At 48.3% G+C, this 141,480-nt stretch overlaps 5 protein-coding genes and 1 non-coding gene across 13 annotated transcripts; 3 read left to right on the top strand and 3 right to left on the bottom strand.

Moving 5' to 3' along the window:
- Nucleotides 1-48,985: 48,985 nt before the first annotated feature.
- On the top strand, nt 48,986-54,591 carry SSTR2 (somatostatin receptor 2). The gene is made up of 2 exons (XM_025890023.2): nt 48,986-49,211; nt 52,529-54,591. Exon 2 carries the CDS (start codon nt 52,620-52,622, stop codon nt 53,727-53,729), a length of 1,110 nt encoding a protein of 369 aa, XP_025745808.1. The 5' UTR covers nt 48,986-49,211; nt 52,529-52,619; the 3' UTR covers nt 53,730-54,591.
- Nucleotides 54,592-73,812: 19,221 nt separating this feature from the next.
- COG1 (component of oligomeric golgi complex 1) lies at nt 73,813-91,115 on the top strand. Of its 2 annotated transcripts, XM_025890015.2 has the most exons (15): nt 73,813-74,159; nt 76,408-76,652; nt 76,801-76,982; nt 77,344-77,514; nt 79,387-79,543; nt 80,271-80,481; nt 80,855-81,646; nt 82,466-82,612; nt 83,079-83,240; nt 84,015-84,142; nt 84,610-84,718; nt 85,162-85,271; nt 85,350-85,428; nt 90,173-90,214; nt 90,859-91,115. In XM_025890015.2, the coding sequence occupies exons 1-14, from the start codon at nt 73,845-73,847 to the stop codon at nt 90,188-90,190; spliced, it is 2,826 nt and encodes a 941-aa protein (XP_025745800.1). In that variant the 5' UTR covers nt 73,813-73,844; the 3' UTR covers nt 90,191-90,214; nt 90,859-91,115. The 2 variants fall into 2 exon arrangements, with proteins under 2 accessions (XP_025745800.1, XP_025745799.1); XM_025890014.2 differs by lacking the exons at nt 90,173-90,214; nt 90,859-91,115 and adding an exon at nt 86,490-86,679.
- Nucleotides 85,537-103,645, bottom strand: VCF1 (VCP nuclear cofactor family member 1). Of its 4 annotated transcripts, XR_003211778.2 has the most exons (5): nt 103,279-103,645; nt 98,692-98,791; nt 90,117-90,179; nt 87,472-87,924; nt 85,537-87,067 (listed from the first exon to the last, which is right to left on the bottom strand). XR_003211778.2 is itself a non-coding variant. In XM_025890020.2 (4 exons), the coding sequence occupies exons 1-4, from the start codon at nt 103,497-103,499 to the stop codon at nt 87,691-87,693; spliced, it is 618 nt and encodes a 205-aa protein (XP_025745805.1). In that variant the 5' UTR covers nt 103,500-103,645; the 3' UTR covers nt 85,537-87,690. The 4 variants fall into 4 exon arrangements, 3 of the variants coding, with proteins under 3 accessions (XP_025745805.1, XP_025745806.1, XP_025745807.1); XM_025890020.2 differs by having other exon boundaries at nt 85,537-87,924; XM_025890021.2 differs by lacking the exon at nt 90,117-90,179 and having other exon boundaries at nt 85,537-87,924; nt 103,279-103,582.
- On the bottom strand, nt 90,603-90,736 carry LOC112837611 (U4 spliceosomal RNA). Its single transcript, XR_003211781.1, has one exon. It is a non-coding gene; the product is annotated as a U4 spliceosomal RNA (small nuclear RNA).
- Nucleotides 103,646-103,797: 152 nt separating the features above from the next.
- MTNAP1 (mitochondrial nucleoid associated protein 1) lies at nt 103,798-117,344 on the top strand. Of its 4 annotated transcripts, none has more exons than XM_073883178.1 (7): nt 103,798-103,919; nt 104,482-104,616; nt 106,043-107,554; nt 111,940-112,047; nt 112,618-112,722; nt 114,236-114,813; nt 116,307-117,344. In XM_073883178.1, exons 3-6 carry the CDS (start codon nt 106,069-106,071, stop codon nt 114,256-114,258), a joined length of 1,722 nt encoding a protein of 573 aa, XP_073739279.1. In that variant the 5' UTR covers nt 103,798-103,919; nt 104,482-104,616; nt 106,043-106,068; the 3' UTR covers nt 114,259-114,813; nt 116,307-117,344. The 4 variants fall into 4 exon arrangements, with proteins under 4 accessions (XP_073739279.1, XP_025745801.1, XP_073739278.1 ...); XM_025890016.2 differs by having other exon boundaries at nt 116,228-117,344; XM_073883177.1 differs by having other exon boundaries at nt 115,752-117,344.
- Nucleotides 117,345-119,429: 2,085 nt separating this feature from the next.
- Nucleotides 119,430-128,110, bottom strand: CPSF4L (cleavage and polyadenylation specific factor 4 like). The gene is given in 10 exon segments (XM_025889905.1): nt 119,430-119,441; nt 119,541-119,612; nt 121,074-121,127; nt 121,361-121,412; nt 121,475-121,517; nt 121,520-121,567; nt 122,488-122,580; nt 125,293-125,445; nt 127,396-127,444; nt 128,003-128,110. Coding segments are annotated over 10 exon segments (684 nt in total).
- Between the last annotated feature and the right edge of the window lie 13,370 nt (nt 128,111-141,480).

Raw genomic sequence — 141,480 nt, 5'->3', positions numbered from 1 at the left:
ACCCCCAGGTCAACTAAGCACCTAGGTTGCTGGGAGTGGAGAGTGTTCTAGGTGGGGAGGAGACCAGGGCCCATGTCATTGCTGATAACTTCCCAGAGGCCTCAGAAGAAAAGGACCTCAATCTAAGATCTTGTGATTTCTTCCTCATACTAAAGTAATATTCATTTTGATACCAACATTTCTTTTTTTTTTTTTTTTCCTAGAGAAGACCCTTAAAATTGCATACACTTCAGAACCCACAAAACCTGACATGCCCTGGGTGCATACTTAAGAGATTTCAGCCGGAAAACAAATAGCTTCCTCTGGTAGGCAGAACAGTGACCCCCACGAAGATGTCCATGTCCTCGTCCCTGAAACCTGTGAATAGAGACCTCCCACGGAGAAAGGGTCTTTGCAGCTGTGATTGAGTGAAGGATCTTGAGGTGGGGAGATTATCCTGGGTGATCTGGGTGGGCCCAGTGTCATCACAGGGGTTCCCATCAGGGAAAAGAGGAAGGAGGCATGAGGACATGAGCAGAGGTCAGAGCAAGGGATGCCAGGGGCATCTAGAAGCCAGAAAGGCAAGGAAATAGATTCTCCCCTAGAGCCTCCAGAAGGAGCACAGTCCTGCCAACATCTTGATTTTAGCACTTCTGACCTCCGGAATTGTGGGATGATACGTTTGTGGTGTTTTAAGCAACTAGGTTTATGGTACTTTGTTTCAGAAACGAACACACTCCCGTCTGCATGGAAGCATCCAGTTTCACTGGTACCTTTCTCTTGTGGCACCAGGAATGACCAGGACCCACACTCGGCCCCTGCCCACCATCATGACTAGGCAGGACAGACTATATAATTTGTGGGACTTGGCACAAAATGAAAATGGGAGGCCACTTATTCAAAAGGCAGGAAAAAAGTGCCCTCAAAAGTACTAACTGGGGCACCTGGGTGGCTCAGTCAGTCGGGCATCTGACTCTTGATTTCGGCTCAGGTCATGATCTCAGGGTCATGAGATCGAGCCCCACGTCAGGCTCCACACTCAGCCTGAAGTCCGCTTGAGATTCTCTCTCTCTCCCTCTGCCCCTCCCCCTGCTCTCTCTCCCTCTCTCTAAAATAAATAAATCTTTTTTTTTAAAAAAAAAAGGACTAATTAATAAAGCCCTTCTTTTCTTCTGCATCTCTCCTCTGCTCACTGAAGATTCCAGTGTCCCCCCAGACTTTGCTTACAAAACCTAAGTTGAGAGATAAAATTATTAGGAAATCTCAAGATGGTGACAGCAGGGCATTAAGCCAAGTGCAGAGTCTTTCCGATCGAGGAACCCCTCACACTGTGCAGGTCTCACACCCGTGAAGCTGGCCCTGTCACAGGTGCTGGGGTGGCAGGTCCAGACGGAGGAAGGCCACAATGTCAAAACGAGGAAATCGGGCTAGGGTTGGTTATTCAGCAAAAAAAAAAAAAAAAAAAAAAAGTCCAGAGAGAGATTCGGAACCAGGATGTTCAGGATGGAGGGAAAGCAGAAGTGAGAGCCAAAGGTGCTGGTGTAAGCCAGCCCGGAGAGGGGACAGAGGCAGTCCCAGGAGACTGGAAAGAGGGGCGGGACCCCCTGCCGGGAAGCCTGGGCTTTGGGAAGGAGAAGTTTCGTTCTTGTGGGAAGGAAGGACACAGCAAGGGCAAAAGCAGACCCATCTCAGCAATCAGAAACTAGTGGACCAATATTTGGGGTCCCCAAGTTTTCCAGGGGCCCATGACATGGTTAAGAGTTGTAAAAAAATGCTGGATTTTTGGTTCAAGAAGAAACAAAACTGGAAATTTAAATTAACAAGTGGTCAGCTAAATGTCTATAAACGGTTAGTTGTTGACTTTGGTGTTCATAAAGATTTAATCACATTCAAAACACAATCTGAGATTTAGCTTTTCTCACTTCAGGAGAATTCCTAAGTATGCACAATAATGGCCAAGAAACCATAGCCAATCATAAATTAAATAAGCTTAGAGCCAAACGATTTCAAAGACAAAATTATAGAAATCTTCCTGATCATTTTATGGGGGAAGAACATACTTAATATGGAATGTGGGAACATCTTAATATGCTTGGTACAATATGGGGTGAGATCTCAAACTGCAGGAGTTCTTGGGGCACCTGGGTGGCACAGTTGGTTAAGCCCACGACTCTTGGTTTTGGACCAGGTCCTGATCTCAGAGTCGTGAGATCGAGCCCCGGGTCAGGCTCCGCACTCAGCAGGGAGTCTGCTTGGGGATTCTCTCTCTCTCTCTCTCTCTTTCCCTCTGCACCTCCCGTTCGTGCTCTCTCTCTCTCTCATAAATAAATAAATCTTTTTTAAAAAATGCCTGCAAAGATCCTAAGAGGCCCCAGGGAATGGGGAAGGAGGCAGGAATGCTAGAAAATTTATTCCTCTCTCCAAGAGGGAGCAGAAACAGAAGTCATCTCATCATCAGAGGTTCGAGGAGGGCTGATGATAGGGGTGTGGAGGAACCTTTCCAGTGAGGACGGTGGTTTCCCGCTGTCAAACCCCCCCCGGGAATGGCACCAGCAAAGCAGGAGCCACAGAAGATGGGCTGGTGAGGAGGGAGCCCGCCTCAGGTGCAGAAGGGAAGAAGGCGGGGAGGTGGTCCCTCCACCGTCCACAGTCAAAGGGAGGAGCAGACTCCCCAAGTCTCTCCAGGTCCCATCGGACTGAGCTGGGTGGGAACAAGGCCAGGGCTGGAGATGTGTGGGTGCGGTGTGGGGTCATCCAAGAAGCCCCATGTAGTGCCCTGAATGGTCGCCCCCCAAAAGGTACATTCAGATCCTAACCGCGGTGCCTGTGCATGGGACGTTATTGGGGAAAAAGGGTCTCTGCTGATGTAAAGACCTGGAGGGGCTGCCATCCTGGATTAAGCCGGTGGTGCTACATCCGGTGACACGTGTACTTACAAGAGACAGAAGGGAGAGGACCAGGGCACAGGGACGAGAAAGCCGTGTGAAGACAGATGCGGAGACCGGAGTAACAGGGCCTCAGCCACGGAGGGCCGGGAGCCACCACCAGCTGGACGGGGCGAGGGAGGACTCCCCCGGAGCCTTCAGGGAGCACGGCCCTGCCTGCTTCTCACTTTCCGATTTTTTGGCCTCCAGAACCATGAGGGAATCCATTTCTATTGTTTCAGGCCCCCACTCTAGGGTATTTTGCTATGGCCGCCAGGAGACCGAGGCATCCTGACTCCAGTCGTTTCTACCACAAGCCGGTGGGGAAGCCCCCAGGCACCAGGAGTTGCCCTGAGCAAAACGCACAACGACCCCACCCTCCCCATCCCTCTGCCCCCATCAGAGGGCTGCGGAGGCAGTCAGGCGCCGGATCCCCAGACATCTGACTGGGCTCTCCATTTTCCCGAATGATCCATCCTTAAATGAACCCATGTCCTATTTTCCCGCCAGCCTTCCTGCCGGCTGGGCCAAGATTCCTGTCTATGCCATGCCCACGCCTCCCCCTCGCAGCCCCCCACTGTCCCCCCCACAACAAGTCACTGTAGGAAACCTAATTCATCCTTAAACACATCCCTTCACATCTTTCCCAAAATATGTCTGTGGCAGGTGAATAAAGACAGTAAAATACCTCCTAGCCAGAGAGTTTCCTCAGACGCCTGAGCTCTTGTTCGGGAAAGCCCTCCTTTGGCTCTGTGGGCTTGGGCATGACAGCGCCCAGGTGAGCATGAGTGGAGGCATTTGTCACCTAAGCCAGGTGTGCCCTTGGCCTCAGGGACCTGCCAGGGCAACAGCAGTGACGGAAGCAATCAGGGAGGAAGCGTGCAGGCTCCTTCTGAGGAATCAGGACACTGCTGTTTGAGTTCCACATTTTTTTACTTTTTATTGTTCTTTTTGGCCAATAACTCAGTGGGCAATCTTGGGCCCGTTTCTTTCCCTCTGTGAAACTGAAAAATGTAAGGGCTGGACCGGGTGACCTCTGAGGCTCCTCCTATGTTGAGTGTGGATTCCCTGATTGAATTGCCAAAGCAAAACAGCGCCAGACCACAGACTCGGAGCAAGGTTTCACCCAAGTGTATCTGAGGAGTTCTTTTGTGTCCTAATTTAAGAAAGAAAAGAAAGAAAGAGGTAGGAAGGAAGGAAGGAAGGAAGGAGGGAGGGAGGGAGGGAGGGAGGGAGGGAGGGAGGGAGGGAGGGAGAGGAGGGGGAAGAAGGACAGAGATGAGAGGGGGAAGGAGGAAGCCATCTCTTTGTGCTAAAAAGGACTTTCTCAACCTAACAGGAGGTCACCAGGCTTCCTAGTTCAGCTCCCATCCTTGGGCTCCCTACTGGTCGGACCGCGTCCGGTCCCCGACCCCACCCCACCCCCCACTGAAATTCACACGTCGGAGCCCTAACCCCCAGTCTCCTCAGAATAGGACCATATTCGGAGATGGGGGTCTTTACAGAGGTGATCAAGTCCAGGTGAGATCACAATAGGATGGGCCCTAACCCAATATGACTGGTGTCCTTATAAAAAGGAAATCTCCGGACACAGGGACGCGTAGAGGAAAGACGACGTGAGGAGCCACAGGGACAAGACAGCCACCTGCAAGCTGAGCAGCGAGGCCTGGACGGATCCTCCCCTTGGGGCCCTCAGAAGGAGCCGACCCTGCCCACACCTTGATTTCAGACTCCCAGCCTCCAGAACTGAGACGACAAATTTCTGTTGTCGAAGCCACTCCGTCTGTGCTGCTTTATAATGACAGTTCCCGCAAACTAACACAGGGCAGAACGTCACCGTGGCTTATACCATGAAATTTCGCGCTGGGAAGCACCTCCAAGAGCTTCTGGTCCACGCCTCTTCCTTCCCGGATCACGGCGCAAACCCTGGGCTGGCGGGTGGTTTGTGCCAGAGCTGGGGGGCGGACCCCAGGCCTCCCCTTGGCCCCGTCTCCCCCACATGTCACACATCTGTGAGTCCTTAATCATCCTAGGCTATCGGATCAGAGTCACAGCCTTGCAGCTCAACCATGAAAATGATTATTGTAAGCAAAACTATAGGGACACGGGTGAGGATACCAAAGCTAATAAAAATATTTCAGGTCCTTTCCAGGCATACTGCAAACAACTGGCATTCCCATTCTGCGTCTTAACACATCCCCAAAGCGAGAGTGTGGAACACTGTAGTTATTCTCATAGCAAGAGTTCTAAAACTGTATAAAAATACTATGCAGTTGAGAGGTGCCTGGGTGGCTCAGTCGGTTAAGCCTTGGCTCTTGATTTGGCCTCAGGACACGATCTCCCTCCCTGGGATCTAGTCCTTCCCCCCGGCTCCGTGCTCAGCGGGGAGTCTGCTTGAGGATTTCTCTGTCTCCCTCTCCCTCTGCCCCTCCTCCTGCTCTCTCTCTCTCTGCCTCTCTCAAATAAATAAATCTTTTTTAAAAAAGAACTAGTTAAATTTTTTTTTTTAAAATATGATGTAATTGAAACTTTACACGGATTCACACTGGCCTTTTACCTACAGTGGGCATAGTTTGGCAAAGCTTTACAATCTTGCCGCACATTCAGGAACCCTCAACGGGGATCTGCAAGAATAATACAGACAGAAAGCCCTTCCACATAAAAGGCACTCGAATAAATCATGTGCCTAATTAAACGGAATGATGGAGCCTCACAAATTACCCTGTGCCTTCTGCTCCTGTTAATGGGGCTGGCTCATCAGTATGATTTCTCAGGAACTTCCTTAATAAAACTATTTAAAATTACAGACAGAAAAAGATATTGGTCATCCTAATGCTCAACAAAAAGATAGTTAAATTACAGAACATAAATGCTGTGGACTTTCATGCGGTTAGTAAAAACGATAAATATCGTGGCAACATAGGAAATATTTATGTCACATATTTTGCGAAAAAAGCAATAGACAAAAATATGCCACTTTGTTATCACACTAGTAAAAAAAATACACAAGTAACAGAAGACTAGTAGGGAATTCAGACAAATTAGTTGGGGCACTGGGTGATAGGAACGTAGAGCTTTTCCCCCTTTCCGTAATGCTATGTTCCTTTTACAATTTAAAAAATATTTTAATAAGGTATAAAAGAAAGTGAATACAGGAAACAAGGCTCACTGAGCTTAAATCATGACACTGAAAGCCAGTAGAGAAACCCCAGCCAGGTACTACGAATTCTCAGCAGAAGACTATCAGTCCATAAAATAGACTCTGTGCTTGCATCCCAAGCCACCTGGATATTTAAAACACCCACTCTTTGGAAAGCCAGGTTCCCTGGAAATTTTCCATGATTTATTTTAATCAGTCATTTCCAAGAATTGTCTTCACCTCATTAGCTCTTCACCAGGTCAGCTGCAGAATGAGGTAGTCTCTGAGTGATGAGAACCGAAGGCCCAAGGAAGGTCCCTCCCTCCCTCCCTCCCACATGCACAGGCGCCTCCCGGAGCCCCTGGGGACCGCCTGTCACCACCAGGCGGGCCTGTCACACTCTTGCCTTCCAGTTTCACAGACAGATGGTTGGCGGGGCCGCGGCTCAGACAGAACATCTGAGCCCTGAGGCACCCACAGACCAGTGAGCTCCCACTGCCCACCAGAGGCCCCGTTCCTCTGGCCATCCCAAGTGCTCCCTAGATATTCCCAGGCAAGTACCCACAAGTACTGGGCAACTGACACTCCTATTCTCCTCCCTCCAGCTCCACGGAAGTACAAAAAGAGGCGCTTCATGCAGGACCCCTGACATATATCCAACTGCTGTCAGGAGGTCACATCGCAGCTGGACTTCAGAATGTCGTCTCCTGAGGTGCCTCCAACTGGGGTTGAGAGGGCTGTGCTGAGTTCTTCCAGAACCTTCTATAGCCATAGTGGGGAAAGCACTCTCTGGTCCATGTTCATACCAAAATCGACTTGGTGCTCCCTTTAACAAGCATTGATTATCCAGTGTGCAACTATCTCTGTGTTCACTATAAGCTACCTGTTATTATTTATCCAACCCCATCCCCCCAAAACAGTTTAAAAGAATTTCGTCAACCAAATGATGTTAAGCCAGAGTTATTTTCCCCCTTTCAAAATTCATTAAAGACACACTGATGTAACTACTGATCAGAGCTTCAGATCGACATGAGATACCAGAGCTACAGAGCGGAGAGGCTGTCATTCCAGCCCAAAGCAAAGAAATTAGATTTTAATTTGCCTTTGCCTCGTTTGGCTTTTGGAAATATTAATAATGGATTAACACGATACTAGGCAGCTCCTTCAAGCTCAGGAGCCCCAAGCTGGGAATCACAGCTGTGGCGGGGCGGGGGGCAGGGGGTAAAGAATAAAGGAAACACAGAGTTCCTGGCTTCCATAAACCAGGAGGACAATGTAAATATATCGATGCAAAACAGTTAACTATGTGAGCAGCTCCCAGCCCTTGTCCACTGCTGTTCTAACACATAGACCAATTAGGCTTTTCAACTCTAAAGGGAATTAATAATGAATGCGTGCTATCCCTCTGGTGAACAGAGCAGATACTTAATAAATATTTGTCAAATAAATGAGGGGTGACCTACTATTTTTTAAGACTCTTCATTTTTACAGTACACATTCCCGGGCAAGACTTCCAGAACACGACCTCAGGAAAACCCCCCCAGCACAAGATTAATCAAAGAAGTGCAGCAGCTGCCCCAGGGGGCCAATGGGGCTTGAGATGACAAGCCTGGCAGGGGGTTTGGGGAGGAGTTCACCCTCAGATGATCTCCCGGTAAGTGCTAATTCATCCTCTTCTCTTGGAGGCTTTCCCATCTCCGAACCCTCATCGGTCCGGATGGTGGTTACTATCAGCTGGAAACCGATGCCACGCCGATGATGCCGAAGTCCTAGAGCAGAGGTCGTTAAGGGCTGGGAGAGTGGAGGCGATGGTGAGGGCCGGATCCTTACAGGACAGAGAGTGATGTGGGTAGACAGAGAGGAGAGGAAAACACAATCATGATGGGGAGACCAGTTTAAGCAAAGGCCCAGAGCCAGAAATTAACCAGAGTGTTTGGCCAACTCCCCGGAAATTGGACAAACAAACCATAGTACTGAGGGTTTGGATGGCGTGCTTCCCGAGTCTACCCTAACTCACCTGCAAATCCACATCAACACAGACTCTATGCTCCATGCAGCATGGGAGCCCTTTATTATATAAAATCTCAGAACTTTTTAAAAAAATAAGTCATGTGTATTTGTAACCATTGAGAACATAAGCTACTTAAGAGTTTGGAAACATCTCACACTTTCTACCGACCGCAACACTTACTTCCTTGTGGGCAAAACCCTCAAGAACTTTATCAGTCAGGAAATACTGGAAGTTGGGCGCAGGGGAATGGCCTGCTCCAAGGAGGAGGTGGGGAAGAATCTAGAAGCAGAGGGTAACAGGGTTGGGAAGCAGAAAAGACTAGAGGCTGAAGGACCTTTCAGAGAACAGCACATTTCACAGGCAGAGGATGAGAAACACCATTCCTGGTGACACCAAAAATGTGCCCCGATGTCAAGCAGCTGGGTTTCCTGACTCATACCCGCTTCTTTCCCCAGAATAGGAGAGATGCTAAAATACATAAAAAGCTTCCCTTGAGTTCCCACTGCATGGGACTCAGACCTTCCTCATTAAAGGAAATCTGAACGGTCCAAACTTGTCCTTCCCCTGGGGATATGGTGGGGCTCATAGAGTGACCAACCATCCTGGTTTCAAAGGACTGGGGGGTCTCTCAGACACAAGACTTTTGGTGTTCTTCAGAACAGTTCTGGGTCCCTCCACATCACATCACACACATGAAGGGCAGCTGAAGGCCGTCAGTACCTGGCTCCTCCGGGTGTGAGCCACGCACCTGCAGCATAGGCCCAACTAGCAGCTCCCAGGTGGGGAGCCTGGGAGGGGTGCAGAATCCCAGCCCCCATTTTGACCTGATGAACCAGAACAAACAGTTAAAGCAGATCGCCCCCCCCCCCAGGGGGATGTTCCTATATACACTCAAGTGTCAGGAGCATGAGATTTTTGCATAAAATTTGTTCCTTAAACAGTCTGTGAGTCTGTGCATGCGCCGTTTCTTTTATTGTTTTAAATATCAGGGGAAACCATCCAAAAGTGGTGCCAAGTGAATTATAGCTTTTTATTAGCAATTACAGCATCACACAGCAGGAAAGCTGCAGAGCAATACTGCCTAAAGAACCATTTTATTTTCTCTCTTCGTTCTCTCCTCCAGATTTCAAGAAGGATAACGCAAGAGTCCAGCACAAGCATCTTGGATCCAGTGGTTGCTTTATTAGGCGGGCATTTTTCCACCACAGCCTTAATGACATTTGCCACTTCATTCTCTGCAGTGGGGGAAGCTGTGCTGTACATGGTCAGATGCTTAGGAGCACCTTTGGCCTCACCCCACTAGACGCCAGGAGCACCCCCTTGCAATGTGACAACCAGTAATGTCGCCAGTCATTGCCTGGCGTCTCCCCCCGGGGCCGAACAGCTCCCAGCTGAGAACCACCATCTTAGACAAAGAAGAGGCACTCTTAGGGCAACAGGAAGCTAAGGGAGATGGTCTGCCTGCTGGGGAGCTCGTTAGTCTCAAAAACCAGGCCAAGCTGATCCCTGCAGGCTCCCAGGGAGAACCAGCTGGGTGGCCTAAGGGCCTAGTCATGTCTAAGGCAAAGCTTTCTGTAGATGACACTAATGAAGACGAGCAGCCCGACTGCCATCAAGTTCATGCTGCCTGCCTCTCTGCTTACAGCTGCTCTTTATTATTTAACCGGCAGAGCGCAAGGAAGGCCTTTTTGCCTTTTTATTGGAATGCCATGCTGAATGATACTGGAGGGTTTCTAACAGCACTGTTAACAAAAAAAAAAAAAAAAAAAAAAAAAAAATGCTGGCTAATGTATGTTAGAATCACCACAGTAAATAAGCCATCTGGCCCAGTCCTCAGCCCTGGTAACATAAGGGGGACCCTACTGCTGGCAATGCTGTTTTCTGTCTCAGTAGCCCCAGGAGGCTTGGGGACAGGGGAGAAGCTCCCACCTCTGCCTCCAGGCCGGCCTGAGCCTCACCCTCACTCAAGGCATGTAGACAGGGCTAACTATTGTATTGTGTTAATTCTAAGATGCACGCACCACCGCCCCACCCCCGTTTTGGCCTCTCGGAAATCTGATTCATTTTGCCATCAGCCAGGTGGCAGGTGGGAAGCAGTCATCAAAGCCTAATCGTGCACCCACATTAGAAGCGGAGGCCTGAAACGCTCAGTAGGACCTTGCAGGTGGGGAAGAAGCCAAGGGGAACTCTTCTGGACCCTAGGAGATAGACGGTCAGGGAGCATAGAGGTGGGAAATCGGATGTCTTCAGTAACGTTCCTGGAGGGAGCAGAGTGGCCCAGTCCTACATCAGTCCCTGGATCAGCATATGAGCATCACCTGGGATCTTGCAAGAAATGCAAATTCTCAGGCCACATGCCAGACCGATTGAGCCAGAATCTCTGTGAGTGGGGTCCAACAACGTGCGTTTCCGCCAGCGCTTCAGGATATTCTGACGCTGTTCAAGCTGGGAAGCACTCCTCCACGCATTTGGCTTAAATATACAAGGTTGGCTTACATCAAGAGATTAGCCCCAATGGCTTTTATTTCTTTATGGATTCTTTTTTTATTTTATTTTATTTATATATGAGAGAGAGAGAGAGAGAGTGAGAGAGAGCACAGGCAGGAGTGAGAGAGAGAGGGAGAAGGAGAAGCAGACTCTGCTGGGCAGGGACCCTGACACGGGGCTCGATCCCAGGACCCTGAGATCATGACCTAAGCTGAAGGCAGATGCTTAACAGACTGAGCCACCCAGGCGCCCCTTCTTTATGGATTCTTTTAAGAAATGCTACATCAGCAACACTCTAGATAGGGACTACACTGTATATAAGGCGAAAAAATACATAACCTGAAAAGGGGCTGAGAAGCATCAGTCTCAAATATGAAGAAGTTTCAAGAAGTGATTCTCCTTGCAATTAATTTTAATTCGATTCCTTTATATGTACCTATAACATATATATAATGTGTATGTATGCATCTAGGTATTTTTTCCTTTATGTGTATTTATAATATAAAACTAAGCATAAAAGAGTTCTTTCAATAAGTAAAACTGAAAATTTCTCAGTATAAGTAAGTCATATTGGTTTTGGCAGTATGCTTTTCTTTTTCTTTTGTTTTAAAGGTTTTATTTATTTATTTTGAGAGAGACAGAGAATGAGAGATAGAAAGCATGAGAGGGAAGAGGGTCAGAGGGAGAAGCACACTCCCTGCTGAGCAGGAAGCCCGATGCGGGACTCGATCCCGGGACTCCAGGATCATGACCTGAGCCGAAGGCAGTCGCTTAACCAACTGAGCCACCCAGGCGCCCCTGCTTTTCTTTTTCTTCCCTGATGCATCCCTAGTGCATCCTTGGGTGACTGGAGTCTCAGGTTCAGTAAAATGCAGTATTGTGCGATCTCACTTTGCTTGGGCCACCCCAAATCTCTTATGATGCAGTGTAACCCTTTTCTTCAGCATGGCTAGAGCACAGGTAGTCACTACCTTCTGTACAATGATGTATTGCATGCTCAAAGATGATGGATGGACCTTTTCTCGCCTTTCCAATCCTTTGCTGGGCTCTCCCACAGAACCTTACATCAGTCCCATGTCCCCATCCTCGTAGCACTGCTGTGGCTTTCTCTGAATTCCCTCCAACCAACCGAAGCCCCTTTCAGTGACAGAGAGGCTAGAACAAAGTGTGCAGTGAGCTGCCAGGCCGAGTGAGTTAGACATCTGGAGCACAGCTGGGTGCTGCTGGCAGAGGCCGGCTTCCGCCCCTGAAGACGAGCTGAGTTGGGGCATCTGTGAGGGCCTGAGAACCAGGCACGAGCCCCTCTTTAGGACCCAGGACCCCAGAGTTGTCAAGTGAGTCAGGAGACCAGAGAAAGCACCAAGCACATCAGCATGATAAGTAGTCCTAGATGACATTTATGCAGCCAGCTATCTACTGCCCAAACTTTCAACCAGATTTCTCTCTTAGGGCCTGTGGGAGCTCTGAGGTCCCTTGGTGATCCAACAAGAATTGACTAGAGGCTAAGATAATTGCTTTACAGCCAGATCAGGACAACCTAGAGGGAACCGGGGCATGAGCCCAGTGGCTGACGTGTCACGGGGAGTAGCAGAGGGTTGACCATGCTGGCCTCGCCCAGAGAGAGAGGCGGCCCCTTCCTTTTTGCTGGGCTTCAGGGAATTAGGATGTTTAGCAGCAAGACAGACTTCAAGAACCTGGGGCATCCATCAGAGCTGGGGGCTCGGCAGAGGGCACTGCACATCATGGTGGACTGTAAATACTTAGAGGCGATCATGACATAGTCATTGAATGAAGGGAGCACGGATGAGGATGGGGATCTTGGGATCAGCCTACGAAAACTTAAATCACTTGCAACATGTAATTGATCTGTTTTCAGCTGTGGGGAGCCAGGGGAAGGGTTGTTGTTGTGTTGTGTCTGATTGGTGGATGTCTTCCTTATGAGAATCAAAGCTCCAAGCACACAGCCTTGTATCACCAGCACCTACGGAAATGAATCTGCACAGTAGGTGCTCACTAAATAAATTTGCTAAGTTCACCAATGAATTCATTGGTTCAAAGACCTCCTTCCGGCTTAGACTGGAGATTCTTGACCAGTCAGGTTGGGGATGGGGTGAAGAGGGCAGGGAGGTATAGCGGGACCATCTTGGGAATTTTTTTAAATTACATATAAGAGCTACCCCGTGACCTTGCACAAAGTGCCATCATAAGTACTCTACCCATCGCAATGTAGCTCGTCTTCAGAACCACCTTACGCAGCTGTACCATGCCCACTTTACGGGGGAGAGACTGAGACTGAGGCATGACCCCACACTAATGCCCAGAGTGACTGAGGTACCTCTTAACTCGCAAGATCCTGTAATTGAGAATAACTGCCCTGGGGACGCCGTTGGGGGCGGAGGGGCCACAAATCCTTTAGTGTGTCAGGGCAGAGACAGAGTAAGAACCACTGCCTTAGTTTATCCAAGTCAGGGGCTGAACCAAATCAGTGGTCACCTCTTGAGCTGCGTGGCACATCAAATGCACAAGCGTCCTCTCCATCATCCCCCAAAAGTCCATATAGATGTACATGTGTGTGTATGTGTGTGTGTGTGTGCGCATATGCAAGTACATAGATATATGAAAATACATATATGTGAATCTATATACCTACAGGTGCATTTTCATATATCTATATACTTACACAGATATATCCATACAAACATATATATACATATAATTTCAAATTATGTAACGTTATGTATATTTACGTGTATTTTCTTATATAAAAAATGTATAAATAGCATCTGGGTGGCTCACTCGGTTGAGCATCCGACTCTTGATCTCAGCTCAGGTCTTGATCGCAGGATGGCTAACGTCAATGCAGCTTCCTCTTTGTAGCTCAAGTCTTTCCTCTCTGTGTGCACAAACCATCTGCAGTTAATCAGTTCTAAGAACACACCCCGAGCCTGGCAGTAAATCAACGAGCCTTGGTTTGAAATCTTTTCCTTCTTTACCATTTGGAAAACACAGACAAAGGTGAACATCCCTGGTCTTTTGCCATAATCTCCCTTCCTTGTGTTCTTCCAAAATCCTGCTCAGCAAACCCACAATTTCACCTACAAGTCTGGAGGCATCCAATTCATCTAGGCCAGGAGCATAGTTGTTCAGGAATGCCAGCCAGAACTTGTATTACTACCTAGTGATTTCTGGAAATGACTTAATCCCCATTTCCTGCCCTCACACCTTCGCCCACACTTCTATAAATAAAGATTCGCAGCGAGATTTGCACCTGTTGCTGTCCAACTGCTAGCCCCCATCCCCAAATCCAGAGCCGAGACTCAAAGGGCAACACAATTAGCCACGTAACAACTGAAAGAACAGCCTCTGCCGGAGAGGAGGTCAGCATTAGAATTGGACAGGACCAAAGCTGATTTTTCCACTGGGTGCAGTGACCTTTCTTTCCGTGTTTATTTGGAAATGACCTTTAAGCAGCAATCAACAAAAATGAAATGCTTCAAAGGAATAAATTAGATAATGCAGATGTTCCCCAGTGGTAAGTTATGCCCAAGGAAAACAGGGCAACATAAAAGCAGCTCTGCCCTGGGAAGCCACCTTCCAGTCTGTCCATTAGACTAATAAGCAAATACAGAGTTCTCGCAACTCTTATCATTCAGACTGTTGAGGACCCGAAGACAGGCTGACCTGGGCAGGAAACATGATTGTTTCCAGAACCCAAACTACTAGTTGACATTTCATTTTGATTCTGTTTGGAGCAGAGGTAACTGTGTTACTTGCTTGCCCAACAGATGAGTTACCATCTCAGGGCGGAGAAATCCAATGGTCTAGGTCAGCTCTGCGTGCCCCATCCTAGCCTCAACACAGTTATAGTAATTGACTCGTTACTGAGCATTTACCACTTGCTGGATTTTTGCTGAGTGCTTGGGGAGGCTGAAACACTAGAGAAAAGTCAGCCCCCTCAAGGTCAAAGACGGAGACAACAGGGCTACTGAACCCAGGGAGGCATGACCCTCTCCACCATCATATGTTTCTCTTGGGTGTGTGTCTTCTCCTACTGTGCATGCTCTGTTCTTCTTTCTCTCCCAGTCTCCATTTTCCTCCTTCTGGCTTATATTTAACCCTGCCAGGGATGGCACTCTCAGGTGTCACCAAACAGTGATCCTTGGAATTTAACAAATCACTCAACCTTGAAACAATCATTTAAAAAGAGAAGCTCAGAACCAAGGACTTAGGCCTCCTCTGCCACCTGATTAGAGAATCCTAGAATCTTCTGAATCTCAATCTCAAGACAAATATCTCTTCCCTGTCCTGGGAAATCCACGGCGGGGCGAGGTGGGGAGGGAGGCGGAGATCCAGTACAGGGAGGGGAAGGGCGTGCTTTCCTCCAGGGGGAGGGGCTTCCACAACATCCGCTGGCCCATAACATCTATCACTGCCCCCAAGCAAAGGGTGCCTCACAAAAGGACTTATTTGGGGGCAGAGGTGAAGTCACCCTGGAGGATAGCCTGGTCCTACCTCCCATTCCCTTGGGAACCGCAGAGGGAAGTCAGAGCATCAGGAGACATCCAACCCCGCAAAGTCCCTGCAGAGGCTGCAGATGGGGACCAGGCGGCCAGAGTGGGCAGGGCCTTCTGGGGCTCCAGAATGGCTGACCGTGGATTGCTCTTCTCTTTGAGTGAAGGTGGCTTATGGGAGTTGGGGACTGTGTGAGGAAGGCAGGGACTTTTCAAGATTCCGAGCAGGAGGGAGAGAGTGAACACCAGCCCAGCCAGGAGGGAAAGGAATGGAAGTAACAGAAAGTGTAGCCCGGTTCCTGGTTTCCCACCAGCTCACTGGGGCGGCTCACGCCATTGCTCTGCTTCCTAACATGGGATGGAACCTGAGTGGTCACGAAGCCTCAAACATCTGTGATCCCTCCCTCTCCCAAAATGAAAACAGGCCCTCAGACAAATCCTTGTACATAGAAGTTCACAGCAGCACTATCCTCAGTAGCTAAAAGGTGGAAACAACCCAAGTGTCCATCAATGGATGAATGCACAAACGAAATGGGTCTATCTATACAATGGAATGTTATTCGCCTATTAAAAGGAATGAAGTACTGATACATGTTACAGTGTGTACGAAACTCAAGATATGAGGCTAGTGACAGAAGCCAGACATAAAGGATCACATGTAGTATGAGTCCATTTATTACTTTTTAAGATTTATGTATTTATTTTAGAGAGGGAGAGAGCACAAGCAGGAGGGGCAGAGGGAGAGGGAGAGAGAGAATCGCAAGCAGACGCGCATGGGGAGGTGCTGGATCCCATGACTCTAGGATGACAACCTGAGCCAAAATCAACAGTCAGTTGCTTAACCACCTGAGCCCCCCAGGCGCCCCAGTATGAGTCCATTTATACGAAATAGGCAGAGCAGGTAAATGCATTGACACAGAGAGCAGATTGGCGGCTGTCAGGGACCGGAAAGAAGGGGAATGGAGAGTACCTCCTTAATGGGCATAAGGTCTTGCTTTGAAACAACGAAAATGTCTGCACTGCCAGTGCACAACATTGTGAATGTACTAAGTGCCACTGAATTGTTCACTTAAAATGGTCAATTTTATGTTACATGAATTTCATTCCAATTTTTAAAAAAATCAACGATAAGTAGGTTTCCCATAGTTAAACTCCAACTGTAGGCTTCTGCAGATGCATGTATTTGGCTAAGGCAGAGTGGTAAGGGGGTCCACCCCCTCCATTTCTTTCCTGGAAGCCCCAGTGCCACTTCCCCCTACCAAACATGGCAAAATTAAACTTTTCTTTTATTTCACTAGTGGCAGCATATGTCTATTGTTTATTGACTCCACAACCAGACTGGAACACCTAGACAGCAAGGATTTACCTGGTCTGATACTGTACCACAGTGCCTAGCCAAAGGCAGGCTCAGCAAATATTTTTAAATAAATAGATAGACTATCCCACTTCCATTTTTTCCTTTCAAAAAAAAAAGCTCGGGCGCCTGGGTGGCTCAGTCAATGAAGCGTCTGCCTTCGGCTCAGGTCATGACCTCGGGGTCCTGGGATCGAGCCCTGCATCAGGCTCTCTGCTCAGAGGGGAGTCTGCTTCTCCTTCTCCCTAGCCTGCCACTCCCCTGCTTTTGCACTCTCTCTCTCTGTGAAATACATAAATAAAATCTTAAAAAAAAAAGCGATAAATATGTTGCTGGGAATGTAAACTGGTACAGCTGCTATGGAAAGCAGAGTGGAATTTCCTCAAAAACATAAAAACAGAATCAGCATTTGATCCAGCAAACCCATATATCCACTTCCAGGTATATGTCCCAAAGGACGGCACACAGGGTCTTGAAAAGATATTTGCACCCCCATGTTCACTGCAGCATTATTCACAACAGCCAAGACGTAGAAGCAACCTGAAGGTCCACCAATGGATGAATGAGTTAAGAAAATGTAGAACATACATACAATGGACTATTTTTCCAGCCTCTACATGAAGGAAATTCCCCAGGTTACCCACAACATCCGTCTGACTTGGCTGCAAATTGGAGCTCCCCATGACCTCCTCCCCCTTTGGGCTCATGTAATGTGCTAGAGGGGCTCACAGAACTGAGGGAAATGCTTAACATTTACCAGCTCCCTAAAGGATATAAGAAAGGATACAGATGGACAGTCAGGTGAGGAGACACATAGGGCAAGACCCAGGAGGGTCCCCAACGCAGGAGCTTCTGTTCCCATAGAGCTGGGTGTGTGACCCGGTACGAGGATGTGTTCCCCCCACCTGGAAGCTCTCCAAACCCAGTACTGTCAGGGTTTTGGGGGGGACTTCCTCACATTGACAGGATTGATCATGAATTCCATGCCCTGCCCCTCTCCTCTGAATAGAGAAGGGAGAGACAGGGCTGGAAATAACAAGCTTTTTTTTTTTTTTTTTTGAAATACCAAAGCTTTTAATCATGGCTTGGTCTTTCAAGCAACCAGCCTCCATCCAGGAGCCATGCAGAGCCCACCCAGAGTCACCTCATTAGAACGAAAGATCCTCCTAGTGCTTAGCACTTAGGAATTCACAAGGGATTCAGGAGCCCGTGTCGGGCACAGGGCCAAAGACAAACATTAGAATAAGAGATGCTCCTAGTGTTCTTATCATTCAGGAGACTATAAGGATTTTGGAGCTCTATGCCAGGAACTGGGGACAGATATCAAGATATATATTTTCTAATGGTAAATTTGATGTTATATGGTTTTTACCACAATTTTTTTTTCAAAGATTTTATTTATGTATTTGATAGAGAGAGCACAAGCAGGGGGAGCAGCAGAGGGAGAGGGAGAAGCAGGTTCCCCGCTAAGCAGGGAGCCAGATGCAGGACTCGATCCCAGGACCCTGAGATCATGACTTGAGCCGAAGGCAGACGCTTCACGATTGAGTCATCCAGGTGCCCCGGTTTTTAGCACAATTTTAAAAAGCTATAGACACGTATATAGATGAGCGTGTAATTACATATCTTTAATTTTTTTTCATAAGTGGGCCTTGGAGGGAGTGGCTACAGTTAAGAGAGCCCGGCTGCCTAGCCTTGAGTGCGGACCACCCTGGCTGGTGAGGTTTTGGACAACAACGCCCTTGAGTCTGAGCTCCATCTCCTGCCTCCAGGAGCCCATCAGCACTGATTGGAAAAATGTTATATCACTGGATGGAGTTGCAGGGGGACCATCCGAACAGGCTTATGAAACCAGAGTTGTTAACAAGAACAGTCAGCGAACACGCTCTTTGCCAAGAACTTGGCTACAAAAAATGCCACCCAGAAAGAGTCAGGATCAATTTATAATCAAAGTGGGTCTCTCCTAGAGGGCAATGGAACCCAGGAGGGACTGAGTGGGGGCCATGGTGGCATGCTGAATTGCACTATTTGAAACTTCCAAAGGGAGGGAGGAAGCAAGGGTGAACTGGGCCCTCATACACTTTAGTTCATGGGTGGGCATCCTACAGGTCACTGGCCAAATCTGGTCACCATCTGTTTTTGTAAATAAAGTTTTATTGGAACATAGCCACGGTCACTCACTTACATGTAGTCTGTGGCTGCTTTTGCACAAGGTAAGAGTGGGGTAGTTGCAACCACATGGCCCACAAAGATGAACATATTTACTCTTTGACCATGGACAGAAGTTGCCTGACCTCTACTCAAGGGAAAGAAATCAGTATGCTGTGGGAGGGGAGGGTATATGCTTCACTCCTTATTCCAAGACCAACAAGTCCCCTGCTCTCTTTTGTTTTCTCTAATGTTCCACGTCCTAGTTCAGCCAACTCCCAACTGTGCATGCAATGGCCCAGAAAATCCCAAGCTGCAGATAACGCAAAACATTTATAGTTGGTTTCAGATGCCAATAGGAGTAGCCCACCTCCCTCCGTCCCCCAAGCGGATTTATCTTGCTAATGATGTATGACTTAGGCTGATGTTAAGATGCATCTGCACTCCCAGAGCGCCCTCCACCACCCCATGGATTGCAAAGTGGGGAGGCAGAGGTGAACTCAGAAGGGAGCTGAACTCCAAAGGAATGGGCCGCACCATACAGGGCCCGGCGAAAGCTGAAATGCAAATAAGAAATAGGAGTTGTCCCTAAAAATAATCACTTAAACTTCTTTAGGTAGAGACTGCTTTGAAAAGCTGACAAAAATTATGGATGCGCTCTCCAGAACAGTGCAAACATATATACACATCCCAATTTTGCATATAAATTCGGGGGATACACGGTGCCTTGAAATGTATCCATAGACACCAACCAGATGGTTAACGCTTCATCTAGAACAGAGGCTTTAATTTTTCCTTTTATTCAGTCAAGCAACCCTTTCTTCAGTTAAGATGTCACAGAGAAGCTCAATATTCAAAGTATCTTAAAGCAGGGCTTCTCTCCCTCCTTCTGCTCCCTACACCCACCATGGCACCTTCTGAGGTCATTCCTGCCAGAGCCATACAGTGGGCTGACAGCTTTATGATCAGACCAGGGGAGGCTTCACAGCACCCCCCGCCCCGCCCCAGTGGATGCCCAGGGAGAGGAACACTGGGGGCGTGGGCGGTTGGAACTTATTCTTCACCCAAAGACCTGAAAGACTGGTGGGGTTTACCTCTTAGGAAATGCCCAGGCACCTCCCAGCTATTGAACCTGGAAGGGCTGTTTCTCAAGGACTGTGGTCCACGGGCCCTGGAATGCAGGAGGATTGCAAACAACGAGGAGAGACCACAGAACATCAAATAACAATGCAAGAGCTCAGAGAGAGGGGGAGAGAAACAAAAGAGCCGTGCCAATGCAGTCAATGAGAAATTGCCAACTAAGTCACCTCAAATCTTGTATGGAATGAAAGGTGTTAGGACTTTTTTTCCTAATGGCAAAAGGAGAGGAATTAACACATACCATGAAACCAAAGCAGGAGGAGAGGGCTTTTGGTCAGAGTAGCCCAAGAAGGCTTTCTAGAGAAGCAAGAACCTGGACTAGATCTTGGGGTGGGCAGGACACGTCCAGTTGCCACTCCCGACATCTGTGTCCATCTACTCGGTCACGGGTCCCACAGCATCACCCTTCAGAAGTTGTTCTGCTGGGATCCCTCAGCCTCTTCCCCAGCAGAGCTCTCCCAGACCTAGGAGCAGGGGCGGCAGCAGTGTAACTAGTCAACAAGCTCTGATCCTGGGCCAGGCCTGGCTCTTTACATGAGCTTTCTGGTCTAACCCTCTAATGACCCCAGAGCCCAAGTTTTATCACCATTCCTAGAACAGCATACAGCATATAGTAAACTCCCAGGGAATATACATTTGTTTGTGAAGCTGAATAACTTCCATTTTACAGTTGGGGAAGGGGTTGATGGGGTGGCTAGACAGAGCAAATAAAAATACAGGACTCACAGTAAAATTTCAATTTCAGATAAATAACGGGTTTTTAGTATAAGCATGTCCCAAGTATTGGGACACCAGGTGTCCTGTATTTTATGCAGCAATGCTAGGAAGCAGGGGTCGAGTCACACAGCTACGAGATGTCAAAACAAATTCAAGCCCAGGTGGTCAAGTCTGAATCAGGTTTTGTGGACCTCTACCCTATTCCATGCTGCCTCTCCCTTCTTACCTTCCCATACTCTTTTGAATACATCACTAGTAGCACATTTAATACATTGCATGGCAGTCAACAAGTGTACGTGATGATTTCCTTCCTTAGGAAAAAAAAAATCATTCTGTTCTTTGTTTAGCTGTCTTCAGGAATCCTTTCTCCTTTTTATCCTCAGTTAGAAAAACCCCAATTCTGGGTCACATGGGTGGCTCAGGCAGTTAAGCGTTGGACTCTTAATTTCAGCTCAGGTCATGATCTCAGGGTCGTGAGATTGAGCCCCACATGAGGTTCCACGCTGGGCCTGGAGCCTGCTTGGAATTCTCTCTCTCTCCCTCTGCCCCCACCCTCAAATAAATAAATAAATAAATAAATAAGCTCTTAAAAACAACAACAAAAAAGAAACGCCAATTCTTAGCTGGGAACATGGCCACCTGGGATAAAGACTACATTTCCCAGGATCCCTTGCATCTACGTGAGCTCATCTGACTATGCTCTAACCAGGAAATGTCCTGAAAGGAGGAAGCTTCCTCTTTTCCTGCCGGTGGAAATGCAATGCAATGGCTGTCACTGTGGCAACTCTCTTGGACCACAAGGGACTTCAGGGTTGAAAGCACCCCCAGCAGAGCAATAAGACAGGAGGAGACTGGATCACTAAAACTGTGGGACACAATATCAGCCCTGGACTACTTGTAGAAAGACCTTTTTCTATCTAATTTAAGCCACTGTTCTTTGAGGTTTCTATTACTTGGAGTTGAACTTAATCATGTCATGCCTGACCTGAGTACCTAGAGCAGGGAGGTGCTGAGGCATTCGAGAAGGACTCAGGGGAAGTTTGTTGAAGGGATGCTTGCTGCATATACGAACAACTCCCTACATTCCAGAGTCTAGCCCGTGAACATCCTCCCCTCACTAACCTCATGTAAAACCCCAATAAAATCATGGTTAAAAAAAAACTCACAAAATCCTTGACCTAAGTACACCTAAATGTAATTTTATGCTTTTGTAAGGGAAGGAGAGGCTAGCTAGGAAAAGAATATGTTCTTTTTCTTGGATATCCCCCAGATACTGAGATCTCAGTGGTGTGCAAGGATGAGTTATTAATAATACGGTATTGGACTAAATGAGCTGGCATTGCAGCAACACAGAAAATCAAAAGACTTCATCACAAAACTCCCACTATTATGTAAATGCACCACCACTTGGGAAAATGACGAAGTATGAGATTCATTATAAATAATGTTTTCATCCCAACCTTCATGGCTCTTGGAAACTTTCAATACATGACCCAATTTATTAGCTAAAAGAAACAAGATCCCTCTAGAATACTTTTCAGTGACTACCATAAAATCTTAAGCTTAAATCACTCAAAAATTATAAATCATGCCAATATCTCTTATTAATTTTTAAGGCTCCAAAATTCCAAAAAAACTCTCTTGGTCCTTAATGCATTTCCCCACTACCATTTTATTGCATAAAGAAAGTATTAGATTAAAAATATACACGGTAAATATATGTAAGTAAATGGTAGCATGTGTGTATCCATCAGAGTTTTTATTTGCATGTAACAGAAACTAACTCTGGTTTACTTAAACAGAAATAAATTTTCTTGAATGGTTATTGAGTTGCTGGCAAAATCCTCAGGAGGAACAAAGATTAAACAGCCAGGCACAATCCAATAATTAGACTATAGAACTAACCCAGTGAGGACAGCCATGCTGCAACCACCAGGGGTTGGACACTGCCATCTGTATCACCAGAAGAGCCCTGGACACCATTTCTAGACCCTGGACATAATCACTGCTGTTGCTACCACCCTAACAAGAATGAATTCAGCATGGTCCCTGCTTCTTTCCGGCACCAACTTCTCATCCAAACCCACGTGTAGGTGCATATGATTAGCATTTCCCATATCACGGCACCCATGCCCCAGTCCCAATGAAGTCCCATACTTGGTTATTCCAGAGGTGAGCTCTGTCTTGTAAGGCAGAAAAGTCCCCATACACAAAGCAGTTCTCATGGTGGACAACCACAAAAACAAGTATCCATTTCAATGTGATTTGGATATATTTGAATATAATTTTCTCAGGATAACAATCTGATCCAAATTACTGCCCAAAGGCCTCCCAAGTATTAGCAATTCTGGAACACCCTGAAGTGGTTTTATGATATTTTATAACATTTTATTTTTTCTATAATTCCACTTTTTCTTACTTTGTGGTTTTTTTTACTTCTAATCTATTTCCAATTCATTATTTCCAGCTCTGTGTACAGAACAGGGAAAAGTTACAAACAGACTAATGTCCATCAATTCCTAAAATCAAATTAGGGTATGTGACAAAGTAAGATGTATACCAAGATAAGATATAAACACATCCTTGGTTATTGCAATAATTTTGCAAATTTTTAAAACTGACGGGGCACGACCAAAACAATGAAGTATGAATAACTGGATGAAACTGGGTTGGAAATTTTTAAACTCCCCCTGGTCCAAAAAACTCAAACTCCTTTTTTTTTTTTTTTTTGAAGTAGGCTCCATGCCCAGTGTGGAACCAAAAGTGAAGCTTGAAATCACAAACCAGAGATCAAGACCTGAGCTGAGATCAAGTATCCGACACTTAACCAACTGAGCCACCCAGGCACCTCAGATTCTTTTTTTTTTTTTTAATATTTATATATATTTTGGGATATTTTTCCCTATTGTGGAAGCAACATTTGCATTTAAACGTAACAAAATACAGACGAGGGGGAGGGGAGCAAGATGGCAGAGGAGTAGGAGACCTGGATTTCCTCTGGTCTCAGGAATTCAGCTGAATAGGGATCAAACCATTCTGAACACCTACGAACTCAACAGGAGACCAAAGAGGAGAAGAGCAACAACTCTCTGAACAGAAAAGCGACCACTTTCTGGAAGGCAGGACGTGCGGAGAAGTGAACCCGAGGCGATATTCGAGAGGATAGACAGCAGGGGAGGGGGCCTCCGTCGGCCGCTTCTGGCAAGTGATAGAGGCGCGGAGCACAAAATCGGAACTTTTAGAAGTCGGCTCTGCTGAGGGACGTTGCTCCAGTGGCTAAGCAGGGCGGGGGGGGGATGGAACCCTCACGGGACAGTGTGGTCTTAGGACCCTCAGGGTCACAGAAAGACCGGGGGTGCCTGAGTGCGCCAGAGCTCCCAGGTATCGGAGCGGGGAAGCCGGCTGCAGAGACAGAGCCGAGGCGCGGGCTCTCAGCTCGGGGTGGCCATAAACTGTGATCGGTGACAGTCAGGCCCCTGCTCCTCCAGCAGGGACCCAACAAGCGGCAGAGCTGGGGAGACTCCCCTTCCTCCCCCAGGAGGAGTGGCATGGGAGCGCACCGCAGGGATCTGCTGGGTTTGGAGACTCCACACGGGGTCAGGTGCCAGAGATAGAAACGCTCGGTCACAGGCCGGGTGAGCGCGGAGTGCGGCCGGAGACCGGGGACACGGGAGTGACTGCTTTTCTCTGGGGGCGCACTGAGGAGCGGGGCCCCGAGTTCTCAGCTCCTCCGGGCAGAGATCGGAAGGCCACCATTTTCACTCTCATCCTCCAAAGCAGTACCGAGAGCTTGCAGGGAACAAAAGCTGCCCAGAGCGAACCCGAGCAGCTTGCTTAGCCCGGACTCACAAGGGCGGGGCAATTCCGCCTCCGGCAAAGACATTTGGGAACCACGGCAACAGGCCCCTCCACCAGAAGATCAGCAAGAACCACCAGCCAAGACCAAGTTTACTGATCAATGAGAATGGGAGAACTCCAGTGCTAGCGGAATACTGCACATAGAATTCATGGCTTTTTACCATGATTCTTTAGTTTTTCAAAGTTAATTTTTTTAACTGTTTTTTTTTTTTAATTTTTCTTTTTCCGTTTTTCAACCAACATCTTATCAATCCCTTTTGGAAAAAAAAATTCTTTCTTTTTCATTTTTAGAGTCATATTCTATCCCTTCATAGTAGTTACCCTTATTTTTGGCATATATATATATATATAAGTTGTTCCCTCTTTAAAATTTTGAGATACAGTTTCTTCTAACAGATCAAAATATACCCTAAATCACTAGTGTATGGCTTTGTTCTAGTCTCCTGCCTGATCACATTCTCTCCCTTTTTTTTCTTTTTTTTTTAATCTTGTTTCTTTTTTCAAACTTCTTATCGATTCCTTTTATAAAATCTTTTTATAATTTTCATCTTTACACTCATCTTCCATCCCTTCATTGTATCATCCCTTATTTTGTACATATATGAGTCTTTCTTTCTTTAAAATTTTAGGAGGCACGTTCTTCTAACAGACCAAAATACACCCAAAATCTACTGTGTGGCACTGATCTATGCACTAGCCTGATCATATTTGATCATATTCTGTTTCTTTGTTTTGTTTTGTTCTGTTTTTGTTTGTTTTTATCTTTTTCTTTTTTTTCTCCCTTTCTTTTTTCTTTCCTTCCCTTTCTTGTCCCCTGGTTTCAGGTCTTTTCTGATTTGTATACAGTATATTTGCTGGGGACGTTGTAAACCTGTTAGCATTTTGTTCTCTCATTCATCTATTCTCCTCTGGACAAAATGACAAGACGAAAAAAATCACCTCAGCAAAAATAACAAGAGGTAGTACCGTCTGCCAGGGACCTACTCAATACGGACATTACAACGACGTCGGACCTAGAGTTTTGAATCATGATTTTAAAGATACTAGCTGGGCTTGAAAAAAGCATGGAAGTTATTAGAGACACCCTTTCTGGAGAAATAAAAGAACTAAAATCTAACCAAATCGAAATCAAAAAGGCTATTAATGAGGTGCAATCAAAAATGGGGGCACTAACTGCTAGGATAAATGAGACAGAAGAGAGAATTAGTGATATAGAAGACCAAATGATGGAAAATAAAGAAGCTGAGAAAAAGAGAGATAAACAACTACTGGATCATGGGGGCAGAATTCGAGAGATAAGCGATACCATAAGATGAAACATTAGAATAACTGGGATCCCAGAAGAAGAAGAAGAAAGAGAGGGGCAGAAGGCATATTGGAGCAAATTATAGCAGAGAACTTCCCTAATGTGGGGAAGGAAACAGGCATCAAAATCCAGGAGGCACAGAGAACCCCTCTCCAAATCAATAAAAATAGGTCAACACCCCGACATCTAATAGTAAAACGTACGAGTCTCAGAGACAAAGAGAAAATCTTGAAAGCAGCTCGGGAGAAGAGATATGTAACCTATAATGGTAGAAACATTAGACTGGCAACAGACCTATCCACAGAGACCTGGCAGGCCAGAAACGAATGGCATGATATCTTCAGAGCACTAAATGAGAAAAATATGCAGCCAAGAATACTATATCCAGCTAGGCTGTCATTGAAAACAGAAGGAGAGATAAAAAGCTTCCAGGACAAACAAAAACTAAAGGAATTTGCAAACACGAAACCAGCCCTACAAGAAATACTGAAAGGGGTCCTCTAAGCAAAGAGAGAGCCTAAAAGCAGCAAAGATCAGAAAGGAACACAGACGATATACAGTAACAGTCACCTTACAGGCAAACAATGGCACTAAATTCATATCTTTCAAGAGTTACCCTGAATGTGAATGGGCTCAATGCCCCAATCAAAAGACACAGGCTATCAGATTGGATTAAAAAACAAGACCCATCAATATGCTGTCTGCAAGAGATTCATTTTAGACCCAAAGACACCCCCACATTGAAAGTGAGGGGGTGGAAAACCATTTACCATGCTAATGGACACCAAAAGAAAGCTGGGGTGGCAATCCTTCTATCAGACAAATTAGATTTTAAAACAAAGACTGTAATAAGAGATGAGGAAGGACACTATATCCTACTTAAAGGGTCTATCCAACAAGAAGATCTAACAATTGTAAATATCTATGCCCTGAACATGGGAGCAGCCAATTATATAAGGCAATTAATAACAAAAGCAAAGAAACACATTGACAACAATACAGTAATAGTGGGTGACTTTAACACCCCCCCGACTGAAATGGACAGATCATCTAAGCAAAAGATCAACAAGGAAATAAAGACTTTAAATGACACACTGGACCAAATGGACTTCACAGACATATTCAGAACATTTCATTCCAAAGCAACGGAATACACATTCTTCTCTAGTGCCCATGGAACATTCTCCAGAATTGATCACATCCTAGGTCACAAATCAGGCCTCACCGGTATCAAAAGACTGGGATTATTCCCTGCATATTTTCAGACCACAATGCTTTGAAACTAGAACTCAATCACAAGAGGAAAGTCGGAAAGAACTCAAATACATGGAGGCTAAAGAGCATCCTACTAAAGAATGAATGGGTCAACCAGGAAATTAAAGAAGAATTAAAAAAAATTCATGGAAACCACTGAAAATGAAAACACAACTGTTCAAAATCTTTGGGATGCAGCAAAGGCAGTCCTGAGAGGAAAGTATATAGCAATACAAGGCTTTCTCAAGAAACAAGAAAGGTCTCAAATACACAACCTAACCCTACACCTAAAGGAGCTGTAGAAAGAACAGCAAATAAAGCCTAAACCCAGCAGGAGAAGAGAAATAATAAAGATCAGAGCAGAAATCAATGAACTAGAAACCAAAAGAACAGTAGAACAGATCAACGAAACTAAGAGCTGGTTCTTTGAAAGAATTAACAAGATTGATAAATCCCTGGCCAGATTTATCAAAAAGAAAAGAGAAATGACCCAAATCGACAAAATCATGAATGAAAGAGGAGAGATCACAACCAACACCAAAGGAATACAAACAATTATAAGAACATATTATGAGCAACTTTATGCCAGCAAATTAGATAACCTGGAAGAAATGGATGCATTCCTAGAGATGTATCAACTACCAAAACTGAACAAGGAAGTAATAGAAAACCTGAACAGACCTATAACCACTAAGGAAATTGAAGCAGTCATCAAAAATCTCCCAAGATACAAAAGCCCAGGGCCAGATGGCTTCCCAGGGGAGTTCTACCAAACATTTAAAGAAGAATTAATACCTATTCTCCTGAAACTGTTCCAAAAAATAGAAATGGAAGGACAACTTCCAAACTCATTTAATGAGGCCACCATTACCTTGATCCCAAAACCAGACAAAGACCTCAACAAAAAAGGAGAATTACAGACCAATATCCTTGCTGAACATGGATGCAAAAATTCTCACCAAAATACTAGCCAATAGGATCCAACAGTACATTAAGAGGATTATTCACCACGACCAAGTGGGATTTATCCCTGGGCTGCAAGCCTGGTTCAACATCCACAAATCAAGCAACGTGATACAATACATTAACAAAAGAAAGAACAAGAATCATATGATCCTCTCAATAGATGCAGAAAAAGCATTTGACAAAGTACAGCATCCTTTCTTGATCAAAACTCTTCAGAGTATAGGGATAGAGGGTACATACCTCAATATCATAAAAGCCATCTATGAAAAGCCTACAGCGAATATCATTCTCAATGGGGAAAAGCTGAGAGCTTTCCCCCTAAAGTCGGGAACGCGGCAGGGATGTCCACTCTCACCACTGCTATTCAACATAGTATTAGAAGTCCTAGCCACAGCAATCAGACAACAATAAGAAATTAAAGGCATCCAAATCGGCAAAGAGGAAGTCAAACTCTCACTCTTTGCAGATGATATGATACTTTATGTGGAAAACCCAAAAGACTCCACCCTAAAACTGCTAGAACTCATACAGGATTTCAGTAAAGTGGCAGGATATAAAATCAATGCACAGAAATCAGTGGCATTCCTATACACCAACAACAAGACAGAAGAGAGACAAATCAAGGAGTCGATCCCATTTACAATTGCACCCAAAACCATAAGATACCTAGGAATAAATTTAACCAAAGAGGCAAAAGATCTGCATGCAGAAAATTATAAAATACTCACGAAAGAAATTGAGGAAGACACAAAGAAATGGAAAAACGTTCCATGCTCATGGATTGGAAGAACAAACATTGTGAAGATGTAAATGCTACCCACAGCAATCTACAGATTCAATGCAATCCCCATCAAAATACCATCCACTTTTTTCAAAGCAATGGAACAAATAATCCTAAAATTTGTATGGAACCAGAAGAGACCCCAAATAGCCAGAGGAATCTTGAAAAAGAAAAGCAAAGCTGGCGGCATCACAATTCCGGACTTCCAGCTCTATTACAAAGCTGTCATCATCAAGACAGTATGGTACTGGCACAAAAACAGACACACAGATCAATGGAACAGAATAGAGAGCCCGGAAATGGACCCTCAACTCTATGGTCAACTCATCTTCAACAACACAGGAAAGAATGTCCAGTGGAAAAAAGACAGTCTCTTCAACAAATGGTGTTGGGAAAATTGGACAGCCACATGCAGAAGAATGAAACTGGACCGTTTCCTTACACCACACACAAAAACAGACCCCAAATGCTTGAAAGACCGAAACGTGAGACAGGAGTCCATCAAAATCCTAAAGAGAACACAGGCAGCAACCTCTTCGACCTCAGCCGCAGCAACTTCTTCCTAGAAACATCGCCAAAGGCAAGGGAAGCTAGGGCAAAAATGAACTATTGGGATTTCATCAAGATAAAAAGCTTTTGCACAGCAAAAGAAACAGTCCACAAAACCAAAAGACAACCGACAGAAGGGGAGAAAATATTTGCAAATGACATATCAGAAAAAGGGCTAGTATCCCAAATCTATAAAGAACTTATCAAACTCAACACCCAAAGAACAAATAATCCAATCAAGAAATGGGCAGAAGACATGAACAGACATTTTTCCAAAGAAGACATCCTAATGGCCAACAGACACAGGAAAAAGTGCTCAACATCGCTCGGCATCAGGGAAATCCAAATCAAAACCTCAATGAGATACCACCTCACACCCGTCCGAATGGCTAAAATTAACAAGTCAGGAAACGACAGATGTTGGCGGGGATGCGGAGAAAAGGGAATCCTCCTACACTGTTGGTGGGAATGCAAGCTGGTGCAACCACTCTGGAAAACAGTATGGAGGTTCCTCAAACAGTCGAAAATAGAGCTACCATACGATCCAGCAATTGCACTACTGGGTATTTACCCCAAAGATACAAATGTAGCGATCCCAAGGGGTACGTGTACCCCAATGTTTATAGCAGCAATGTCCACAACAGCCAAACTCTGGAAAGAGCCAAGATGTCCATCGACAGATGAATGGATAAAGAAGAAGTGGTATATATACACAATGGAATATTATGCAGCCATCAAAAGGAATGAGATCTTGCCATTTGCAACGACGTGGATGGAACTGGAGGGTGTTATGCTGAGTGAAATAAGTCAATCAGAGAAAGATATATATCATATGACCTCACTGATGTGAGGAATTCTTAATCTCAGGAAACAAACTGAGGGTTGCTGGAGTGGTGGGGGGGGTGGGAGGGTTGGGGTGGCTGGGTGATAGACATTGGGGAGGGTATGTGCTATGGTGAGCGCTGTGAATTGTGCAAGACTGTTGAATCACAGATCTGTACCTCTGAACCACAGATCTGTACCTCTGAAACAAATAATGCAATATATGCTAAGGAAAAAAAAAAGAAGAAGATAGCAGGAGGGGAAGAATGAAGGGGAATGAATCGGAGGGGGAGACGAACCATGAGAGACGATGGACTCTGAAAAACAAACTGAGGGTTCTAGAGGGGAGGGGGGTGGGGGGATGGGTTAGCCTGGTGATGGGTGTTAAAGAGGGCACGTTCTGCGTGGAGCACTGGGTGTTATGCACAAGCAATGAATCATGGAACAAACACTACATCAAAAACTAATGATGTAATGTATGGTGATTAACATAACAATAAAAAATAAAAAAAAAAAGAAAATACAGACAACAAGACAAATATAAAAATGCTCCTAATCTCACCGCCCAGTGACAGGCAGTGTGAGCTCGAGGACAGTGGCTTCAAGCCCACATTCTAGGTTTCAACTGCCTGAACTAAAACCCCCACAACCTAAGGCAAATCCCTTGACTTCTCTGCCCTCCATTTTCCCATTTATTATTAAAAGAGAATATTCATGTCCTTTTCCTCACAGGACTGTATGGGTTAAATGAAGTAAGACCTGCCAATCCCTGAGCAGACACCGGTATAAAATAAGTTTCCAAAACACTGGCTGTTATTTCAGAATCTTGTTCATGCACGGATCTAGTTATTTTTTACAAAAATGGCACATTTCATCAACCCTCTGTTATTGAACACCTAAGGGTCTCCACGTATGATGATTACCAACAGCACAGAGCAGAAGTTATATGCCCAGAAAAACCCCAAATTATTTGTAACCAGAAATTTTTAAATAAGGAGGAAATCACTTAAAAAACCTCAAAAGACAAAAGTCTTTTTCAGAAAAGCTTGTAAAATATTGTGAACCTGAGACCATGGTCCACCAAATTCACTGATTCAAACATGTACCACATATATCACCCATAGTACTTGGTGACGATAATCGTCCTGTTAATCAAATTGTTTCTCGGGGAGCCTGGGTGGCTCAGTCGGTTAAGTGGCTGCCTTCGGCTCGGGTCATGATCCCGGGTTCCTGGGAATTGAGTCCCGCATCGGGCTCCCTGCTCCGTGGGCGGGGGCTCTGCTTCTCCCTCTCTTCCCTGCTCTCTCTCTCACTCTCTCACTCTCTCTCTCAAATAAATAAAATCTTTTAAAACAAAGAAAAAAACAAAGTGCTTCTGACCACATGTCCTGTGATCAGTTCAAGGAGTGGAGGAGGCCTGCTGTCTCTGAGCTGGCATAGAAACAGGCCCCGCAGCACACTGGATGGAGATGGGGCTTTGCAATAGCTGAGTTCAGATCTGTGGGAAATTCCTCCACCCTTCGGGTCCCGCAGTCACCTGCTGGCCAGATACATGGCCAGGGCTTGCATTTGCAAACAGCAGCCTGGCACCACGAGCCACAGGAAGTGACCCCACAGTGAGTGCGGGTGGTGGTGGGGGCAGGAGGATCACGGACTGGAGACGCAACCCTCAGAGCCCAGCAAGCCAACACCTGCCTGACTTGGAGTTCTCCTGCTGCCCTCTCTACCCCCATGAAGCCCCACCATCATCTGGCAGTTGGGGGGTGCGGGGGAAGGGAGGAGAAGAGTGAAAAGCAAGTAAGTTCTGGATGCTGCATTTCTCTCCTCTCCTCATTTGGCCTCTTTCCAGCCTGGGGCGTGTTTTCCTAGTGACAGCTGGTCAGGAAGATGAAGTTGAAGGGGCGCCTGGGTGGCTCAGTTGGTTGGGCGACTGCCTTCGGCTCGGGTCATGATCCTGGAGTCCCGGGATCGGGTCCCGCATCGGGCTCCCTGCTCACTGAGGAGCCTGCTTCTCCCTCTAACCTTCCCCCCTCTCATGTGCTCTCTCTCTCTCTCATTCTCGCTCTCTCAAATAAATAAATAAATCTTTAAAAAAAAAAATGAAGTTGAAGTGAGGCCTGAGCCATCTGTTGGCCGGCACCCCACCAGGCTCTGGCCCCCTCTTCCTGGGCACTGCCCTCCTCTAGAAGCTCCTCTCAGAGCCCTTGAGGGGTCTTAGTCGCTTCCTGCTCTGCTTCCTGAAAACCCCGCTCTGGCCCCAGGTAGAGTTGGGGCCCTTGTTTTGAGATAATAGCATCCTCTCTGAGCTTCTGGGGTAACCTTGACTCTCTCTCTGGGCTCCATCCATCAGGATCAGGGGAAATGAGCAAGAGCATGGGAAGAGAGCTCCAGCTTCGGCGTCGAGCGGTTCTGACTGCACCATTATTAGCTGCAAGAACTGAAGGGCAGGCACTGACCTCTCTGGAGTGGGATGGGGCGTTCATTTCTCCCGGGGCCATAAGTCCCTGTGTTGTTTTGAGGATTCGCCGGTCTTCTGCGCCTAAAACAACATCACTGGGGGAGGTGCAGAGAGAACAAGAGCAGAATTCGTATCTCCTCTTCCTTCACCCGGTCTGTGCCCTTCAGAGTTGGGAATCCGTAGAGCCCTCATTCTGCCCACTCTGGAAGGGCTCTTAATGTAGGGATTTAAGTATGACTTCAAAATACGGCTTTGCAGACAATGTGGAGAAAGCAAGAGAGCCAGTGGCCTGCCTGACCTTCTACAATCCCTCACCACCCCGCCCAGTTTCCTGCCTCCCTGCCACTTCGTGGTTCAACAGCAGTGGCCTTTCACCCAAATCCTTGAGACACAAACCTTTTCGAAAGCCGCTTTGATCACTCCCAGGATAACTCTGAAGAATGTTCTATCAAAGGGAGCAATTTGCTGGGAAGAGCAGCCCCCATACTCTGTCCTGGCAGGTTTTTATGACAAACTACATTTGCATGGAAACAGGATTTGTTCTCGGTTCCAAAGCAGCTCATGTTTATTACCCCCAAATAAAACCATAACTCTCTCCAGGCACTTGGATCTGGTGACTTGATGGCAACATCAGATACAAGGATTGTGGGGGCGGGGGGTGTTGGCCTCTGTGCTCTCAACAAGAGATTGGACAGAGCCTGTGTATAGACTTTAAGAGGACAGCTCTGCTAACGGAAGAGAAGGACAGAGGGAACCCCCCTGCAGAGAGGTTTAATTTTCAATTAGCAGAGGGAATACCTAGGTCTTTGACCTTTTTCACTTGCTATGACAAAATTTTACAGGATTAATATAGAAGATGTCTCCCACCCCCACCCCCCAGTCCATGGGCAGGGAGGAGGAGCACAGGAGAAGGGAAGACAGTGTATCAGGTACTGTCAGTAAAGCACTTGGCATCATCAGCTTGCAACGTGTTCCCCAAAGACAGTGATTCCTATGGAAGGAGCGAGAGAGCAGGGGAGCAGGCAGCCGGCGGATGGCCCAGATGGGTCTGAATTCTGGAGAAGCGAGTGGGGTGCTAAGGAGAGTGGGGAGGCTGGGGAAACCGAGCTGCTGGATGAGCTTGGAGGAAGAGGGTGTGTTTAGGTGAAGCTACACCGTGCACGGAGAAGACTGGAAGGCCGTGCATGGCATTTTTACAGAGGTTGGGTTCGGGCAAGAGGATATCCAGGGTTTCTTGGTTTGAGTTTTTTACTCTCCTTTTCTGTGCTTTTAAGGTATTTTCATTGTGCACACAATTCCTTTATATTTAAAAATTAATAATAATTTGTTTTTGTATTTTTTTTAAGAAGAGATGTGCTCCTATGAGGAAACAGGAAAGTGAGTATGGGCGGGAATCAGGGCTGGGAAGGAGGAGGGCAAGCAAGGACTCTTTTGGAAATGTACATGAGGGACAAAACATAAGACTGGATTTTCCCACCCTATCCCCCAAAAATGGCCCAAAGCTTCATTCCCACCTGGAGTGGTACTATGGACTCAATATTTGTGTGCCCCCCAAATCCACATTTTAGTCCTAACCCCCAATGTGATGGTATTAGGAGGTAGGGTCTTTGGGAGGTGATTAGGTCACTCCCTTCAGGAATGGGACCAATGCCCTTAGAAGAAGAGACAGAAGAAAGATGGGCTCTCTCACTGTGTGAAGACATAGTCAGAAGGCAGCTGTCTGCTTGGAGTCAGGAGAGTCCTCACCAGACACCGAACCTGCCAGCACCTTGATCCTGGACTTCCCAGCCTCCAGTGCTGTGAGACCATAAATGTCTGTTGTTTAAGCACCACCACCACCACCCCCAGACACACACACTGTGGTGCTTTCTTACAGTCCAAACAGACTAAGACAGGCGGCAAGATATGGAAACAGGACTGGGTGGAATGGAGGCTTGCACCCCACCCACAAACGGGAACCGATGCAAGCATGGCTCACCCACCCAGCACCCACTGCCTACTGCAGACCAGGAGCCGGCTGACCTCAGAGAAATCACCTGGGGAGACGATTTAAATGCAGATTCTTGGGCCCCTCCCTGTCCACTCAATTAGGTCTGAGCTAGTGTCCCAGGCCATTCTTGTGCAACACTGATGTTTGAGGACTAGCGGAGAGACAAAAGACACGAGAAACAGCCTGTTGTGAAGGACCCAGGAGCAAACCTTGCTCCCCACACAAAAGAGGGGGTGCATTTCTGTCATGAGGGGTCAGAAAGGCTTCTCTGAGAACTGGTGTGCGTGCTTCAGGGACAGACAGGCCTGGCTCTGTCACTTACTAACCACTAAATTCACTCATATATCTTTTCAGACATTTTTAATCTACAGATTTCCCCTCCATCTTGTTCTTGTATTCCTCGTAGAATATTTGTTGAAACAGATTGCTTGTCCCGTAAGATAGATGGCCTTTCTTAGGCACTATCTGATGGCATTACTCCCTTCCTTCAAGCCCTTCCCTGATGCCCCATGAACACAGTCTGGAATTTCAGTGAGCGGAAGAATCACCCAGGAATCTTGCTAGAATCCAGGTTCTCCAGCAACCCCTCCAGATTTCCAGTTCCAAGGGTTGTGCAAGGGGCCTGGAGTCAACATCCTTAGGAAGTCCCCTGGTAAGTCTAAAGCAGGTGGCCCACAGACCACATGCATGAGAAACTCTGCCCCTCCCCAGTTAACATGCCATTGGATACCCACAGTAGTTTCCTAGAGCTGCTATAATAAGTACTACAAACTGGTGGCTTCTAGCCCAAGAAATATATTTTCTCATGGTTCTGGAAGCTAGAAGTCTGAAATTAAGGTGTTGGCAGGAACATGATCCCTCCAAAGGCTCTAGGGGAGGATCCTTCCTTGCCTCTTCTAGTTCCTGGTGTGGCCCGCAATCTTGGTGTTCAGGGCCATCCTTCCTCCTATGTCTTCTTCAATCTCCCTCTTCTCTCCCTCCTGTTACATTTAATAACATTTACCCCCTAAAAAAAAAAAAAAAAACACACACTCTTTTCAGCCAGATGCTTTCCTCTTCCCAACTAAGGTGCTGAAAGAACGGAGTGCACCTGTCATCTCTACCACCTCTCCATCCACGCCTCCTCCCTCCTCAACATGCTGCCATCTGCCTTCTGCCCACACCACCTCCGAAGGCACCAATGACGTCCTAGGTATTCAATCCAACATGCATCTTTCAGTTCTCCTCTTCATAACCCTACTTCTTTAGCCCTCCCTGCCTGGGAGACTCTTTTCTTTACATCCAAGACAATGATTAGGCTCCTTTCCTGCTTTTCTCTCTGGCGCTCATGCTCCTCTCCCTCCCTCCCTCCCTCCTTCCTTCCCTTACTCTCCTGGAGGACTTGTCTCTTAAACACTGGCGTTCCCCATTCTCTTCTCGTCTCATCCCTATATTCTCTCTGGATGACCTCATTTACTCCGCCACTTCTGACTATCACCTTAGAGAATAACTCTCAAGTTAAATGTCTAGCTCAGTTTCTCTCTCCCAGGGTATCTAGACTCACAGATCAAATTAATCACTGGGCACTTCATCACCTGTCCCGTAGGCATTTCAAACTGAGTACAACCAAAATGGAACTCGCTCTCTTCTGCCCACACTGTGCTTTCCTCCTCTATTCCTCTTCCAGTAACTGGTACCATCATCCAACCAGATACTGAAACCAGAAACCTGGGATCATCTCCCCATTGCACCCCCCACTCCCACATTCCCTAAACCCCTATATCTCTAGCTCTCCAGAGTCTTCCCTCCTAACTCTCTCCTCTGTAGGCCTGGTTTCACATTATTTGTTATCGTTCAAGCCCTGAACAACTCTGTCCTGAATCCCCCCAAAAGACTTTTCTGGTACCTTCTCCCCCAACCAGTGTCATCTACCCTTGATCTAAGACCAATTGTCTCATCACATCACACTCATAGAACCCCCAACACCCCCATTTCCTTCAGCATAAAATGCAGACTCCTTAGCATGGTGTGCATAGCATGGGCACCACTGCCTCTGTGAAAACATCATGATGTCAGTGTTTGTACCTTATTCAGACAGGACCTGGCACATAGCACATGCTCAGAAGTACTGATTGAGTGAATAGATGAACAGATGAGGGATCAGGGAGTCAGGAGAAAGAAAACAAGAGAAGGTAGCTAGCTGGAAGGACAGTTCAAGGAAGAGAATTCAACAAGTAGGCGCTGGTCAATTATATTCTTTGGTCCTGAAGACCAGTTGACGATCATCTACCATGTGGTGATATCCTAATTAGAACAAAGTTACATTTTCACAAATCTGAGGGAGCCACTCCACTTTGCTAGTCATAGTCCCAACCAACCCCAGCAAAGGATATTTTCATCAGAGGCTAAGTCAGTCCAAAGGGAAAAAGCACCGTGGACACCATAACTTCTACTCTGGGCTGGAGGCTTCAGTGGCCACAATCTCCACCACTACCAGATGAATGAATGAATGCAGAACAGAGTGGGCAGCGAGTCATCCCATGGGTGAGGACCAAGCAGGGAGCTGATCCATGATCAGTAACACTCAGTGAACCACAGCAATAACCAAGTCCAAAGCTAACCAAGTCACTAATACTTAGCTGGTTAAAAATAATCAAACAGACAAGAACGAAAGACATTCACATATATAAACAAAATAAAACCAAACAAACAAGCGAACAAAACTCCAGTGCAGACTGCCTGTGAAGGCGTCTGGTCAAACATGGCAGATTAAACACATGCAGTTCCCCTCTTCACTTCCCAATTCCCCTAAAGTGATGGTAAAAAAATTTTAAAAAGCAAAAGTTTGCAAAGAGAACTACAGTGGAAATGACAATACACAAGAAAATGACAATACACAAGTGGAAATGACAATACACAAGAAAATGTCAAAAAAAGGAAGTTGGAAAGGGGCCAGGGAGGTAACTGACTCTATAGCATAGAGAAAATGAAATGTAACCTTGAATGGGTAAAGCCAACTAGAAAGAAAGCCAATTCAAGCTGCCGATCTCCAGAAAGATCCAGTAGTCAGAGGCTCCAGGTAGGGCTGGAAAGAAGAGGATGGTTGGATGACTTTATAAGAAGTGTTTAGACATTACAAAAAAATTTTTTGTATGGTGATGGATGTTAACTTGACTTATGGTGGTGGTCATTTTGCAAGATCTCCAGATAGTGAATCATCATATTATATGCCTGAAACTGATATGTTATGTCAATTATAGCTCAATAAAAAAGTGCTCAGAACCTTAGATCCCTTCCCCACCACTGTACAGCCTCCTCTACTCCAATTAAAAAATAAAATGATGATGTTTAGCCAGGGAAGTGGCTGAAACAGCCAGGCTCTGGATTTGGGGACATCAGGTCCACAGAAGGGTCAGGATATGGTACCATACTGCCAACAGGGAAACTAAACAAATGTCTGAATGTCTAAATCTTAGTAAAATCCTCAACCATCTCCTTCATGGCTCTTAAGAGCATGGTTGCCAGGCTTATAAAGCCCTTAAGATCTAGCTTGGGGTCTTTCCAGAAAGCTGGCAGGCTAATGAAAACAATCTATAGATTAGGGGAAATCCTCAACCAAGTGACCTGGTCTCCCCCACCTGAAAATTCTACAGTGAATCCACCACTCGACAGCCATGCCTGTGTACTGAGAGCCTTCAATAGGCATTTTAATGTTTCACTCTGAAATATAATCAGTAATCACCAGGATACCTGCAGAAAGCCTTGAAATACAGATAATAACAAACAAGGAAAAGGAATCTAAGAGAAACAAATAAGCAAGAAGTAGAAGAAAACTGAAAATAAATAAAATCCTTAGAAACTTGAGAGTAAAACATTGCACCCATGAACCACGAACAGAAGGCTATTAAAGAGAGCATGTTCAGAGAACAGGACCAGCTCCTAGAAATTAAAAATACAACAGTTGAAATAAAAGATTCAGCGGAAGGGTGAGAAGATAAAAGATCACTCAGAAAGTAAAACAAAAAAAACAACAAAGAGATGGTAAATAGAGAAATACCAAGAGAATTGGAGAAATAGTCTATCTGAATAACAGAAGTTCCACAAAGGGAGACCAGAGCCAACAGCAGTGGAACAACTTCCAAAAAACAAGTGTAACAGCATCTTTCAAAAACAGGAACATGAGTTTTCAGATTAAAGAGGCTCGCTGAATTGAGGCCAAACACAACAAATGGTAAAAACAGAACTGATTTACACCAAAGCATAACCTTATGAAATGTCATAACACCTGTAATGAAGAGAAGATTCAAAACAAAAAAGTTTTGGGGAAAAGTTGGGCACATTGACATCCACCCTGGAAGCAAGGACACGATATAGGACTGCCTTCAAAATTCTGAGAGAAGGGGACTTCCAGCCGTAGAACAGAGTTCTACACCAGTCAAATCGTCAGCTGAAAGTGAGGATAATTTTAAGATAAGCAGAGTATCCACAAAATTTACCCCTGTCCTATCTACTGCTGCAAAACAAATCACCCAAATTTAAGTGGCTTAACACAATACACATGTAGAGTCTCCTACTTTCTGTGAGTCAGGAATTTGAGAGTGGCTGAGCTGGGTGGTACTGGTGGGGGGGGGGGTTCCCATGAAGGGACTGTGAAGGTGTCAGGTACACCACAGTCATCTGAGACTTGACTGGAGCTCACTCATAGGGTTGTTGTTTCTCAACACGAAGGACTGCTCGTGACATGGCAACTGGTTGTCCTCAGAAAGAATGATCAGAGAAAGGGAGACAGAGGAAGACGAAGACAAACAAGAAGGAGGAGGAGGGGAGGGAAAGGGGGAGGGGAATGAGAAAAGGGGAGGGGAAGGCAAGCCAGTCGCCGGAATAGAAGCCACAGTGTCTGGTATTGCCCCTAACCTCCTGAGTGGCATACCGTCACTTTTGCCGTAGTCTATTGGTCGCGTAGACCAATCCCAGTACCACGTGGGAGGGGACCAGGAGATGGGGATTATTGGGGGTTGTCTCAGAGGCTGGCTACCACATGCCCTTTCTCAAGAAGCTCCTGGAAGAACTGCTCCACTAAAATGAAGAAGCAATCCAGACACAGAGCTGGGGAGAAGAAACAGAACCAACACTAGAAAGCAAGAAATTTTCTTGGGAGCCAGGCGACCGACATCCGGGACAATCGGTCCAGACTGAGCAGAAGGACCAAGAGATGCAGGAAGGATGCCTCCGAGCCAAAAATAAAACCAATAGGCCAAACACCTTGAGGGAAGACTTTCAGTTCGGCCAGAATTTGAGGATGTTATGGACAGTTACATAGAAAAGTGAGCAAGTTTTTTCATCCCTCTTAAAAAAAAAAAAAAAAGAGGTAATCATTAACTCCAGGGAAAACACAGGCCCTACGAGAAAGGAGGGACTGGCAGAGAATAGTGCTTGGGTCAGCTTTAAGTAATGTTTACATAGTTATAACAATGCAAACACTGACCATGATTTGACCAAAAGGATCGTAACTATACCAAGAGGGAAGGGGGGCGGAGGGAAATACATTGTTTAATGGTGACTTGGGGATCTTTCCTCAGAGGAAGACAAAAGAATCTAAAACAGGAAAATCAAGAAACAGAAGGAAGGGTGAGCGTGTCATTTGTAAACGTGGAGGTAAATAAGTAGGGGGAAAAAAAAGCCAAGAAGGATTGAAAGCGGTCGCCCCCCAGCAGAGTATGAGAAATGGAAAACGACAGAGCAGCAATCAGTTATCCTACTTTAGAAGCTTACTCCTACCACTTGACTTGTTGACCACGTACGTATAGGACTTGACAAAAATTAAATTTAAAATAAAAAGATGTTACCGGCTGAACAAATCCTTCTACCACCTGGAACCAAAGATCAGCCTATTTTGTCAGCCTATCTTTTACTCTCTGGACCTCAGATTATAGGCAGTGATATCATTTTGGAAGAAATTACCCAAGATGAGTAACTCCAGCCCACTAGGCAGCCTCTGTCTGCTCAGGGCTCCGGCGCTGCAGCCCCCCCCCCCCCCGCGGGGCCCGATCCACTATAGAAATGCATCACTAATTGCTTTTTGATGGATTGCCAGCATCGTGGCAACATGCCAAGAACGGAGACAAGGACGGTTTTCGCCTCTCTCCTGTGCGGGATATAAGAGACCATGAAAAAAATACCTGATTTCCAAAAGGTCCACAGAGGCACCTGAAATGCAATTCTTGCCCCGCATGCTTTTTGAGCACTTGCTAAGGAGCGAGGGCCTGAGGTAGGCGCTGCTGAGCTTCCTCACCATGAGAGGACACAATCAAAAGTCTGATCACAGAGCTTGGGAAACAATCTTTCTCCCCTTTCCTCTGACTGGCTCTTTTTGTTTATTGAATGAATGGGTGGACGGAGGGATGAACGAGTGAATGAAGGTGTGTATCTGTGTAGCAGGTGCACCTGCAGGTATAATCTTCAGAAGCATGATCACGTGGCCAGTGCCAACCACATCAGAGCTGAACACCAAAGTGAGGATTGGCTATTCCCGAACAGTCTAACAATCTAACAGAGCTGAGAGGTGCTCCTCTTGGAAAACTAGACACACTCAGTATCACCACTGCCAAGCCATTTTTGGAAATTTTCTTTGAAAATTCACTTTGGAGTCCAAAGCACAATGTTTTTTTTGTTTTGTTTTGTTTTGTTTTTTAAAGATTTTATTTATTTATTTGACAGAGAGAGACAGTGAGAGAGGAAACAGGAGCAGGGGGAGTGGGAGAGGGAGAAGCAGGCTTCCCGCTGAGCAGGGAGCCCGATACAGGGCTCGATCCCAGGACCCTGGGATCATGACCTGAGCGGAAGGCAGGCACTTAACGACTGAGCCAACCAGGTGCCCCAAAGCACAATGTTTAGAAAAGACCTGCTGGTGCCAAATCATTTTTTTTTTTAGGGATGGTCTGATATTTGGAACCAGCAGTATTTTGATAAGTAATTAAAATTTGTGTACACCGTGTATACACAGAAGAGTTGTATAGAAAAAACACTTCTGAAGTTCTGTTTAAATGAATCCATGATTGAAAGAACCCTAAAGTGAGTTGTTCTGTAGCATCCTCTGGTGAGGTCAAGTCCTATCTCCTCTGTCACCGGCTCGGTCTGGCTGGGCTCGGGCCCCACCGTGGACTTGCCCACCTCTACCAGGAGCGAAGCCCCCTCCTAAGCCCTGACTCCGATTACTCAAAAGGGTTCCATGTTCCAGCAGGCTAGAAACAAAACCCAGGAACTGTCACGCTTCGCAACCCCTAATAAAAAGGTCTTGCCAGGGAAGAAGATGGAGTGTCTAAAGTGGCACTGAGAAATTAGTTTTTGGCGGCAGCCGCAGGGACAATCTGTCAGAGAAGAGAGCTGGCTACAGAAGGAGAGAAGGGTGGGGGAGGTGGGGAAGGGAGACGGGGCAGAGGCAGCCACTGGCGGCTATGCGGGCGATGGGGGCGGGGGGGGGGACACACGCTGTCTCGTGGGGGACATGGAAACCCCCGGTCCCCCGTCTCCAGCCCAGCCATCTGCTCTGCTCCGACAGGCAGGCAGGCAGGCAGGCAGGCACCATGAAGCTTGGGGACTGGCAGCGGGACCAGCAAACAAAACCAACAGGCCACCTCCCCCCACACAAGGGAGAAGCCCTCAGTCAACTCTCGCTTTCGGGAAGTGGCCAAGGCTCATCGTTGGGTCTTCACCCGGCTCAGTGAAGCTCCCCCTGCCCTTGCAGCTGAGACCCCTGTCAGTGCCCACGAGCCTGGGAAGAGGAAGGACAATCTGTCCTCTTTGCCTTGCAGAAACTTTTGCGCCGCTCAGTGACAGCCTCACCTGGGGCTTCAGCACGCAGCCCAAGAACAGACACGAAGCTCCACAGGACAGCTCTTCAAGATCCTTTTCCAAATGCATTCGTTCGGCTGTAAAAATTCCCCGGGGCGCAACCTGCAACTGGCCCTCAATGCCTCCTCATCTCAGCCCAGCCAAGGCGGCAAGAAGCTGTGGCTGCCTCGCTCCCAGCCAGGCTACCCTGATCTGGCACAGAGGCCACAGAGAGAGATTTTCCTTGTCAGTGATGCCGGATGGGACACACCTATCAGGGGAAGGGGACACGGCGAGGCTGCCTCTTCCGGAGGGCTTCAGAATCTGCGGCGAACGACGGGGGTCCAGGCTCTTCAGTCATTTTGATTCTATCCGGGCTACATCCCCTCCCCGGATTGGAGGAGGGTGCAGAGGGGAGGAGGGGTGTGTAAGAAAAGTGGAGAGGTGGGCTTTGGGGCCCATTTCTGCAAGGCCTGGTGCCGGCGTGCACAGAGGCCCGATGGGGCGGTGAGTTCTGTGCGCTCACCCCACCCTGAGGCCATCCGAGGAACTGCAGCCTTTCTGGAAACAGGATTTAAATCTATGACCCGCAGTTACTGGATTAACTCCAGGCGGCTCTTGCTTCTTGGGGAACAGAGGCCCTTGGGCAGCAGAAATGTCTGATCTTAGAAGAGAGAGCTACTGCTTTGCCGTCAGAGATGCTAGGAGTGAAGACCCCGCTGCCAACATCAGGCCAGATCTCCACTCGGAGAGCCTCTCCTATAGACCTGTGCCTCCCCCAAACCCTGTTAAAGTGTAAATATGCTATGCCCCATTAAGGAAGAACTATCATTTTAGCCACTAGAGCAGAGAGAAAAGGACAAGGAGAATGTCCAGGGCTGGCAGGAGTTATCCGTGCAGAAAGGACCCGGTGGGATTCCTCGGCAAGGTCCCTGGCTGCTCACAGGTGCACAAACCCTGCTAAAGAACATGCCAGAAAGAAGACTGTGATTCAGTGCAGTGATTCTAGCACTGTGGCCAGGATGAAATCTGGCTCTGATCTTCCCTGCTTTTAATAAAAAAGAAACCAATGAGACCCATTTGCTGGTTCTGGCCCATTTATGAAATTGCTGCCCACCTCTCATAGCTGCAGAATACCCACTCCTACACGAGACAGTGCGTCTGCAATGGACACTTGCCAAGGGGAACAGAGGTGCTTCCCCCATCTCACCCCGACATCTCACTATGGGATGAGAGCTTTTGCCACCCGAGAGGGTTTTTCCTCATGAGAAGGACAGCTGTGATCCCATCTGCCGGCAGAGCCGAAGCTCCCAGGCCCGAGCTTACACAAACCTTGCCCGGTGCTTCCTCTAGCCACAGAGCAGGGTTCCTGGGCTTGGGGGTGGGTCGTGAGTCCACAGTGGCTCTGGAGTAAAGAGACCGAGTCGGATGTTGTCTGACCCAGGACAGACTTTTCACCCCCCCGCCCCCCCCCATCCAAAGTTCCTCTACCTGTGAAATGAGAAGGTGGTATTATCCATGGTGCTCAGCTCTAGCTGACATTAAAATCATCTAGGGAGCTTTGAAAAATTATCTGGGCCCCATCCCAGCTCCATTAAATCAAAATTGCTTAGGATGGAGCCAGGGCATCTTTAGTTTTTAAAACTCCCCAGATGATCCTGGTGTGCAGCCTGGTTATAAAGCTCTGAGCTAGGTGCTCTCCGAGGGCCAATGGGCTTCTGTGAGTCTATAAATCCAACCCTAAAGGCAGCTCCCCTTTGCCAGGAAAGGGCTGCCCCAGGAGCAGGCTAATCGGGCAGTTCGTCATGGGGAGCCAGGTCATGCACCAGAGAACACCAGATACCCGTTGTTACCTGGCTCTGTCTGGAAGACGAGGAAAAACGGGTCCTTGGAGGACTGGATGGTTGTCAGGGCCTCAGAGAACTTGGAAGAACTCACCAACATACATCGCGAGATTGTGGCGGCGGCGTTATACTGAAGGGGAAAGAGCTTAAAACAATCAAGGCTATTCATGGGGGAAGGAGAAGTCCCTCCCCCACCTTAATCAGCCTCTGAGAGTGACTACAGGTGGGAAGGAGCCCCTTCTCCAACACGTGTGGCTCTGCATAACCATGCCTCAGCACTTGGGAGGGCAGAGTGGTTAAGCTCTGTCACTTGGTAGCTGTGTGGCCTCGGGCAGGTTTCTTAACCTCTCTGAAACTTGGTTGCTTTATTCACCAATGGGGATAGTAATAATGGTGATGTGCTTCATAGGGTTGCAGTGAGGATAAATGAGTAAATAACAAAGTGTCTAGTACAGTGCCTGGCACACAGTGAACACTTAATTAGTGCTGGAAATTATTCACAGGGAAAGTTCCCATGGCTAAATAAATTGAGGCAACACGGAGCTTGAGATAGATAGCCTTCTTCACTGCAAGCTTCTCAAAAATAACAATATTAATAATAATGATGGTATGCACCTCAAAAATTGGGAGGATTAAGTGAGATAAAGAATGCACGAGACCCTCAGCCCCCCCCCCATGCACACAATGGGTACTTAAGAAATGTTACTTATGAGTGTCATTAATAAAGCACAGTGGATCTTTAAGAGAAGGAGGAGCATCTTCCAGACTTGGGCTCTTTTTCTACAGAGCATCTTGCCGAATCAATGCTCCAGGAAACATTCTGGAGAAAAAAAAAAAAGCACAGAACAGGGTGGCCACACGTCTTCCAACCCTGTTGCCAAGGGACTGAAAAAGAGGAGACCGGCCAGGGTGCAAGCCGCAGGGATTTGGTCATCGGGAGTAATGTCCTGCTGGAAGGGAAGAGCTGGGGATCGTCTCTCCAGCTCCCACACACCGTGTGGGGTGGGGTGCCTGGGGAAGGGGCACGTGTCTGTGACCCAGAAGAGCTGATTCAACTCGACTCTGCCACTCTCTAGCCGGGTGAGCCCGACAAGTCACGGTGCTTCTTGGAGACTCGTATCTTTCCCTGTATCAACATGGGAGGTGGGCTATAAACTTGAGAATTCCTAAACTCCCTTCTGGGTCCAGGATTCTGTTTCTGTGCATTTCTGTCAAAATGGAGGAGGCATGAGAAAAGGGAATAATGTCTAACCCGTGGTGTCCTCTACCCTTGGTCCCTGATGCTACATTTATTTACAGTGGTTTCCACGGAGGTTCTGATGCCTGCTCACTCACTCTGCCACTGTATTCCTTATGGACTGAGGATGTGAATAGACAGAAAGGGTGAAGTGTCGAGCCAAACTGCACCTGTCAAGGGGTGGGAGAGAGAGAAAAACAAAGACTGGTCCTCACGTTGACCCCTTCTGTGTCTGAAGAGACCATGAAACCCGCTCTGCCAAATGGCCAGATTTTTAAAAGACATCTGGTGACCATATTCCATATTTTCCAAACTAAATGTCAGGACCACAATGTCAGAAAGGATTTTTTTTTTTTTTTTGGCACCCGGTAGAAGATGGAGTCTTAGCAACAGGATGTGGAAGCTGACATAGCAATTTTGGGGGAAAATGCAGTTGGTTTAGGGGTGACAAGGGACAGAACAGCTGAAAACAGGAGTGTCCCTCCAGGTAGTCAGGGTAATATGATCTTCACACCCAGGACCTTCTCTTCCTCTATACATCATTATGTTCCCCACAACAGGAGTGTTGATCTTTCCACAGCAATAGAAACGGCAAACTTCATCCTCATCATTCCCACGGAGATCATAAAAACCGTACTGGATGCTTGGATTGGCATCCACCACTCCCAACCAGGTCCAACCCTTCTATCTCCTACTTCTCCTCCAGGTTTCATTGAGAGACTTCCGTCCATTAGACTGATTGCAGAGGAATAATTTCCCCCATTTAACTTACTAAGCCGCTAAGAAACATCAGTGACCTACTTGGGATTTGCATCCACGACCGTGTTCCTAGACTGTGAACTTCTCACCAAAACAGCGAACGGAGCAGCATCTCCCCAGGTTACAGCCTGAGCACCCGCCTGGCCCCTTGTCCTGCTTCTGTTCTTGATTTCCTGTTGTCTATTGTCTCTCTGATAAGTGCTGACAGAGGGAAGGGTATTATTTAATTGCTTTAAAGATATCAAACAAGCCAGCGCCAGGGTTATCTCCTCCCCACTTGCTCGGTGTTCCTGGCTCAAGGTTCTGTTACTTAGTTACTAACTGAGCTGCAGAGAAGTAGAGGCAGCCCCAGCTGGGGCCAAGCGGACTTCATTCAGCAGATGGGGGGGAAGTCAAAAGAATAGCCATTAGGAGTCAAACAGGGAACCAGAGCTTCAGGGTGGCTGCCAAGTACAGGTGGCAGCAAAGCCAAACAGGTCTTTCGAAGCATTCAAAGCGGGGAGGGGGAGGCGTCCATTATCTAGACAAAATCAACAATCATTCTTGATTACACGTTTTCTGCTGTCAAGGTCAATGCTATTCAGTCCCCATTCAGCCTGCCCTACAGAAGAGACAGGTGCACCTGAGATAGATCGGGCCAGTATTTTTTCCAGGACCCAACCTGACTTAGGCAAGGAGAGGAGACATCACTAGGAAAGGACTGGAAGGGGCATTTCACGGGTCCATCTCTGAGATAAAGAACACTGCTGGAGGAGGTAGGTCACCGGGAGGATGTGACTGCCTGTTGACCAGAAAGCTGGCCTCGGGCAACTGGAGGCCCATTACCCTCCTTCCCTGTCCTTGGAATGTACATTCCACACATTGTTCCCATACTAGGAGCCACTTCCAGGATGCAGCCTTGAGAGAATAACGTATCACTGAGACCATCTGGCCTTTAAAGCCTCTATATAAACATCTAAGAGTCTCGTCATGGGTGCAGAGATGTACTCATCTCGCAGTACCTGACAAGCCTCCTAAGTCAATTCTGTTGCTTCCGAAAACCGCCACCTACCAATCTGGAGCAGCCTGCCTATTTCTTCAGTTTCTCTTTGTTCTCCGTGTACAGGGACCAGTTTCAGATGTCACCCAGGGAACTCTGAGGTTGCAAACCAGCAAGCACACGGAGGGATGCCCATGAACCACCCAAGCAGCCTTGAAGGAAGATGATCTTGATCTTTTGGGAGCAGTTTGCTTTTGCTAGTATCGTACTCATACTAAAATAGAAATAAAAACAAACCAAGCATCGTCCCATCAGGGTCACTTTGGTGGGGGGGTGGGGGGCTTGGGGAATCGAAGGCCAGTGGTTCATTTCTTGTGCAGGTTTACAAAACTGTGCTTATTTTAAACAGCAACAACAACAAAAGACATGTTCAAGACTTTTGAAAAGATAATATGATCACACGGAAAGACATCTGAGAGTGGAGTGGGCATTTTGTGGGTCTTCTTTTTCCTCGAAACCAGTTGGGTCACTGGTTTTTTTAAACTGGAGACGACAAAAGGTATTGCAGCAGTAACTGTGTGCCCTGAGCACGTGGAGTTCTGAGCCCAGTTCCACTCTGCCCTGCTGGTACTCTCACCACCCCATCTCTCCCAGCCGCTCGAGAGCGGGGCAACCCCCTCTAGTGAGCGACCCGCCCCAGCCCCTCCACCCCACACAGAGGAGTCTAAGGAGAAGCTGGCTCCGAGATGGCTTGGAACATGAAGCACCCACTGGCTCAAATTCTGTCTAGCTCCTCAGCTCCAGGATGAGGGATGCAAGCCCCATCATAACCAACATCTCAGAAAGAGACAAATCCAATGAAAAGCCCTGATCCCCAGCCCCAGCAGTGGGTACCCCAAGACACGGAGTAGCCTAGAGAGAAAGCTGCAGCTGACTGCTACCTTCCCTGGTGGTTTCTTTCCCAGGTCACTCACCCATCTCTAGGGCTCACTCTACCTGCTAAACAGCCCCTGGACTTTAACTTTTAACTGGGGAATTTGGAAGTCAGATAATAGGATGGAAAGTCCAAGGCAGCTCAGCCTATAGAGAAAACTGTAATCGGTGTTTGCTTTCCGTTCCCCATCTTCTAAAACTGGACCCAGGATGGTGAGTGCGAGCATGTTACGTGGAGGTGGATGAGGAAGGAGAGGCTGCAGGATTATGATTTATTAATCTATTGGAACAGAGGCTGAATCATCGCAGTCAAAAATGAAATCGCTTTAACTGGGGCGATTCAGCTCCCACTTCCCGCGTGTCCCCCTTTGCTCGCCCACAGCACATAGCAGGGGAGTCGAGCTGAGTCGCACCAGCAGGTGCCGACTAACAGGCTTACAAAGCCGGGCGAGTGGCTGTATGGCCGCTGCACCTCTGAGCATGGACAGCTGGGAGAGGGCAGGAGTCGCTGCTCTGCTGAGCCTCTGGCTGCTCCCTGAACCGAATTCTGGAACCCATGTGCGGCTTCGCTCACTGGGTGGGTGGGGAGGGGTGCGGGCCACTGCACGGAGAAGTGCTTTCCCCCAGACCCATTTCCTCCCTTCTCTCCCCCAGCCCTGCGTCCTGGGACGACCAGCGGCAGACACAGCTTTGCCAGCTCGTCTGGCGGAGGAGATGGCAGGGGTCCCGGCGCGAGTCTGGGTCCCCCGGGCCGCCACCCTAATTGCCTGGAATACGCTGGGTGAAACACAACCGATTCTGTGAAAGCGGTAAGAGGGAAAGCAGCGCGTGTCCCTGCCACGAGCGTGAGTGTCTGGGCGGCCGAGATCGCTGACCCTGCACGCCCCCCGCAGCCCCCGGCGGATTCTCCACGCGGCTCAACCCGGTCCTCCTACGGACCGGCGGGCGGAGCGAGGCTGCTGTGACGTAACCCGGGGGGGGGGGGCGTGGGGAAATGTGCCGAGGGGCCGGGGCTCCGCGGGGCCAGTCCCGGAGACGCAGCCACCCGCGCCTCGAACCCCAGTCCGCGCTCTGCGCCGGGGGTCTGCGGGCCCTTCGGGCTCCGGGCGGCGCGAGGGGAGGGCGGGAGCCGGCAACGCAGGACGCCAAGCGCCAGGTGCCGGTCAAGCTGCGGCGCGCCTGGGCGCCCGGCTGGGTTGGGGACAGTCGCTGGGTGCCGGCGAGCGGAGCTAGCGAATTGCAGCGGAAAAGCAAAGGTGAGGCGTGTGGGAGTGTGTGTGTGTGTGTGTGTGCGTGCGTGCGCGCGCGGGCGGGCGCGTGTTGTGTGTGTGTGTGTGTGTGTGTGTGTGTGAGAGAACGAGAGACGCACTTGAGCCCCCCGGCCGCATCTGCGCTGCATGGTGGTGCGCGCCTCGGTGTGCCCGAGAGGAGGTCCTGGTGCGTGGTTCTCGGCCCTGTGCCTTTTGCGGGGTGATTTTCGTGGCAACGAACGACAGCGGCTGTCCCGGCGTGAGTGGGGGCTGTGGGTCGCGTGTGCAGGAACGGACGTGTCCGCACCACCACAGGCTGGTGTGCGCGGCATGCGCCCTTGTCCAGTCCTCGTCCCCCAGCTGACTCGTCCAGGTGGTAGCTGCGACAGGGACAACTTCTCTCCCAGCCACCTGCAAAAGAACCTCCACGCGAGGAGAGCGAGACTGGGCTGGGGTGGGGAGGGGGGGTGTCCCTGCTGGGGGCTTCTGCCGTGCATCTGGAGATCGGAGCCTGTGAGGGGCAGGCGGTGGAGCAGAGAAAAGGGAGCGCTTCTCTGTTCCTCCTTTCCCTGCCTGGGAGACAGATGCCCAAAGGTCTAGGGTCCGCTCCCCCAGCACCCAGAAGGAGAGGACAGTTTGCCTATCTTAGGAAAAACCGAATCCCTGAGTGGCCCGTGCCCCCGAGGTGCTGGCCAAGTCCCCAGGCGGCTGTCCCCTGCTCCCAGCTGTCCCTGATGTCTCGACACCCCCCCATCCCGCGATTAGAAACTGGGGAGCTGACGGTCTTTAATCTCCCCCATTGTCCTCCTGGAAACAGGGAATTCTTTAGGAAACCCTTGGATCTGAGAGCCATCGAGTTGAGTGATGAGGATTTTCTGTGCCAGTCCGGGGAACTGAATGAGTCTCACCACTCCCCCATGCCCTTAGCCAGCGCTGCTTGGGCTTTCCTTAGGTGCTCTAGCGCCGCGGTGGCCCACACCTGGCTATTGTCTCTCCGGCTGGTGGGGCTCAGCTCTGGCGGCGGCGTGAGACCTACTCGGTTTAGCAGGCCACTGGAAAAGTGGCGGTGGGGAATGAATGGGGGTGGCGGAGGGATGCGGGGTTGGAATGCCGGAGAGAAAAGAAAAGCTAAAGTCGAACAGGATTTAGCAGGGTTCCTGATACCCAGTCCCCATCCCCATGCTCAATTCTTCGGCTCTGGGAAAAGGAAGGGATGCTCCAGACCATTCTCACCCTCCTCTCCAACACAGCCCAGACTCAGTTCAGAGAAGACCAACAACCAGCCATTTCCAGGGTCTGTAACTCTTAGGCTTGAAAAATAAAGCAAGCAGAAAACCAAACTTCCTTGTGCATTTAACTGAACCACAATCCAACAAGTATTGATTGCCTGGCATTGGGCTCCACTTTCACTGGGACCCAAATGAAGCAGAAGTCACCCAGAGACCTCAGGCAGCAGGCTTCATTGTTAATGAAATCAGAGTCACTGTGATTTAAACTCATTTCTTCCTTGGAGGAGCCTCCCCACTCTGGACTGGCTTTCCAGCTTACCTCCTCCTCCACTTTCACTGAGCTCTGTACGCTGTCTATTGGTGCTTCTCAGCCTGTTTAGAAAAACATGGACCCCATGCAATTCCATGCCACCGACTGAGACTCCAGCCAAAAAGGTAGAGTTAGGGTTGGAGGTCAGCATTTGACTCTCCCTCACCCACCTGGACCATCATCATCCCTATCCCCAAAGCTCTAGACAGAGCTTCTGCCACCCAGGGTACTTCAGACTCACCCAGATATTGGAGTGTGACCTTGCATGTTACATAGACGGGACCCTGGAAATGCTTGTGATTAATGTGCACTCCAGTGCAGGTGGCTTCAGTGGGATTCTGGGTCTGTAGAATTAAAGTACTGAAAAGACAGAAAAATAGTGGGAACAACCCAAATTAATCCAGGGATACCAAAAATGGTTTCTTTACACCTTTTCTTTTTGATAGCTGCCAGTTTATGCTTTTTACCCAATGCAGACATTAAATCCTGGGTCCCCAAAGTACTTAGCAGAAAGGTCAGCCATAAAGCCCAGACCCCACTTTACAGACGGTTGTCTGGTAGGGAAATTAGCACAGAGAGGGTAAACAATGCGCCTGGCAGTGCAGAATGAATCAGAGGCAAAGGTGGGCAAGGGTCCTCCAGTACTTGTTGCTGGCGAAGTCCCCCCTCGCTAATTAGCAGTCTCTCCAAGCATAAAGGAGCAATCTCTAACCTTCACTTAGGCACCGGGGAAAGTGCCCTGCTCAGGGGAAATGTGTCCGCCAAGTGAATGAGCTAAGGTCGTGTTTGGAATTCACTTCTGTGAATGAGCCTGCCTCCCTCACGCCTGGTTCCTGTTTTCCTCCTTTGTCAGGGGGATCCCAGGCAAATCCTCTGGAGTGTTAGAAGATGAGCGTCCTGGAGCAGCATCCCCCTGAGGGACTCTCTGAGGCATGCGGAGGTCAAGCACTGGGTATTGGAGAAACAAAAACAGAAGAAACAAAATAAACTAAATCATGCCTTTTAACTATAAGAGCAAGCCAGATTTTTATTTTTAATATTTAAGACCATAAATTTGCTCATTCTGTGGGCAGCTTTCAGTCGATTACAGATAAATGAGATGGTAGAGGAGAAAAGGGGGAAATATGAGATTTGCTTAGTCCTGATTATGAGCCCTGCACAATGCTAGGCGCTTCCACATATATTTCATCCCTTAACCTTCCGGTTGCCGGTTAAAATGCCACCATTTTAACCAATGAGAGTCAGAGCGGTGAAGTGCCTGGCACAAGGTCACACGGGCTTCCTGGTGGAACCCTGGTTTGTTTTACCTCTACAGTCTGGGATTTTTCCACTCTGGGGCTTTCAGAATGGAAAGACTCTGAAGCAGTCGGCAGGTCAGCAGAGATGTCCTCACGGGGAGCAGGCCAGGAATGCTGGTGTCAGATCCCTCTGAGTCAGGGGCTGGACCAGTCAACTTCTTAGGAATCAAAGTACGGGTTTTGTTTTTGTTTTTTAGGTTTGTTTTTTTTTTTTCCCCAGCCACAGCCATCTCCCACATGTGCGTCACCAAAGATGACAAGATAAACTATGATGACTTAACCCAAACCCTTCCCCCCCATTGGAAAAACAACTCAAACAGTCTGCACACTGATGAGAGTGGGCTGGTGGCTCTAACGCTGAGGTTGCAAGATAACACACGTTTCAACTGAAGAGTCTGTCTGAGAGGGTAAACTAGAAACACGGAAGGCTGGTGAGAGCTTAGGTAGCCTCTGACTGATAGGCCCATCTTCCTTTTCTCCTTGCAGATGTCACAGTCGATCCTTTGCCTCCAGGATACATCAAGGTGAGAGTAAGATCTCTGGCTGACTGGAATTAACCTAAGAGTGTAAGGCAGCCATGGATATGGAGTATGAGCTACTCAATGAGAGCCACACTTGGCTTTCCCCTCCGTTTGACCTTGATGGCTCTGTGGTGGCAGCCAATAGCTCAAACCAGACAGAGCCATACTATGATCTGACCAGCAATGCAGTCCTCACGTTCATCTATTTTGTGGTCTGCATCATTGGATTGTGTGGCAACACACTTGTCATTTATGTCATCCTCCGCTATGCCAAGATGAAGACCATCACCAATATTTACATCCTCAACCTGGCCATCGCAGATGAGCTCTTCATGCTGGGTCTGCCATTCCTGGCCATGCAGGTGGCTCTGGTCCATTGGCCCTTTGGCAAGGCCATTTGCCGGGTGGTCATGACTGTGGATGGCATCAATCAGTTCACCAGCATTTTCTGCTTGACGGTCATGAGCATCGATCGATACCTGGCTGTGGTCCACCCCATCAAGTCTGCCAAGTGGAGAAGACCCCGAACGGCCAAGATGGTCAATGTGGCCGTATGGGGAGTCTCCCTGCTGGTCATCTTGCCTATCATGATATATGCTGGGCTTCGGAGCAACCAGTGGGGGAGAAGCAGCTGTACCATCAACTGGCCAGGTGAATCTGGGGCATGGTACACAGGGTTCATTATCTACACCTTCATCTTGGGGTTCCTGGTGCCCCTCACCATCATTTGTCTTTGCTACCTGTTCATTATCATCAAGGTGAAGTCCTCTGGAATCCGTGTGGGTTCCTCCAAGAGGAAAAAGTCTGAGAAGAAGGTCACACGGATGGTGTCCATAGTGGTTGCTGTGTTCATTTTCTGCTGGCTTCCCTTCTACATCTTCAATGTCTCCTCCGTCTCTGTGGCCATCAGTCCCACCCCAGCCCTTAAAGGCATGTTTGACTTTGTGGTGGTCCTCACCTATGCTAACAGCTGCGCCAACCCTATCCTGTATGCCTTCTTGTCTGACAACTTCAAGAAGAGCTTCCAGAATGTCCTCTGCTTGGTCAAGGTGAGCGGCACAGATGACGGGGAACGGAGTGACAGTAAGCAGGACAAATCCCGGCTGAATGAGACCACGGAGACCCAGAGGACCCTCCTCAATGGAGACCTCCAGACCAGTATCTGAACTGCCTGACAAATAAATAAATAACACGCCAAGCTCAGCCAAGCAGCATGTGCTCCCTGCCCCCACCCCTTTCCTTCCTCCCACCTATCACACCTGCCTTCTAGAATAGGGAATTGCTCAGCATGAGTCCAATCAGAGAACAGAGCTTGAGTTGGCTTGTCTGAGTGAATGATAACGTATTAAATTGATTACACCATCCCCCCTCCCCTTAAAGTGAACATTTAAATGCAGGCAGACAATTCCAAGTCAGGAGAAAAAGAGATCATGCTTGGGTATGATCTGTAGAAATGGTGAAGCTCAACAAAAATAGAAAAAGTATATCTGTGTGTTTAAAACCTAATATGTAACCTTGTGGTCTTACATTTATACTGATCTATTCTACTCCTCCCTAGCCCCTGTATAGTCATTACCTATGTTTCCTGTGTTCAAAAGTACACAAGTAGCAAATTGAAGTGTGCCTAGTATAGGTGGACGTTTATTACAGTATGGTACCTGCAGAAATGGACTTGCCATAAAGCCAATAAAGTTTAAGCTTCAGGGATCTCTCATGCTTGGGCAGTATTTTCACATGACCACATGCTTTTGAAAAAAAATTGTAAAAGTAAGATATTTTTGTATTCTTTGTCTTGAAGAGGTCTCCTTAAAGCTTCCAGTCTCTCAAACCCACCTCTGTCCCTGGGTATTGGCCTTACTAATTTCAGGCAAGATAGATCAAAGGAAGAAGGGAGACAGAGAAGACAGTTGAGGACCCAGAACATAAATTCCTATGTTTTCTCTTCTTGGATATAATCAAAGAATTATTCATTTCCTCAAAACGACATAAATGGTTGGGGCCATTGATTACTGTATTTATCAAAACAAAGCCTGCTTTGTTATAAGATTGCATTTTTTTCCCTCCTTAATTTGCTGTAGTCTTTCTTAGAGAGCCATGGAAGGGGAGAGTGGATGAAATCACCAACACAAAAGGCAAAAGAAAAAAAAAAAAAAAAGGACTGCAATTCTCATGGGGAAAGCATTTTATTTTTTCCCCACCATGAAAATAAATGAGTAAGAATAAAGCAAAAATATGCCCTTATGAGAAACCATGAAATTCTTTTTTTTAAAAAATGCCAGACATGGCTTCCTAATGAAAGAAACTGGAAATATAGTTCAATGACTCCTCCATGGTTTTTTTTTTTTTTAAGGAGTTGATACAAAGCTAGGCACTAAAAAAATCACAGTGTACTAAAGACCTGAGGACCCTGTTCCTAACACATGAGCATGTGCACCAGCCCAGCAATAAGTAGCACGTAGCAGGTGCTCGAGGAGGAGTGTTGGAGGGAGTCCCATCCCTCACAGGTAACGCCTGTACCACCTTCCTTGCCCAGTAGACACATTAAACATCCACCTTTAATGCCATTGGCTCTCTGAGCTATTCCTCAAGCACGGTCATAACTGATGGCACTTCACACCATCAATGACACTTTTCTGTCCCTGAAATGGTAGATGAGCTCACCTACAAACAAAGATAAGAGATGATGCCCATTTCACCGATCACCAGGATCTGAAGAAATATACACTTGGGTGTTTGTGAGGATGTCATTATCTCTGGGTTCCTATGGAAGCCTCACTTTTAGTGTCTCACGTATAGATTTGACCGTAAAAATGAGCTTTCCTCTTCCGGCTCCCTGAGCAAAGCCTGTTTGACAGAATGACTAAGAACTCCACCTGTGGCGGCCCACTGTTAATGGGCTGCCTTCATTCTGTCTATATTATTCATGCCACCTCGTTTCCAAAAGTACTTACTGTGGCCTAGAAAAATGTGTTCGGTAATATTATGATAGATAAGTAAATCCATGCAAAGATTAAAAGAGGTACAATTACAAAGTGAGACTCTAAGGAAAGCTGTGACCCAAAAGTGCTCGCAGTAAAATCTCCCACTATTACTAAAGGAAAAGTCAGCTGCAGGTTCCATCCGCTCAGGACTTCCTAGCAGCCACAATGGATAGAAGGTGACCACGTCTCCTCCCCTCCCCCCCGCCCATTAAACAACCCAAGCAAAGATTTGGAAGGAAATGCTTTAAACCCAACGTTACCATTACTAATAATATGAGATGTTCCCGGGTCTTTGAATAAAGGCTGATTTTTTTACTTAGGAAAGTGATTCCAAGGGACCAAGAACGGATGGAAATAATTTCAGAGAAGACTGACTGTGTAGCGCTCAGGCCCCTGCAATCAGACACTGCCTCCTCCAAGGAGGCCACGGCCCACAGCAGCCATCTAGTCTTCATACAACATGTCTATCCAGGTAGACGGTTGGCGCTCATCAGCACAATGATTGTTCTAAGGGGCCTTGAAGACTGAAGCTATAATTCTGTCCAAATTAGCCGGCATGTTGCTACTCTCTGAAAAGGAGTTCTCCACTTTTTTGAAATATCTCGTTCAAGGATAACTGGCTCTCTGGTGGTTTTCGTTCTTCCAAAAGAGGAATAAACGTTTTAATTTCAATGGTAACACAATTTTAATTCCGAAATGTAAGCTGAACCTCCACTCAACATTTAACTATGAACATAAATCTGCTGGATGCTGGAGAGAACAAAAAGTAAGGCCACTCCATTGATTTGAGGGCAGCTGGTCATTTGGATTATGCGAGCTACTCTTTAACCCACCCATTAGCATGGGTAGTTAAGAACTGGTTACACCTAAGTGGATCTGGTGAGAGAGGTATCAGGAGAGAGAATGTGACACTGTGGCCTGTGTTGAATGATGTTAATTTGTGTTTCAGTAACAGAGTTGACTATGGAACGTGGAGTTGGAACTTTGGTGGAGTTTGTGCCATAGGTTGGGACAGTCTAGGCAGACAAGGAGAGGGACACTGCATTTCCTTCCTTTGTTTCTGGAAGAAGAAAGAAGAGGAAGTAGAGGAGGAGGAAACATTATTCTTCATTAGTGTGGCTGCTAGGAAGTCCTAGGGGAACTTGCAGCCAACCTCTCATGAAGTAAGAGTGTGGGATTTTACTGCATGCACTGTGGGGTCACAGCTTTTCCTATAGTCTCATTTTAAAACTATAACTCTTTTTATTTCTGCATGGATTTATTTATCTATCACAAATGGTAGGCAGAGAAGAAAATGCGGGCTGGTGTGCGGGACTTCCAGAGCTGCCCAGGAACCGGAGTCTGTTTGCTTACACTGATTTAACCTCCTCTCTGTGGCCAAATACAAGTGTTGATGGCTAGAGAGGAGCCCCGTGCCAGAAGAGTGTACAGTCTGGTCACTGAGAGCGGTCGGAAGGAATGTCTGTCGGGATATGTGTTCCTAATCAGCTCCAAGAGTGACTGTCCAATCAAGACAGCTAAGTTAAGAGGGAAGGCAGAAGTGAACTTTGGCCTAGTTGAAGGAAGATGGCAAGAGAATTCCCAAAAGGCTCCATATATGGTTGGGAAGGTCCCATTAGTGTTTTCTGGACCATGTGGCATCATAAAAAATCACCATAGGTGGCAAGCCAAGCATTTGAGCTTTATAAGTCATAATTTATATTTGGTCACTTGTCTGATCCCCACTTTTGCCAGATTCAAACCCAGCAAATTTCCTATCAGATGTTCTATCAGAGTGAACCTTCACCTAAACGGGTTGTTCCCTTTCTAATAGGTGGATTTCTTGGAACATTCCCATAGGTGGAGTCTCACATTTTTTTTCTAGCAGCTCATCTGAAAGTCGGCACCAGGGATTATTTTCCACTTACCAGCTGAAAGGCTTTCCTGGGTCCATGACCCAAGTCAGCAGACCATTAGGGTTGCGAATAGCAACTCCGGGACAAGTGTCCATGCCTCCCACCCCCACCGGCCACCACACTTCCTTTAACTCTGCAGTGACCAGATGTGTCAGCCTATGGGCCGATCACCTAGTTTTCCCCCTTAGATGTGTCAGGTTGTATGTATCTGGGCTGGGCTTCAAAACAGAATTAAATATTAGCCAAGACCTAACCAAGCTGAATATAAAACTATTGATTCCCCTGAGCTTAAAGTGAGTATCATAGTAAATGAAATGCTGTGGCTTGCTCACTGGGTTCCGTGGATGTCTGCCTCCCAGCGGACAGAGATTTTCAACAGGAGATGGATCACACAGACCCATTCTCAGGTGGGTGGAGGGGAAGGGGAGATGTTTTCGGTTTTCACCCCTCTTCTTCCCTGGCATTATTGAGGGGACAGACGAGGGAGAGAAGAAGACCTCTTTGCCAGGATACTGGTGTCTGGTGAGGGAAGGTGGCTCCCTTCTGCCCCTGGTCCTGCGAGGGCTGGTCACACATACAATGGCCCTGTCCTTGTAGAAAAGCCTGTGGAGGAGCGTGACTCCAAAAGAAATCTGAAATGGCATCCCACAGCCTCGCCCACTCCCATTATTCAGTGACTGGGGCCTCCGATCACTTAAGCCACAGAGCAGGTCCCTTGCAGGGCAGTCACTGGTCCTACCCAATCAGACAGCTTTAACCCTGGGCTCAGGGGGAGACACGGTTGTCCCAGGCCCTTACAAAGATCAGATTGCAAAGTGGCCAGAACAGGGGCCCAGAGGGAAACTGCTAGGCTCACAAGAGGAAGCCCCACGGTCAGCTCTACCCAACTACCTATAAACCCACCAGGCCAGCTCTGCCGGACCACCTGTCGATTTCACCAGGCACCTCGGAGGAGCTGCAATCCCACTCCTGGGCTGTGCTCCCCACACTTCCTCGCTGATGGCTGGGGTACCAGTCCCTGTGGAGGTTCCTCCCCAGGCGAGGGAGAGTGGCCATTACTGAGAGGGCGGATATTTTTCCTCATGGGTATTATTTTTAACAAGAAACCCGAGTGGTTCTCTCATAACATAATGAAGCCTTGGTGGTTTTCTCAACGTTCGCCAGCATCTTACTCCTCAGGATAAAGGGACGTTCCCCTAAGGCTCGCTACGTTTTGTGCTCCCAGGCACACGCACCCCCGCGATGCCGTGCACACAGGCAACGCTGTGGAGTACACACGTGGCACACACATGTGAGGGGGACAGTCACTGGTGTGTGTGGTACACGCTGTGACGCACATGTGCTCACACGCAAGACACCTTCTATATCTTGTAGGCAAGACTTCCAATGCAGAGATTCTCCAGGGCTTTCAGTGGAGGGACAGAACTATAATTTGACTCACGCATTTGAAGTCTAGGGATATACACTTTCTTTATCTTTTTCTTCTTCTTTTTTTTTATGGGGAGCAGGACGTTGTATATAAGCCAATTTTTCAGGCAGAAGACTCCGTGCCTGACCATTGACTGCATTCCTGGCCCCACCCTGCTGTCTGTCCCTGCAAATAACAGGTCACCTCAAAGAAAAAAAAAAAAGGTAGAGTTGGCAAAACTACAAATCATCCCCACTAGTCAACCTCCTGGAAGCACGTGTTCTGCTAACAGCAATAGTTTTGCATAAGAAAAAACACACAATTTCTTTGGAGAAAAATCACTTAAAATTTATTTTCAAATGGATTCTCACTGAGGACAGATTCTAACAATCATTTCTTCCCCCCCCACCCCTGCCCCCCGTGCTGCTGGCTTTTTTTTCCATTGAGGTCTGACAGACAACATTATATTCGTTTCAGGTGTACCACATAACGGTTTGATATTTGCACACACTGAGATGATCACCACAGCAAGTCCACTGAACATCCATCACCATAGGTAGTTCTAGAATGTTCTTTTTCTTGTCATGAGAACTTTTAAGATTTACTCTCATCAACTTTCAAATAGGCAATACAGCATTAACTATAGTGGCCATGCTATACCTTACACATCACCTTGACTGACTTTATAATTGGAAATCTGTATTTTTTGAGCCCCTTCATCCATTTCGTCTACCACTGTCCCCCCCACCCCCGCCATTTCCCACCTCTATTAACCACCAATCCGTCATGTGTTTCTATGAGCTTGGTTTTGTAGGTTTTTTGTTTTAGATTCCACATATAAGTGAAATCATATCATATTTACCTTTCTCTGATTTATTTCACTTAGCACAATGCCCTCAAGATCCACCCATGTTGTCACAAATGGCAAGATTTCATTCTTTTTTTTACAGCTGAATAATATTCTCTTGCATGTATGTGTATGTGTGTGTGTATGATATACATATATATATATACATATACATATATATATATATATATATCACATTTTCTTTATCCATTCATCCACTGATGGTCACTGAGGTTGTTTCCATGTCTTGGCTATCATAAATAATGCTGGCATGAACATGGGGGCGCAGATACCTCTTTGATATCCTGTTTTCATTTCCTTTGGATGGATAAATGCCCAGAAGTGAGATGGCTGGATCATAGGGTAGTTCTATTTTTAATTTTTTGAGGAACCACCATACTGTTTTCCAAGGGACTGCCCCAATTGACATTCCTACCAACGGTGCAGAAGGGTTCTCTTTTCTCCACATTCTCACCAACATTTCTTCCTTGTCTTTTGGATAATAGCTATTCTGACAGCTGTGAGGTGATATTCTCATTGTGGTTTTGATTTGCATTTCCCTGATGATGAGGGATGTTGAGCATCTTCTCATGTACCTGCTGGCTCTCTGTATATCTTCTTTGGAGAAATATCTATTCAGATCCTCTGCCCATTTTTTAACCAAATTTTTGTTGTTATTAAGTTGTATGAGTTCTTTATATATTTTGGATGCTAATCCCTTATCAAATAGACGATTTGCAAGTGTTTTCTCCCAGTCAGTGAGCTGCTGTTTCATTTTGTTCTTTGCTCTGCAGCAGCTTTTTAGCTTCATGTAATCCCACTTGTTCGTTTTTGCTTTTGTTGCCCTTGCTTTGGGTGTCAAATCTAAAAAATCATTGCCAAGGGGCGCCTGGGTGGTTCACTTAAGTGTCTGCCTTCAGCTCAGGTCATGATCCCAGGGTCCTGGGATCGAGCCCCACATTGGGCTCCCTGCTCAGCGGGGAGTCTGCTTATCCACCACCCCCCCGGCTCTTGCGTGCGCTCTCTCGCTCTCTCTTTTCCTCCCTCTCAAATAAATAAAATCTTTTTTAAAAAATCATTGCCAAGACCAATGTCAAGGAGCTTACTGCCTATGTTTTCTTCTAGGAGTTTTACGCTTTTGGGTCTTACTTTTAGGCCTTTAATCCATTTTGAGTTGATTTTTGTGTGTGGTGTAAGACAGAGGTCCAATTTTATTTATTTATTTATTTGCATGTGGCTGTCCAGTTTTCCAAACACCATGTATTGAAGAGACTGTCCTTTCCCCATTGTCTGTTCTGGGCTCTTTTGGCATAGGTTAGTTGACCATATAGTCGTGGGTTTATCTGTGGGGTCTCTGTGCTGTTCCACCGATCTATGGGTCTGTTTTTATGCCATTACCATACTGTTTTGATTATGATAGCTCTGTGCCCCCATGCTTCTTAATACAAATCTGAGGTTGAACACTTTGGGGGAAGCGGAGATGCTTGGCCACCAAGAAAATGAACTGCAGTTCTCTCCCTCAGGCATGAAGCACCTCCACAAAGAGGCTCTCCAACATAAAAGAAGTCTCCCCCTTGTCCATCATCCTGCTACAGGGCAGTTCCGGGGTTCAGGAAAGCTATGTCAGCTCCTTTCGTGTGCTTTTTGAGTACCTGCCGGTACGTGATAGAGAAGAAAGCTGTGCCACCATCTGCAATCTAGACACTTCTGGAGCAAAGACTCAGCTGGATAAAGACTCACTCTGTTTGCCTTCAGCTTAAATGCTTTTTAGCAGATTAAAATAGTCTCCTGAATCTCTCTTCCTAACTCCCAGGTGGATGAGCACCATAGTATTTATCAGGCTTGCTCAGGGAAGCAACAGACCACAGGTGGTTCATTTTTCCTCTCCCCTGCACCTTTGCACAACCACCTTTTGCATTCTCCTGGTTCCAAAGGGCGCATTGGCTAGAAGATGACAGCATCGTATCCTCAGCCCTGCTGCATGTGGCCTCGCTGGGGGCAGTCTTTGCAGCCGAGGAAACCCATCCCTCCTCAACCTTAAACAGAACATTTCTAGTTCAACGGAGCAGATGCAAAATCTGGTTTGCCATCAGCAACATGGTTCTAGGCTGTTGGGTCAGCATGGAAATGGGTGTTTAGAGGATTTGGAATTTCGCGGGCTTCCTTCACTGCCTCCAGGATCAATGAAGTCAACCCTCATTGCTGGAGAAGCACCAAAGCAAGGCACTGAAGTGACAGACGGCATCAGCAGTGAAGCCCAACATCGGAGGTGGGCTTCGCCATCCAGAATGCCAAGTCAGCTGAGGTCCAGAGGTCCTTGGGTAGTGTCAACATAGGAGACGGGGCACCTTTGAGCAGGGAGTCTCATGCTGTAAAAATTTAGTTCATCAGCGTTCACATCCTTTAGCCGTTCCCTCCAGCTGTCTTTCAAAAGAGTGTTCTCTAATGTTTATTGAAAGATAGACATATATTGAAATTTTAAAAATGCCTTCTCTTGACAAGTCCACAATGCCCCCCTTTAAACAATAGAAAGGCACGCTTTAGTTTTCACAAAGTAAGAAAGTGAGAAGCAATTTTGAAGGAAATAGTCTGCAGAGGCATTTAATCCTACGGATGGACAATGCAGAGCCAGGCCTCATTCCCGTCCCCAACAATCCCGGCTTCTGGGCCTGGCCTGGCCTCAGATAGAAGCCATCTACTACGCAGCTGAACAGCAGAAAACAGTTCCTGGTTAGAACAACCAGCTCATGGAGGCTGCTTTTCCATCTGTTTGGAGGAGGAAATCAGCCAGCCCAGCCACACAACCACATGCCATGAGCAGCCTCCAAGCTCACCCTATCCGATGATAAGCAAAAGCAGACGATTCGACTCTCCAGAATGATTCAGATGCCTTTCCTCCAGGAAAAAAAAAAAAAAAAAAAAAACTCCATTCCACTTTCCAACAGCCTGAGAAACCACATCAATAAGAAAGAACAGAGTATGGAGCTGACTCTGACAACATGTTCAACGACAGTTTAACGTGTATGGCATCTTTCCAAAAGTAGACTTACTCCGTGTTCCCTAATCTGTCCGTCACTCCCTAGGAAATGACAATGGGTTTTTACAAACAGTCTATCAGTCATTCTCACAGGAGACTGAAGACTCGTCCTATGGCACTCACACTACATTTCACCCCTCTCTGTTCTTCTGAGCAGTGCTGGGTGCGGACATTGTTACCATCCATCCCTTTCCTAGGGGCGATGGAGGTCATGAAATCCAAGCCTTCGGACCCCCTCCTACCACATCTGTGAAGGCTTTACGGAGTTCTCTTTCTTTTTCCATGCTGTGGACACAAGGAAACCAGGGAACACCCAAAAAAAGCCTTCAGCAGCCCCGACTCCAAAACCAGTGTCAATGCTGTGATGTGATGGATGGTTTTAATATGTCAAAACTAGGTATGCACGCAAGCTATTTTTATTATTCTGGTGGTATTGTGAATGTGGTTATTCTTCTTAACGTGTCATTCCTGCATGTCCAGTATTGAGATGAAATCGCTATAACTGCCTTTGCCTTCAACGAAGTTCTAGCTATCTTTGTGAATGTGTCTGTTTCTCTGTATGTCAGATAAATTGGCCTCTATCTTTGCTGTTATAATTGACTGTGTATGCTAGAAAGCAAGAAGCAAACATTGCTTTTTAGTGACTTTATTATTTTTTTTTATTTGCAAGTGGACTGCTCTATAAACTACCTTCCCATGAAAACATACTCCCCACCAAAGGGACTCAGACTGAAGTTTGTTCATTAGGCCACCTGTGTGAGCTCACCTCTGCTCCCATCTACCTCTGAAAAAGACTCTACACATACAGGAAAATGGGCCACGGTCCTAGGTCACGAGATAACCCACACTTTCCAGGTTTCCCAAAACACTGAACCTGGAAACTTTAGGATATTTTTTTAAACTCTAAGCCCCAGGAAAAGCCTACAAGACATTTTCTAGATGTCTTAGCAATCATTTGATAGCAAAAGAAAAACAACACTTTGAAATAGACAACCAGACTGATCCTTCATGAGCCCATGTGATGGCTTCCACATTCTGGAGCCCAGTTGGAACAGCATGGCTAGGTCACGGTAAAGCGCGGTGAAGGGGTGGGGCGGGGGGTGCTCTCAATGTGCCATGAGGACATGCCCAGTCCTGTTAATGGCAAAAGTGATGACGGGGAAATACCAAGTGTTTTAAAATTAGGTCCAAGAAAAGAGCTTTTTATCACCTTCTCATCTTTTCATTCACTCAAAATCAAAACATAATGAAAATTTCTAGCTGCTGAAAACAGGGTCTTAGCTACAAATCTGCTGACACCAGAAAAGAAATGAGTAATATTTGGAGTGTTCACAGTGGGCCAATCTCTGTGCTGGGCACTTTCTAGGCATCATCTCATTCAGTTCCCGCAGGAGCTAATACCCGATCGACAGACGAGGAAACCGAGGCGTGGTGGACTTGCATCCCTTGCCCAAACCTGCGCTCTGAGCCACTCTGCCACATTGCCCTGCTACCCACAGGATGTTCCTGACCTTCCCGAGCCCAAGCTCAGGGATAACACCATGAACCTCACAGAGTTGTGTAAGAGACTGGGTGAAAGAAAATATTTTTAAAAATGTATCACATTATCAGGCACACAGAGGTACCCAGTAAATATTAGGTTTCCCTCGCCTTCAATCACAGCAAAAAAAAAAAAAAAAAAAAAAGACCAGAAACTTTTCAGTTGTTAAACAACTGACCGTTCTCCAAATTGGCTAATATTAAACTATCGCTTCTAATCCTGCCATTAGTGGAGAGCTTAGCTGGTGCTAACATTAGCACCAACCACGTGATGCAAGATGAAAGCCGGTCTAGGGCAGAAAAGTAAATGCATTATGTGTCTGCCGATAAGGTGTACACATTTTCTATCTACACGGGGTGTTCTTTTCTGGAGAAGAGGCTTTCCTCCCCTGCCAAGCCTAACTAAACTTTGGTCTCCTCCAGAATGGACCGGAGATATAACGTCCCACCTCCCAAAACAGAGCCTCCTCTTGCTGAAACATTCCAGAAACTTAGCAGTTGGTGACATGTTAGAAACTGCTGAGTTCGTTCTTTGTTTTTCCTCCAGTGTGACACCGTGGTCGACCTGGGGCCTCTCCTTTCTAGCCAGAAGGAGAGGATCATGCCGCTAATCCCGGGTCTGTAACCATCTGTATTGCTCTTGGGTCCAGCTGGAAACAGATGGCACACTCAAAGGGGGTTAGCTAAAATGAATGTAATGAAGGAACTGTGTACAGAGGTGTGGGTGGGCGTAAGGACATCAGCAAGAAACGGATGAGGCTCCCGGACACTCCATACAGGCAGAAACCTCTACCAGCCCTCAAGCTGAAGGGACAAGGGAGGGGATGATGTCACTGGGGCCCAGTGAGAGCCACAGCCATGGAGACGGTGGGACTCTACGGGAGATGTACCTGTGAAGTAACTCAGCCAGGGCCAGAGTCACCGCGGACCCCTCTGATCTCCTCCCACAGCTGAGCTCAACCCGAGCCAGAGGGTAAGAGAGCCAAGGGAGGCAGTCCACAGAGGCCCGCTTCAGGGCACAGAGCAGAGAGGGGCACAGAGCAGGGACAGGGCGGCAGGGAGGAGGCACGTGGGGAGTCACCAGCACTCCCATGCACGGGCCAGCACCCATGTCGGGACCCCAGCACTCTCAAGGCTGCCCACACTCTACTAGCTCAGAAACACTGCCACCTTAGGTATGGGTGCAGCTGAGGGGCCCTGGGGGCCTTCCAGTATTAGCAGCACTCTCAAATTCCTAAGAGGATAAACTGGATTTTCAGAAAATAACCATCGGATGGCTTAGATGATGCAAAAGGGGTCCAGGGTTTGAGTTCCACCCACAGAGTATTCCGGGTGGTCAGCTCCCAAAGATTTAACTCTGCTTGGGACACTCACACTTCAGAATACAATTTTATGGTCTTCCTTTGGCAGGTATCTGCACACAGCTTCTCAAATGTCAAGGTCAGGTAGGATACTCTTCCCCTACCCCTACCTACACCAAAAGCATGTGAAAAAACCAACCTGGCTATTCAATACATTTCAACCAGTTGTTTGCATGTGCTCCCAAACTATATTTGCAAATAGCCAAACTTCACATTTTCTTGTGTCTAAGGATCCAGAGTTTTTATCATCCAGTCTCAGGCCAAGCAGGTTGATGTGTCTCTTTACCTGGGAGGACGTAAACAAAACACCACACAAACACGCACCCCCAACCTAGGAGAGGTAGAGCCTAGCACAGCTTCCTGCAAACACAGCAGCTCCTTCTACTGCTCTGCAGCTTCCCCAGAGCTCTGTTTCCACGGGCCCGAGTCTCTGAAATGGACATGTCCTAAGCCCATGTCTGTTGATACTTACAATTTTAGGTTGAGTGAATCCCAAGATGGGGCACAGAACTACCAGTGGCTCATCCCAAGGAAAGGCAGACTAGGGAATGCTCTTCCCAAGCTATTCCTTCAGTTTCGCCATATCCAAGAGGGAAACATCCCACCAAACTGTATTCTCCCAGCCGAATATTCTCAGGTGGCGGCTGTGCATGCCTGGGAGGCTACTGCTCTTTTCTAGGTGAGGCGAGGGCAGCGGGATTGTAATAGAACAGCTTCTCTTACCGATCTGCTTCTTCAAGCTGAAGACATTCAACCAGGTCGGCAGTGACCACCTCTCCTTGAACTTCTGCTAACCCCCGGTATCGCTGTCCTAGGGTATCGACCTGTGTGACCACACTCACACACAGCCCCGAAGCACCAACATAAGGGAACAAGATGGTGAAAATGGAGAGGAGGTTCTGTTTTGTTTTGCTTTTTTCTAATTCCACAAGCAACCTTCAAAAATGCAAAGAATTCACCTAATTTGGGGGAGAGGGGAGGACTGATCAGAAGGTGAATTCATTCCACACTTTTGAAATTCGAGTAAAGCTGATTATTTTCTTTCTTTCATAGGAATTCTAAGGTAAGGTGTACTCTGAATATTTACTGATTTGTTAGCATACCAATAAATTAATCCATTACGAAAGTAAATTATTATCCGTGCACTAAGAACATAATGAGCGTCTACTGTGTTGCCAGACACTGTTCTGGAAGCCGGGAATTCAGGGAGATGAAAGACAGACCAAGTTTCCCCTCCTTGTTGTAAGGGAGACACTCAAACAAATACAACAAATAAGGGAACACGAAGTCTCAATATAGTGACAGATGCTCTGTGGAAAATACATGGACAGTAGACAGGTGGTTAAGCACACTGGCCCCAGAGCCAGACAGTCTGGTTTATATCTCAGTTCTGCTACTTCCTAAGTGACTTGGGGCAAATTATATAATCTCCCTCAGCCCCAATTTCCTCCTTAATAAAGTAAAAATAAGAACAGGATCTAGTTCGGAGGGATTTGTGAATTCGGCAAACTGTGAGCATGAAATAAAGTAGTTTGTTTATATTCAGAGTCTATAACAGTGGCTGACATACAGTGAGCCCCCAGTAAAAGTTAGCACTTCCTACTTTAGATGGGGGTGGCCCAGGCGGGCTTCTCAGAGGTGGCGACCCCCATGTAGAGATTTGGTAAAAGCAGCAGCCAGAGGAGGCACCTGGGGGGCTCAGTCAGTTGAACATCCAACTCTTGATTTCAGCTCAGGTCATGATCTCAGGGTGCTGAGATGGAGCCCCACGTCCAGCTCCACACTCAGTGTGAAACCTGCATGAGATTCTCTCTCGCCCTCTGCCCCTCCTCCACCTTGCCCACACTCTTTCTCTAGAAAGAAGTTAAAGTAAAAAGAAAAGAAACAGCCAGAGTGAAGACCTTAGGGAGAAGTGAGCCACGCCTTGTTTCTGAAAAAGAAGGAAGGTGGGTGAGGTAGGAGTAGGGGGCCGGGACAGGTGAGGCCATGCAGGGACTTGGTGGTCTTTGATGGGAATTTGCCTCTGCGCCCACGGGGCAGAAAGCCATTGGAGGTTTGGAGCAGGGGATGCACTAGGATGGACAGTGGATGGACAGGAAGGAGAGGGACCGACTGTAGATCAGGGATCAGCAAGCTATGGTCCACAGACCAAAGAGGGCCCCACTGCCTACTTTTGTAAATAAAGTGTTATTGGAACACAGCCATGCCCATTCATTTACATCCTGTCTAGTCCTGATTCCCTGCTATGGTGGCCTTGTTGAAGAGTGACAGAGACCATAGAGCATGCAAAGCCCACTGACCCTGGTTCTCGCTAGCCAAAGTTCGTCAACCCCTATTTTGGAGGAAAAAGAGTCTGTAGGACTTGTAAGTAGATGGGGTGTAGAGGGTGAGAGAGAGGGTGGTCGAGGATGACTCTGGGTCTCTAGCCATGAATAATTGGGTGGTGCCCTTTCCTGAGATGAGGATGACCTGGGGGAGAGAGCAGGATGGGTGGCAGACAGAGTTAGTATTTTGGACACGCGAAGCTTGAGATGAGCCTGGGGTGTTGCAGGAACTCAGGCTGGAGTCACAAATGCAGGCATCACCTGCAGGCACAGTTCCTTTCTCTCCATTTCTACCACCGCAGTGACCCTCTAACTCTTAGGGCCTCGGGGAAGGGGTGCGGGGGATCACCCAGACAGGGAACTCAGACCCAGAAGGGATGGGTGCTAAAGCTCGAGCCTGGGCCCATCCAGCATGAGAAGTCAAGCAGAGGAGGAAGAGATGGCAAAAATGATGGAGAAGTGCCTCATGAGGCAGGAGGGAAGGCCCCGGGGCATGTCGCAGGAGCCAAGAAGAAACAGTGTCCACAGGGGCCAGGTCAGCTACGCCGAAAGGCCCAGAAACCGAGAAGCAGCTGAAGCTGGCAAGATGGCCTTCCTTGTTTTTACTCGACGGGGCGGTGATGTGAGAAGCCCTGTTGGGCAGGGCTGAGGAAGAAAACCGGAGGGGCCTGGAGACATCCCGTCCTGATGCAGAGAGGAGAGATGGACAGGGGCAGACAGGTGGCGTGAACACAGCAGAGCAAGTTTGTAAGATGGCAGACACCAGAGAATATTTTTAAGATCCAGGTTTTACCTACCATCCGAAAGCTGAGTGTTCCTACAGAGCGTTTCAGTAACCAAAATGGCACAAAGAAGCAATTACATTAATTCATATGGGAAATGAATTTGAATGAATCACCCCACACCCAAAAAATCACCTCTTTTAGTCTTTTCTGATACTTTGGGACACATCTTGGTAACGGACACACAAAATCAATGGACATACAGCCCAGATGCTCACAGACTCAGTTCAGAGCTGCAGCGGCTGATTGCTGGGATGCTGAACGTGTCCTGGGGGAGGAAGGGAAAGGGGCTGGGCGCCCCTCTCGCTGCCCCGGGGGCGCTGCCTCTATCAGGGCCTGGCTTCTGCAAAACCGACACTGGATGCTGTTTGCGCTTTTTGCCTGTTTTTCATAAAAGTGAAAATCCTCTTCGGATTTCTTTTGGTTAGCGAAAACAGGTACCAGTGGAGGTCTTGCTTAAAAGCAAAGGGGCCTAATGCAAACTTTTGAAAAGCGGGGCATGCCTGTGATGGGAATGATCCAGCTGAGTGGGAGAAAATAATACGGCAGAGAAAAGGAAGTAAAGCCTCTAAAAGGCAGGAAGTAAGATCCAGAGGTCAAGTGGAGAGGTCAAGGGAGCAGGAACACTCTGCTCTAACAAGAGAGCACATAGGAGGTCTAAGTATGTATTCAAGCAGGCCAGGAGATGCAGCAGATTTCACATGAGGACATTCGTGTCTGATTGCCTTGATTTTCTCAATACGGCCAGGAAAGGCTCAGCAGCTAGGCTGGAACGGTAGGGAAGGGAAAAGACAACCTATGGGACTTGAAAAGAAGTCTGAGCCTGTTACAGAGCCACCGACTGTTAATCAAATGTCTCCTGTATCCTCCACAGCAACTAGCGCAGAGCTCGTGAACACAGTATTCAATTACACACTAATTAAGGACATCACAGGTACAGCGTGAACTTTTCACCTTTCTGCCACCTTTTTTTTTCAGTCAAGGTATTGAGAATGTGTGCAGCCCAGACATTCAGCCTCCTTTCATCAGGGGTGAGGCCTGCCTATTTGTCCAAGGCAGAGTCTCAGGAATCTGCAAACAGTTAAGTCAAATAGCCACCCCTTCGACCACAAATGTCAGCCCCGCAGACACAGCTGATGAAGAGGGCTCTAAAGATAAGACGTCAAGACAACTACATTAGGCTCTTTATCCCACTGGCATCTTGGCTCAGAGCAAACACCCAGCGTCTGAACCCCCCCAGGCCGCGGTGCGGAGCCCAAGCTCCGGGCCAGCCCCGGCATTCCTCTTACCGACAGGGTCTGCCCTTTGCAGCATCAAATTCCCCCATCTTTCCTTCCCTCCCTCTTAATCTGTTGTTGCTGCCTCCCCTTTTCTTTTTCTCTCTCTCCTTCTCTGTCTCTTCTAGCGCACCCAGAGGTGAACCTATTTTAATGTCCCCAAGTAAGCTTGCTTCTTCCACTTGTTCTCTCTTCTCTGGGTATGGCCAGCCCCCATCTCATCCCAAATCTGTGACGAGATGCCCCTCCCTCCAACATCATTGGGGGGCCTGGGGTGAGTCTTCTTCAGCTTCGCTCTTCAGACTGAACAGGGACCTGCCCAACCTGCGGCCACCGTACGTCAAAGGAGAGGGACCAAAACAAGTCCGTGAGGAGGCTGTGATATGGGTAAGAACTGTCTTATTGCCTTCAGTATTTTGACTATGAGGTAGTTAGTGGGAGGAGATCCTTTCGCCTTTTCCAATACACCCTTTGAGCTGATACTCTGTGATTCTGTGACAATCTGTATGCATGACACTATTCATTTATCATGCAAATATTTATTGACTCAGCCTGGGAGCCAAGGTCTCCAGGACCCTTTCCCAGATGCTAGACCACATATCACATAAGGGAAGGAGAACGTGTGGTCTCTGCAAAGACCAGTTAAGAACTCTTCTATTTTAGGCATTATGCTGCCTTGCCTTCTGTATTTCTATTAAAAAGTAAGGACAAATCTGTCCCCTCAACAGTCTGAATGAAACCAGAATGCCAGTGGGCCCAGAGAAAGCAAACATGTCAGGACAAATTCCCAGTTTTGAAAGTGAGCCCTCCAGCACACAGACACTTGGCAACCAGGCCTGACCACCCCAGCAGGTGCCACATGCCCCCAAATCACACTCTAGCTCAGGTCCCAAATGCTGAGACAATTGCAGAAGGTAGGAAGCAGCGTGGGCACCATCTGAATGTTGCTCAGAATTGTTTGGCCCATCTGTCTCTTGATGTTCTGAAATTTTCTTTGAAGCTAATAATGTGACAAAGTAGAAAGATCAAGGACTTTAGAGTCAGGCTGACCGGGATGTGTAGACAGGCTTGACTGCTGACTGTGTAATCTCAGGCAAGTTACTTGGTTCTGCCGAACCTGGCTTTATCTCTCAAACAAGTATAAGACCACCTATGCTGTAGGATTATTGTTAGGATTAAAGGTAACGTATGCAAAGTACCTAGATGGGGCTCAAAATTACAACTATTGTAATTGGCAGAATGCCCAGGTCTCAATTCAGAAGCCCAGGATGATCTAAACATTATCTCTTGAATGTAAACACTGGATATCTTCTACCCCTAAAGATTTAAAGTAAAAGAAGAAAATGACACGAAGACACCCTCCCGCCCCCCCCACGCAGGGGGCGCACTCCTCCCTAAATCAAAACAAAATGATGGCGATAAAACTCGGAAGTGCCCTTTGCTCATGTGCCTCCTTGAGAAAAACAAAAAAGACTAGTTTCTCATCTCTGACCCTCTGTCCCCAGCACTTGCCTTGTCCAGCTGCTGAAGCTCTTGGCCTCCCTCCTGGTTCTGAGAGGGCCAGACAGCAAAAACAAAACAAACCAAAACAAACAAAGAAACCACAGAAGAGGAAGGGGACGCGGGACCTTGATGCAGAAGGGGAAGGAAAAGGAGACAAAGAGAGTAAAGAGTCATAGACACATTACCTCCAGCGCCCAGAGCCTTTCCAGCGCTCTTTCCAGTGCAGGAAGGCTTGGTAACAGCCTCCGTTAGGCGCTCAGTTCTGCATGCAGAAGAGCAACAGTGACATCTTCAGGGCAGCCAGAAGAACTTGGCTGGGGAAGCAGAGGGGACGCTCTCCTTTTAGAACACACCCCTCAGTGGAGATGTCTGTGGCCCCCAGCTGGCCTTTTCTCTATCTGACACGACAGGTGTGTGCATAGTGCAAGCCCCCTCATACTAACCCCCCAGGCCCCCCACCAAAACTGACGCCTGGACATGCCTCCCTCCTGCTCAGCCAAACTCCTACGGAGCTAGAAACTTGGAAGGGTGTGTTGGTTAGGGACTCTAGGGCAAGCAACCAAAACTGATTTTGATTTTCAAAGAAATGAAATTTATCAGTAAAATACTGGACAGCTCATGCAGTCGCTGGGAAAGCTGGAGAATCAGGCTCAGGGGACAGACGGGAACAAAGGGAAGCAAAAACATTCAGAACCCAATCAAAGCATGCCACTGGGCAATCAATTCTGATGAGAGGCCTCACTGTGGTCACCCATAGTTGCCACCATCAGCATGGCCAGCACAGGCAGCTGGGAGCCCCAGCTGGATTCAATGCCCCTGCTGCGTCTTGACATCACTGGCTCGCCATTTAAAGTCCCAGGCCCACAGGCTTGCACCATAGCTGTGAGGGATCCCTGGAAAAGATCTTGCCACACACACATCATTTCCCCAAATACAGAAAAGACATTCCACAGATGCTGGGCACGCCAACATCAACAAAATGTCCCCTGCAGAATGCAACTGATGTGACAGCAAATTGCAGACCTGGCACCACGGAGTGTTTTGAGTCCATGGAAAGTTGTGTGACAAAGCAGAAAAGGCACAAGCCAGGAATTCAGAGATCTCGGTGAGTCCCATCCCTTATTAGCTATGCAACTCAGGTGGGCAAATAAGCTTCTCCGGGTTTTTGCATGGAATATGCACGGAATAGAAATATCCCTACCTACTTCGCAAGGCTGATGTGTATACCAAATTAGTTAATTCTGTGTACAGGCTTTGAAAATCATACTATTACTGAGTAAACCCTTTTGCCCGTCGGGGTTCCAGGTTACCCATCTGTAAAAGGCAGGGCTAGTGTGAGGTATAAATGAATGGTTTGATTTACAAATTGAAATCGTTGCTGTTTGGGATTTGCCTCAAAATAACAGAGGCAGCGGGTAGGGGAGGAAGAGGGTAGGGATACAGAGATGGCTGGCCATGGTTTAGTGTTAAACCTGGCGGGTGGGCACATTACACCATCCTCTCCATGTTAGTTTGAGTATGAACTCTTCCATCATAAACGGTTTTTTAAAAAGAAGGGTCTTGGAAGTCCGTAGAAGAAACAAGCCCCACTCTCCCCGCCGCGCACCTCCAGGCGCTGTTTCTCAGGCACTGCGCCCCTTCCTCTAGGCCCACCACGCTCCACGCCACGCGGGTGAAAGTGCATCCTTCGTGATAAAAATAACGCTCTTGAAATAACGAAAGCCCCAAAGAACTGATGGACCTCAAAAGAAAAACCAAAGCAAAACGACCGGACGCGCGCCTTAGGGAAGAGCCGGTCCGGAACAACCGCGCAGTTGCTCTCGCCCATGAGCACGAACGGACTCCGACTCCACCCCGGGTACCGCATTCGGTCATGGGCCCAGAAAACAACGATAACAACGACGCCACAGAAGGCTGCACGCCCGGTGCCAGCAGGCGCCGCCGCCAGCGACGTGGTCGAGCTGTGCGGGGCCCTCGGGCGTCCCGAGCAGACGGCGCAGTCGGACCGCGGGCGCAGAGCTCGGAAGCCGCGAGGCGGCACCTGCACCGGGCGGGACTTCAGACGCCCGCGACGCTTCGCGCGCAGACCGCCAGCCCCAGCGATCTACCCCACCCGCCGCGCCCGCGTTTAAACAACAACAACAACAACACAACAACGACAACAAAACCACCGCCCATCCCATCCCGGCCCCGCCCCTCGGCCGCCCGGAGAAGCCCCGAACAAGCATGGCCGACAGCGGGGCGGAAGTGGCTCCGCCCCCACCCAACATGGCCGCCGGGCGGGCCTCCGGGCGGAAGTGACCCGTCGGCACACTGACGGGTCCATCATGGCGGCCGCGGCCGCCTCTCCCGCGCTGAAGCGGCTGGATCTGCGCGACCCCGCGGCGCTTTTCGAGACGCATGGAGCGGAGGAAATCCGCGGGTTGGAGCGCCAGGTTCGGGCCGAGATCGAGCACAAGAAAGAGGAGCTGCGGCAAATGGTGGGCGAGCGGTACCGCGACCTGATCGAGGCGGCCGACACCATCGGCCAGATGCGCCGCTGCGCCGAGGGGCTGGTGGACGCCGTGAAGGCCACCGACCAGTACTGCGCCCGGCTCCGCCTAGCCGGCTCGGCCGTCCCCCGGCCGCCACGGGACCCGCAGGTCAGCCCCGCATTCCCGGTCCCGCCCCCCGGCCCCCCGCGCGCGACCCGCCCCCGGCCCTCCCGCGGCCGCCGGTCCGTCCTCGGCCCCCCGCGCGAGCCTCACCTGCCTCAGGGAAGAGCCTGCCGCCAATTTCTGGACTCCCTTCCTCGGGGGAGAACGCCGGCGGTCCTTTCGCTGGCTGCTGACCGGTCGTTCAGCAGCTCCCTTCAGGGGCCTTCCCTGACTTCCGGGCCCTGATTCCCTCACCTCTCTTGTGGCTTCGCTGGGCTCTCCCAAGTTTAGATGAAAACGCCAGGGGTCTCTCGCAAGACAGTTTAGCTCATTGCCTATATAACGTTTCCTGACATTCTTAGAACACATTTCTCCCTTATTTTAACACCTTCCCCTCCTATCGTTCATTCCTCATCCCGGTGTTTTCCCCACGCCGGTCCCAAGAATAACCTCCACAAACCCAAAGAGCTCTTCTACCTTTGGTGGAGTTGAATGACCGTACCAGCCATCACGCCCCCTTCTTTCAATAGCGGAACATTTTCATTTTAGGGAACTAAGGTTATTCTAACCAAGTTATCCTGTTTTTTTTTCCTCCAAACCCTAATGATTAGACCTGGTATGGAAGGATTCAGCCCTAAATACATGCTACTACTGGAGCAGCATTTTGCATTGCTAAAGAATGTTGACTTAGGGATGACTACGTGAACGGGTAGGGAGGATGAGAAAGGTAAACCGGGAATTTGTTCGTGACCCCAGGGAAGAACCTTATAGGACATGGAAGAACTTGCAAAAGTACAATTTAGCTCCCGTTTGTAACTTTTTAATACAACCTGTGTTTTAGAGGAATCCGGGTTTGTAGGCAGGGCTCACACAACACAACCACAGAAGATTGGAAATACTTTTTGAAATGAGAGACCTCATCCCTCTCCTCTGTAAGCTGTGCATTTATACCTGCCTCCTCCTAGTTGGCCAGCCTTTCCTATAACTGAGTCTTGCTTCATGGTTTATTAAAAAGCTAGCTTGTACTGTGCCTGACTTTAAATATGTATGTGTTTTTTATACTTGTTATATCTGATTTATTCTCAGACCCACAAAAATTTGAGTGCCCTCTGTGTGTTCACGCACAAAGAAACAAGCCCCCTAATTGCTGCTCTGAAGGAGCTTACAATCTAGTCAAGGAATTAAATCCGTGGAAAGTTGATGAGAAAAATGTAAATAATTCAGAATAACAGTAGAAAGCATTTTACGATAATGTGTGATTGATTCCAAAATACTTACGTACATTTACCATAAGACTTCTGAAGGAAGTCACTTCAGGCTTGAGTCCTTCTCGGTAAGGAGGGGCCTTCATGACAGATGAGATTTGGAACATGGGTCTGGAGTATGAAAAGACAATTAAAAACAGGTAATCAGTTTAATTAAAGCAGGAGTTCTCAACCTTGGTGCTTTTGACATTTGGGGCTGGATCATTCTTTGTTGTAGAGACTGTCCTGTGCATTACAGAATGTTTATAAGCATCGCTGGCCTCAACCCACTAGACACCTGTAGTACCCTTCTTCCCCCTCCTGATGTCTCCAGATCAGAACCATGGGAAGGATATGAATCTCCTGGGAACTTGGGAGCAGATTGGTGGTATGCTAAGATACATATGGAGGTCAGATGACTAAAATTTTTGGTAGGGAGATGAATTTAGTTTTGAACATGCTCATCATGGAATGGCAGAGAAACTTAGCAGGGCAACGGCAGAAAAGGCTCCAGTGGGACTTGGGAGTGGTGAGGACTAAAAAAGAGGTGGGAGTGGTGTTCTGCTAAGAGGTGACGCTGGAGGGTAGGAGTCTGGGAGTAGGAGGGTGGACTGAGATGGGGAGAGGCGTGAGGACTGCACCAGATGAAGATCTGATGGACGAGTTACCAAGAAGTCCATCAGGCACTCAAAGAAGCAGGTGCAAATGTAGGGAGGCTGAACATCCGGAGGGCTCCATGCTGTGGAGACATCTCGAGGGTCACAGATAACCAGACTGAGATGACCAGATTAAGTTTGCATCTCCATATGACTGGGAGGATAATCCAGTGGGGCTGTCCAGCGCTGTTGACTCCAGTCATTCCACTACACCTAACTTGGAAACCTTGCCAAGTGGCATCATATCAGGCATAATAAAAGCTTTGTACCCTGCAGTACCCCCACATTTCTCCCCAAGCCTGCCAAACACTGACCTTGCACTGGTCCGCGTTCGTTCCGTGCCTTTCCCTGCAGCCCCAGCAGCCGTCCCAGGAGAAGTTCTACAGCATGGCTGCCCAGATCAAGCTACTCTTAGAAATTCCCGAGAAGATCTGGAGCTCAATGGAGGCCTCCCAGTATCTGCACGCCACACAGCTCTACTTGCTTTGCTGCCACCTTCACAACCTGCTCCAGCTGGATTCTTCTAGTTCCCGGTACAGCCCCGTCCTCTCACGGTTCCCCATACTCATCCGGCAGGTCGCAGCAGCCAGCCACTTCCGGTACGTAGATCCAGCATAAAGATCTGCACTGGGGATGGCTGCGCTTCACCCCGACCAGTTTACGGAATGTGCCTTTTATCCTGATGTACCAGGGTTCTTCTTCCCAAGATGTAAAAAATTCCGTTGCTCTTCGTCATCATCTTTTTAGGTCAACTATTCTGCATGAAAGTAAGATGCTGCTCAAGTGCCAGGCCGTGTCTGACCAAGCTGTAGCGGAGGCCCTGTGCTCCATAATGCTCTTAGAAGAGAGTTCTCCTCGCCAAGCCCTAACAGACTTCCTGTTGGCCAGAAAGGCAGCTATTCAGAAACTTCTCGACCAGCCACACCATGGTAGGTTTGGCTTCTTTCCAAAATATGGTCCTTAAGGGAATGGAGAAGGGGGAGCCGAGGGAGAATGAAGCACCTAGAATGTTCTCTGTTTCTAACTTTACTAAAGGAAACTGTTGGGCGCCTGGGTGGCTCAGTTGGTTGGGCGACTGCCTTCGGCTCAGGCCATGATCCTGGAGTCCCGGGATCGAGTCCCGCATCGGGCTCCCTGCTCGGCGGGGAGTCTGCTTCTCCCTCTGACCCTCCCCCCTCTCATGTGCTCTCTCTCTCATTCTCTCTCTCTCAAATAAATAAATAAAATCTTAAAAAAAAAAAATTAAAAAAAAAAGGAAACTGTTTACAGGAGGATGGTTTCTTCTCATAGGTGCCGGCGTCAAGGCCCAGGTTTGCTCATTAGTGGAGCTGCTAGCCACCACTTTGAACCAAGCTCATGCTCTTTTCTACACTTTACCAGAAGGTCAGCTGCCAGATCCATCCCTGCCGTGTGGCTTGCTCTTCTCAACTCTGGAGACCATCACAGGCCAGCATCCTACCGGTGAGCTCTTAGCCAACCTTTCTTACTTTCAGGTTATTCAGCTGTTATTTACTGAGCACCTGCCACCTGCCTGCTACTGTCCTGGGGTCTCTGGGGATATAGCAGTGCCCTGGACAAATATGGACCCCACCTTCGTGGAGGTCACAGTCTAAAGGTAGAGGCAAATACTGAAGTCACAAATACAAACATATCTATTGAGAAACAATAGTGGCAACTACTATAAAGGCAAAGTACAGGTTGACTTGGGAACATTGAAAGGAGGGACCTCACCAGTGAGGCTTTCCCTGGAGAATGATATTTAAACTGAAAAGTGAAAGTTTGGTAAGAGTTAGGTGAGGAAGGCAAGGAAAAGAGTTCCAGGCAAAGGGGATGGGATGTGCAAAGATGTTAGTATATTTAAGAAATTAAAAGCAAGCAGGTGAGGCTAAGGGGTATTGGGTGGAGGAAGAGCAGCATGAGAAGAGACATGGCCAGTCTATTAGATGTGACCAGATAATGCAGAGCTGTGCGGACCAGGCTAGGGAGTTTGGACTTTATCCAGAGAACAATGGATAGCCTTCTAGGACCTTCCAGGCTTATTCGTCCTTCTGTTATATGTTCCCATACATCCTGTGCTTTTATTGGATAGCATTTATCCTAATTGGAGTTAAATACAATTGGCTTTTATGTGGCAGTGGATCTTCATGGGGTCTGGAGTAGATGCTGAGAGCTCACTTGAGAGGCTGTCATCATGACCTAGGTGGCAGACGATGGGGGCTAACTGGACAACCTGGACATCTGTTTAGCATGGGATTTGGTATTGGTGGGGAGGGTATAGAAAGGAGGTGTCCAGGTTTACAAGAAAAGGAGCTGGTTTGAAAGGGCTGATGATGAGTTCGCTCTTGAAAATATTGCTTTGGAGACGATTGAGCCCCTTGGAATGGGAATGTGGTGGAGTGGGCAGGTGACTGGGGGTCCAGAACAGAGCAGTGAGAGGTCTGGCTTGGAGACACACATCCGTGCATATGGCTGTTGTTTGAAGCCGTGGGGATGAGGGACATCATCAGGAAGAAGAGAGGATGGCAGAGGACTGTGCCTCAGGGGACTCCAGAACTCAGGGGTCAAGCGGAGGAGACATAGTCCCAAAGGTAGAAGAGAAACAGGTAGAACATGGGGACAGCCACCTGGTCATTTTCAGAGAGAGAGATGTATTATGTAGCCTCTTCTTGGGCTTATTTATCTTTCAACGAGGGTGCCACTTCCTTATGCCCTGGCTTCCCTCTAGGTGCTTCCACCTAATGATTTATCCCCCCTCGTGAAAGGTGAGTACGGCCTAATGTGTCATGGCTCTGGACAACAAGTGCAAGCGACCTTAGAAGGACCCCTGTGTTTCGAGCTCCGGAGGGTGCTCACACACAGAACACGGTGAACGGGCCTCCCCCAGAGTCGCCCCACAGATGCCTGTGTCCTTCTTGGGAGGTCATCTTTGAAGAGCTACAATTCACCAGTCAGGATGAGTGGTCTTTCAGTCTTTCTTTAGCTCTTCCAGGTTGGTCGGAGGATGGTGAGGAAAAGGAAACTGTCACCTTTTACTTTGTGACAACGTCGAGGGCTGCAACAGCGCTCAGTACTGCTTTCTCTCCCTGCCCCGCCCCCACTCCCTTCCTCCCTGTCCTTCCCCTTCTCTACCAATGTGGTGCCCAGAGTTGGCACGAAGCTGCCAGCTCCCTGATGGGCGTACAGTCTATACTTTCCTTGTCCCCCTGTCTCTGGGGTCCTGTCTGACCTGCCCAGGAGAAGACCAAATGATTTTTGGAGGTTGCTTCTAGGTCCATTTTTTAATATGCCTTTCAAAGGATGGCCCTGATTACTTGTCACTTGGCCTTCTCTTAGGAAAGGGTGCCGGCGTTCTGCAAGAGGAGATGAAGCTCTGCAGCTGGTTCAAACACCTGCCGGCATCCATCATCCAGTTCCAGCCAGCTCTCCGAACCCTGGCGCAGCCCATCAGCCAGGAGTACCTGAAAGACACGCTGCAGAAATGGATCCACATGTAAGTAGCCAGAACTTTCCTGAGGCGGGGAGGGACCGCCTGTGTAGCCACACGAGGGCCAGTGAGGGCCACTGAGGAAGGAGGGAGAAGCCTGATCTTCTGGATGATGCTCTGCCTGCTGCCCACTGGGTCATGCCAGGCACTTGCTCAGCCACTGGTCACTGCTTTCGTGGCAGGTTAGCCCCCACTGTGGGAGAACCAAGAGGGAATTCGCCTTTCAAAATATTACCTTACAGGATTTAAAATTCTATGTAAGAGTTCTGCCACTCCTAAGCTTTTATGTAATGCAGTGGTTTTGAAGCCATTCTAGGGGGCTCTAGCCTTCCTTCCAGATAGATACCTCAGGGAGGCAAGGGTAGGCCCCATCCCCCCATGTAGCCGGAAATGCTGTTTATACATATTTATAAAAACTCCGAGAGATATAAATATTTATATTGGGACCCAGGTAAGAGGTTTTCAAATGGAGTGCTGCTGTTTTTCTTTCTTTTCTTTTTAAGATTTTATTTATTTATTCATAAGAGACAGGGAGAGAGAGAGGCAGAGGGAGAAGCAGGCTCCCCGCTGAGCAGGGAGCCTGATGCAGGACTGGATCACAGGACCCTGGGATCATGACCTGAGCCAAAGGCAGACGCTTAACCATCTGAGCCACCCAGGCGCCCTGTTTTTCTTAATAAAGGTGTGAAAACCATGAATCTAATAAGGCCCAAGAGAAATGATTTTGTTGCAGGTGTAATGAAGACATTAAAAATGGGATCACCAACCTGCTTATGTACGTGAAGAGCATGAAAGGTCTCGCAGGGATCCGCGATGCCATGTGGGAATTACTTACCAATGAATCCACCAATCACAGCTGGGATGTGATATGTCAGCGGCTTCTGGAGAAGCCGCTCTTGTTCTGGGAGGATCTGATGCAGCAGCTGTTCTTTGACCGATTACAGGTGAGGAGATTACATGGTCCAGTTGTTTTCTGGCCAGTCCTAGCATGATCTTTTGACTGTCTGGGGGGACTTCTGTCACTCCTGAGTGTACTCTTTCTCTCCTGACTGACTCAGGGATGGCTCTTCTGGAGAATGAGCCCTAGACATAAGCAGAGATCCAGACTCTGGTGCAGAAAGAGACCAGGCCTCTGTTACGTGGTCGGGAACATGTCCGTGGCCATCCGTGACGACTCTGTTCTCTGCCAACACCATGTCATCCTCCTGAGCATGCTGGAGAACACGCAGAGTGCCAGGATGGACTGCCACTTGGGGTTGTTGATTTCAGATTTCCTGACAGGAGTCTTGACTGGAACTCTCCCCTGCTTCCTTTCAGACTCTGACAAAAGAAGGCTTTGACTCCATCTCCACCAGCTCCAAGGAACTGCTCATTTCAGCCCTGCAGGAGCTTGAGGGCAACACCAGCAACTCCACTTCAAATAAGCACCTCCACTTTGAGCACAACATGTCTCTCTTCCTCTGGTCCGAGAGCCCCCAAGACCTGCCTCCCGACGCCGCCTGGGTCAGCGTGGCGCACCGGGGGCACTTTGCTGGCAGTGGGCTCTCCATGAAAGCACAGGCCGTTAGCCCTTGTGTCCAGAACTTCTGCTCTGCCCTAGATTCTAAACTGAAGGTGAAGCTGGATGACCTCCTGGCTTACCTTCCCTCTGCTGACGCATCCCTGCCCAAGGACGTCTCCCCCATGCCAGCCCAGAGCCGTGCCTTTGACAGGTATGCAGATGCCGGGACTGTGCGGGAGACGCTACAGACTCACTCGGTGGCGTGCATCAAGCACATCACAGACCACATCCGGGCAGAGCTGCAGCACATCGAACAGGTTGTGCAGGGGCAGCAGGATGTCCTCAGTGGTGTCAAGTTGCATTCAGTCCTTTTCATGGCCAGACTCTGCCAATCTCTGGCAGAACTGTGTCCCCACCTGAAGCAGTGCATCTTGGGAAAGTCAGGAAGCTCCGAGAGACCAGCAAGGGATCCCAGGGCTCTGAAAAAACAGGGAAAGGGGAAAACGCGGGAGATAATTCCTATGCAGGGGAAATGGCAGGAAGTTAAGGAACTCCTCCTCCAGCAGAGCGTGATGGGCTACCGCGTCTGGAGCTCAGCAGTTGTGAAGGTGAGTGACATGCACACAGTCTGCCCGTGCTCACCACGCAACCCCATCCTGGCTCCCTTCCATCATGTTCCAGGCTGGCCAACCTCAGGGAGATCTTGTCTTTTTTTTTTTTTTTTTTTTCTTTTCCCAAGAAAAATTTAATAAAACTTATTTTATTTTATATCTCTCTTATGTACTTGTAAGTATCAAACTAGCAAGAATGTCAGTTTTAACAAGGCATATCTTGACTTTCTGGTCTACGTCTATTAATTTTTTTGCATTTGTTTTCTTTAGTTCAATTAATTAACATATAATGTATCATTGGTTTTGGAGGTACAGGTCTGTGATTCATCAGTCATAGACTACCCAGTGCTCATTACATCACATGCTCAGGGAGGTCTTTTCAGAGCAAGGGAATAAACAGTTCTTGTTTCATGCAGTTACTTTCACTTCTCTGTGATAGCACAAATGTAAAAATTTTTCCATTCAAATGTTTAGCCTAGATTTTATAGACACAAACTCTGGGTTTTTGTCTTTCCATCTGATAAGAATGAAAGACCTCCTTGGACAAGGGTCTGGATTTCCTACTCTTCCACCTGAATGTCTTATTCCCTGTGGTCTCCCCTGGTGTCTTAAGAGGTGGCCCTGGACGTTTGTAAGGTAGTTACAACAAAATTCCCATGGCTGACATGGGTAATTAGCCCGAGAAAAGTGACATTTCCACTCGCCACCCCGCACGTGACCAACACAGCAGAAGCTGGGCTCAAGATTACTCAAGTGGTTTGAAACACTCTCTAAAGGAGCTAAGTGGCCTGTTGGGTATTTGCTTTTTATTACCAGGTTTTGGCTCATGGATTCACCCAGTCGTTACTTTTAGACGACGCCGGCTCAGTGCTGGCCACAGCCACCAGCTGGGATGAGCTAGAAATCCAAGAGGAAGCAGAGTCTGGCAGCAGCGTCACGTCCACAATCCGACTCCCTATACAGGTGAGCAGGTGCCCCCAGGAGAGTGCCTGTGGGCTGGACTGGGCCAAACAGCCCACTCTGCAGAGAGGAGAATCAGCCGACATACAGCTTCCGAAGAAGAGCCAAACTGGTATTGATAACTTTCTACCACGGGGGTAGAGTAGACATAGGGCCGAGTAGGTAGCAGAATGTTCGAGAAGTCATCTAATGATTGTTTCCTGTGCAGCCTGGGCTCTGCTCATTGGAGAGCTGCTCACCCCAAAGTGAAAACAGCATAACGCATAGTGCCACCTGCCAGGTCAGCCCCCAGCCACCAAACCGGTGACAGTGATGGTCACTTTTATCTATTAACTGCCCTGCTGGAAGGGGCTGCCTGGGGAGGTCCAGGTCCTGGCTCATGAGCCTAGTGAGGATATGTGGACCCACTTCTACCACGTCTCCCTCCTTTGGCACAAGTCGCTGACTCAACAATCCTTTGTTCTCCCAGCCATCCTGGTATGTCCAGTCCTTCCTGTTTAGCCTCTGCCAGGAAATTAATCGGGTTGGAGGCCACGCTTTGCCAAAAGTGACACTGCAGGAGATGCTGAAAAGCTGTATGGTCCAAGTGGTGGCTGCCTATGAGAAACTAGCAGAAGAAAAACAGGTGAAGGTAGGTGTTTGAATTCTTTCCCACTAAAAACGGAAATACAAACCTGAGGTTTTTTTTCTCGGGTTTGGGCAGTACCCATCAAGGATTCCAAGTGTCTACCCTCAGTGCCGGCTAATTGGTAGTGGCTTCGCGCTCTGCGAGTTCATCATGCCTCCTCTCGAGGATCAAGCAGGTCTGCACTAAAGGGCAGTTCGGCAGGAAGGGAAAAAGGCCGGGTGTCCAACCCCAGCACTGCCACGTGCGTGCTATGGCTTTGGGCAAATCACGAAGCTCTCTGTTTCTCCAGGGTCAGGTGTGGTCCCTTGGAGAACTGCTCGGGAGTGGGGGGTGACCATGCCCAGGGCGGCATGTGGCACACACAGGCTGAGGGAGCTCCTGTCTCCCAGCCTCCCACCTCCCTCGCCCCTTCCCCGAATTGTTCTGCCCTTGGTGGGTGTTCCCGTTTCATCAGTGACATATTTAAGACAGGACCACCTCCTGATTTGGGAAAGAATTCAGGGAAGTCTCCTGAGCTTCCTCAAAATGACTCTCCTCCACGCGAGGAGCTTTTTTTCTTCTAAAAGGCAGTCTGCAGCACCCGAGGCCTTTGTTTGAAGGTTTTTAGTTTGGTTTAAGACCAAGTTTTGAATATAACCCGGTGTTGTGACATCAAACAGTCCTTGTTGAGTATACAGGGTGCTGCTTCTGAAGCAACAAGCTGTACCTCAACCAAACGGGTAAGCCGTTTAACAAATCCTCTCCCTTCACGGGTGGGGATGGGACATTCGTTTACAGAAAGAAGGTGCCTTCCCGATGACCCAGAATCGGGCCCTGCAGCTGCTTTATGATCTGCGTTATCTCAACATTGTTCTGACAGCCCGGGGTGAGGAGGTGAAAAGTGGCCGCAGCAAACAGGACTCTAGGTATGCTCACCCCAGCGGGCTCTCCCAGTGCCGCCTCTGCTGAGGGCACACAGCCCCTTTCCAGAAAGCCACTAAGAGATAGCCTCTCGTTGTGCATTAGCTGTTAGCTTTAACCAGGAAGTCCTCACATTACCAGCTAGATCAGTAATGGCCACCTGCTGGATAAATGCCATGGTCAAGCGTGGTAGGTGGACTCTCATTCCGCTCTCTTCTGAGTCCACCTATCTTGGGTATAATTTGAGCCTCTGGCGCTGGCCCTGACAACATGAGGAAGGAAAGGACTTCATTCAGAAATCTTAGCTGGTTAAAACTCTTGAGGATTACTTAAGCACCATGGGCAGGGACAGGTGGTACCAAGCCAGCAAGTAAGAATAAATCCAAATACGGGGTTTCTTTAGCACTGAAATGCCGTAAGGTTGGTTTTTGACCTAAAAAAATGTGGAGAATAACCCATAATTCTTTTTCAGAATTGAGAAAGTGGCTGACTATCTGGAAGCACTCATTGACCCATTTGACCTGGATGTTTTCACACCACACCTCAACAGCAACCTTAATCGCCTGGTGCAACGAACTTCTGTAAGTCATGTGAGAAATGTGCTCAGGGTGAACGCAGGGCCACAGGCTCAAATGACAAGGTAAACCCACTCCAGCACTTAATACTCTAGGAGGCAGTTGGGAGGGAGCTGGGATGCAAATAGCTCAGTTTAGTTGTGAGGGCCGGAAGAGGATTAGATAAAATCTCACTCTGGAGGCAACCCTGATCACACCCCTCTAGTTGTAGATAAGGGTGATTAAGGGATTAAGGTTTTATCAGGGCCTCCGAAAGAGGAATAAAACAAAAGAGTGCTGTGACTCTGGGATTCTGACCTGTGGGCAGTGAGAAAGGTAATTCTGAAGCATAAACATGCTGCAAGGAACATTCCCCCAAAGGATGGTGAGAAACAAGAAAAGGGATTTTCTCTTTTACCCGGACAGGGGCAAACCTAGCCGGTCACTGTGCCCTCTGTCCTGTCTGCCAGGTTCTATTTGGATTGGTCACTGGAACAGAGAATCATTTCGCCCCCAGGAGCTGCACATTCAACTCCCAAGAACCCCATAACATACTGCCCCTAGCGTCGAGTCAGATCAGGTAAGGATTCTAAGATGCTTTTGCTGGGCCCCGGAGCTTCCCGTTCATGCCACTAACACTCTTCATCTGGTCTTGGAGGTTTGGACTTCTTCCCCTGAGCATGACAACTACCCGAAAGGCCAAATCAACCAGCGGAAGTGGCGAAACCAAGGCCCAGGTCAGTGCAGAGAGCAGGGGGCGCACCGGATGGGTCCGGTCCCCATCTCCCAGCAAACCACCCGATTAGCTCCCCTTTAAATAATCGATAAAGAACGAAATGACAAAATGCACTAATGCTGCTTTTAATGGCGGCGCAATATAGAAGTACAAGGTTTCACTAGCTTGAGCTGAGAGGAGTTTTAAAAGATGCCCATTTACACTATCAAGTAGCCTCATAATAGAAACGTTATCTCAGGCTGCCAAGGCTGTAGAAAACAAGCAGGGCAGGACGGAGACTGTTTCTTGTTGTTCGTAGGGTGCAAGAGGTAACCACTTAACCCAGCACGACGATTGTACTGGTTTGGACAAAAAAACTTTTGTTCTGGTGGTGGTTTCATCTTCCATTTCTTGCAGGTGGGTGGGAAATAAAAAGGGAATTTGCTTCCTCAAGTTTGACGTTTTCTTGTTAATACACGTTTTATTTCAGTCGACTGCCATCCATTAAGCCCGCAGGAGTCCTCCTGGGTATTTCTGAGTTGTGTTGTGTACGCGTGTGCTTGAGCCCCAACAGCTTGTCTCCTTACAGCACTTAGTTGTTTGCTTTCTTGGTGGACAAAATATTAGCAATGCGTCCTTTCCACCTTCCCTGCCATCAAACCCAGTAAGACCAAAATTCTTAAACCTCTGGTTGTACACCGTGGGAGGCGGTAGTGAAAAGCACAGGCTCCTGCACAGGCCGTTCCCTCCGCAGGCTGGGACTCTGAATCTCTACTTCAAGTAACTGACCTGTAAGTTCTGTCCATAGGAGAGGCTCAGACGGCGGAAAGGAGGTACCCATGTTTACCCTTTTCCTAGGATAGTCCTCATCCTCAAATGTTAGTTCTGTCCCATAAGAAGATCTCATCTTGTCCCCTATGTCTTTTGCCAGTGTTGACAAAGGGCAGAGTCCCCTGACTAGGGCTCTCTGTGCTTCTGAGATCTGCTTGTGTGTGCCGTGCGGACTCCGCGTGCCGTGGCGGGTGTGAGCAGGCAGGAGGGTCTGGGTAGACTCTAAGGCACTTTCCTCTACATGCATGGCAGGTTGTCCCCCCGGCACTCTCCCGAGCAGGTGACCCAACGCAGCCTGGCTCCTTGTTCCGACAGCTGGTCAGTGAGGAAGAAGACGCGTCCACGCCTTCATTATTCAAGCTAGGTTGGCTCTCTAGTATGACTAAATAACACGGGAACATATCCGTCTCTCTCTAAATAAATACTACATCATTTCTGCTAACGGTGCCTCTGCTTGTTTGTTTCTAAGCCACCAGTCTTTCCAGTTTCAGCGGTGGAATGTGGCCCCCCAGTTACTGTTAGGGGTTCCTTTAAGCATACAGTGAATCCTTGTCCAGCGGTTTCACAATACTTGGGACTTTAGACAGCAGTTCAGATAGCTTATACTCGGTCAGCATTCCTCAGCGCCTTAATTCTTGAACCCCAAGGCGGATTCCCGGCGAGATCACAGAAGCTGCTGATAGAACAAGTCTATGAGTGAGACAAAGGTCATTACGTACTTCTCGACTGTCAGAACTGTGCCGTGTTTCCTACTAAGTCTGAGATGGAGGCTTTGGAGGAGTAACGGTAGCAGAAGTGAGCTGGGTATACAAGTGTGAAAGACATTCTCTCTGGAAATACAAATATATAACAAAGAGAGAAGACAATTAGCAAGGCTGCTTCACTGACACAGTCTAACTTGGATCTGATTGTTCTCCTGTCACAGAGGAGAGAGTACTTTCAACAGGACATCTACATACTAAGAGGTAGTATGGCAATTAATTTCAGTGCAAGACTGAATCAAGCTTTCTATATTTTGGAAAACAACTTAGGTTTTTTCATGGAAACTAGATATTCTTTACTAGTTTATTGAATTTAAAAAATTGAAGATCCCACATTTTTAAAAGGCCTTTTTACATAAAGTAGAATTTCTAATGGACAGATTTGGAAATCAATCTGAACTGGACAAACTATGGATTCAACACGCAGATGAGATTTCCTCATACCATTACCTCGACATGGATTTGATACCCACCCTCAAAAGAATCCTATAAAAAATTGCTTCAAAGCCCCTTTGAAATTGCAATAGTGCAGCAAAACCACAAGTAAACAACTGCCTGTCAACCCGTTATTTCAAATATAGACTGAAAAGCCAACAGGCATATTTTTGTGCAATTTTTTAAAACATCGTAAGTTGAAATATCAAATCTGCACAGCGCTGTCCCTTCACAGAAGGCAAGAAACTGGCGGCACATCATGTCGGAGGCCGTCCTCGGTGCTGTAGGCTATGGAAGTGGGCCTCCTTCAGGGTCTGGTTGATGTGGAAGTACGGGCCCTGGCACAGTGCAGACTGCTCGGGAACAGGCTGAGGGGTGTTAGGGCCGGAACCGGCCGCCGCGTGGTTCAAGCTGCTCTCCGGCCCGCTTGCCCGGTCCGGGCTGTTGATGCTGCTGCCGCCGCTGCTCCCACCACTGTCGCTGCTTGAAGACTGGAAGGGAAAAGAAACAGGGTCGCGATTAGGCAGTTTGCTTTCTTAAGAACTTCACTGTGGTTTCATTTACAAGACCCCACGTAAGAGCGTTCTTCCCATTTGGCTTGAGGAGGACCGGCATCAGAACGTCCAGTGAGTGGGCTTTGCAATTTTACAAAGTACGTTCACCTGAGACATTTCATTCTATGCTCATGACTGCCACGGGAGGTTGAGCGGGATTCTGATCCCCAGCACCTCCCCAAGGAGCGGCAGGGTCCAGGTTCAGGCCGTCTGACCGCAAAGCCCTTCAACTACATCCTAATTCCTTTACACATCTTCTCTACCTGCTTTCATTGTTCATTCCAGTAACTTCCAAATAATCACAGGAGGAAGTTCTCAGCCTCCAAGGGAAAGTATCAATCACGGGTACAGGGTGTAAGTGTCATTAACACACAAAATGGCTTCTGGCCACAAGTTTTAAAAAATCTGTGGCAATTTCTCACCTCATGGACACAAAATCGTATTCTCTGAATGCAGAACATGTATCTTGCGAGAGTACAACATACTTCGTATCAAGTTACGTTAGCAATTTTGCAGTCTGATCTATGTGTGTGCATGTGTGCACAAGTGTGCCTAATTTTTTTTTAATGTAACAAATATGATTTGGTGTCTTAGTTGTCTTGAAGAAGCTACTCAGAGATCCCTAAGAACTAGGGTTCTCAAAAGGGAAGGCAATAGTAAGAATCCATTTCAGAATTACGGTATTTTACAATTTTTAAGTATTGCATTTCAAATAAATGACGAGCAGTACCCTTCCTCCATTCACAGCTCAAGCCAATACCGTACTGGAAAGAATCAATGCATGAGAAAGTTAGAATTCTAGTAATTAACGATCTGGTGTATACTTTTCTTAACTTGATCTAATTCATGCTCCCTTACACAACGACATTTGTTTCAAAGTCCGCATACAACTATGTAAAATCTACACGTAAAAAAAAAGACTGGAAAAAAATCTGGCCGTAGTAGTTATGTTAAAATGGAGGGATTAAGTTGCTTTTTTTTTCTACCTTTTACTATAATATTCTTACAATGTGGTTATTATGTATTTTACTATAAAATTAAACATATAAATAATGTTTCCTAAGGTAGATACTTTAAAAGTGATTTTTTAAAATACTAGTTTATTCATTTTTGAGTAAAAGTTGCCCCTAACAGTGTGTACAGAAACATCTGAAACAGCAAAGAAGGCAATGTCCATAAAAGTTAATCCATTTTTTTTAAAGATTTTATTAATTTATTTGACAGAGAGAGACACAGCGAAAGAGGGAACATGAGCAGGGGGAGTGGGAGAGGGAGAAGCAGTCTCCCCGCGGAGCAGGGAGCCCAACGCGGGGCTCGATCCCAGGACCCTGGTATCACGACCTGAGCCAAAGGCAGACACTTAACGACTGAGCCACCCAGGCGCCCCGATAATCCATTCTTAGTAAGACTTGAAGGATCATCATGGTCCATAGGTCATCTGGAGCTACTTAACAGGTTACATAGCCCAATGCCCACAAATAGTAAAAGACAACCTGTCTTTCTACAAAAAAAAAAACATGAAAAGCATTATAATGGGCTGGAGTCAGACGGCAGGGTTAGCCGCAGCAGCAATTAAATAAGACCAGGGTGCCTGGGTGGCTCAGTCAGTGAAGCATATGCCTTCAGCTCAGGTCATGATCCCAGGGTCCTGGGACTGAGCCCTGCGTGGGGCTCCCTGCTCAGCGGGGAGCCTGCTTCTCCCTCTCCCGTGGCCTCTCCCTCCCCCTCCCCCTGCTGGTGCTCTCTCAAATAAATAAAAATTTTTTTTAAAAAAGTACTTAAAGGGCGCCTGGGTGGCTCAGATGGTTAAGCATCTGCCTTCGGCTCAGGTCATGATCCTGGGGTCCTGGGATCGAGTCCCGCATCGGGCTCCCTGCTCGGCGGGGAGCCTGCTTCTCCCTCTGCTTCTCTCTCTCTCTGTCTCTCATGAATAAATAAATAAAATCTTTAAAAAAAATTTAAAAAGTACTTAAAGACTTAAGAAATCAAATAAATTCAAAACCAAAAATTGTTTTCCATAAAAGCTTCTCCTAACCTAGAGGGGAACAGCCCAGATGTGCGGTGCTCCCGCACCTAATAAGGTCATGAGTAGTTAACGAGTCAGCTACTACACTAGATAAGAAACCCACCGCGCAGAACACTTTGTTTCCTCTTAGTCTGTTTTCTTTACTGTTTTTCGTTACAGGCACTGTCTGAAAATTAAGGCAAGAACTAGAATCAGTTTCTAGTAAGTCAAGTTTCCATCTCAAATTTTATTTATTTCACACTATAATAACAAAGATGACATTATTCTGACAAAAGGTAAAAGTTCCTTTAAAAAAAAAAGGTTAGAAAAGATTTCTGTACAAACCGTGAAAAGACGTGATTTCTAGTCCTAATTTTAAAAACTTCATGTAAAAACATGGTTTATACCAACTTTATAAAGACAGGTACGCAAATGTTTAGTGTGGCCTTGTTTAGAATAGTGAAAAAGTGAGACCCACCTACATGTCTAGCAATAGGGAAACTGGTTATAACATATGCATATAAGGTATACTCCGTGAATTATAACTGACACTGAAATTCTACTCAGCTATTAACAATAATGATAGAGATGTATATATATACCACGAAAGAAGTCGTCAACTTTTTTTACAGGTTGCAAAACCATATGTACAGTATGCCAACTGTTTTTTTAAATGTTTTCAATTAGCAATAATCACACCACGGATAAACCTCATTGGCTACGATACTGTCACCGCGCAAAGCTAAATGTTTTTTTTTAGTATAGACATATGTGCACACCAGCAACAGTCTGGAAAGATATATGTATATATATGCCAGAATATTCAGAATTTGGACCATTTTTTTATAATATTTTTGTATATACAGCTTCTACAAAAGATTTCTGTGGAAAGAAAATCGATCACAAGTAAAGAGAACTAAAAGAATGTGGCTACAAAACAGACCTTCAGGTATTTTCTAACTTCAAGACGGAGACTTAAAAACTATACTGATACTGTCAGTAAGATTTGCAGAAGACTTTCTTGCCTCCTTTAAGAACCTCTAAAACTGCTTCAGTTGTATTGACTTGCATTGAGCGGGCCAATGCTACTTTTAAACTAATAAAAGAGAGCCTATCTAGAACCTGGGAATCAGTAAATGCCCCTTACGTGTTATTTTAACATTTACAAAACTACCTATGTAGTACTACTGCCATCAAAGGTAAAAGCAAAACATCTCTTTCAAAGATGCTTTGGTTCCTATTTTCTGCCACTTGTGACCAGTCTTCTCACTACCAGGGAGGCTTTCAAGAGTATCTCACTCTCTAGGGATGAACCAGGGGTTTTGAAACTGAGGGGGAACCCATTAGCAGCCAGCACAGAAAAAGAAAACAGAGCAGAACATGAAAAGGGTAACCGTTCTGTGAAACTTGTTTTATTGCTCATGAATGTATTTGGTGTTGCTGGGTCACAAAATAAAACATTCCTATGGGACAGGGTCAAAAAGTTGGGAAGTTAGTGTTGTTGGTCTGAATACTGCCAGTGAGGTCTACTTTATGGGACAAGGGTAAGGCCATTATTTCCTTCTAACCCTAAAAAGTAAGTCTCTGTCAATGTTTTAAGATCTGCACAGAAGTCAGTCATTTTGTTATAAAACAAAAAAAAACAAGATGAAAAGAGAAATTGTATTTTCCCCACTTAACGGAGCTTTTTAGTATCAAGTTGCTTGGGAGGGGGCACTCCTTTATAGTACCCGGTTCTAAAAAGTACAACTGCTAAACGAGGACAGAAGCGTTTACCTTGTTACTAGCACTGTTCTCAAGAATACTTTTATCAGACTTTGGGACTACTAAAGAGTCCTCAAACAGGAACCCCGTCCCGCTCCCCTGCACCTCAGAGAGAGAGACACTGTGTCGTGTCCCAGCGGGCAGTTACAAAGCTCCTTCTCTTTCCTCTGGATTTTCAGTTTAGGCTTCATGCTGACATCTGACCCAGGTATTTTCAAGACAGATTTATATTACAAATCAAAAGAGAGTACGGTCACACTCTGTGAAATAAAAACCCCTTGCATATCCATGTGTACGAGCACAATAAAGTTACATTTATGCCAATTCCAACCAACAGGGATCTCTCTAAATACATCAAGGCAACTCACGTCCCCGTGGAGAAGATCTGCATGCAAAGCAAGGACTCTAGGTTAGCTTAATCACTCACGAAACCTTCTAGTGTGTCTCTGGAAGAGCGGACGCCGGGGCAGGACAGAGAGAACTATCACGAGTCGGTCTATTCAGGAATCACCTGTGGGCTCTTTTAAAAAGCGCACCTGCCAGGGTCCCGTGTGGCTCTGGAAAACCTGGCTTGAGTGTGCACAGACTGTTCTGAAGGCCAACCACTGTCCACACAAACGTTCACGTGCCCGCTGTGTACAAGATGGCAGTTTCACTAGGGCGACTTAATCAGTCAACAAGAATGTGTTGGGCTTAACCAAGAGTATGGTGGCAACCCAGACATGGGGACCGATGAGCCCACCACTGCCACCGTGGTGACGGGAATCTAGCAACGGGCTGAGAGAACTAGGAGAGCCGCCGTAAAATGAAAAGTATTTGAACTGGGCCTAGAAGATTGAGGAAGAGTTTTAGTAAGCGGGATGTGACCAACTGGGAGCACGGTAGGAGCAAAATCAGAAGGAAGGAGTGTTTGGGGACGTAAAGCTGATCGTGTGGTGCGGTGGGCCACTCCAGGCACAGTCAGTCTGACAAAATATCCAGGAGAGGTTATGGCTCAATGATCAAGTGCTCTGAAGTCTGCACCTAAGGCCTGCTCAGATCACACAGGAGGGAGGGGTCTACGCATCAGGCAGGAAAGCAGGCCCACGGGAGGACCACAGCAGTGTGAATCCAAGGGGATGTGTCACAGCCCAAGGGGAGACGGAAGAGAGAAAATGAGGGAGACAACTGAGCTGGCAAGTACTAGGTGCTCAGTGCGCATCTGCTAAACGGAGACAGCACTGGTGAGCCTTGAGCAAAGGTTCAGGGGCGTTGGGAAGGAAACCGGGATCCAGAGAGGGAAGGAGGGAAGGCAGGTGGGTTACCAGCCAGCCGGGCTGAAGGGGCGGGCCAGCTGCTGGGAAAGGGGGAGAAAGCCTGCAGATGGGCTGGGTGGCGCAGAGACCCGCGAGGAAGGGACAGGCCCTCCGTGGGCTCGTGTCCGGGGGACACAACGCTGGAGAGACTGTAAGAGAAGGAAGGCAGACTTGGGAGGCTTCCGGGGGCCTCGACAAGGAGGGGGAGTAGACAAAGAAAGGCGGAGGGGCACTCCCCCAGCAGAAAGGAAGAGCACGTGTATATATAAATCCTGACGCAGAGGACAGGGACATTAAGGAGCTCATGTTCTCAGTCCCCAGGGCTCAAATTGTACAGCAGGAAGTCAAGAACGCCGGGCCCCTCGGCTGGGCCTATACCCAGTTCCATTTTCCCAGGGGGTAAAGTCAGTTTAAGAGAGGACCCGTGTATACCCATGGTTGAAACAAAACAACTCTAAAGACAATTCCTGCTAATAATCTTTAGAAAGCTCTCCAGGCAGGAAGATTAATTACGGAGTCTCTGCTTCATAAAAGGAGAGCCAGAGTATATGTGTCTATTTATTACCCAGAGTTGGATGCTTTCTCTTCTTAATTAGAAAAGCAGACTAGCAGTTACCTGATTTTCTCTCAAACCCCAGCTTCCCACTGCCTCCAGCCCCCCGTTCACTGGTGCTTTTACGTTTATGCGAGCCTCAAAAGACCCAAGAATTCCAGCTCCCCAACTGCACGTGCCCTTCCTGGGGTCACAGTGAAGTGCCGTCTACGTCCGCGGCAGAATCTGGAGTAAGTGCAAGAGATGACCCTAGCCAAGTCTGTCAGAGCATCTAACAGAAAACTCTGCTTCCAAAGTGCCCAACAATTTGAGAGAGCTCCAAGTCCGCTAGTATCAGTGAGGCTGTAAGATTCCGAATGAATACAGAGGGCTGATGAAAATCTCTTCTAACTATGCAAGAAAAGACAATGCAGGTGGTCACTCTTCTGTGTCCCTGAGTAAACAACCTACGTTTCAGTTTCCCTTACAAGATGAAGTAGGACTGCACAATGGTTTAAATTCCTTCTGAACTAAATGTTCTATGAATACTTCATTTTGTTTAAAACCAACAGGCCAAAAAATAACCCTGACCTGTAGAAAAACATGTGTGTACATACACTCATTTCTTAACAAACTTGACATTCAGTGTCAGTAAGAAACCACCTGGTGCAGCTTTTCATGCTGTGGGCTGAAGCAATGTATTACTAACACTTCAAGGACTTACACCATGAGCATAGTTTCTTAAAACATACGCTAAAAATCAGACTAATTTTGGAAAGGCCTGTTCCTCCACTTTGAATGGACCATTTTAGAAGGTAATTTCAGAGTTTATTTGCTACAGGGTTTTTAAACACAACACGTACCCTAATAGTTTCACCAAAAACAGTTCTCTTAGGAGGCACCTACTACCCTACAACAGACTAAAGATGAGAATGGGCAAAAACTGGAGCACCTGGGTGGCTCAGTGGGTTAAGCGTCTGCCTTTGGCTCAGGTCATGATCTCAGGGTCCTGGGATTGAGCCCCACAGCAGGCTCCCTACTCAGCAGGCCTGCTTCTCCCTCTGCCTCTGCCCCTGCCCCTCCCCTGCTCACTCAAATAAATATAATCTTAAAAAAAAAAAGAGAGAATGGGCAAAAAACTAAGAGCCTTAAGAGACTTTTTAAAAGATTATACTCAATATTCCCATTGTCATCTAAATTCACACTATTAAAAAAAAATCACCTGATATTCAGCTAATTCTTATCAGTTAAGATACATGGATTTAGAGAACCCTAATTGTAATGATACGTGGGTTCCCTGGTTGTTATTTTTTTGTCAGATCTCTGCAATTGCACTAAGAATACCCTTGGAATTTTAGGGTTATGACATGAAAACTTTCCCCTTCTAGCAGGAAAAAAAAAAAAAAGGCAGAGGCTGCTCGAAGTAAGCCACTCCTGTTTTTTCTCCACATTCTCTGTTACTTCATGGTGATCTGAAAAATTAAAATGGTCTTGGTAGGTTAAAGATCTCTAAAAAACAACTCCACAAACTGAGATCTTCGCATTTAAAAAATGTTCTGCTTCTATTTACTCAGGTAGCAGCACCTTTTCCAAGGCGTGCACCTTCGTAACAGAAGCCACATTTATGTGGAAACGTCTAGGAGAGTTTGCAGATAAAGATATTAAAACTGAAAGCAAAGAGCATTCCTCTACTACAAATTAAGATAAAATTCAAACCAATAAGGCCACCCCTAAGAGAACAAATTTAAACGAAGTTAAATCTAGCTAGTTTTTCCCCATCCAAATAACTGTCCAAGATCAGGGAATGTCACTGCCTTTGTACAGGACCCAAAAGGAAGACACAAATTGATAAATGATTTCACTTTTTGCTCAATGAAGAGAAAAATGAGCCTGACTTATACATTCATCTAGCATGGGGTTACAAAAAAATTTGTTCCCATACCAGTAAATTATATCTCAACTTTAAAATAGCATCCTAAGGCTCACAACTCATTGAATCTAAGTCACTGGAGTTAAAATTAAAGGTCTTTGTTTCAAACACCAATTAGAGTTTTGAAAAAAACCTTTAGACCCCAATTTCTTCACAGATCTAAAATTGCTTTCAAGCTAATACTGTATCATAACATTTACTTGGAAAAATATTTTCCAGCTAAAAGATAAGAGGAGGAAAATTGTTCTTCTCTGTTCCTGTGATTTGAGAGAAGTCTAGAACCTAGCTGCCTCTGGATATATTTAGCAAAATCTCTCAGAACTTCCGTCCTGTATTCTGTGCAATGGCACATACCATGGTCAGGAACAAAGAGCTCACCAGCCAAGCTCTGGGCTCACCAACTCTACCTCTTATTAGTTGAGTATCTTTGGGCAAACCACTTTACTTGTCTGTGCCCCAATTTTCCCATCTGAAAAGCAGAGATAATACCGCCTACAAAAATGACAGGAAGAAAATGCACAAGTAGATTAAAAGTTTCTCTTTACGTAACTAATCGGGCAAGTCAGTTCACATTCTTCACCTTCATAGTATCTAGGAAAAGAGGTATATACTATCTCCATTTTACAGGTAATTGTGATTTACGTGTGGCATGCATAATTCAAACACCTTACATCTTATTTCCCAGTACTTGGCAATATTATTACATTTAGGAGAAAAATGTAACTTTTGGAAATTAATTATAAAAACAACTTTAATTATCTCAGAATTAAAGCAAACTCCTTCCAAATGAAAGCTCTTCAAGTCATAAGAAAAAGAATTCTAAAATTAAGTATTTCAGGAAAGACACAAGAAACAGTTTCTCTTCACTGAGCTAGGCTTAAGGAAACTTACCTCATTGGCCCTACCTTAGAATTAAAAAAATAACATTTTCATTAACATTTGATTATGTAAATTAACAAAAACAATAATCCACTAATAATGAATCATTTTATAATTTTCCTTTTTATACACAATTGTCAAAAAGCAGCCAAGTGCCCCTAGACTTGGTATTTTTGTGCTATAAACACAATGATCTATTCCAGTGGTGAGGATTCAATTGTTCAGGGCTTAACTTTCCATTTTAAAGGTTTTCCCCTGCTTTTTGCTTCTCTAGCCTTCCCTTGGTTGACTCGGCCTCATTACTGGTTAATTCCATCCCTGGAGAAGCACAGCACAAGAGGCTACACATTCAGAGCACTGGGAACCAGTCAGTCAGCTGGGTGAAGGGGATGGTCCTAACCGTCCACGTGGGGTCTACCAGTGAGTTCTGATACCACAACAAATAAAAAGTGCCTGCGCTGCTTGTTAATTGTAACAAAGGCAAGCTAGTCCATCTTTCAGAGTAATGATTACAGAGTGGTTTAGCCGCTCTGTTTCTTTGAACAAGGAAGAACAAGATCCATGAACCAAGAAGTTGAATAACAATACATCGTTTGCCTCTGTGGTATCAATGCACAGGTTTTAGAGAGGGGGTAAAGTGATTAAAACAAAACAAAACTACTAAGAGTCTTACTGAAAATAAGAGATCAGAAGTGTTGCATTTTTTTTTTAAATGACAATTTATAATCCTGTTCTCAGGCATCACGACTGGAAACATAAGCTAAACATAAGTGTTTTGTATTGTAAATGATCAATACAAAGAGTTAGACCGACTGAGCCTCTGAACTAATGTAAACATCACTTAGCAGGATCTGCACAGAGACACAAGTAAGGAAACACTGATATGGTGAAAGTAATCACTGCACACTTTTTAACAGACTTATAATCCAAAATAATGGAAACTCAATGACTGTCACAGTTTTATCACTGGATGCTCATGGAAGCCTCTAATCTCTGCTTTTCTTTCATCCTCCAATCGTCACATTAAACAAAAGCTCAACTGCTTTTTTGTTAATCATTTTTTAAAACATAAGAAAAAGGAAAAAAGCATGAGAGAAGATTTTTAAAAGGGGGACAGGAGTTACAGAAACTCAAGTGTCCACACAGAAGGAGCTAATCTGCACTTACTGTTTCTGAATGTGTATGACCTATGTGAGAGTTAACTGATTTCATCCCCCCTGAGAGGAGTAACTTTGGATTTCCGGTAAAGACTGGATGTAGGTCAAATCCTATTATCAAGAACTAATTAAAGTACGAATTATTTTGGTTGTGCAAAAACTGTGACACGCAGAGTTGTGTGACACAGAGGTCTGCTCTAAGTTATAAGGCTCAGACTTAGAGATCTCTGCCAGCAAGGAGCTTCTCAATCAGGGTGACCACTCATTAAGGGTCACAATTTTCCAGTAACACAGACGTCATTTGAAGGTTAGCCTCCTTTCCCTCTGTAGGGCAGCCCTTGGAGTGCACACAGAAACTCTGCCGCCAGTATGCACACTGAAGCTCTCTTTTCAGGAAACCAAAACTTCAGGAGCTCTTTCCCCCTCTCCCCGCTTGCTCCCCTCCACCCTGCCACCTGCAGGAGCTCTTTTAGAACAACATAAAAAAGCAGTAATGCTTAAAAACAGGATTTTGTGTACACACGCATCACCTATTCTGAATGTTTATATAGTTCCTCATAAAGACGTGTGAATGGGGCGCCTGGGTGGCTCAGATGGTTAGGCGTCTGCCTTCGGCTCGGGTCATGATCCCAGGGTCCTGGGATCTAGTCCCGCATCGGGCTCCCTGCTAGGCGGGGAGCCTGCTTCTCCCTCTGCCTCTCTCTCTCTCTCTCTCTCTCTCTGACTCTCATGAATAAATAAATAAATAAAACATTTACCAAAAAAAAAAAAAAAAAAGACATGTGAATGAAAGCAACCAAATATACTTGGCTTAAGGATAATTAATGGCTCATAAACTATTAGAAAACAGTTGGTTTCTGAAATTCAACTAGACAGCTCAAAGATGAGTTTTCAAAGGTCCATGAAACTTCTAACAAATTCTGGGCTGTGTGTATGTATTAATATGTGCAGACATACACCACTTTGCTGGGGAGAAGGTGCACAGCTTCCTCAAAGGGGCCATGACTCAAAAGAAGTTGAAACCACTGCAATCAAGTAAGATCACTTTTATTTATTCGAAGAATAATTTTAATTACATGAAGAAACTGGGTTATTTAGCTCAAGTCAATGAAAACAGCAGAGACTCTGAACACACTTCCTACCTCTGTGTCCCAGGAATCATGAAAGACAGGGTTTCTACTACTCCTTTTGGTCTGCGGGGGAAGATGATGGTCTTCTTCATTGCCATTCCTTCTCCTTTTCCTGAAATTAAATCACAAGGAGGAAAAAAAAAATCCAACAATCGATCTTTTAGACTCTTAAAATTGTAAATCATGACAACAAATTTGCCCTCTTGCCTGAGAAAACAGAATTCATCATATGCTATCCCAATAGGTAAAAAGTTAGAAGTACACCATCGCTGGGCACAAAGAGTGAAAATATAAAATAGCAGCAGTAGGGGCGAGCTTAAATTAGTACAACTGATTTCTAAAAAGAAGCTTGGCAACTTTAAATGCCTACTGGGAATAAGTAAGTGCAGGGTGATGCTAATGACTAAGCTTCCAAATTCCACCTAATTAAGGTTATCTTCCCTCTGCATTTCCTGAAATCACAATTTCAGGTTACCTCATCTTATTCCCTTCCATAGGACAACATGTAAGACAGGAGTGGCTGCCTCTGCCCATGTACCCCCAAAATCCTAATGAAAATGGTGCTACACAGGGATATCATCAGAGGTTCATGTGGGCTCTAATCTGCAGTTTTCTTTCATCCCTGATTTCCCCCCAATTATCACAATGCAACAAAAGCTCAATGCCCTCTAAAGCATTAGATCACCCTTCCGGACCATCACTGGAAAGGCTGCTCTGAGACACATTAATTACATTATTCTCTCTACACCACCTAGTATTATATGTTACGTCACCAGATTGTTACTTTGAGTTTGCAGCACAAGCTGTTCAAAATTTTCAGGTTTAAGGAAAAACTACATATTAAGAATTAAGTGCTCCTAGAAGGGCTTCTAAGCCCCCGTTTAGAAGACAGAAAATAGAAACAAATTAGAGGAGGTAGGTATCATTTGAAGGCAAACTGCCCGGAACTGTGCTATCCAATATGGTAGCCACTAGCCACATGCAGTTATTTACATTTAATATCCAGTTCCTTAGTCACACCAGCTACATTTTCAGTGTTCAAAGGTCACAGGTAGCTAGTGGCAACTGTACTGGATAGCACAGAGGACATTCCCATTGCTACAGAAAATGCCACTGGACCACACTGGCAAGAGGCCAATTTATACAAAGCAGCATAATCTATTATAATGAAAACTCTTAAAGATTCAGGTTTCTAAAGCTAGAGGAAAAACAGCTTTGGGGAAAGTACTGAATTTGAGCACCCGGTATCTTCTATAGTCGTATATTTTCTATGCGAGGAGTGTGGCATAGTGGGGCAGGTCTATAATCCAAAGGTTTTGAGTTGAGGTCTTGATACTGGAGAAAATTTAAGTTATCACCCTGAGCTCAATTCCTTGTATTCTGCAATACTCCTGTACACTGAATACATGCAACTTTATTAATGAGTACAGATTCAGTTTAGGCTTGGAATGATAAATTGTGAGTGTGTGGTTCCGATCAAGCATTAACCAACCTGCAAAGGGCTATACCACTGACCTCATTCTAAGACTCAGTTGTTTCTAAGATCATCATTTCTGCTCCCTAACCCTTCTCTCAGGACATTAGATCTTAACCGCACATTACTGTGAAGTATGTAGAGGTTAAAAACTAGGTGAAAAGCAGGTTTAATACTCATTTAAATGGATGTGCTATTACTGCAGACTTGAACCAAATAATTATTATTTTCACCACGATATGATCAGAGAATTTTTTTGGAAAAGAGCTGCAGTTACAGAGCAAGGTCCAACAGAAGACCAGTAGCCACCCCAGGGAAACTCCCCAAATGCTGGTCCCCAAACTCTTCTCTTATCAATATGCCAGCAGCTGACTGTGCTCTGGGCTGCTGAGCCACTCTAACCACTTATGAGCCTGACCCAAACTTTCCAACATCCTCTTTTATAACCCATGGTATATCTCTGCAGTGACAAAATGAACATCAAGGAGGTTGTCAGGCAAAAAGGTTGTGAGAACAGAGGATGAGCTGGTTTTGTAGATTTCAAGTAAACTCTGGGAAAGTCACATGAAATATCCCTGCCTCATAATCAGCTGCTTTCTCAAGGTATCCCAATCAGCTCCTGTAGGGGGCCCTCTCCTTTGGATGGTACTGAGTAAGAATGACCCCTCCTGTTCTTCTCCTTTTTCTAGGCTCTTTGTAGATTCTATCCTTGAAATAGTCCTCTTTCAACAGTATTGTTAGTAATTGCCAAGATTATAGCTTCATGTTCAACCGTATCCACAAAGTCAGATTATAGCCTTCCCCATTAATGCCATAGACCAGGTTATAATTTTAGCAGCCACCATATAATTGATTATGTTCTCCCCAGGCATCTAGTTACAAATTGTTGTTTAGCATCTGTTACTTTTAAGGATGGTTGATTACATCACTGCTCATCCTTTCATTTCTTTCCAATCTTCCTGTCATCTAGAGACTGAACACAGAAGAAATCTTAAGAGTATGGAGACTAGTGTTTTTCAAACTTTTTTTTTCTTATAGTAACAGAGCCCTTTTTTTCTATCAGGAAAAAAAAATCATTCAATATATATATGAAATAAAGGACTTGTTTTGGTTAAAGTAGGGGTTTCCTTGGCATACATCTACCCCTCTATGGCCACCTCAGTATATTTTAAAACAGTCTGAAAAATCACCATCTCAGACCAACCCCTTATCTTTTTTTTTTTTTAAGATTTCATTTATTTATTTGACAGAGAGCGACACAGCGAGAGAGGGAACACAAGTGGGGAGAGTGGGAGAGGGAGAAGCAGGCTTCCCACTGAGCAGGGAGCCTGATATGGGGCTCGATCCCAGGACCCCGGGATCATGACCTGAGCCCAAGGCAGACGCTTAACGACTGAGCCACCCAGGCGCCCCAAGACCAACCCCTCATCTTAAAATTGAGGAAACAGATCCAGAAAACTGAGCTGACCTGGAGATACGATGACAGCAGGAGCTGGAAGAGCTGGTCCATCATATTCCACAGAACATGGGGTGAAAAGTAGGTAAGAAGCCCCTGTCCAAATCACATGCGTTTCCTTTATAGCAATGAAGTTACCAGTATAAACGTGTTGAGGTTATTTGCGTACTGGATAAAAGGCATCTGCTACCAGTATAAGCACATTCACATTTGCTTATCCAGTGATGGATAAAAGGAATCTTTCTGCAGGAAATATTTAGACTTTTGCAAATATGAGACATCACAAGAGACTATTAGAAGTATAAACTGGGTTTGGGAAAGAAAACAATAGCAGTTGGATCTGGCTTACTACGCCTAAGGATCTTGTTCCTAATTCCAATAGCAAGTCGGTAACTGGGCCCCTAATTTCAAATCTAGTCCATTCTTATTTTCTATACAAGCAGGATTTATGCCCCCACTCACTATATACCCAAATCAATAATCCAATGCAAAAGTATGGGTGACCCCAGATTTTCACTATCCGACCAAATAACTTCAGGATGCTTTCCAGAATCTTAATCCCTGAATTGACCATCCTCCAGAGCAAGATCTTTGTGGGAAGACTGTCAATCAATCACATTCAGAGCCAATGAAAATATGGAACAACAAGAAAAAATCCAGCATAATCTACCAAGGCAAACCTATTTTATTCACTTGAGCTTCAGTGAGACTATCGGGAAATAATGAAAGAGCAGTGAACCTGGAAAGACTCGAGTAAACCGGCTGAGCTCTCTGTTTCCTCATCAGAAAAATGACAGTGTTGGACTTGGTGATCTACAGGTTTTCACTTCAAATTCCACGATGAGGGGTTTTTCTAATTTGAAGTAAAGTTGCTCCTCTTCATTTGGGGTACCCAATCCCAACTCTCTCCTCCCCAACTTCTTACAGGAGGAAATGAGGAGAAAAGAAAGAAAGAAAGAAACTGCAGCTTGATCCGGACTCTATTCTGCACTCGTCAAGCAAGCACAGCACCCCTAGGTGAAGAACCGGGTCCTGAAGCCAGGCTCAGTGGAAAAGTAGAGCATCGCGATACAGCCCTACCTCCCGCCTTCGGAGTCAAACGGCTCCGCATCCAAACAGTTTAGAATCCTGCCTGTTAATGCTACAAGCCACTTTGCTCATCTGCCCTTCCATGTCCACAACCGTCCGAGGGCACAAATTCTTCCATCTATCCCCATCCTTCCCTGCTACAGAGTTAAATCCAATCCTTCTTTCTGACCTTGGGGAGACGGCAGCTCCCCGCCCCTGCCCCTCAAAGACGTCCTAGGGGCTCCCTCTCAAAGATCAGACATTCCTCCCATCCCCCCACCCTCCTAAATTTAGGACAGGGAAGCTTTAGGGCCACTGTCTCTCTTCTGGGACCGTTCAGTCTGCATTCCAAGTAGGGAAAGACGAGGAAGGGGAAAAAAAGACGGGGTTGGGGTGGGGGAGACGTGGACCCCGGCGAGTCACTCCTCCAGCACCTCAGGAACCAGGTACTTGCGCATCCCTCTCCCTCCTCCCCCGGGCCGCGAAGCACCCAGATGGAGACCCTCAGGGCTCACGCTTGCTCGGACCCCCGCTTCGCGCGCCCCTTCGGCTCCAGCCCCCGGCGAGGAGCTGGGAAGGAAGGGGGTCCCTGTGGTCTCACCTGGGGCGGAGGCGCTCGCTCATGGCAGCCGGTGGAGGGGAGCGACGCGGCGCCGCTCCGCGAGAAGAGGGAACAGAGGGTGTTGCGTTCCGGCGGCCACCACGCCCACCCCCTCGGGCCTTGGCTCTAGCCGCGGCGCGGGTGGACGCCGCCGGCGGTGAGTACCCCTCGGTGGGACCTGTACCACCGCTACTTCCGGCGTCTGCTCCGCGCCCCCCCATGTCGCAGCCGCCGTGGTACCGCCCTCTCGCGGCTGCGCAGTGGCGCGACCGCGGCCGCGCCGACCGGTAACCCCGCCCACGGGAAGAGGCGGGCTCGGAGTGGGGAGGAGTGACTGAGAGCTTCTGGGAGAGAGGACCTCACGAGAGGCAGCCTGAGCTTTCGCCTGTTCGCAGCGGAGCGGGGACGGCATAAAAGTCAAGCCAGGTTTAAATTAATTTAAATTACGTCATCATAATACGATACAAGTATTTGAGTTAGGCCCCTGTGCGGTAACAATTTTTTTTAAAACACAGCTGAGAAGCATCAGGCAGGGGCGCAGACGGCCTGCAGCGGGTGCCTGCCGGGGAGTTGGGAAGCGGCTCGAGGGCTGCGCTGGGGGGCTTGTCGCGGGGGCTTCCGGAAGTTCCGCGCCTGGCGAGGTGAGGGTGCTGCTCTGGGCTAGTCGCGGCCGGTCGTGCTGTGTCCTGTGGCCCACGCCCTGGGTCGGGGATGGGGGAGTGCTTCCCGGGATGGGAGGGAGTCGATCGGATGGCGGGCCAGCCGGGGGTGGGGTTGCTTCCCGGGGCGGCAGGACGAGCCCCCTTCGGCGTCCGTGCGGTTCCGGCGCCTCCGGCTGGGGCTGCAGGGGAGGAGAGCCCGGTGCCTCAAGCAGCCCGGCGGTCCCCGCCCACTCAGCGTGAAGCAGCGGCTCCGCTTCCGGAAAAAGTGAGGGAGCCGGGAGGGGGGCGGGCCAGGTACCGCGGCGGTGGCGGGTAGGGCTTGGGGAGTCCGCGGCGGGGTGGGGGGAGGGGAGGCGTTTGGCAGGAGTCCCACGGGCTCTGCGCCCGGAAGGCGGGCGCGGTCTTAACTGTTTGCTTGCCGGAGCACCGAGGGGGACTTGTCCTGCGGATAACCCAGTTAGCTTGTACTTGGTTCAGTGCCGCGCCACATCCATTCACTGGGTGTGCTGTCGAGTTACTTTTCTGATTGTGTCTCGCGCAGGCTGACAGTTAAAATCGAGTTTGTTCTGCCAGACTCGGGAACTGCGATCGTGAGGCATGGAGATCCAAGAGAAACAACCACAAAATTAGCATTCTTCTGGAGAAGCTCCAGTAAGAAAGTAGTCAGTCACCCACGGTAAGACGTTACCACGTGAGCGTACAGGATCTTTCCAGTAGGATTAAGTGTGGTGGAGTAATGTAGAGGCAGACATGTCTAAGAGGTCCCTAGCCCCTTCTAAAGTTAATTAGTCCAAGGCCCGTGGACTGGCTTCAGTTGTGGGTATTTTTGTAAGTCAGCAGCCCATAACTTTGATTGTATTGTCAAGGGGTACCTCTAAAGTAAGAGTAATTAAAGTTTTTTGGCCGGAAACAGCTTCGTTTTGCCTGAGCTCATATAGGATCCTAAATGGATTGGCCAGGATTCTATGTATTTATTTTGTAAATGGTTTTAGTCTCATTTTTTGACCTATTCAGTAGTCAGAAGACATTCACAGTTAGTCATCTATGATGATAGCATTTGCATGTTTATGTCTAGAAAAGGAATTCATTCAACTATCATATGCCAGCCTCAGTGCTCAAAGAGGTACAAATGATACATGGTATTTTTTCACGTTTTTACATGGTATGAGTATCACAAAGATTTCAAATAATGAACTTGCTGATAGTCCATTGTACTTACTCCTTAAGTCAAAAATTGGGGACTCTGTCCCCTCCATGTATGTATCATTTGTACATCATAAACACTTTTACACATACATGTATGTGTGTACACACATATTATTAATATGGTGTTAGAGCTTCATCTCTCATGCTGAAATGATGGAAGGTCTTGCACCGAAGTGGATCTTCCATATACAACTTTGCAAACCATGACTCTAAGCAACAGCCTTCAGATTCTGGCCTGAGTTTTTACTCTTTACTATTCTTTCCTTAAACGATGTGTTTGAGGGGTTTTAACAATTTCTTTATACTCTGGTAATAACCAGTTGACTTGCTGTAACCTTAAACAGCAAACGTTTTAATCTGACTGGTATATTGAAGCTTTATTTATTTGAAGAGAGAGAGCATGAGTGGGGGGGGGGCAGAGGGAGAAGCAGACTCCCCGCTGAGCAGGGAGCCCCACTCAGGGCTCAATCCCAGGACCCTGGGATCATGACCTGAGCTGAAGGCAGATGCTTAACGACTAAGCCACCCAGGCGCCCCCTTACTGGTATTTTGTACAACTTTTTCTTCCATTAATTTAACCATTAACTTGTTAGATTAGTGTTTTGCCTTTCCTCATCTACTAGTTAGGGATGTTGAAAACCCCTTTGGTTGTTTTTTTTTACTAACAATTGATTCTTGGAAGACTTTAAGAAATGTAAACAGAAGTGAAGCCAGGGATACTTATCTTAAAACTGTGTCTTCTATTTTCTACCTCTGTAAGAAAAAGAATAAGTCAAAACACATTTCTTAAAGCTTCCTTCAATCTAGGTTCTTCCAAATGAAAGGTACACACATAAATGAGATGTTAGTAATTACCAACTATGTGCCCCTCATAATGTCCCATTTACCTTTTTCAGGAATAGGAGAGTGATACTCATCCAGGATGGAAGTGTGTCCTTACTGTAAAAAGCCATTTAAACGATTAAAATCCCACTTACCATACTGTAAGATGAAAGGATCAACTGTACCGGCTGATCAGAAAGCTTGTCAGTCCAAGCTCGCTACACGCCCACACGCTAAAAAAATGAAAGGGCCAATCACAGACTTAAATAACACTAAAGAGAGAGAGTTGGAGACGGAGAGTAAGAAGAGAGATACCAACTTGGTAAAAGACAAACCAGAACGGGCAACAAAGTCTTTTCCACTATTGGCTGTTGGTTTGGAAAGAGCAGGTAGTAAAAAGGCAGATAAAGACATCCAGAATCAAGTTCAGTGCTCCATCAAAAAGTTGAAAAATACTGACCCAAAGATTACTTTCCAGGGAGAAACGAAGGCTCAGTTTTATGCATCAGAGGACACCACTCCTGAAAGAGAACTTGTCAGATATTTGCCTCCATCAGGGGAAAGTAGAAGTAACCTTTCAGAAACTGAAACATCTTTGCCTCTTGGCCCAGTAGAACCTTTTTCATCAAATCAAGATAGAAAATACTCTTCAGCTTTACCCAGTGATGTTCAGACCACTTCTACTGATTTAAGATTGGACAAAATTGATCACCCAAGACAGAAGCTTCTAGTAAATTTACCAGATAAGCCTGTTGGTGATTATCACAGTTCTCCCATGAATCTCAATTATGGGGTTGAAAGACTACAAACATCATTGTCAAGCAATGAGAGACAGTCCGAGGCCAGGGACCACCTCTCAGAAGTCTCTTCTCGTGTTAGAGACTCTGAGATTCAAGAAAAGAACATGGAATCACAATTGTTAAATTTTAAAGTTAGCGCAGTCGACATCCCAGTCAGGGAGAACCAAGGAAAAGGACTGAACCTTGGAACAGAGGCACACGGGAGCAGAGGAAATGCAGAGAAAAGCGTATCTGTAAAAGCAATCCCGGAATGGGCTTCTGTGAACGGTGATGCAAAGAACATCAGGAGTAATGATTCAGCCACAGAGAAGAAAGGTCCAGATGAAGGTCCCAGTTTAAGTTTGTTCACTCCAAGAGAGACAGCCTGCAGTGGGCCGTTCCCTGTGTCACGGTCGTATAATGAAAGCCTTGCCTCTCTGGCTGTCAGATTTTTTCCAGAAGAGAAGGCAGAAGCCTGCAGCCTTAACCGAGTCCCTGTTGTGAAGGTGTTAACAGAGAGTGAAGGAGCCTCGCTGCAACACAAATCTGGCTATGGGCCCGAAGTGTCACACCCTGGGTGCCAACAGACCTTCCATTCAATCCTGCCTCGCGCCTCTTACAGCCCCTTCAGTCAGACTGGCATTGCTGATAGGCAGACCCTTTCAAGCTCCCTGGGGCTGGAGTGGTTTCCAGAGCTCTATCCTGGTTATCTTGGACTAGGAGTATTGCCAGGGAAGCCCCAGTATTGGAATGCAATGACCCAAAAGCCTCAGCTCACCAGTCCCCAGGGGGAGAGACTCTCAAAAGGTAAACATGCTCATTTTCATGGGCCATCCAGCCCGTCCATACAGCTCTGTGCCTTTTGAATTAATGAGGTTCAGATTACTCCTGTTTTTGCTCATTCAGCTTATTTTTACCTAGGCATTCCAGTATACCAGACTTAAAATTGTTCTGAAAACATTAATTCTTGCTCCAGAATTAGTACCAGTGGTGTTTATCATTCTCTTTTCCCCTCCAGGCAGAGTTGAAGGTCGGACTAGGCCAGGTCAGCCGGTGACATTGGTCACTTGCGTTTTCGCAGCAGGAGGAGGCATGGCCAGTAGATGTTGGGCAGGTGTTCAAGCTGTCTTGAGAGATCCAGTAAGAGATTGTGGAAAGAGACAGACTGTGAGGCTGTCTCCTCGGAGGCCCTCTGGAGGCTCCTTGCCAGTGCCTGGAATGGTTTAAGTGGCCCCAGAGAGCTGGGAAGTTCCTGGCATTTCAGGGAATCCTCCCTTTTTCCTGCATGACCTGACCTTCAGTTATTGGACTACCTCTAGTTACAGTACATAAAGTTTCTTCATTTTCTTCACCAGGAAGCTTTAGATTTTTCTTTTTTTCAGGTTTCTAGAAGCACAGTTGGTTTAATATAGCATTCAGATTTCATGTGTGTGTATTATTTACTAGTGCTTTTAGCTTCGACAGGAGACCTGTAGCAACTCCGAATAGCTTTGCACCTGGAAAAGTTGTAACATCTCTTCTTAAAAGGGACATATTTTCTCTCTCTGGTATATTTTATAAGTTTTTACATATTCACTAAACCCCAGGTCTTCTGGTCTGAAAAGCATTTTTTTTTGGTATGGTAATTATTTCTTTCTAAAGATTTCAAAACAGAAGTGTAGTAAGTGAAGAGTGTTGCTAGCTAAAGCTACATCTTCGACTGCTTTAGTGGTTACCGATTTTCCTACCAACAGACCTAACCTCCAGAGTTGTAGTCTGTCTCAAGTTCAAAGTTGGATCCCCAAGCCCCTTCTCCATGTTGACATAGAATTACTATTAACATCTGTGTTGCTTTGTTTTCAGAGTGCTTCCATCCGTTTTCTTATTTCAGCCTTGCCACGCTGAGAGGTGGGCAGCGATTTTGCTCTGTTTGGCAGGTGATGAAATAGGCAGAGAGGATAAGTGATTGGTTCAAGGTCATGTTGCCAGTAGATGGTAGAGCAGCGGGTAGAACACAGTCTCTTTCAGACCACATTTCGCCCTTTCCACTAAACCGTATTGCAGAAAGTGCGCCTTAACTAGAAACACAGGTGGTTGTCAGATCTCCACTTCTCTGTGGTTTGCAGTGGCCCGTGGCAAATCTCTCTGGCAAGTGGGACTTCTTTATTTCCTGTACTGTCTTTAATAGTGCTGAGGAATGTCTCTGATACAGGCACTTTTCATTTCAGAGAAGGGGAGGGGACTAACATTGGTCGGGTGATGACTGTACCAGACACTGCTAGGTATGTGGCATTATTACCTCATTCAACCTTCATGACAACTCAGGTGACTGTCACTGAAGTCATTGTCCCACCTTCCTTTATAGATGAGGAATCTGAACCCCTGACATGTTAAGTGATGTGCCCATGTTCATACAGTAAGTGGTGGTCAAAGAGAGAACCTTAAGCAGGCTCCACACTGAGTGCGGAGCCTGAGCTGAAATCAAGTCAGACGCTTAACCAACTGAGCCACCCAGGCGCCCCAGGTTCAGAGCTCTTCTGTTCTCTTTTATTGGTTACAGTCTGCAGTACTCTGATTAGTTTGGCAGACTGAGAGTTCTGAGGACACCACAGAGTTGGGTTTCAGTAAGTCAGGAACAAGAATTAGGCTTATGGAACTCGGCAGCATTAGGAGCCGTCTTGTGAGGTTTAATAAGGATTTTCACAGACTTACTACCCAAAAAAAGCAGTTCTCCCAGCATTAGCAAAAATAGATTTTAGAAGTTCAGGATTTAAATCCCTGGAGACTCAGCAAATATAGTGCCTTAAGAGTCCTCAGCAATAGAAATTGGCTTCCTTTGTTCAGAGGAAAGCCTTGCACGCGCTTAGCTGGGGATGCTTGGCTGAGCCTTGGCTGAATTCAGGTGCCTAGGCTTTCAGGACTCGAGTTGAAGAGATCTAGGTCCTTGGGTCCCAAATCTGGACAACTGACAGTTTCACATAGGATTAAAGATTCCTGGACCTCATCCCCAGAGACTGATCCTGAAGTAGGGTCTAACGATCTTGTTTTCAAACATGTCTTAAGTGTTTCTGCAGAGCAGCCAAGTTTTAGAGTACCACTGGTATTGGGGAGGCCACTGGAGCGGGGAGCCTCAGACCCAGCATAGGGGATGGGGGGATCGGCAAATGGGGGGAAGGGAGGGAGAAGTTTGAAAAAAACACAGTTCATGGAACTACAAAAAGCAAAATTTGGCTGGTGGGGATAGCAGAAGGTAAAATGAGGAAACTTGGGGTGCCTGGGTGGCTCAGTTGGTTAAGCGTCTGCGTTCAGCTCAGGTCATGATCCCAGGGTCCTGGGATCAAGCCCTGCATCAGGCTCCTTGCTCCACGGGGAGCCTGCTTCTCCTTCTCCCTCTCCCTGCTGTTCCCCCTGCTTGTGCTCTCTCTCTGTCTAATGAATAAAGAAAATCTTTAAAAAAAAAAAAATGAAAGCTTACAGGGTCATGGGTTTGGGTGTTTTTTGGTGGGTTTTTTTTTTTTAAGTTTTTTTTTTATCTTAGAACACAAGTGGGAGGGGCAGGGAGAGAGAGAGAGAGAGAGTCTTAAGCAGACTCTGCCCTGAGTGCAGAGCCCCATGCAGAGTTTGATCCCACAGCCCTCAGATCACAACCTGAGCCAAAACCAAGACTCTAAAACTTAACTGACTACGCTACCCAGGCGCCCTGCGTCATGGGTTTTTAAAGGCCATTCTCTCATCAAATAGCATTTCCAGAAATAAACTGTCCTGGTGAGATGCTTGAGATGGCACATGTGGGGAAGGATCAGGGCAGAACAGGAGCAGCACAAGCCAGGATGAGTCTGCTAGTAGAGGAGGCCCTGAAAGGGGAGGTTTTACATAAAAGAACATGTGACAACAGCCAGAGAGACCTAAGGGGTGAGTCAAGTCACATGTCCAGAGTTCCAGCCAGGCCAGAGAGGTGATAGGAAGTGTTAGAGGTACCCAAGGTAGGGACGGGACGGTTCCGGCGTTTCTGTGAGCAGAGCTGTTGTCACTAGGTTTGGGATGTAAGGACGTCAGCACTAGCAGGTCAAGGACAGGAGATGGCAGTGGGTGTTAGCATTCTTGGGCCCACGGCCAGGCCGGCAGGGATGTAGATCAGAACCCAGGGTCCCTGAGTAGCAGGAAGGATGAACTGGAGAAGCTCTAACAGAACTTCTGTGGGTTCTGAGCTGGCCTCTCCTGGGCTTCAGGCTCTTTTATAGCCCAGCTCAGGGCCAGAACTGATAATGTTCACACAAGTTTGAACTCTTACTGAAGGAGGCTGCTGGCTGGAGAAGGAACAGAGTTGAGGGGCCAACCCGTTCCTGACATGGCAGGGGAAATGGTTCTATAATTGGAGTTTTCACATAAGTGTCTCTTCCCCTTTTTTTTCCATTTTTTTCCAAGAAGAATGGATCATGTCGTGCTTTGTTTTTTAAGAGATTAATCTTCACCTTGGCGAAATAATTATTTTCCGTGTAATTTCTTGGAAGCCAGTATGGTTTTTCTCATTGTTCCTTAATGTAACAAGTATTTGGATAGCATTTTTACGTCCATAGCAACCTTTACCTCCTCTGCTAAACCTATCGTAAATATTTGCTTCATTTATCTTTTATCCCAATGAACCCCACCAAGACCAGAGAACCAGCAACAGTAGAGATTCCCTGCCTATCATTAAACAAAAACAGGTGCAGGAAAGCTGTAACTAGATAGCATTAAGCCCTCCCTTCAGATTCTACGTTCGTTATTCACGTGTTAAACATAAATGAGAAATGTTGGCTGATCAGTAATAGTGGGGCTCATACGGCACACATGTTGATTCTAGTACATGTAGTGACAAGGAGTAGTAGGTACTATGATAGTAGAAAGTCCTGCCTTCTGCTAAAATGTTTAGCAAATGGAAAATGTAGACAGGTCATTTCATTAAGCATGTACACCTGGATCAGCTGCACGGTATGTTCATCAGATCAAAAAACATCTCCGAGTCCTGATCCCCAGGGGCTCCTTCAGCCTTTTGAGGAACCTCTTTCTGACTGGGAATCACCGGCTTTGACTTTGGGCACTTAGCTAGCTGCAGGCCCACACAACCAGGATCCCCTTCCTGCAGCCTGGCCCTGGGAACTGTGGGCACGGAGTGGCGGGAAAAAGCCTGAATCTTGATGAACGATCACAGTACCTTCTGTTTGGAACCATAGTTCCTTTGTTGGAAAGAAGCTCGACTGCTCTCAGGAGTTTGGAACCCCCGACCAGACTTACAACCTCCAACTTGTCTCTGATGAGGCTCTTGGGAGCTGTCCAGAAAGGTGAGCTGGAGTCACGGACTGTTGGGTTGTGTTGCTGGTTCCAAGCATTTGGAGAAGTTTCTCTTACTTTAGCCATGGCTGTTACAGCAGGGCTAAGGGAAGGAGATAAGGAGACCAGTGCGTAGGCTTCCTTCTCTTCTCTTTGTCTGTTTTTGCCCTGGAATCTGACATAATCAAGAGCACCAAAGCCGGCAGAACAGCTGCCGCCATTTTGGAACAGAGTTCATTTCTGTCCTGTGCCCCCTCCCACCTACCCTCATCTCTCCCTTGCCCACCTTCATCGTCCCAGAGCCAGGAGAACTCTACACCTCGAGTTAACCAGTCTGTTTTAATCTCCCAACTCAAGATTGTGACTGAACTCTCCAAACAAGAATAACTAAATGTATTAAAATTGTGGTCTTCAGGATTTGAGCCTTTTCATCTGTTTAAGAAATACCTATGTGGTGCTATGTCTAGTCTGTGCATTACAAGCCCAGCACCCATGCTAACCGGGAGAACTTGCATAACTGGCAGGTCGCGGCCACTAGTTACAGCTCACCATAGCAACCAGACATGTTTCTTTTTAAACAGGCTGGATCAGGTGCAGCACCACGGTGAGAAGCGGAGTTGGGGGCATCACCATGCTCTTTACGGGGTACTTCGTCCTGTGGTGCAGCTGGAGTTTCAGGCATCTGAGTAAGCCTTTTTGATATTTTTAGCCAAAATCCCAGGTCACATCCCATTACAGGGACCTCCAGGGGACTCTTCGAATTGCTTTTTATAGGATAGTGTTGCATTATCTGACATGCCCTCATGAATGAGCCACTGCCTTTGGTTTTTTATTACAGATTATGGTTATAATGAACTTTATAAGATTTGACTAGAATTTACATAACTGCTCTTGTGCTCCACGTGAGGTTTTTCCTAGAGATCTGGTGGTCTTGTGCTTTCTCCTCTGAAAGTTGTTTGCCTGCCAGATCAGCACCCTTAATTCCTGCCTTAGAACTTCTTTTTAGCATTGAAACCAAACAGCTCTATACCCCAAGAGCGGAGGAGAAACCATACAGCTCTCACTCATGTGTCTGAGGGTCACAGAAATCTTAGTTAATGTGACTTTCACCACGTAAAACAAAAACATCTTTCCAGTTGGGAGTTTCAGCTTGCATCAGGTCTTACCAGGAGGAAAAATGTCTGAACTTCATTTCTCTTTTAGTCTAAGATGACTTTTCTCATTTTTTTAAAGTCTTGCTTTATAAAAATATATTTTTATAGTTAAAATGTTTAAAAGCCGTTGTATAGAGGAGAATATCAAAAAAGCCCAGTATTTTTCCACAGTTAAAAAAGCCCAGGGGTGCCTGGGTGGCTCAGTCCTCGGGCATTTGCCTTGGCTCAGGTCATGATCCCAGAGTCCTGGGATCGAGCCCCGCATCGGGCTCCCTGCTCTGTGGGAAGCCTGCTTCTCCCTCTCCCAGTCCCCCTGCTTGTGTTCCTGCTCTCGCTGTCTCTCTCTCTGTCAAATAAATAAATAAATGAAATCTTAAAAAAAAAAAAAAAAAACTCAAAAATTTAAAAAAAATTTAAAAAGCCCAGTCGCTTTCTGAAAACTTTTTGTGTAAAAGTACAGGACAACCATTAATACCAGTGTAATTCACAAATGGTTAAAAGGACTTCTAAAATACCAGGACTTGGGGTGGCTTGGTTGGTAGAGCATGTGACTCTTGATCCCAGGGTTGTGAGTTCAAGCCCCATATTGGGTGTGGAGCCTACTTAAATGAAAAAAAAAAAAAAAAGGACTTGACTCGAATTGGATTTTTTGACTGATTCAGTGTCTAGTAAGTGGGAGAGCAGGTCAAGTAGCAGAAATGGGACTTCGGTAAATTCCTACACATGGCTGGTGGGGAGCTGGTAGGTGGTGTGTGATCCACCTGTCCATGAGAAAGAGGAGTTCCTTTCTGATCAGCCTTGCATACATGGAGACTCCTAAAAACCTTGACTGCTTTCCCAGGGACAAGGCCTCCCCTTAAAGGCTTACCTGTCTGAAAGGGCTCAGTTGGTTGATACCTGAGGAGAAATTTCTGATTGCACCTAAGACTTTATTTCTGAATCTGTAAAACAAAGGGGAAACGGAATGATCTGCACAGGCAAGAGACAGAAACAGTCTTTAGGAGTGGCCTTGTGGATCCTTATATTTCTGTCTGTTTATCCAAAGAGCTGCAGCGTTGGCGTAAGTGATGACCTGGACACCGAGTACGGAAGCTTGGAGCCTCCAGGGAGCATATGCTGGGGACACCTGCAGTGCAGATTTAACAATTTAAAATGGTTTGGGGGAGAGGGAGTGAAAAGAATAAAATTATTGGAATCTAAAACAGTTACAGAGGAAGTCCGTTTTTTTAACATGGACAGGTCTGGTTCTGGGTGGACATTTCTTTGGCTGACTCTCAAGAGTGACAGTGATTGAATAGACTTCCGTTTGTTTGCTCATAAAGGCTGCTGGTTTTCAGGGAGGCATGAAGATGACAAAGGTCATCACTAAAATTTTTTAAATAATTGTCTGTTAGTTCTCAGTAAATAATACTCACTTTTAAATCTTTCTCCCTAAAATTATTCTCTAAGCTTTGGCATTTTATTATTCATCCATACAAGATACCAGGCTACATGCATACTGATCCAGAAGAGTATGTGTGAAGTGGCAGAAAATGAGCCTACATCAGGCCCTTTTTGGGTCCCTGACCAGATCTTGGCAGGCGTGAAAAACAAAAGCAAAGTAAGGTGGATCCAGAGTTGCAGGTGAGCCTATGAAAAGTCCTTAATATATTTTTAAGCTGATTAAAATGAAATCACACACTAAACAGAATTTTAAATCACTTTTTATTCATCTTGAGTATAATAGTGAACAAATGGTTTCTGCTTATGTCCTGGAAACTTCCAGAATCCCACCCCATCCCTTCCTAAGAATTTCTGTGAAATACTCTGACATTCTTTTTACTTTGTTAGGATTGTTTTTGGCTGGTTTGTTTTCCGTGTCTCTTCCCCCATCAAAATATTCAGTGTTTTCTTCTAATTTTATGGCTTCTGCTTTGGCCCCTAGACAGTAGCTCGATAGAAAAGATAGATAGTAACTGGATAGCACAGGTGGATAACTTTTGCTCCAGTCCCTTTTCCAACACAGGGGTTGATTATCTATCATAGATCTGTTTATATCTACCTGTTTGCTTTATATACACACATACACGTATTTTAGCTTTGCTTGTGATATCCTCGCCAAATGCATGAGATCAGTCCCTGTTTTGTCCCAGCTCCTTCAAAACCACAAACAAGCAGGTGTGCTGTTGTAAGGCAAGCATGTATTTATTTGTACATCTCTTCTGTCTGTCTTCTCAAAACTTGAATTTTGGCTCTATCTTCTGCCTTATCTACCTTTTCTATCCCAGCCCCCAGTCTGTCTCCCTCTCTAATTATCCCCAGTGGGAGTAATTTAATTCTGCATCAGTTGCTCATGGTTAAGGGAAAGGTTTACTAGAATTCTCCATAAGGAAAAATATACGGCTGAGGAAGAGTACTGCATTTGGTTATTTTAGTCTAATATTACTAAGAACTTCATTGAAATTCCAAAAACTGTAGCTTTCATTTTGAAAGGGCTTTGTGCCCATTCTTTGCAAATGCCCTTTAAAAGAGGCACTTAGGGAGGGATTCTCCCTGCACTTCCCCCTTGGTCCTTTGTCTAGGTCAGAAACCCTCTGGCTGCCAAGGTAGAGGACAATGCTGTCTATGATGGCCTCATTGATGGCCTCCTGCGCGCTTCCCCAAACCTCTCAAGTCCGGCTCAGCAGGCTACAGTGGCCCTCTGCACAGGCCAGCCCACTACCTGTTTTGTAAATAGTCTTCCCAGAGCACAGCCTGCTCCACACTTTGATCACTACTATAAATAAACTAGTGTCACTTGTCACTTGAATGCTAGAACAATGAAAAGGTTTCACTTAATTTATATATCACAATAAATGTTTTAAATTTATGTCATGATAAATATTTTACATCCCTGAAAATAAGTTCCTTAACGAGAGTGAACGACATAATAATGATCCCACCAGTCCCTAAAAGGAGAGCTGCTTCGTTTTGCCACGTTTAAGACAAAGGTAGGATCCAGCATTCAAAAGAGGATTTTTAATCTGACATGATCAATACCAAGAATCTTAACTCACAGGTAGCAGGAAAGAAGAAAAAGAAGAGTCTTAACTGAGGTCTTTGAATTTGATACTGAGCGTGGATTCTTAAAGGATCAGGGGACTTCGCAGAAGCCATGGGCAGTGTCTCCGGATTCTGGAGTTCCTTGGTAAAGGCCACCGCCAGACGGAGAGTTCCTGTCTGCTCAGTGCTGCCATCTGGGGTGGGAGTATGCTTGAAGACCTTTCATCAAGTCTTTTAAGGATTTCTTCATAATGATGTTCCAGATAGTCTTGAGTTGTTGAGGTCAGCTGACAACCGTGGATTCTTTTCTGGGATTCGGGTCCAGACAAACTCCGCATGATCAAGGGATACACTTCATAGCTCCCACTTGCAAGAGTAATGTAACTCTGGTTTATGAGGATACATTTATTACTTGTACATGCAAATATCGCTACAAGATAAGTTCATTTGCACAGCCACTCCCAGTCATGCATGTGATCTGGCGGATGCACGGCTTCATCCAGCAAGACTAGAGATTATTCTCCAAACTGGAAATGTAGACGAGTGAGCCTGAGCTGCTGAAGCCAGCACCCTGTAGACATGAGGCAGGAATAACTGCTCTTCTCTTCACAAAGCCGAGAAAAAGAACAGGAATGCTCGTAACTTGATGGGCCATGTTAAAAACAGCCTCCTTGATTTTGTCTCCCCAAACCATGCTCCGTACCTTCTGCAGTCCCAGCAGGAGCCCCTTGGGTGAGCAGCAGTGCTTAGGTTTTGCTTCCAGTTCAGCAGCATGAATTCACAAACACGTCTTCCAGCAGTGGGCAGAGAATCCAATCCATACAAACAGTCCCCATCCGCCTTCCTGTTCGTCCTGCAGCAGAGTTACTGTGACAGCCAGGCTCCTCTTCCACCTTTGAGGAGACTCGCAAGGAGGGTCCCGTTTTGGAAGGCTGAAAATCCTCGCAGGCAGGCCGAAATGCCCTGGCTGCACCCTTGTGGTCTGCAGGGTGGGTTAACCCCAGCATTAGCTCCTGGAGTTTAAGCCTGAGTGAGAATACCTGAAATCCTGAACGTAATGGGGAAAGTATTTTTGTCTAATACACATTAAAGTGTTTAGCTATTAAAGATAATCATTTGTTCTATTAGCAATAGGGTTTTATACTCCTTATGAGAAACTCTTATCTGCTGCCACTGTTCTTAGTCCTTGTTTGTCCTGATTTACAGATTATCTTAATTACCCTGTTCCCTGTGCTCCTCCACCATGGGATCACCACCACTCTTCAGAAGAACAACATTTATATATATATATACATATATATATATATATTTTAATTCCCCCTCTTACTATTTGCCTCTTCCAGCCCCTCACCTTTGAGTTGGGTGGGTGTGGCCCTGGGCAAGTTATCTAGCTTACTGGAGCCTCTCTGGTTGGTCTGAACTGTAAGGTGGGGACGATATACGTACTTTGCAGAGTTTCGGGGAGATGAGAAGTCCTGCATCAGTAAATTCCAGCAAAGGCTGACATGTAGCAGGAATTAAACTATAACACTTCTTCTGAAACCTCTGTGGTGTCATCCTGCGTTGAGATTCTAAACTTGAACCAAGCAGAAAGACCGCGCCACAATTCACACAAAAGTCCAGCTGCCGTTCGGGTGCCTGCTCCGTCAAAGCCGAGTGCCGTGCCGAGTTCTTTACCTGCGTGCTCTCGTTCTGTCCTTCGGGCCACCCTGTGAGGTGGGTTCTCGCTCATTTTTCACCACGAGGAAGCGAAGGCTTGACATGAAGCGGTTTGCCTCCAAGTCTGCGTGGTGGGTCTCAGCAGCCCCGGGTGCCACTGCCGTGCTGTGGGCCTGCCCTGGCCCCTTACCCTCCAGCTCCGGGTGGGCCAGGCAGCTGACTCCATCCGCCGAAGGGCGTAGGGAGGCTGGTCCTACCACACACCTGTTTTCCCCATTTCCCCGAAAGGCTTGGCTTAGCCTCCCCGCTCCTCTCCCCACGGACTGCCTCGCGGTGGCCTTCGGCTGAGGCATCAGCATAGGTCGTATGGCATTAAATGGGCCGTGTCGCTCCCTCGCCTCCCCAAGGTAAGCCCTGTTTGTAGCACCTCCCTCCCCGTAATTCCTCACGTGAGGCACGAGCCAGACAGGGAAGCGGCTGCGGTGCTAAGGAGACCCGTTGGATTTAATCAGTTGAGAGCAGCCGGTGAGGCCATCCACACAGAACTGCCGCGTGCAGCTCGACCTTGGCGGCGGCCGTGCACAGCACGACACCTGTACTTCCCACAAACCTGACCTTCGGGTGCACGTACGTTCTCCCCCATGTTACGGATACCACGTCCTACCACAGTCCATCTGCCTCCAGTCCTGTTGTGTTTTTAGCAGCTCGCTCACTCACAGGATTAGAGGAAATAAGCCTGCGTGTGGCGGGCTGCTAATTCTGCATCCCCTGCCCCGTGGAGGCCGACGCGAGGGCTCACTGGGCCGTGGGACCCAGAGGACCCCACAGAAAGGCCATTGGGTGTCTTCGCTAGAAGGTCTTCGGTCAGCCCACAGAGCAGGGGTTCCTTTTTGATAACTCCTACCTGTTGGGGTCTTACTGCACTGGCTGGCATAATGGCCCACGCTTTGACACTAAAAGGAAAAGATGAGTGGTGTGACTTTTTGTAAACTTAAATCCCAAGAGAAATACCCTAACCTGTCTAGGGAACCTTGAGAGCTAGTTAGCTGTCATTCTAAGGAGTCTGGTGGATGCTCTCTTAAATGAAGCTCCATCTCAGGCCTGAAAGACCTTGAGATTCAAGCCAGGATCTCTGTCCCAGAGAACAGGCCTGCAGATGTTCAGAGGCCCCAGGATCAAATGTATGAGAAAAGCAGGAGCTCTGCACCCTTCCCTGTCCTGATGGAGCTTTCTCTAACAGTATAGAGGAGTCAGAAGCACAGGACAGTGTAGACGTTATCTCGTGAAGTTACGTTTTTCTTCCTGATAAGCCAGAAAATAGCAAAAACACAACAAAACCAGAAAAACAAGGTTCTGTGTCCCTTCCTTACCAAATCCTGCCCCCTTAATCTTCAGGACATTATGTATGAACTCAGAATTCGTAGGCAGCAAAGGAGGAGGGGAAAGCTGTTTAACCTACTAGCTTTTAAAGAAAGTCTTGTCTAGCCAGAGATGTACATCAGTTGAGGTCGTGGAGACTTAGCAGAAACGTTGGGGTTACCGGTGCCCCCCACCCCCCCTCATTCGCACTCCTGTCCCCCAGTGTGGTGGTCTTACCTGACCAACGGCAGCCGCTCCCCCCTCCCTCGCCCTTGGCGGGGCAGTGGCCTAGTCTGTCCGGGGTGACTCACCGTGTAGCCCGGGCCCTGCTCTGGTGCCCCAAGCCCCGCGCGGTAGGAGACCAGGGGCTCCTGGGGCCGCCTCTGAGGGTGGAGAAGCAGGTACTCCGTGGTCGGGGAAGGGGGCATGCGAGGTTCCCGGGCAGAAACAGGAGGCATGAACCCCATGGCCAGTTGACAAGCTGCTCATAAGGTCAGGAGAAAACTGCAGACATGGTGGCTTTACACCAAGGGCAGAGGCTCTGGCCAGGTGTTTGGCGGAAACCTGGTTTTCGGAATGCCTTTAGTAACAGCTGTAATTGCCAAAACATGCCTCCAGATGAGAGTTAAAATGGGCTTGGGAATGGCCCAAAGTCATGGAAGAGGGTTCCCACCTTCTGGCAGAGATCCCACTCAGAGGCAGCAGGGGGCGCCCTCTTGAGCTGGCGGCGGAGGGACCGGATGCGGGCGCGCTGATGCACAGCGGCTGAGCAGATCCCTGTTCCCACGCCTGTTTTGACCTCCGACCCCACCGGCAGCCCAACGTTTCAGTCATCCAGGCCAGGGGTCAGCAAAGGCTTTCTGTGGAAGACCAGATAGGAAGATGTTTGGCTTTGCAGGCCATCTGGGCTCTGTGGCAGCCACTCAGACCTGCTGCGTAGGCCTGAGACCGGCTCTGGAGGATGCGGAAGCCGTGAGCTTTGCCCCGATCCAGTAAAACTTAACGGACATTCTCGTTTTCCCGTGTTAACAATATATTCTTTTGTTTGCCTTTCTCCCTAATCTTTTTAAACAATCATTCTTGGGTGCCAGGCTGTACAAAGACAGCAGTGGCCAAGATTTGGCCCACAGGCTGTAGTTTGCTGACCTCTGACGTGGGGAGGGTGCTCTTCAGTGCTTGATAGCAATAAGAAGGGTATATGTTCCCAGAGGGACTGGGCACAACCAGCAGAGCCCGGATTTGGAAGAACACCTTTGGGCCACAACTACGGAGCTGGGCCTCTCATTCTTTATTTAAAAACCTCATACGTTGGGCACCTGGTGGGCTCAGTTGGTAGAACATGCAATCTCGGGGTTGTGAGTTCAAACCCAATGCTGGGCATAGAGATCTCACACACACACACACACACACACACACGGGGTCGTGAGTTCAAACCCCATGTTGGGCATAAAGATCACACACGTGCGCGCCCTATCCAGCTAAGGAGAAGGAAAGCCTCAGGGGCTAAGCTGAGCAGTCCTGCAAGAAGCAGAGGTTACAGAGGTTGGACGGGGTTTGGGTGGTGGCGTGTGCCTTTCCCGGGATGGATACTTGGAGCAGATTGTGTGAGAGAGGGCAGCTGGGCATAGTGCGGTGCCAGAGGGAGGGAGAGAGGGAGAGAGAGGGAGAGCTCCCCAGGGAGCATGCGCAGTAAAGGGAGCCAGACACACCTGCCCCCTTTCTGCCTGCACTCACTTTCGTGTAGCTCGAGTTAAATAAAAAGATTCATCTTGGGACTGAAGGAAGTAGAGAGAGATGATTACAGCCTGGCTCCACCGCCTCCCTCCACCGCCCCCCCCCATCACCTGCTCATTAGCATGCTCCGTGTCGGCCTGCTGCAGATTTCCCATTTCTGAACCCTGTGGGGAAGGAGCCCATACCCCAGCCAGGGGGATGAGGGAGAACTGCAGAGGGTTGGGGTGGGTGTTAAGGGTTTCTACTGATTTCTAGAACAGTTTGTGAAGAGCCATATGTCTGTGCCCAACACGAATACACATTATCAGCCTGGGGTATTCAGTGCAGCACCAAGTCGAGGAAGGGGGTGTGGGTGTGCTGGGTAAGCTAGCAAGGAAAACACTGGGCAGATGCTCACCAGACACTTCATTTCCCACCTTGGGCCAGTGAAAGTATGGAAGGATCTAGATCTAGAAGCCACAGAACGGACCCCATAATAGGTGGAATTTGCTGATCCAGGGGTCATACTTACTGTGCAAATTGGTAGTGGGGGCCCTCAGGGCAGAAACCCACTAGTAGTTAACACACATTGCCTTACAGACATGGCAGTGCTTACACGGGGGACCTGCTGGGCAAAGAACAGCCAGAAACACACATGACAAAGCTCGGCAGAAGGGTACGGCAGTCACAGGCTCTCCACCTCACAGGGTGCATAAATCTCCCTGTCCCTTCCAGACCGCCCAAAGCACCTGCTTCCTAGCCGTGTGACTGAGAGGGGAAAGGAGACCTCAGAATATGTTGGGGTGGATCCCAAACAATGGGGTTGGAAGCGTCCCTAACACACTGCATCTGGCGAATTGATGTGGTTGAGGACAGTCATGTGCCATCTTTATTTAGCTCCAGAAGGTACAGCTGGGGAAAGGCTAACCCCACAGCCTACTTATCTTCCCCTAAAATCCCCCAAACCAACACTGCCAAGACCTCAGAGCAATTTGCCTGAAAACAAAGGAAAACAAAGAACGTAGTCCTCAGAGCACAGGGACTGTGATGGGGGGAACCTGCTTCTTAATGGGGTAGACGGAGCAAGCTTCAGTGACAGCACACCCCCGGGGGGGGGTCGGTTAAAAGAGATAGAGAAGAGAATGTAGATGAACTCTTTCCTGTGGGCCAGCCCCTATGCCAAGGACTTCCCATGGGGTCCTAGATCTGACAGGCTCCGTAACCCTACGAGGGAGGGGTTTCCCCTTTTCATAAGTGAGGAAATGAGTTCAGCAGCTAGTTCAAGGTCACACAGCTGATGCATTTTGAGGTCACCAGGATTGGAACCCAGGTAAGCCTGCTGCAAGAAGCCAGCTCTGTGCCAGGTCCTTCCATTGTTGGCTGAATGTTAACAATGTCACAGAACGGGCCTGGGGAGAAAGATGGAAGGAGCTTCTGTTGGGAAGGCCCCACGGGACTTCATCAGGAATATGCCTCCTTCCCCTGCCAGGGACTCCCCCATACACATCCTGATCACCTAGTGCTCCCTTTCCGTTGGGGCCTCACCATCCTTGCAGAAACCTTGGTCATACCAAGGATAGTCTCGGGTCTTGAAAGCTGGCTTCATGTGGAGAAAGGCACATTCCTTGTTGCAATCACCTGAAAAATCCAGCATTCTTTAAATGTAGGCTCATCTTTATTGTTACTTCCGCCCTCCCCAAACTGGACTGACCTTGCCCCTTGCATAGAAGCCACTTGCCTGCCGTCTGTCATCAGCCGCTTTTCCAAGACAGCAAGGTTTTTCTAATCCTTCCTGCAATCTAAGGGGGTTGGATCCCAATACTACATGCCAAGCAGGGCTTGGGTGGGAATAAGCACATCTGCAAGAGTTGAGGCAGGGTCAGAGATCCAGAAGGAGGGTCTGGAACTGAAGGCATTTGGAGGCCACCAGAGAGGAAGGAATGAGAGGAGAGGGCAGGGAGGGGAGACCCAGAGCGAGCAGCTAAGGATCCAAGAAGACACACCGCGGATGTGTTCTGATGAAAGCCCTCTCATCTTCATTACTGCGACACCTACAATGCTTCCAGAACCACGGCACAGTCCTTTTTGGTGGAAATGCCAAGAAGAGCAGAGTAGTGCTCCCAAGTTGGCACCAGGATGATGCCAGACTCGACATGAGGGATACCTGTAGCTTCACAATGCCTGTGCTGTAATCGCTCTGTGGGTTGGCCCAGGACTCAGGTCCCCGAGAAGGAGCCAGCCCTGTTGGACAGACCACATGAGAGTTGGGGTAAGAACCCCCTTAGTTTTCTCTTAGGGCCCCAGGAACTTTGAAAGAGCCATGGGGAAGATTAGGCTCATTTTTCACCTCTTGAGTAGAGAAGTGGTGAATGCTTCCAATCTCATCCTCCTTAAAAATCTACAACTTGGTGCTTCTCAGAACCAAAAGGAACTTCACGGCGTTCACCCCATTGGCTTTCAAACTGCTCCAGAGATCTAGTTTCTACACTGTGCTTCCACAAAGCAGGTTTCACCTGGAGAAGAATGCATGGATGCCGAAGAGCTTTCAACCACTATTCTCTCCAAACTTCCCATCTCATGAACAAGGACGCCAGGGCTCAGAGAGGGGAAATGCCATGGCCACGATCACCAGGCTCCCTCGCATTGACGAGGGGTGCACGTGCTCGGTGTCTCTGTGGAGCCCTTGGCCAAGCGCTGACTCTGAGCTCCAGCCTCCTGAGGAATGGAGTGACATACCCCAGAGCTGGTGAGCATTTGACAGGTCAGGCGGTGGGAAGTCACCTGTGCCAAGCTCCCTTTCCGCCTCAGCCTGGATGCACGTCTCTGCGTTCCTCTGATGGCCAGCAGGTGGCACCCGCACCCCACCCTCCACTCAGCCTTTCCAAGCCAGCCGCAGGGCCCAAAGCCCCTGGCCCCCTTCAGCTGCCCCTTCGCGCTCCAACACCTCCCAACATAACGTTCTAAATAAAACAACTTACTTGCAAGAAGAACGATAATCACTTTGATAGGATATTAGAGATATTCATTTACTCCAAGAGCAGAAACAGAGGTTACAAACTACCATCAATGATTTACATGGATACCCCTCACAGTGAGAGGTATTTGAGGGCAGAAGGGAACCTGGTCCTATCCCTGTAACATTCCCCAGCACAGTATCCGAGTCCCAAAAGATAACCAAACCAAGTTTTACTGAAGGAATGAATAAGAGGCATTTTTAAATGAAAGAGGTTTAGGTGGTGACCAAGGGGAGCCGGGATCCAGATAAACTTTGTCTTTCCTTTCAAAAAAACACAAGCGGGCAGCTGAACCTCAACTCTGACCAGGCAGGACAGAAACTTTGACCTGGGAGGAGCTCTTTGAGAATGCTTTGCTTTCTCCCCACATACCCAGGACTGCCCTCCACAGCCCCCCACCATTGGCACTAATGAGGGACAGCTACCCCTGGAGCTGTCTCAGTCAGAGAGGTCCCTGGAGACTGGGCCAGCTCTCTCCCCCCATGTCACTCTTTTGGAACACAGTTTGAAAAGCACTAGACCAGATAATCCCTAGGGCTCCTTCCAGCTCCTGAAAGAACTGAGCTATAGAATTTTGTTGGGAAGATATTTTATGAGATCTGAAACACACTCGCAGATCATTCTTAAAGGAGGTGACTAGTGGCTGTGTCTTCCCCCTCTGCAGCCCTGTGGATGACAAAAGGAGGTCCTGAGGCCAGAGGGCAGGAGAACACTGGTCCAGACCTGACCACACAAGATAACTTGAGAGGCCAGGGCCTCTGAACCTCATGACTGTATGTTTACAGTTCCCTTGCACTGCCCATCAGAGATGCTAGCTTTCCACTTACGGAAGCAATGTAGTTTCCTTCTAAAATAAGACTTAATAATAGCAAGAAAATGGAGAGAGCAGACAATGATACAGGTCAGTAGCACGGGTGCTCTGTGTGTTGGGCAAGCATCGTGAAAGTGACTTCCAAATGCCCGTTTGGAGCCCCCTGGCCCTGACCCACCCTGGGACTGAGAGATGGCCCGTTCCAGGCTTGTTTCTGGACAGTCAGTCCAGGTCTGTGACGAGGGAAACAATTCAGCCTTTGATTCCAGCCACACTCTTCCCTTCCCTGGGGGGCGGGGTCGGGGGGGGGACTTGCGGGGCAGTGAAACAGGGACGGACCCCAGAGTACAGCTCCCCTGCATCTAGGGGACTGGAGAAGCGGGCATCCGAGGCTCAGAGAGGCCTGGTCTGTCCCCCAAGGCATGCACAGCCTCTGAGTGCACACCCCTCTCAAGACTTCGGCCCATCTCACAGTCCCCACTGCCAACCTCCGGTGCAAGGCCTGGAGCCAGGAAGGGGCATTACCGAACTTGGAGTAGAAGTAGCACTCGGGCATCCTGGTGACAGCGTACTGGTGCAAGAAACTGCACTGGTTGCCCTTCTTACACAGGCCCCAGAGCCAGTGCTTACACGCCATCAGCTTCTCCCCCTGGTTGTGCCGGATCGGGCAGAGCTTCCCTGGGAACACCAGAGCACCCAGCTGCCCACAGCCTGGACCCAGCTCAGCTCTGAAGGAACGCCCCAGGAGAGGCTGTGGATCAGACCCCCGGTGCCCTCCCTCGATCCCATCACCTGACCCCTGGTGGAGCTGGAGGTGGGGCCAGAGGCAACACGAAGGATGCTCGGTAGTCCTGACAGGTGGCTGTTGGCATGACCACGTCTCTGCCCAAACTCTCCTCTCTGCCTGGCTTGCTGTCGCCCTTCTCCACCCCCGGGGAGCCCCAGGGTGTCAGGGCAGCTCCCAGGTGCCTCACGGCCCCCTTTCCTCCAGGCTCATGGTGGGGCCCCTACCGGAGAGCAGAGCCACAGTTCCAGCCCGGGGCTCCCACCCAGCACGGTCCGGGGCACCCAGTGCTCCTGAAAGGCCTGTTAAAATCAGGTCTTAAAAAACTCCCACAAGGGCGCCTGGGTGGCTCAGTCAGTTGGGCATCTGCTTTCAGCTCAGGTCACGATCCCAGGGTCCTGGGATGGAGCCCCACATTGGGCTCTCTGCTCAGCGGGGAGCCTGCCTCTCCCTCTGATTCTCCCCCTGCTCATGCTCGCGCTCTCTCTCTCTCTCTCTCTCTCTCTCTCTCTCTCTCTCTCTCTCTCTGTCAAATAAATAAAATCTTAAAAAACAAAACAAAAACTCCCACAAAGGTTACGTTTCCTGAGTCTGGAGACCTAAGGGGCTGACCTAAGAGCCGGCTCTGTAACAACTTAGAAGGAAGTGGAAATGTTCTGTGTAACTCTATTATCTTCTTACTGGGGTATTGGCATCTGCAGGAAGGATGCCCCAGTTCCTAAGTTCCTGAGCAGGACCAGCCTCAGGTTTGGCTGACTCTCAGATAGAAGAGGAGGGAAAGTGTGAAGGGCTTCTTTGTACATAGCCCTCCCATCACCTGGGCCTGTGACTTGCTCGGGTGTGACCTCCCACCAGAGCAGTGGTATTTCTTTGCAAGAGGGTGTCACTGTGAATCACTGCTTTGGAGGAAGGACCCAAGGCGGCGTCTCAGTCCTGGCTGCATAGAGCCTCGAGTGAGCAATGAGCTGGTTTCCCTCACCCCGTCATCGAGAGCCAACACGACAAATGAGGTGCGAGGTACATGGCAATAACACCCCAGCCCCTCCCTGCCTGGGCCCCTCCTGGCCTCCTGGCTTCCCAAGAACAGGATCACTTAGATCCGAAAAACTGGTCCTAAATTCATTCACACTAGCAGGGTTATTTAACCTGGATCTATAGGGGGACTGGGAACCCCCAGGTTGAAGGCAAGACTTTTTGGGCAACTGTGTATTTCTACAGGAAGGGGCCGTGAATAGTTCATGAGCCAGAGGTTGGGAAAAACCCTGGTTGGAGTCAGGCCTCCTGTACTGGGGGGAGAGGGGCTTAGAAGGAGGTATCACTTGATCCAAGTTGGGTGGGGGAGAAACGGGGGACACTTACTGGTAGCATTTCAGAGATGGAAATGGCCACAGCTTAGGACATAAAGACTACGTAGAACAGCTGACTAGGTCCCATATTGATCCAGAGGATGAGAAGGGGAGGGGGCGGGGAGAAGGGCACTGTTTTCCTGGCTGGGAGGAAACTCAAGAAGCCCGGGGCCTCCTGGGAACACACAGGCTGAAACCCCCAAAACACTCACACCCCCAGCGAGGTGGAAAGAAGGGAATGTCCCCTTCCAGGTAGCCCTGGGTACCCTAATCAATGCTGCTGGGCCAGGGAAATCCTTAGTGGGGAGGGGAAGGCTTCCTGAGGGATGTGCCCACCCACCTGCCCCTTGCCTCCTTACAAGACAAATTCGACTCCATTCCAACCTCCCTCCCCAAGTGCAGATTCGACACCCTAGTCCAGGCCAAGCAGAACCCACCGTAGTCTAGCCTGCCCCTGCACACACACACCCCCACCACCAGGTTCTCCTGCTGACCCACCTTTGTCACAGAGCCCTTTAGCGAAGAAGTTGCACACAGCCGAGCCCAACTCTAGAAGGGGAAGAAGGTAGCTTCTTCAGAGGCTGCAGCTGCTGAAGGGGCTTTTCCTACTCAAGAAGTGCCCCCCACCCCGAACTTCCCTGAGGCTTGGGCCTGGGGGCCCCCAAGTTCCTGGCTTTTTGGATGCTGGCCTCCAGAACCAGCCCGGAGACCTCAACACCTAAGCCCCCCAACTCTGAAACAGAGAGGATGGAGGGGCACAAGGGAGTTCAGGGGGCCAATGTGGTATTTCCTGGCTTCTCACAATTCACCTTCTGTGTCTCTCTGATTGCCCAGTCTGGGAAATGGGCTGCCTGGAAGTCAGTCCCATTTTCCTGGAGTCCTGGAGAGGATGTATGAGGGGAAGCCTGAGCCCCTAAGAAGGGAGGGACTAAGCTGGGAATCACAGGTGGCTGGCCCCAACACCACCCCCACCTCAGTCTCCCTGGTAGGCGGCAGTGAAGGGGCTGCCCCCTCGGGAGCTGAGCAGAGAAGCCTCCAGAGAAGGCTGGGGAGAGGGGGCCTGGCACAAGTTCCTCCAGAGGGATGGCTGACACCCTGTCCTCACTCACTTGTCCATGCCCTGGAAAGGCAGGAGGCCAGTGCCCTTCTGCATCTTTACGTCCTTCTCGAAGGTGAAGGTGAGCTGCTCCAGCCCAGCAATGACCTCTTGCATCTTCCGTCTCCTGCCCGGGCTGCTAAAACCTGCTCAAGCACCTGCAGGTGGACCTTATATAGCTCATCCCTTAAGGGGCCAGGCTCTGATGCCGCGCCCCTCATCCCTGGGTGCCAGTGGCCAGGTGACGTCGGGGCTACTCTCCAGGCACAGATGTCTCACCACACCCACCGGAAGCAGGTGCAGATGCCCCAGGGCCCCACGCCCCCGCACGGAGTACAGGACATCCCGCTCACAAGGCATGCTGCTGGGGAAGAATTAGCAGAGCCCCCCATGCTGCTCATCTCTCTGCGTGTCCTCAGACATACACACAACAGAAGCGTAGACATTCCCAAACCTGTGCTCATTCTTTCAACATTTAGACAAAGCCACAGGTCAGAAGAGTTGCCTAAACCAGCTCCCATTCCCAGGAGCTTGGGGGCCAAAGGGTAAGGGGGGGCGGGGCAGGGGTGCTTCCCTCCAATCAGGTCCCAGCCAACCCCTCCCTCTGGGACTCCTGACACCCCTTTTCTGGCCTGAGTGACAAGCCCTGAGTGAGCTCTTCATGGGAGAGGGGGAAAGGGACGAAATCCAGAGGAATCAGGAACAGTCTGCTGAATAGCGCTTTGTTTCCGCGCACACAAGCACACATCCCCGAGCTGGGAGCTCGGCTGGGGTTGGAAGCAACCAGAGGCCGAGGCCTCCCCGCCAGGATTCCACAGGCCACCCGAGCGCCTCCCACCCCTGAGAAAGTGCTTTGTAAACGAAATCTCTATGCAAATGTTGTTTTATTATTATTACGCCACCCCTGCCCCCAGGGCCTGGGACATCTGAAAGTGCTTTCAAATAGCAGTTAGGGCTCTAACTAGGGCAGGCTGCCCCCTCCCCCCCCCCCCGCACTGGCCTTCCCTCCCACTGGAGTTGATGTTTTCCGAGTCTCGCACTGGAACCCACGGGACCCGACGCCCTCCTTCCCAGACGGAGCAGGGAGAGGTGGGCAGCGCCCTGCAGGCCTGAGCTGGCCTGCAAGAAGGAGCCTGCTGGCTTTTGTTTTCCCAGGGCTCCTGCTCGCGCTGTTCTTTTGAACTCTGGATCCGAAAAGAAAATAGCTGGAGAGAGAGAGACACCTGGAGCCGAGGCGGGGTGGGGAGGGAATCCAAGAGTTTCCAGAAGCCTGGGCTTCCCTCCAGCTTCAGTCCCAGGGAGGCGTGGCGGGTGGGGGGTGGGGATGCTGAGCTGGGGGCAGTGCGAGGCTGGGGCACCAGGGCCCCTGGGGTAGACGCCCTATTCCTGTGCATCTATTAGGAGTCCCAGAAACACATTCGTCTGTCAACATACTAACCTGGCAGGCCAGGGAGGCAAATGAGGACATCAAGCCTCGGCGAGGCCAAGGGCACACAGTTGGGAAGGTGGGGACGAGGGAATTCAAATCTGGGTCTCTTGACGATTTCCTTCCATAAACATCCAGAGAGCATCTGTGTACTAGGGACTGGGGCCCCCAAAACGAAGGACTGCCTTCCTGCCCTCAGGGACAGCCCAGTCAAGGGGGGAGTATGCGATGGTCCAAGGGGATGAGAGGGCCTAACAGGGTGAGAAACGGTAAAGGCGGGGGCGGGGGGCGATAAGCAGGGGCAGCGAGGGGCGGCAGGGGAGTGTTCCAGAAGGGAGGCCAGCCATAGGAATGCACAGGGCATGAGGTGACATGGCCGGGGGTGGGTGGTGGTCAAGGTCAAGGTCAAGGTGGTCAAAGGTTGAGGTTAGACCTTCTAGCAGAGGGGCGTGGGTGACAAGGTTGGAGAGGCAGGGACTTGAAACCCCAGTATCTCTTAGGGCTTGGTTTCCTCTCCTGCAGCCAGCGGAGTGCCCCCTGAAGGGCTAGGAGAGCCACACACAGCACCCCGGAGAACAGATGGAGGAGGAAACACAAGGCAGGCAGCTATGTAAGGGATGATAAAAATAATAATTAGACCCCCAGAGTTATCTCCAGGGATGCTTCCCTGCACTCCGGTGGCCGGAAAGGGTTCATCGGCAAGAGCCGAGCGGTAGAGGAGACCCCAGTGCGGACTCCTCCGTCCATCCACCACCAGTGTCCCCTCCCCTTCGGGTCAAGGTCCCGCCCACCACCTGGACTCCCTGCGGCACCTCCGTGCGCCTGGCCGGACAGAGGTGTGCCGGGGCTGTTGGGTAGACGAGTTCCCCACTCCCGGTGCACAATCGCTGATTCGGTGTAAGAGTGGCAACACCTGGCATTCATGGCTTTTGCTTCCCCCAAATGCCTTCTGGGGCGGGTTGAACTGTCTCCCCCCAAAAGGTAGACCAAGTCCTAACCCCTGGTACCTGTGAATGTGACCTAATTTGGAAATTGGATCTTTGCAGAGTTAATTAAGTGAAGGATCTCAAGGAGATCAGCGGGCAATTAGGGTGCTCCCAAGAGAAGAGAGGGGGTTTGGGACACTCAGGGACGGCAGAGAGGTGAAGAAGGAGCTGTATGAAGACAGAGGAGGAGGCGGGATTTTGGCAGCTGCCATGGGGCACTGAGGTTGGCCAGCCACTCCCAGAGCCCAGACAGAGGCGGGGGACAGTTCTCCCTCAGAGGCTCCCGAAGGAGCCTGCCCTGCCCACACCGCTGTCTCGGACCTGTGGCAGTGGGAGGGAGTACGTGTCTGTTGTCTCAAGCTACCACCCCTGCGGTAATTTGCTATGGTGGCCCCAGCAAACTCATACATCTCCAGCTTGGACATTCAGCTGCAGAGGACCTCACTCCTTTTACAGAAGAGCGAATAAACACACAGGGAAGTGGGTGACCGCCAAGGTCCCACAGCTAACTCGTGTCAACTGCGGGTGGTCTGGGTCTCCCACCTCGTAAGTCCTTTCCTCCTCTTCTCATCAGTCAGACCAGGGGGCTGCCCCCCATCTGTGCAACCACCTCAAGGCTCCCCAAGTGGACCAGCACCCCCATTGTGCAAAGATAAAAATCAAGCCCCAGACCAGAGAATCCCTGGTGATACCCTGGAGAAGGGGCCAGAGGGGGGAGTCGGGTGCCCCAGCTCTGGGGGGGGTCCCCTCTCGAACCTCCTACTCCTCTGTGCCCTGGAGCGTATCCCCAGCACCTGTGTTTTCATCGTTTCATTAATTCATGGCTGCGGAGTGGACGTGCATCGCTCTGCAAACAGTGGTGTTAATTTTTAATCACCATCATTATGAGACGCTCATTTAACTCTGGCCGCAGATTTCCTGAATCATCATCACCCTGCCCCTTTTCCTCTATAAATGCACTGCTCTGAAAAGCGGGAGTGTGGGGAGTTCTAGAATTCTCTGGCTGCTGGGAACCGGGGGAGGTCCTCGTGCCTGTCCCCCTGGCCTTTGGCCAATGGCAGCCCATGCTTTTCTGGGCTGAGTGTGGCCAGGTCCTCCTCCCTGGTGTCTGTACATCTGCCCCACACCCAACTCGGGCACCCTGAGTCCGTGCACAGGGTATACACTGTGGCATTGGGCAGGCCAGGGTTCAAATCCGGGCTTTGCTGGCCCCCAGCCTGTGATCCTGGGCCAGTCATTTAATCACCCCTCTGAGCCCCAGATTCCGCACCAGTGAAACGGGACCCCCAGCGTGACCTCACGGGGGGTGCCGGCCACGAGAAGCGCACGTGGGTGCCTGATACCAGGGGGCAGCTGTGTCAGAGTCATCCTCCCAGAAGGTCGGTGCCATAAGGAACGAGGACCAGTGTCCTGCCCCCAGGTCCAAGGTCACCCTCCTCAAGCTTATCGTTCCTAAGGGCCCCTGATAAAAGCGCTGGGGGAGACAGGGGGCTCCATGCTGCTCAGGTGCTGCTGGAGGGGAAGCTCTAAGTCCAGCAGGGACGGGCTGGGGGGCAGGACAGCCATGGTGTCGGGATGGGGTGGAGGTCAGAGGAACCCCCAGTGGCCCTCAGCTGCGGCTGCTCAGCCCCAAGGACAATGAGCCAGTGTGCCCTGCCCTCTCCACTGCTCTTTGTGCCCCAGAGATGCCACTTGGCGGAGACAGCTGTTGGCCTCACAATAGCCACTTGGAGTGCAGGGCAGGGAGGTCCAGCAGCCGGGATGGTCCCGCTGTGACCTTGCCCGAGAGCTTGGTCTCTGCAAGTCTGGTGGTTCTGGGAACGCTACACTGGGGAAGGCATCTCTCTCCCCCAGGGGCCTGGGCACAGTAATGGGACTAACGACCCACCCACACTTCTCATCAGGGCCTCCTCCTATCCTCACTTGCAAATGTTCGAGTTGCTTCTACCCATTTTACAGATTAAGAAACCAAGGCTGAGAGGGGCAAAGGACTGCCTAAGCCGGCAGAGCTGGTAGACACTGGAATGGGGACCGAGACTCTGGACCTTTACTAGCAGTTCCTAGGACTTAACTGGTTGAGGTCCACTGTGTACACCATCTTTTCTCTAATTCCCACAAAATCTCAGAAAGAGAGCCATTATTATTATTATCTTCTACAGTTAAGAAAACTGAGGCTCACAGGCTTACTTACATGAGCTTTCCAGAGATCCCAGGCTCAATCTGCAGAGCCCACAGCCAGCCCACCCGGCCACAGTGCAGAAAAGCACCCAGCCCCGGGGCTGGAAAGATGAGAGCGTGCTCGGGCCACGGAGGGGGCACGGTGGCTGCACTTTTGGCCTGAGAGTCAAGGAGACAGGACATTTGGGGCCCAGGGGAGTCCTGAAAGCTTTCTTCCTCCACTGTTGCTGCCTTCATGTGTCCTGGTCGTCAGGCCTCCCTGTCCTCTGCTTCTGCACCCAGAGCCCCTCCTAGGCTGAGCAGAGGCCCAGACCACCAGCAACTATGAATTAGCAGAAGAGGCATGAAGGGGGACGGCTCAGGCTACACTCTGGTTTCTTCCTACTTACTCACGGCCCCTCCAGCTTCGCTCAATGGCTTCTGCCCCCTCCTGGCCTCTAGGGAGCCGTTCATTCATTCGCTCACGTACTCACTCAAAAGTATCGCTGAACTTCCGTTCATGCCAAAGGACACAGAATGAATAAGATACAGCTTTTCTGAGCAGAAGAGCAAGCAGAATAATGGCCCCCAAAGATGCCCACGTCCTAATCTCTGAACCCTGTGGACATGTTACTTCTGTGGCAAAGGGGACTTTGAGGAGGTGGTTGAGTATCCTGAAATGGGGAGATTATCCTGGATTCTCTGGATGGGCCCAGTGTCACGACCAGGGGCCTTACAAGTGGGAGGCAGGAGAGCCAGAGGGAGGGAGGAAAAGAGAGAGAGAGAGACTTGAAGATGAAGATGTTACTTTGCTGGCTTTGAGGACGGAGGAAGGACCATGAGCCAAGGAGGGCCGGCGAACTCTAGAAGCTGGAAGATGGGAGGAAACAGATTCTCCCCTTGTCCCTCCGGGAGAAAGGCAGACTTGCTCACACCTTGGTTGTAGCTCAGTGAAAGCCACTTCGGCCTTCTCACCTCCAGGACTGTAAGAGAATAAACGTGTGGTGGTTTAAGCTAACTGAAGTCGTAGCAATTTCGTACACCGAGAAGACACAAGGACAGGGAGAAGTTACCCATAAACAGGCAGTAGACCCCGGCCAGGTGGCCAACAAGGCATTTACAAAGCTACCACAGAAACACCTAGCTCTCTGGCGGGTGGTGAGGAAAGGCTTCAGGGAGGACGTGCAACAAAGCTATGGACAGGTAGAGTGTCATCAGGTGGTAAGGGACAGTGTGGAGCCTGGCCTCGGGGAGGCCAGGGAAGGAGCCAGCCTCACAGCACTGGGTCTGACCTGCATTTTATTTATTTATTCTTTCTTTTTTTTTTTTAAAGATTTTATTTATTTATTTGAGAGAGAGAGAATGAGAGATAGAGAGCACGAGAGGGAAGAGGGTCAGGGGGAGAAGCAGACTCCCCGCTGAGCAGGGAGCCCGATGTGGGCCTCGATCCCGGGACTCCAGGATCATGACCTGAGCCGAAGGCAGTCGCTTAACCAACTGAGCCACCCAGGCGCCCTATTTATTTTTTCATTCATTTATCATGATTCTTTTTAATAGATTTTTTTAAATATTTATTTATGTTAGGGAGAGAGAGAGAGAGCGCACGCGTGCGTGACTGCATGAACAGGGGGAGGAGCAGAGAGAAAGGGAGAGAGAGAATCTCCAGGAGACTCCTCGCTGAGTGGGGAGCCCAACGCAGGGCTCAGTCTCACAACCCTGAGATCATGACCTGAGCTGAACTCAAAAGGCAGGCGCTTAACTGCTGAGCCACCCAGGTGCCCCTTTATCTATCTATCTATCTATCTATCTATCTATCTATCTATCTATCTATCTATCTATGTGTGTGAGAGAGAGAGAGAGAGAGAGAAGCAGGGGGAGCAGCAGAGGGAGTGGGAGAGGGAGAAGCAGGCTTCCCCCCGAGCAGGGAGCCCGATGTGGGGCACAATCCCAGGACCCTGGGATCATGACCTGAGCCGAAGGCAGACGCTTAACCTACTGAATCACCCAGGCACCCCCCCTTATTTATTTTTTAAGTAAGCTCTACCCCCAACCTGAGCCTTGAACTCACGATCCCGAGATCAAGAGTCTACCGACTGAGTCAGCCAGGCACCCTGCTCTGATTTTAGAAAGAGCCTCCGGCTGCAGAGCTCTGGGGCCACTCTCCGAGGAAGGGCCGGAAGAAGGCCTTGCAGCAGCCCGTATGCCAGAATCCAGCAGTCCCAGGAAAAGGGGTCCTCTCCCCAACAGCCCTAAAGCCGACTATGCTTTGTAAAGGAGAAAAACGTCCAAGGTCAGGATCAACCATACTTATTAGCAAAGTTCTCCTATCTCTTCCTGCATCCCAGGAGATGGGATGCACACCTCCTGGGGTGCATGCGCCCCCTTGCCCCCTGCTTGCAGGAGGGAGAGGTAGGTTTCTCTAGGACACAGAACTGCCCACTGACCGTTGACACCATGATGGATTAATTCTCCCAGCCGCGGCCTGGGGCACTTACTTTGATGGATGTTGGGGGGGTGGGGTGTGTGTGCAAGGTCAAGGGTTTGATCTGCCTCTGGGTCAGTTGAGTCTGGAAGAAAAACTCCATTTCCATCCTGGCAGACTACCCTCCAGTCTGTTACTTCTAAATGATTCTTGGGTCACAAAGCAGACAGACAGATTACGGATGGAAAAACCCTCCAGGCCCCAACTATTGATGAGGAGGAATCAATTGTGCTCACTTTGTGTCCAAGCCCAGGGGGTGTGGGTGGCAGGAGCGGCCAAGCAGAGGACAGCCCTGCCTCGCTCCCAGCCTGGACGAACCACCCCACCCCTGGGAGCAGGGGCTGCTGGGAGACTCAGTGGTGCTGGAGGGGAGAAGCTCACCAGTCCTGACCTTGCCTCCAGTCTGGGGCTCCTCAAACCATAGCTCTGTCCTTGGTCTAACTTCTTGGTTTGGCTTTGAATTGCATCTCTGGGCCACGCCTCCATCTAGATGAGCAACTGCTGATACGTGGGGAGTCGCCCACCATCTCAGTCAGCTTGCGCTGAATTTCTCACAGTTTCTGGAGGCTGGAAGTCCAAGATCAGGGCACAGGTTTCCATATGTCTGAGACCAACCCTAGCTTTCCTGAAATTGTTGCCACTTTCCATTTCCTCTCAGGAATGTCAGCGCCACCAGATGCTCAGGCCAAAGCGAGGCACATCCTCACTTTCCCAAACATGCAGCTCCCTCTCCTTACATCATAGATTCCTCTCATCCCTGGGTCTGATTCGAACTCCCCTCTCTCAGGGAGAGCTCCCTATTGCCTTCTCTAAAGTGAGACCCAGGTCATCCTCTGTCTCACCACCCACCAGTTTATCCCTGCAAAGCCCTTGGTGCCAAGTGCAGTGTTGGGCTTATTTTCTTGCTTGCTGATGCTCTATTTAGTACCCCTGAGCCCCCCTCCCCGCCGCCTCGCCCCAAGCCCGTATTCCCACTGTGGGACTTCTCCATCAGAGCCAGCAGGTGCAGTGCCCGGGCCCTCGGGACTTCCAGAGGCCCATGAACATGTTTGAATTTCCTTAAAATCAGAAGAAAATCTGTGAAAATCTCTTAGGCCAAAGAAAAAAGTTTCAATATATAATATTAATGCATGCATCTTTTTCCTAACGCAGTCATAAATCTAATTCAAACCACCTCTATGGAGGAGAGGCCCAGGAAAGCCATAGCGCCGTCCTGGGACTGTATCCAGCTGTCCACTGCCTTGCATACTCTCACCGTCCCTGTGCCTCTCGTGGTGCTAGGCACACAGCAGGTGCTCGGTAATGGCCGGACGAATCCGTGCTGCCCATTTCCATCTTCAGAGAACACCACCTCAGCTTTGCAGGTAGCCCTGATTTGACTTTCTGGGGGCCAGCAGGAGCCCCAGTTGTGAGAAATTACACTGAAGGAGCATCTTCCAAGTCAGCTGGGAGGCGACACAGTCCACTCACCACCCTAGATCCTCGGAGAGCCGCCCTGGCCCCAGCCACCTTCTCAGTGCATTGCTCAGTCTGGCCCCACGGGGGAGAGAAATCAGAAAGCTGTGTGGTGCTTCTCAGATACTACCTTCAGAGTATCGTGCTGCTGGCTAGAGACCAGCCAGCCTGCTCAGGAAAGTGGGTAATTTAAGATCCAAGTAGATACATTTTGCTCCCCACGGGACTCCATAAACCTTTTTCCGCTTTGAATAAGAAACACGAGACCTGAAAACAGTTTTGTCTTAAATTGGCGCTTACGGAAAAAAAAGAAAAGGAAAAGGTGTCTCAGCATTCCTGTAGGAGCAGGGATTTTCAGTCCCCGACGGGACATGTGGCAATGTCTGGGGACATTTTGGATTGACATAGCCAGCTGGGGGGATGCTGCTGGCATCTAGGGGGTGGAGACAAGGGATGCTGCTCCACATCCTACAGGACGGTTCCTAATAACAAAGAACGGTCAGGCCCCAAACGTCAACAGTGCTGAGGTTGACAACCCCTGCTTTACAAGAATCTTAATAATATGTCTTGGATGAATCACTTGGATCACTTAGTTCTGGTCCTCTCCATAGACTTGATTTTATTGACCTGCACCTCGGCATCAAGCGCACGATTGACACTGAGCAGAAAGGCAGCCTGATGGGGCTTGTGCGAGTGTATGGGTTAGGAGACTCTTGATGAGGACATTGCTTGAGACGCTGTTCCTGGCTTCTTCAATGATCTCACAAGAATCCCTCTCAGACCTTAGAAAAAGCAGAGTTGTTTCTGGGATCCCTTTAACCTTGTGGACTTGTGAGTTTTTGTAATGGGTGGATTTCCCTTTTCACTTTGACTGACAGGAAGCTCAGAGTCCAATGTGCAGCCCACCTTTGAGAACTGTGGAGGCCCACCCGGAGAACATTTCTGCATACCACCCCCTTGTGGTATGGTGTACTGTACTGTTTGTTCCAGCCCTGTTTTTGCTTTGATCTATTTTTATCCTATTGTATTTTACATATTTTTGTAAGCTGCCTCCAATCCTTTTGGCAACAAAGCAGAAAAACCAAACAAAATTCAGCAGCGCCCTGTGGCCTTGGTGGGTATTTTATAATGTGCCAAGTGGTCATTTCAAGGCTAGAGTCCTGCCGGGGAAGGCAGCCATCCCTGGCTCTGCGGGTCCCCTCCTGGGAGTCTCCCTTCTTGGAGGGAGATTTATTTATTTGACAGAGAGAGACACAGCAAGAGCAGGAACACAAGCAGGGGGAGTGGGAGAGGGAGAAGCAGGCTTCCCGCTGAGCAGGGAGCCCGATGCGGGGCTCGATCCCAGGACCCTGGGATCATGACCTGAACCGAAGGCAGACGCTTAACGACTGAGCCACCCAGGCGCCCTGAGAACAGCAGTTCTGTGGGTTAGAGCAACAGGTTTTAGAGCGAGAGCCGCTGATATCCATCTGCCTGCAAATACCTCCCCCTCCCCCAAACGTTCTTTCCAATCTCCCATCTGGCTGTTGCCAAGGGGAAACAGCTAGACAAGCTCTCCCATCACTATTCCTAACTTACCTTTCCCACATCTTCGGTGGGGGCCTTCAGGGTCCTGGGACACTCTGCATGTGGCTATTACTGCAGTGTCAGTGCCGTGCAGGGGCGGGGGCGAGGTGTGGGGGGGTGAGGGTGGGGGTGGGGAGGGCCTGCCCCAGTATGCAAAGGTGGGGCCCTTTGGGAGGCTGTTGTGAGGGCTGGGGTGAGCCAGGGATGGGTGGGGGGGGGTGCCACCTACACCTGAAAAGTTCAACCCCCACCCCCAGTCATCCCGACCACCAACACACTCTGGACTCCGTGAGCACCTGCACCCACATGGTGCACCGGCTCGGCTTGCCCCTCGTCTGCTGTGCCACAGCCCGTCCAGTCCAGTCCATCTCAGTCTCTGCTCTGCTTTGCTCACGGGACGCAGCCAGCTTTCTTCCCTGCAGCCTCTGTCTGCCCATCTGTAAAATGGGGGTGGGGGAGGGAACCAGGTCCTACAATTCAAAGATCTTAAGAACCCCTCCCTCATGTGTTCTGACACCCTCTATTCCTTTTGTCCACTTTCTTTCTTCTGGAAGCAAGGTGTAGGGGGGAATGGCTTGTGCACATGGGAGAACGGAGTCAAAGGTGAGCTTGAACACCAGCAGGAGCCCAGGCCCGAGGCTGCAGGCTTGTGAGGCCTGGTCCTGCCCAGCAGAGACAGAGGCCAGCCCTGAGGGGCCCCAGGAAGGACTTTTGCACTTCCTGGCGGGCCCTTTGGATGATGTGCATCAGCAGCCGCCAGCGCCTAACCTGGCAGCAAGCAGCACCCCCTTTCCCTTGGGCACACAGCCCAGGCAAGCCAGGCACACCCGACCAGCTCGGCCTCTCCCTGCGCCACTCTGCTCAGCCAGCTCACTGGCCCCACTGGTCATCCAGTGCAAATCCAGGGTCCCGGAGTGCAAATCATCAGGTTGGGACAGTGGTGGAGAGGAAGGGCTTGCTTTGGAGCCTGTGCCCAGGTCTGTGCCCAGATGCCTTCGTGTTCTCATCTGTAAAATGGGGGTAATACAGACGCAGGGACCTCACAGAGTTGTCATAAGGATAAATAGGGCCAATACAAAGGGCCATGCTGGGCACAGGGAGGTCCTAACGGCTGACACCCAGCCCTCACCACAGTAATGGGACAGAACAGCGTGTGCCTGAGAAGCATGAGCAGAGCCCTGCACTGCAGGGCACGGGGGTGGAGGGGAGACACCCCAATGATGGCCGGACCAGGGTGGGCTGGTGCTCATGCGCCTTAGGCTAGGATTACAGCCCTGCCCGGAGCAGGAGACTTTGGGGGCCCAGCACATTTTTGGAAATGTTTGCTGTGACCTGAATTAAAATGACGAAAATTATTGCCCAGATGCAGTTCCTGGCCCCTGCTTTGGGTTCCCGGAGGTAGAAGGGACCCCCACAGCACATCTTTAAGGGGAGAAATGCTCTGCAGGGGACCTGGGGTTCTCAGGTGAACCTCAGAGATCAAAGGGGAGAGAGTAAGGACCCCCCCCAACTCAAACCCACCCGGGGAGGCTCTGGCTCAGTCTGTTTATGGATAGGGGTTCAACACACGATCTCATTGTAAAGTTTCCGGTAGAAAGTTGAACACAACTGAGCTATCGCCTAACTTTAAAATGGAGAAACTGAAGCCACCCAGAGAGGGAAAAATCAGTGGCCCAACGCCACACGGCAAACTGAGATTAGAGCTGGTGTGGCTAGGCTTGTTCTGCTCGGTTATACCATCCTCTGGTGGGTCTGCGGAGCCCCAACTAGAATGCGTGCTCCTAAGTCCAGCCAGGTCTCTCCATAGGCCCCTGGGTCTTCCTGACTGGCTGGCACTGTTCTAAGAGTCCAAAAGCAGGTCTGTGGTCTCAGGGTGGCTGGCTTCTTTCAGGCCCTCAAGAATCCTGGGTGAGGGGTTGTAGGTGGGCCCAGGGGGTTTCCATGGTCTGGGAGGCACCTGCCTGGGCTCCAGTGAACAGCACATTCCTCTTCCCAGTAGTGCTGGAGCTGGACTGCAGCCCCCAGGGACCCTGTCCCCCCACCCCACCCTGCTTCTAACCCCCACCCTCAGCCACATCCCTCATTAGCGGGGAATGAGCCCCTGAAGGGGCAAAGGGACCTGGGAGACACTTTAATTATGCTTCTAATTGCTTCCCAGGGAGGATGAGCACAAGCCCAAATCTCTCTGTGGCTGCTTCAGGCGAGGGGCAGGGTTTCCAGAAACTCAGCCACACCGGCCCCCAGGTGGGAAGGAAGGAAGGTGAGTGGAGGGGAATGTGGGGGGAACGCGGGTGTGGGCAAGGGAAGGTGGTGAGGCAGGAGCTGGGCCAATAGGCGGGAGGGGTCATGAGGTCCCCACCCAGGACAGACTCACTCCCCAACCTCACCACCTGAAGGAAAGAAGCTTCGAGGCGCCTGTGAGCAGAGAGGTACAAGGTTTTAAGTCCATGATGTTCGGATTCTACTACTTCGTGACTTGGGGAAGGTGGCCACGTGGCCTCTCGAGCACATTCCTTCTATACAACAGGGACAACAGTCCACCTCGCAGGCCACGAGGCTGGACAGAGAACAGGCTACCTGGAAGGTCATTTTCCAGGTCAGACAGTACAAAGCTGAGAAAGGGACGGCAGCCCCTTTCCCGGCCGTTGGCGCCTGCTGTGCCCCGGGGGTGACCGCTCCCATGTATGTGGGCACCTGGGGGCTTGGGGGGGGTCACAGCCTCCCCTGGTTTAGTAACAACTTTGCTAACCCCATTGCAGTGACTAGGTCTGCAGCCCAGCCCTGTAAGAGTGGCAGGATTCCTGTATCACAGATGAGCAGCTAAGGGACTAAGTAGCCAAGGGCCCCCAACTGGGAAGTGGCGGGGGGGCACCACAATCCCAGAGCCCCCAAGGCCTGCCCAGACAGATGGGCATATGAGCCCTGTCCCTCCAGAGGCTGGGGAGCAGCGCAGGAGGGGAGGGCCCCGAAGGGGACAGGGAGAGAAGCCACCTCAGGCCCCGAGTGCCACAAGAGCACAGGTAGCCCAGGGCCTCCCCCCCCCAGCACCCTCACCCCCACGCACCCACATCTCAAAACAGCTCTCCCCAGAAGCAGAGACAGACACCCGGCGTGCCACAGGGCTTTTTTTTTTTTTTTTTTTTTAATGTTTCCTCACTGTTTTAACAATACCATGAAAAAAATACACAGTTTAGAATCTGGAACTGACCACTGGGTCTGCATGGGCTTCAAGGGTAGCTGGCTGGGGCTGCACGGCCCCTTCTCATTCCACCCCTAGCGGAAGCCGGGCTACTGGAAACAGCACCGATGGGAGACCGGAATCAGGAACTAAGTTAGTGTCTGGGTCAGGAGCTGACAAAACACGGCCGACTAGAGCAGCTACGCCCGCCAGCCCCGGCCCGGGGCCTGTGGTACT

The sequence above is a fragment of the Callorhinus ursinus genome, unplaced genomic scaffold, assembly GCF_003265705.2.
Source record: "Callorhinus ursinus isolate GAN/ISIS: 27379988/994484 unplaced genomic scaffold, GSC_fseal_2.0 scaffold50, whole genome shotgun sequence".
NCBI lineage: Eukaryota > Metazoa > Chordata > Mammalia > Carnivora > Otariidae > Callorhinus > Callorhinus ursinus.
The sequence above is the reverse complement of the archived record's forward strand: the minus strand, read 5'-3'. Positions and strand labels throughout refer to the sequence as shown.

Excerpts from the sequence above, each read along its gene's own strand:
- SSTR2 (XM_025890023.2), top strand. The coding sequence starts at position 52,620 with ATGGATATGGAGTATGAGCTACTCAATGAGAGCCACACTTGGCTTTCC.
- COG1 (XM_025890014.2), top strand. The coding sequence starts at position 73,845 with ATGGCGGCCGCGGCCGCCTCTCCCGCGCTGAAGCGGCTGGATCTGCGC. Across the intron at positions 77,515-79,386 it reads CACAGGCCAGCATCCTACCG|GAAAGGGTGCCGGCGTTCTG; the intron begins GTGAGCTCTTAG and ends GCCTTCTCTTAG. Across the intron at positions 83,241-84,014 it reads CAGAAGAAAAACAGGTGAAG|AAAGAAGGTGCCTTCCCGAT; the intron begins GTAGGTGTTTGA and ends ATTCGTTTACAG.
- VCF1 (XM_025890020.2), bottom strand. The coding sequence starts at position 103,499 with ATGGGGGGGCGCGGAGCAGACGCCGGAAGTAGCGGTGGTACAGGTCCC. Across the intron at positions 98,792-103,278 it reads AGCGAGCGCCTCCGCCCCAG|GAAAAGGAGAAGGAATGGCA; the intron begins GTGAGACCACAG and ends ATTTAATTTCAG. Across the intron at positions 90,180-98,691 it reads ATGATTCCTGGGACACAGAG|ACAGTGCCTGTAACGAAAAA; the intron begins GTAGGAAGTGTG and ends CTTAATTTTCAG.
- MTNAP1 (XM_073883178.1), top strand. The coding sequence starts at position 106,069 with ATGGAAGTGTGTCCTTACTGTAAAAAGCCATTTAAACGATTAAAATCC. Across the intron at positions 112,048-112,617 it reads CTTGGGAGCTGTCCAGAAAG|GCTGGATCAGGTGCAGCACC; the intron begins GTGAGCTGGAGT and ends CTTTTTAAACAG. Across the intron at positions 112,723-114,235 it reads CTGGAGTTTCAGGCATCTGA|AGCTGCAGCGTTGGCGTAAG; the intron begins GTAAGCCTTTTT and ends GTTTATCCAAAG.